Source organism: Pungitius pungitius, chromosome 14 (genome assembly GCF_949316345.1).
Source record: "Pungitius pungitius chromosome 14, fPunPun2.1, whole genome shotgun sequence".
In the NCBI taxonomy this organism is placed as follows: Eukaryota; Metazoa; Chordata; class Actinopteri; order Perciformes; family Gasterosteidae; genus Pungitius; species Pungitius pungitius.
In genome coordinates this window covers 3,024,742-3,141,455 of record NC_084913.1, presented here as the reverse complement: position 1 = coordinate 3,141,455, position 116,714 = coordinate 3,024,742, and the positions used below count along the sequence as shown (strand labels likewise).

Below are 116,714 nucleotides of genomic sequence, written 5' to 3'. Positions count from 1 at the left end.
ATCATGTCGGATTTATCAGAGTTGAGTTTGGAAATTGGTTTGCAACCAATATAACCATAATAATAATGTTAGTGAGGCAGTCGGTCATGTGAAGAGAGTAGCAGTGTTAATGGTCTTTGTTGCGATATAGAGCTGGACATCATCGGCGTAACAGTGAAAGAGGAGACCATGTCGACGTATGATGTGCCCAAGAGGGAGGAGGTAGAGGATGAACAGAAGAGGACCAAGCACCGAACCCTGGGGAGCACCTTGAGACAGAGGAGCGGTGGAGGAGGACCTGCAGTTGTTAATGCTGATGAACTGTTGTCGGTTTGTTAGTTATGATTTGAGCCAGGAGAAAGCGTTTCCAGTGATGTTGAAGGAGGATTCGAGGTGGGAGAGAAGGAAAGAATACAACTAGAAACCCTGGATAAGAGCAGCCTCCTTAGAATTAACTATATACAGTATATATACTTTCTTTTTTCACAAATGAGCTGTTTTGTTCCCTCTGATTTGTCGTTATTTCATGAGCCCCTTTGCATGGAGCGCAGCGGTGCTGGAGGTTAAAAGACTGACTCCACTTAAGGTCTGAAACCAGAGCGTCAGAACAGAAAGTAAACTCTGCAGCTGCACCCACACAGCAGCAGCGCTTCTCACTCGCAGGCCTAATTCCCCAAAGTCACGTGGGGTGGCCGCTCTAGAGAGAAGGCCTACTCTCTTTGGTTCTCTTTGTGTGGCGAGTCGTTGGCAGGCAGGCCGGGAATCTCCCCAAAGGCTCTAGGATTTGCATGGTGACTGATCCAAACAAATGATAAGTACTGATCGACAAGGGCGTAACCATTGGGGGGGTCCAAATGAATAAGCTTCCTTTTTATTATTTTTTTGTTATGCACATTGCCTACAATTCTATATTTATATATGAAAATTTGCACATTTGGAACATAGTTTCGAGGACTACATTGACCATTTGAATTTACATCTAAAGGAATAAATGGAGAGTGTATCTCATTTCAGTATTCGAGAGAAAAATAGTCCCCGTACATGCATGTAAACAGCATTGGGTCCCGCACCATCTCATTCATTCACATCGCTCATGACGCCCACCTTAATTGTCCGGTTGTAAAAGCTCGCATTGCCTCAAAACGATCATTTGTGGGATTACCGTTTTTTTTTCCCGTTGATATAACTGAATTGTCAACGGTCGCGCAAAATCTGACCCGTTACTTTGAGTGCGCAGTGATATGGAACGCTCGAGTCAACTTCAAATTTGAGCTCTTTTTAAGTTTTCTGTTCATTTTGTTTTTGTTGCTGCTGCAGAGATAAAACTAAAATAAGATTAACGGGACCTCTCTGTGTTTGAGAGGTGAAGGACAATGGACATATTCTTAATAATACACATCACAGAGGAGTTTAGTTAAAAACAACATTGGTCACAAACCAATCAGAGGAAATATTCTGACATTTCGACAGTGTTATTATTGCACAAGAGGGCAGAGGAGGTTCTCTTCCACCTTCCCCTTTTAACTGATTTATACACATACGGTATTTCCCCTCCCAGACTTTTTGGCGTGACGCCACTAGGGTTTCGCCGTTTGAAGGATCATTGGCCTATCAAACTTCACTGTTCCCAGCCCAGGAAGAGAAGTTGGCTGTTCCATCTGTGCAACATCATCTTCAAGGCTGTCGCAAGATTTGGAGGGAGACCAAGGCAGCGCTGTTGAGAACAGCTGAGAGAAACAAGAGGATTGCTAATTGGCACCGAACCCGGGCACCTAATTACTAAGGACATTCTTTTGAAGCCCGATTCCAGAAAGTTAGCACTACGTTTCATCGGACCACATGTAATTGAGGATCAATAACCCCTCCACGGTCAGACTCATTATCCCCAAGTCCCTTAGTTCATTCTACCTTTCACATCTTCCAGCCGAAACCTGTTCTCACCAGTCCTCCAGCTGTGGCTGATGCAGATATTCTGAACTACGAAGGCCTCACAAAGGTGTGTGGAGCCTCAGGATGTGAGGCACCTGAGCCTGACGTCAGGAGTCGTATCCAGATGTCTGACTTCGAGGTATTCCATTTTTAAAAGGACATTTAATGTGAATGTTGCAGCAAAACAAACGCTAGAAATCTGTTCCTTACAAAAAGAACATTCTGTTGCTGATGATTATTGTCCAACAGATGTATAAATATACTGCTCGAAAAAAAAAAACTTCAAATCACACACAAGTTTTACCAAATTTATTTTTAAACTTAAATTAAATACAACACTTTCTCTAAGAGCATTTGGCATGTCGGGAAAAAAAATACAACCTTTTGACCTTTTCCTTTGTTGCACATGCCAAAATATACACAATATGAAAGTAACACTGTAAAGAAATAAATGACACACACACACAAACACACGCACACACTCATTGTCGTTCTCAGCATTAAAAAGCTCCTTGTTTGCCTCGAGTAACGCAGCTTATTCTTCCATGCAGGCAGCGTGCAGACACCATTGGGCCTTTTTTATCACAGCTCGTCTTGTCACTCAAACACTCTCACACAACACGGCCAACCTCGTTTAATCACTCAAGCATCTCACGGCTCATTTGACCCGGACCTCAGAGAAGAAGGTCGGCACGGCCTCTTGGCCTTCAGAGCTGCTGCGCTGCTCCCTGATGACCGACAGGACGGCGGTGATGGTCTTGCGGTCGGTTTTGGAGAGGTTGGTCTTCAGCGTAAGAAGAGCCGACACATGTTTCTCACTGCGGGGATGAGGAAAGGATTAGGATTGATGACTTAATCCAGTGATTCATTGTTAAATGAGAGACACCTGGATGTGACTGTAGAGGGAAGCTTGTTGTTTTATAAAAAGTGGTTGAATCAAATTAAACAAAACAAAGACTTGATATTCATTTTTTCCGTTTCAGTTGAGAAAGCAGCTGTTACAGTAACAACAGATTGCTTGAAAAGGGATGTGGAAAGAAATGGATTGTATCACCACCACTGCAATGAATTCTGTCCCCTGGTTCTTTTGTGAGGCTGTTTGCGGTCTCATGCTAAGCTAACCGTCTCAGTACAGTACAAACACAATCTATTCCTTTTTACATTTGTCTTTCACCCTCCGAAAGAGAGTGGAGTGAGAGTATTTCCAAATACCAAAATTATTGGTAAGAACTTGGGTTCCTCATTTCAGGGTTTCCACATCAGGGAATTCCCTAACCGCCCTGTGTGTAAACGCGTCAGTGTCGAACTTACCTGAGGTCGGGGTAATCTGCTCCCAGCGAGGCTACTTGCATCGGGGAGGTCTTGGAGTCTCAGGACTTCTGCTATCTTGGTCAGGATGTCTTTCAGCCAAACGTCCTCGGACCCCTGTGAGGAGACAGCAGTTACAGTTCCGTTTCATTTTCATCTTCTGTTTTCCTGTTTTTTCTGTATGATTTTGCACAAACGTTCTGCTCGATTTCTCACCATTTTAACGAATAATTCGTGCAGACTCTCCGCGTTGTCCCTCACGGTGTTGCAGGCCTTCACCTGCTGCCCCTCGTCCTTTAGCTTGGCTCCTTTCAGGAGCCTCCTCATGTATTCTACCGTCACCTCCTGGTGCAGCTTTCTCAACAGCTCCTGGAAATAAGGCGACCATCGAGTAATAAAGTGGATCTACACATTCTGTCTGAACATTTAGGAAACCATATCAAAGAGGAAGCAAGCTGCAGCTTCTGCTCTTTAAACTGAAGTGTGCTTCATGCTTCATGCTTCCTACCTGGTGACAGGATCCGATGGAGCCCTGAAGACCCTGAAGCTCTTCCTCAAGGCCGTGCAGCAGACTTATGAACAGGTTCTTATTCAGCCAGTCACTGGTTCCCAGTTTGCGGTACTCTGGCTGTGTGGAGCACAAACACGCCGCGTTAGACAGGTGATTCTTTTGAACAGGCAGAGAACTTTCAAAATAAAAAGGAACAAGAGGAAAAAAAGTGCTTGAAGTGAATTAGCATAATCTCTGGAGCAGGACCACGCCTCCAATACGCCTCTTCCGGTATTCCCATAAATACCTCTTAACCCACTCTTCTGGTTCTAGTGGACTCATTCTAAAACATGACGAGGTCAGGCACCGGGATGCCAGAGCTTTACGCCTCCCAGTCGCACCATCCATGGCAACAGTTTGGGGCAACCAGCACCAGGATGCCGACCCACCCTGCCACCCTCTCCCAGTCACTCCAACTGTTCGACGTAACGTCCGGCACCGCGATGCCTCCCAGTTGCACCAATCGTGGCTTCATTTTGAGTATTTACATAGCGTTAAATGTAAAAGCGTCACATGCAAAGACAACCTAACAATGTCAAGGATGCAACGCTGTCAAGAATGCGATGAGGCAGCAACGTAATTGAAGCCGTAGGCTCATGGCGTACATCTCGTGCAGTTCCTCAATCGATGGTCCAAAAAAGTTTCCACCAGGAAAAGAATACTCAGGAAAGAAAGGTATCATCACTTGGAACGGGATCACCTTCTTCTATGACGACACACAATCGACATTTGCATATGGATGCTGCTCCTTCTGTTGGTTTTGGGAGGCTTCTACAATGGGAGATAAAGTTCAGAAGCTTAGACCCTCATGCAGACACCCATTGTGGACGCCAGTTCTTTCATGCGCTTACATTCAAACTGTAAACCCTGCCCTTCTGCCGCTGATCACCAGCTTGCAAAACTCCATACTCGACAGCCTATGAGCATCTACCCTCATGTCTTACTGGACAGCTTGGAAGAACAACCAATACCAAGCAACCATGCCGTTATCTGACCTAATGTCCATGAGATGCTTCGTCACCTTTGCCCATTCCGAGATGTGCAGCCTCAAATAATCCCCAATTAGCCTCACTGCTTAAAGGACTATTAAAGAGAGAGCCCTCATCGGTTCCAGATACAACAACCCCACCTTGCTGAACCTTTAGAAGCCACGGTTAACCCTTCCATCTGGCAGGAGGCTGAGGTCCTTCAGGACTAAGACGTCACGCCACACAAAGGTTTCTTCCCTTTGGCAGTCGGGCTCATCAACAGAGCCCAGGTCCCCCACTGACTGACTCTATCATCCCACCGGTCACTTTCATCAGACTCCACAGCATGCACACATGCAACACTTTCACATGTCACTTTGTTTGCTGGTGCACTTTACTTCATTTTTATTAAACTTTTTTAACTCTTAATTCTTTATTTTTGGACTAACCCATAGCTGTAGATTACTCACTCATAGCATTTTATATTTTTTTATTCCTTGCACTATGTTGTCTTGTTGTCCGTTGTCTAAATGTCTGTAAAGCACCAATCGCCAAATCAAATTCCTTATACTGTATGTCTGACAGATTATGGCCATACATGTTTCCTGATCCTGAGTCTTTTTGAGGTTTTTGAGATACTCCAACGTAGCTCCCCAAAACCCATCCGACCGACAAGACGAAATCTATCAACAACACATTCACGCACGTTAAACGCTTTCAGTGGATGGTGTGGTCCTTGCTGAATTGAAGCTAATTAGCATACTTTTGGGAGCAGGACCACACTTTCAAAACGCCTCTTCCAGGAGTCCCATATATACAGCTCAACCCCCTTTTCATGATTCATGAAACTCACCTTGAGGACCTTGTGCACAGGTTTTAATAAATACTCGTGGGCAGATAGTTTCATCTCGGTCAGAACATGCAAACTGTCGTCCCACACTTCCTCTGTGAACAGGTGTCTCTTCATATTGAGGAAGTCTCTGCAGACAGAGAAAAGTCAAATGAGTCCACAGGGGTATTTGTTTGTGGACCCAGACACCTGACAGTCAGAGACACACCTGAACTGCTGGATACAGCCGAGGTGGGCCTTCACGACCGGCCGGTCGTGAAGGCCCACGATTTTGAAAAATCTTGAACCTGCAGGAGGTTAAAAACAATTGAGTTTAACTTTCACAGAGTTGCTGTTATTAAACACAAGACAAAAATACCTTAGTAGCTCACCGCTGCATTAAATCGTTGAGTTGGCGCGTTATGGCCTGAGCCTTCTGCAGATCTCCCACAACCGTCTCAGCTGAGGTCACCATACCGTTGATGAGCTGGAGGCAGATCGACAACACCATTAAAAACCACAGTGTGAGACTTTACACGAGACACGGAACCCCGAGCAGCTTCAGCGCTTTGCTCCACTCTGTGAATACGTTTTCCTGACTCAGCATCTCCTTCACCAGATGATCTTGATACGAGTTAATACGTGAAACAACCTGGAAAATACTATTTTGTTGAATATGATGTTCTCCGTTTTGCTAACACGAAGCTTGTTTAAACTTGACAACAGGTGGCTGGGTGAGAAGCTCCATCATCGTAGTCTTTACTGAGAGGCGTACCTGGATGATGTCGTAGGAAACGGGACTGACGAAGCACCCGTCCTCCCTTGATGGCTCCTCTCCTTTATTCCACATGTCCTTCGCAGCCTCGAGGACACGGCCTCCGATAGTGGTCAGCTCCTCCTGAGCACACAACAAGCAACAACCAATGTATACAGTATATTGAATAAATAATGTCTGTGAGGAGCAGCAGCAGGAGGTCCGGTTACCTGTTGCCCGCTCAGGAATTGATCCTCCAGAGGTTTCAACAGCTCTTCGGGCAGCAGCTTTCCCAACGCTGCCACATCCATCTCACCTGCCAGCTCCGTCTTCTGAAGGACTCTGTGACAGAGAGAAGGCACCCCAATCTCCATCAGCCACAGTTTAGGCATTAAGCTTGTGACTCCATCTTATCGGAGGACCAACCGGCTGTTTGTACTGCAGGAGGTCAAGCAGCAATATGAATCCAATGAAAGAACATCTGGGTGAAACTCAACACAAAACTGTGAAAACAAGACTTAGCTTTTGTCTTTTGCTTTCAATGCAGAGCTGCAAGATTTGTGCCCCCCCCCCCCTTTCTACACAGTTGAGCAACTTCAGGGCAAACTGTTTTAGCATTTAGCTTTGCTGTAGCTATTTTCAGTATGTTTCTGTTAACGCCATGAACACAATTACTAGTCACAATTAATAGCAGATTTTTATCTTCCCCACCACGCTGCAGCGGCTCATATGTGCTCTTCAAGCGCGTTCCTGGTTTCAAAACTCCGCCAGAAGAAATTCTGACCAGCTGTACGCTCTCGTTTAATTTCCGCTCAGTTCATGTCCAATACAGTCTGTTAAGGTACAGATGTCAGCTGTCTATTGCTGAATCTTACATACACAAACCACACTGATGGAATAACGAAGAGTTAAAGCCAAGTTGTTATTGGACATGGCTACAATCCGTCACCATTCTGGCCAACAAGCCAAAGGTGTATTGGGTGCTCGCTCCATTTGCGGGACGCACGCTCCTGATCTTGAATCTAGCATTGATTGCTCTTCCTTGGGTTCCCGGGTGTTGCAGAATTTTTCTCGGTTGAATATTTTGCAATAGAATTTTTCTCGGTTGAATTTTTCGCAGTTGAATTTTTTGCAGTTGAATATTTTAACATTGAAAAACATTCAGATAGATAATTTCAATGCATGAATATTCAGTGGTAGAAATTCAATCACATTTTTCTTTCAAATTCCGATGACAGATTTACTTCCATTTACTTCCATACGTTTAACTGACAGCCCAAGTAATAAGCAACATTGTTTAATGATCCACAGAAAAAAGAGACTAAATTATGATCCACAGACGAAAATGCCATTTCGCTGCATCGTGTGAAAACAACCAAACTATTGCTAAATATGTCTTAAAGAGCGTTAGCGAATTGCAGGTAGTCTGCTCATTAGATTGCAATAGTTCTTCAGCAAATGCAGAAGGTTTTGGTCCGATATTGTGGCATAAAAGCTTGACCTATGAGGACTATAAACACCAGCATTTATAGCAGTAAAAGTACAACATTCCCTTCTAAAATGTAAGGCCAGTATGACTATAACAGCACAGTAAAGAAGCAGATAGAAGTTCTTACTGGGGATAATTCTCGTTGACCCAGAGCAGGAGGAATTTGCAGTCCTTGTCCTCCAGACCGGAGTCTGCGATCTTCCTGAGTCTGGTGCTGAAGGTGCGGTGGTACGCCTTGACGTACAGGTGACCGATGTTGTGCTCAGGCGGGTAGCAGCTCCTTACCACACTCGCCACCTGCAGCAGGTCCTCCTTCAGCTGCCGGCCCATTGCGCAGACGTCCGCCTGGACGGAGGACTGTCCCACCTGGTTGGTGGGGGGGACCACGGAGGGGCTGTCCATGCGTTCCTCCACCAGGCCACGCAGCGTGGAGTCGTGGAGCTCCTTCCAGCCACAGGGCCTCCACGCCGGGGGCGTCCGACCCCTCTGACCCCACAGCCGGTCCTGGGCCTCCTCCTGCTCCACGGCCTTCACGGCGGACACCAGGGCCGCGGCGCCCCCCACCTCCACTGGTTTCAGGGACAACCTGAGGGTCTCCAGCACCAGGACCAGCAGCTCTCTGCGGCAGGCCTCCAGCTCTGTGACCTCCTCCTGGTGACCCGTCGCCGCCTCTGGGTCCTGAATCTTCCCGAATAGACGCTCCTCTCTCTCTATCAGCAGCTGGCCGGCCTCGCAGTAGAGCTTCGCCTGGAGGATCTGCTCGTACGTCTGGATCTCTGAGGGGGGGGGAGACACTCGTGTTCAAATGGCATTTGTGGAAACATCTGGACGGCCTTCAATCAGGAATCAGGAATCGTTTAATGCCATAATATGTCAGACATACATCGAATTTGCCTTGGCGGTTGGTGCATGACGGCAGACAGTACGACAACAGACCACGTAGTGCAGGTATAAAATATAATTAAGTTAGTTAGTTAAGTTTAGAAATAAGAAAGAAACAATTAAAAATTAAAATAGAAATAAAAATAAGGATAAAGTGCACAAGAAAGTGACGAGTGAAAGTGACAAAGTGGATGTACATGGAGTGAGAATCAGTCAGGGGGGGCCCCGGGCTCTGTTGATGAGCCCGACTGCCGACGGGAAGAAACTGTTATTGTGGCGGGAGGTCTTAGTCCTGATGGACCTCAGCCTCCTGCCGGATGGAAGTGGCACAAACAGTTTATGTCCGGGGTGAAAGGGGTCACCTACAATCTTTCTGGCCCGCTTCAAAGACCTGGATGCGAACAAGTCCTGGAGAAACGGCAGATTGCAGCCGATCACCCTCTCTGCAGAGCGGATGATATGCTGCAGCCTACCCTTGTTCTTGGATGTGGCTGCAGCGTACCACACGGTGATGGAGGAGCAGAGGATGGACTCATGATGGCCGTGTAGAAGTGCATCATCGTCTCTGGCAGGTTGAATTTCTTTAGCTGCCTCAGGAAGAACATCCTCTGCTGGGCCTTCTTGGTGATGTTGTTCAGCTTCCACTTGAGGTCCTGGGTGATGATGGAGCCCAGGAAACGACAGGACTCTACAGTGTTGACGGGGGAGTCACATAGGGTGAGGGGGCAAGGGCAGTTTTTTGTGTACAGGGAGAAGAGCAGAGGGGAAAGAACGCAGCCTTGGGGGGAGCCGGTGCTGATGGGCCGAGAGGCAGAGACATGTTTCCCCAGCTTCATATGCAGCTTCCTGTCGGACAGGAAGTCAGTGATACACTTGCAGGTGGAGTCGGGAATGTGCAGCTGAGTTGTAGACTCTGAGTTTGTCCTGCAGCAAAGACGGGATGATGGTGTTGAAGGCAGAGCTGAAGTCCACAAACAGGATCCTGTCGTAGGTTCCCGGGGAGTCCAGATGCTGGAGGACGAAGTGGAGGGCCATGTTGACAGCATCGTCTACAGACCTGTTGGCTCTGTAGGCAAACTGCAGGGGGTCCAGGAGGGGGACGGTGAGGGTCTTCAAGTGGGACAGGACTAGCCGTTCAAAAGACTTCATGACTATAGAGGTCAGGGCGACGGTTCTGTAGTCATTCAGTTCTGTGATCCTGGGCTTCTTGGGAACAGGGATAATGGTGGAGGCTTTGAAGCAGGCTGGAACGTGGCATGTCTCCAAGGAGGTGTTGAAGATGGCCGGAGACAGCTGGTCATTACAATGCTTCAGGGTTGGGGGCGAGACTGAGTGCGGATCGGCTACTTTACGGGGGTTCTGTCTTTTAAAGAGCCGATTGACATCGCTCTCCAGAACAGAGAGGGTCCCCACTCCCAAATGCCTGATCCTTCTGCAGACGTAGTTTTCTGAGTTCCGCTGTGAACCAGGGTTTGTCGTTGTTATAACTCACCCTGGTGATTGATGGTACACAGATGTCCTCACAGAAGCCGATGTAAGAAGTTACAGCCTCTGTGAAGTCATCCAGATTGTTAGAAGCAGTCGAGAAAACATTTCAGTCTCTGCAGTCCAAACACGCAAAGATCCTCTAGCACCTCGCTGGTCCACTTCTTGGATTCCAACACCACAGGTTTGCAGAGCTTTAGTTGCTACCTGTATGCAGGAATCAGGTGGACCATGACGTGGTCGGAGTGTCCCAGCGTAGCACGAGGGACGGCATGATAAGCCCTGCTTGCTGTAGTGTAGCAGTGATCCAGCGTTCTCCTCTCTGGTCGTACATTTAATAAACTGTTTGAACTTAGGAAGTTCGTGGCTGAGGTTTCCATTGTTAAAGTCCCTGAGGACAATAACCAAAGAGGTTGGTCCGCTCCACACGCTGTATCTGGTCGCCGAGTGTCCGCTGTGCCTCGTGCACGTTGCCCGGAGGCGGCATTTAAACACCGACCAGGATGAATGAAGCAAACTCACGGATTTTCAGTTGATGACGAAGGATTCCAGAGCAGGAGAACAGTTTTGCAGGATCACTGTTACAACTGCTGTTGGAGTAGAAGCAGATTCCTCCACCCTCCGTCTTGCCGGAGAGCTCCGTGTCACAGTCCGTTCTGAGCAGCTGGAGACCCGCCAGCTGTAGCCCGGAGTCCGGTATCGATCCACAGAACAAGGTTTCCGTGAAGCACAGACCAGAAGATGTGGAAAAGTCTCTGTCTCTTCTCACCAGCAGCCGAGTTCGTCCAGTTTCTTGCTCAGTGACGCGTTGGAGAGAAAGATGCCCGGCAGCGGTGTGTAAGAACCACACTTGCAGAGTCGCAATGAGCCGGCCCGTTTTCCTCTCCTCCTGCGTCTCACCGCGTGAGTAAAGAATGTCCAGTTATTCCACAGAGGAAAGAAAAGTGGGAAATAACTTCGCTGGAGTTGTTCCACGGATGTTCAAGAGCTCGTCTCTGGTGAAAGAACTTTGGGAATTGCAACAGGAAAAACAATTAACAACAAACACAACAAAGAGCACCGAAATACAGTGGCAGCCATCTGAGGCGCAATCTTGATCAGCTGCAACACCAGCACCTGCGAGGTCATTTAATATCGTAATGAATATGTGGTATCATTGCATATTTAAGTAAAAATAAATTTGACCTGGAACCATTTGAATCTTCTACAATAGTAAATTAAAATTGTATGGGTTTGGACAAAAAACTAAAAAATATATTAGACAAAATGAAATTCCCCTTTCAACATCTACTTTACATACTTATCTAATAATGTATATAATATTGTCTAAATGCTTCATCAAAAACTTTAAAAGGGGATATTCTGTCAGTAGAGTCTTATTGAAGCTTGTTAGTAGCCATGCAGTAATAATGTAATATCCCATTAATCTTCTACACTATTGGTCTTATTAAGAGTATAAGTGATCGTTGGAGGCTTTAACTTGTGTTTCCAAATGAATGTTTGAGTAAAAAGTACATGTTAGGAGTAACATTAATCCAGTACATGCATGTAAGTACATGTAATTTCAAATACTGTCAGGGGCTTTGTGGGTCTTCCAGAGGAACCTCGGCAGGCGAAAGTTCAACTTGACGGCGTCCGTCTCGTTCGGCATCGTTGTCCCGGAGAGAAGATGGTCTTCACGCTCTGAGGAATGTTCTGAGGAATGCTTTGAGGAGACAAAACCATTGAAAGAAAATAACTCTGATGGTTATTTAAAGTCAATTTAGTCATCAGAAAAACCAAGATTAAAATTCAGCTGCACATTCCACTACATTTTAGTATTTTTGAGCATGATACATAGGAATGATTGCTTTTTCTTGTCAAAATATAACTACACAAGATTTACTTAACAAGAATCCAAACCATGTCATCTTTATCCATATCACAGCTTATTTGTAAAAGCTAAAATATTTCCATTACCCTGAAATTTAATAACACAAAGTGAAACAACATGCAAACATCACGTGAGCGATAGTTCAAAATGGAAGTAAGTTAATGAAAATAAACTTTTTGTAAGGCTGTAAGAAGTTGTAAGGTAAAAAGTTTTACTGTAAAACCTTCTCAGAAACGCACCATAGACGTGTGCCGCCGTACAGATAAATCTGGAGCAGTATTTAGGTCACTAACCTTTATCTCACTGTCCTTGCTCTGTTAGTAATGACCGACCGGAGAGGGGGGTGCAGAGTCTCTTGTACAGCAGCCGGAGGGTCCGCCTTCTTTCATGAGTAGAAAGTCCACACACACACACACACACACACACACACACACACACAAACCCACACACACCCACACACACTTAACACATACACACACAAACCTACATACAGTCTGACTCCATTTTGGACACACTGCCAGCTGAGGACACTGTGAAATATCTGCAGACATTCAAATGGATGAATCCTGCGGACTTTAGAGATCCACTTTCTGTCCTCTGGTGCCACCAACACACCTAAAAATAAACCCTATCCGGCGTCGGTGAGCATTAGCTTGCAGGCAAAAGATGAATAACTTCAGTTCAGTATTTGTTAGTATTTGTCCTTTGTGGGCGTAGGTGCTTTTTATAAGCAAAACACGTGTGTTCAAGTGTTCAATGTCACGTTTAAAGGAATTTAGCATTTACAGTTTTTTGCAATTGCTAAAACACATTTCCTGAAAGCAGCTCACCCGTTCTCTTAAACAGTGAACACACAACTCAATTGTCCAGCTACATTTACAAAACCTCAGACACTTCTTGCAAAACCAAACTTTCACCTCAAAACAGTTCAATCTGTGCTCAAAACTGAACTATGTTGTCAAATTGTGCCCCGAGTCAATCAAAATTAAAAAAACTACTGAACAGTCACTAAACACTACGTAGAAAAATAGAAAACACAATACTCAGGACATGAAGCTGGTGAAATAAATGTTTATTGTTCACTGTAGGCTAAATTCAAGTTGCAAAAAAAAGTGCAAGTGCATTTAGCACTTGTACGAAAAGACAAAACAGAAATCTCGTGCATTTATATGTACTGTATCACTTTTAAAAACAAATAGAAATCATACGTGCTTACCACTTGTGTACAGTAAGCCTATGTATACTGTAAATATAAAGTACAAAAAATAGAAATAAGTGAATTATTCAGCCACAGCATCATGTCTCCGTACTGGGTCAGGCCACAGGACTTCATCCACATCACAGGCCACATTTTGTCTGGCCAGGCAACGGGGGAAAAAAACCCTGGCATGCCGTATCCAGGCTTGGCATGCCTCCACACCTAGATCACCACAGGCAAGTCCCATGGCTTGCAGGAGATTTACCCTGGTGTAAGGTTGGCGTTCATATACCTTCCACCGCCATGAGGAGAAGAATTCCTCAATGAGGTTTAGGAAAGGGGAGTACGGTGGAAGGCAAGGATTGATAAAATATTGGTTCATATTGAACCACTCTCTAACATGGAGGGCTTTGTGAAAACTCACATTATCCCAAACAACCACATAGATGGGATGCTCATCCTGCTGCCCCAACAGAGCATCTCGCATGTTATTGAGGAAAATGAGGAGCTAGTGAGTGGCCCGATGGCCAATCACGTTACGGCCTCTCCTTCACCTTTTGGTGAGATTAAACCCAGTTTCATCCATATAGATGTATTCTTGGGGTCTTTCCATTGCATCCAGTTCAAAAACCCTCTGTAGAAATAGATATAGTTCTGTAAGTTATTTAGGCCACTACAGTAAATCACTACAGTAATCAACATTGAATGTGTCTGGATGTATGCCAACCTCTACATACTGGAATCTTTGCTCCTTTACTCTGTCTGAGTTGCGGTCAAAAGGCATTCTGTAAAGTTGTTTCATGCGCAGTCTGTTGCGCTTGAGGACACGATCAATAGTAGAGAGGCTGCCACTGTTTATACCCTCAAAATTTACATGGTCCTCAATGATCTTCTGCTGAATATCACGCAGTTTAATGGCATTGTTCTCACGGACCATATCAACAATTAGGGTCTCTTGGTGTGGGGAGAACATACCTGTCCTGCCATTCAATTCTACAAAAAGAGAACATGGAGTTACAAAAAATATACATGGAATACTAGGCCTACAAACAGTTAGACCAACCCTCCATTACAATACTACAGTACATTGGTACAGTGGTCTACTGGAACATATATTTACTTACAGTATACTGTGATACAGTATATAGTATGTCGTACATTAATTGCTGTCAGCATTTACATACTAGGCTATAATTTTAAAAAAAAGTTATTACCTGTTCTCTTCTCTAAATCTTCAGATTATGGTGGACACAGTGAATCTACTAAGGTTTGGTTGTACCCTTTGTCCAGCCTCCCTCATACTCATACCATGGACAAGAACATGGTCAATCACAGTAGCTCTGATTTCATCAGATATTACTGTTCTTTGTCTTTGCTGACCACCTCGACCACGGACTCTTCCTCTCAGATTTCTATCCATTGTAAGACCTCACAAACCAGTGCTCTCTGAACTGGCTTATACTGTATGTTCCCTCACATCATTAGCCACAAGTGTGATCAATTTTGAGTTGTTGTGTTCAACTGGTGACACCTGTGCTTTCATTGTGTTTGACTTTTGTCACTTGTGCTCACCATTCTGCAACACAGGTGCATCACAATGAAAATGTGTTGACAAGTTGTGTCTGAACAGGTGAAAAGTGCTTATGGTTTTGCCAAAAGAGTCATTGATTCAATCAGTGGGTTCAGGCAACTGAGCATTTGGTTCAAACAATAGGGTTTAGTGTTTTAGCAATTGAGAAAAACTGTAATGGAATCTGTTCTCAATAAATATGTTTTATTTAGTGAACAATGAGTCCTGCAGGGGGGAAGTTCACAGGATTGAATCATCTAAAAATATCATTATGTTAGAATGTGCCTTTTATATCTGTGTATATACTTTTAAGGACAGAAGCTGTTGAATGCTGCTCACATTGTGAAGCCACATAAGTTAACTGAGGAAGAGCTAAGGAAAATGTGAAATATCTGCAGACATTCAAGTGGATGAATCTTGCAGACTTTAGACTTTAGACTGTCTTTCTTCTAGCACACATGTGTCAAACTAGACATGTAGCCAGATGTGGCCCGCCACGTCATTTTAGGTGGCAGGCGAGTGCTTAATTCACATTAACACTTTCCTGTTTCCTCCACCACCCTAAAACAATTACAGAGTGTTGACATGATATGATAATAATCAAAATTTGTATTCATTATTTGTATTATACTCAAACAAATAGTATGAGGGGTCGTATAGGACTTAACTACTTAGACCCTCTCACACACACTACTGCTCACTATGGTAATCTCTCCCCTCTCACTAGAAATCGCTCTACCACTAACCTCACTGTCTCTGACCACTTCTTCATCGATATCATCAACAGACTCCTTCTCACTCCTACATCCGAACGTTGCCGCAGAGACTCTTCTGACAACTCGGTCCTCCTCTCTTGACTCGCTCTGTCCTCTTAAGACACGACGGGCCGGCAGATCCCCTCCGGCTCCTTGGTTGTCTGAACCGGTGCGTGCCGTGAGAGCCACTCTGCGAGCATCATAAAGGACGTGGCATAAATACAAAAAGCCCGACCTGTCTTCTCTCCTCTTTTTCTGCCTCTATCTCTGCTGCAAAAATCTGAAACCCTACATCCCAACCCGCACACTCCGCTCTGCATCTGCCAAGTTGCTTGTTGCTCCCTCTCTAAGAGAAAAGCAGTCGGCGAGATCGCGACTCTTCGCTGTCCTGGCTCCCAGATGGTGGAATGAGCTCTCCGATGACATCAGGACAGCAGAGAGCCTCTACATCTTCCGCTGGAAACTAAAGACAGATATCTTCAAACTCTACCTTGACTTAAACACTAGCAAACTGTAGCACTAACAAATTAAATTGTACTTATAATGGCACTTTTCTATAACATGTTTTGAAACTGCTTATTTGACAAAAATTGTACTTTCTTGTTACTTGTTCTTTAGAGTTTGTATCTCTATGTGGAAATGCACTTATTGTAAGTCGCTTTGAATAAAAGCATCAGCTAAATGACCTGTAATGTAATTAGAAACTCATGCCATCTCATTAGTGTGCGTGAGAGCATTTCACTATACAACATGAGAGCATCTCACTAGTCGGAATGTCAAGTGACGGAAGGTCATTTTAGGATTTTTTCAGACGAGAAATAAGTTGTTTAAGCATCATTTGTGCGGTCGGTTTGTCACCATTCAGCCTTCATAACAATTTCCTGCGAGGATGTCTGAGATGTGAGGTGTAGTTAACGGGACTCTGGAACTCCCGCCGCAAGGCCAGCAGGTTCAGGTAAGCCTCCTCCAGCACCTCCATCTCGATCAGCTTATTGATTTTTTTTATCAGTCTTCAGGGGCTGTAGCTACTGCACTATTCTGCCTGTGTTCTCTGTTCTCTGACAACACAAAACTTTACTCATAGTTGGTCAGTGACCTAATACATGCATGCATTCCATTGACGATAATTGATCATCAATATCGCATGTGTATGTATTATTTGTTGATAAAATAATTACAGGATGACAAAGTTATCCATTCTGTACTCCTGTTATTCTATGATCTAACATGATGCTTCCATCATTAGGATGCTGTATGCGATGTACTGTGCACTGTACATCTCATATCCACGCTTAACAATTTTCAACCTATCACTACGTTCAAGAGAAAATAAAACTTTCCCAAATCACATTTATTTTCCCACTCATTTCAACATCTTCCTCTTGTTACGTTCACTGTGTTAACTGTTTTTTGCATGTGTGTGCGTGCTAATGTTTAGGTGTGGTGCTCTGTGGTGATGTGTTATAGACACTAATCAGAGTCTCTCAAACTCAGTCATTCTAAATGTTGAACAATGAAGGGAAATTTTTGTTAGAGCAATCAAACAATTATAAAACAAAACAACATGCTTGGGGAAAATCCCAGAGCTCTTAACACGCATCTAAGCAGAAAACATCAAATGAAGCCTAGAAATTTCTAGAGGGCGCTTGTCACAGGCCGGCTCATAGCCTGTGGCAAGAATGAGGGGACACAAACAACAAATATTGGCCAATCAAAAGAAGAGAGTTTATTATAGATCCAAAACTAGTAACTTTAAACAAAAGAAATGAGGTGTGAGAATATCATAATGTAAGGTTTATGTGAAGTGCATGGTTGAGTGAATCTGTATGTGTAAACATGACTGAGTGAGAACGACATAAACCTTCAAAGAAACAAACCAAACAGGATCATACCTGGAGGAGCAGAGAGAGAGAGAGAGAGAGAGAGGTGATTAGATGCTTTCTTATATACCCAGAGCTCAAAAATTGGTAATACAAAACAATTATGTGTCACCTGTCCCCAAGGTTAATTGGTTGAGTCGTGACTGACAGTGTTGGGGGGGATGGGAAATCTGTTGCTTGTCGAGTCAGTGGCAAATAAAAACAGAGATGGACAGAAACAGGTTAAAGCCATCAGGTGTCCCCTATAGAAAGAAAAGAAAAGAAGGGGAGGAGAAAAAAGGCAAAAGATGAAGGAATGCAACTATATTCTCTCTCTGTATGATTACAGATGTGTCATGAATGCAGGGCTAAAATTAATTGGTGGGGTAACTCTTTTGTCTGTTTGCCTTTTTGCTATGTTGCTTAATACAACAATTATTTGGTTTTAACTCAACAAACACAAGGTTGGTAATTTCACCATAATATGTGCTTTGCAACAAAACTGTTACAAGTTCAGTTATTATTTTTTTCCATTGTTTGGTTTAACGTTTAACCGAATTTTAAAATTTGTAGGTAGTTTCAAAAACGGACATTTGCTATTTTTGAAAACTATATTTTGTGACAAAGTATAGTTTAACAGTCAGAACTAAAAGTTCTTGGCAGATTTATGGATATAGTGTATATTCATTTAAGTTCTGATAACTTATACTGACATATTTTGTGCAAATGTGTAAAATGTGTGTTTCCTGGATTCTGTTAAGTGTTTTTTTCTAATAATTTTCTCTCACTTATGTTCAAATAAAAAAAAAATATATAACTGCAGAACTTTTTTGGGGGGGGGGCGCTCAAAGGGGGTCTCGCCCTGGGTGCCATTCAATGCCGAACCGCCCCTGCTCGCAGCTTTAATTATGGCTTATTGTTCTAGTGTCCTTGGTACTGAGTGCCTTAAACTTTGACAGTGAGTTTGATCCGTGGTTTAATCCTCTTGTGGAATTCCCGTTGCAAGAACCTGATCACTTTAAATGACAGTCTGGGTCAATCTGTATAAATCTCCCTCCACGATCGTCACACTAGGTTTCCATTCATTCCTGACCGATCAGTGACCGATCAGTTAAAAAACACCACCATAACTTGCACAAAAACATTCTATCCAAACTACACACAATGTGCTGCTTATTATCGCAACGCTCATCCAAAGGTGAGAAGAAAAAAAATCCGCTAAAATTAAGTTCACTGGGACTCCCCCCACAGCGAGTAAATCTTGATGTCTTTGTTTCTCGTGCTGTGAATGGGTCTCTGGTGTAATCAGCAGGTATCGTGGTCTCTGACTACGACCCTACGACCAAAAACATCAACATGAGAGAAACAAACAAACAGTTCTTCGGCAGGAAAGCGAGCTTGTCCTCCTCCACTCCCTCTTGTCGCTCTGAGCTGACCTCAACCCCGTCTTCCTGAGCACATCCTTCCTCACTCTCATAAAAACCACGCGCTGTTGGCCGGAAATTATGCAGCAAACTTGTATCCTTCCCGGAGAAGCTGCGACACATACTCAGAAATAATAAAGTGTCAAGTGTCATTCTGTCACACTGGGGCCTCAACAAGTTCCTGCGATTGTTTGTTGATCTGGGATTTGTGCGTTGTCATCACTAAGGTGACGCCACAAGTTTTGGTCTCAGACAACTTGGCTGTGAAATCACATCTTCTAAAAAAAAAATTCTGTGGCTGGTGCCGATGTTCTGAACTGTGTGGAGCCTCGGGATGTTGAGTCGTATCCAGATGTCTGACTGCAAGGTTTTCCATTTTCATAAGGACATTTAATGTGAATGTTTCAGTAAAACAAACCAAAAAGACAACATTCTGTTGCTGATGATTATTATACAACAGAAGTAAAAATGTAAAAATGTAAAAATGAAAACCACCTTCAAATCACACACAAGTTTTACCAAATTTATTTTGAAACTTAAAATAAATACATGTCAGAAGCAGTAAAACATGAAATGTAAAATTAGAATTCTAAAAAATTGACCTCTACCTTTATTGCACATATATTGTTAAAAAATACCCAATCTGAAAAAAACACTGTGAAAAAATACACTATGAATCACACAAACAAACACACGCACACATTCATTGTTGCTCCTTGTTTTCCTTGAGTAACGCAGCTTATTCTTCCATGCAGGTAGCGTGCAGACACCATTGGGCCTTTGTAACAGAGCTCATGTTGTCACTCAAACACTCTCACACAACACGGCCGACCACGTTTAATCGTCACTCGTCACTTTGTTTAGCTGGTGCACTTTATCTTTATTTTTATTTCTATTTTTATCTTATCTCCTCTTACTTACTAACCCATAGCTTTAGCAGACTAACCCATAGCATATATTTTATTATACTTTTTTAAAATTATCTTATTCCCGCACTATATTGTCATTATTGTACGGTCTTCTGTCATGCACCAATCGCCAAGACAATTTCCATGAATGTCCAACATATTATGGCAATAAACGTTTCCTGATTCCTGATCACTCAAACATCTCACGGCTCACTTGACCCGGACCTCAGAGAAGAAGGTCGGCGCGGCCTCTCGGCCTCCAGAGCCGCTGATGACCGACAGGACGTCCGTGACGCTCCTCCGATCGGCTTTGGAGAGGTTGGTCTTCAGCTTGAGGAGAGCCGACACATGTTTCTCACTGTGGGGGGAAGGAAAGGTTTAACATTGATGATTTAATCCAGTTATTGAATCGATTTAACTCTCAAACCCGGAACTTAAGGCTAACTGTGCGGAAACTTGAGCGGTTATGGCGTTCCACCAAATCAGAAGGATCTAGGCTAACTTGGCAAGACAGCGTTAAAACATATAAGAGCATCCTATTACTCATCATTAATCGAGAAAAATAAAAACAACTTCAGGTTTCTCTTCAGCACTGTAGCCAGACTGACAGAGAGTCACAGCGCTGTCGAGCCGAGTATTCCTGTGGACCTCAGTAGTAACGACTTTATGAACTTCTTCAATAATAAGATTCTGACTATCAAAGAGAAAATTGATGGTCTACTACCCCCAACCGGAGCCGACCCCTCCTCGGATGTAGGATCCTTGGATGCAGCCGTGGGCCCTGATACCTACTTGGATGGTTTCTCTTCCATCAACCTTGATGAACTGACTTCTACAATTTTGAAATCCAACACTTTTACTTGTCTCCTGGATCCGATTCCAACTAAGCTGCTTAAGGAAGTTTTTCCGTTAATTAGCACATCCCTACTGGATATTATGAATCTGTCTTTGTTGACAGGACATGTACCACAGTCCTTCAAGGTAGCTGTAATTAAACTTCTTCTGAAGAAACCTACTCTAGCTCGAGAGGTGTTGGCTAACTACAGACCCATCTCTAATCTTCCCTTCCTCGCTAAGATCTTGGAGAAATCTGTCACAAATCAATTATGTGACTTTCTACAAAACAATGCTGTGGTGGCGGGCGTGGTTTCAGCCCGGCTGCAGGTGGGAGAGAGGGGGAGTGGCTCGGGGAACAGTGCCAGGTGAAAATAATAACAATCACCTGGGGATAATGACATGTGTGTGTGTGCTCTCCCCTTTATAGCAGTGAGGCAGGGGCGAGCGAGGGGGGGGAGGACCGACCGAGCGAGCGGCGTTCCTGCGAGCGGAAGTAAAATAAATATATTTAAACCGACCACCCTGTCATCGTGTGTCTGTGTCCGGAGCCCTACCGACCCACCCCTACAGTGGCACCCAACGCGGGGAATGGCGGATGAGGGACAGCAGGCGATGCCGGCCCAACCTGCGCTGGCACTGGGCCAGATGATTGGGGAGCTGGCGGCGATCCAGAGGGACCAGGCCGAGGCTAACCGGCAGTTCCTGGGTGCGCTCCAGGCCCAGGTGGGGAGGCAGGCCCAGGCGCTGGAGCTATTGGTGTCGCGGTCGGGACCCCCGCTACCACCACCGGGCCCGACGGCGATGGCGGGCCTGACCCTCCACCGGATGACGGCAGAGGACGACGCCCAGTCCTTCCTGGAGGCCTTCGAGGCGACGGCGGAGGCATGCTGCTGGCCGGAGGAAGAGTGGCGGGTCAGGCTGGTGCCCCTCCTGACCGGGGAGGCGCAGACGGCGGCCATGGGGCTCCCCCCGGCGGCTCGGAGAGACTATGCGGCCGTGCGGAAGGCCGTGGTCGACCGGCTGGGGCTGCTGCCCGAGGACCACCGGCGGCGATTCCGGGGGGCCAGGCTGGGGCCAGAGGATCGGCCGTTCGCCTACGGGCGGCGGCTCCGGGACGCCGCCGCCAGGTGGCTCCGGCCGACGGGGGTGGAGACAGCGGCAGAAGTCCTGGAGGCGGTGGTACTGGAGCAGTTCGTGGAGGGGCTCCCGGCCCGGACGGCGGCGTGGGTCCGGTACCACCGGCCACCGACGCTGGAGGCGGCCACCACCCTGGCCGAGGACCACCTGGCGGTGCACCGCAGCGGACGGGGCGGCGGGGAGGGAGCGCTGCCTGCGACGCAACCGGCAGCAGCGCCAGCCGGAGGGAGCCCGCAGCGGACCACGGAGCGGCCCACACCGGCCCCACGTCGGCCGCCGGCAGCTGTACACCGGAACCCCCCGACCGCAGCAAACCCCGGCACCCTTCCTGACCCAACGGGAGGTTCTCAAACGCCAGGGCAGGAGTGCTGGAAGTGCGGGCGGCTCGGCCACCTGCGGAGGGAGTGCCCGCTGATGGAGGTGGGGCAGGTGATCCGGGTCGCCGGCGCTCCATCACCCTCCCCCGGCCCGGGAGCGACGTACCGCGTTCCGGTAAGAATCCAGGGGGGTACACGCCAGGCGATGGTGGATTCGGGCTGCTCGCAGTCCATGATACATCAGAGCCTGGTTCGGCCAGGGGCATTGGTAGAAGCGTCGCGGGTGAAAATTAGGTGTGTGCACGGGGACATTCATGAGTATCCCATAGTGTCCGTCAAACTTAGGTTCAAGGGGAGAAAATATAGAATAAAGGTCGCGGTTAGCTCCCACCTGACGCACTCCGTAATTTTGGGGACGGATTGGGAGGGATTTAACACGCTAATGGGAGAGGCTGCGGGGGTGCGTTCACGACCGACAGGGACATGCGGTATTTGTGCTGTGCTCAGCGGTGACGCGAGGTCGTCCGACGCCGCCGGGGGAGGGGGGGAACCGGCGGAGCCTCCCGAGGAGACTCCGGCGGTTCCCGAGTTCCGCTCCATGGAAGATTTTCCACTCGAGCAGTCTCGTGACGATACTCTACGCTCAGCCTACGACCAGGTGATAAAAATTGATGGTCATTTGGTGCGCCCTGACGTAGCACTGTCGTACCCGCACTTCTCATTGATTAGGGACAGGTTGTACAGAGTGAGTTGTGACACTCGAACGGGGCAGGAAAACACCCAGTTGCTGGTGCCGAAAAGCCGCCGGGAAATGATTTTCCAGGCGGCTCACTATAATCCGATGGCGGGTCACATGGGATACGGGAAAACACTAGACCGGATAATGGCCCGATTTTATTGGCCAGGCATCCGGGCGGACGCGCGCCGCTGGTGTGCGTCCTGCCCGGAGTGTCAGCTAGTCAATTCACCAGCCATCCCGCGTGCCCCGCTGCGGCCTCTACCGCTGGTGGAGGTCCCGTTCGAGCGCATCGGCATGGATCTAATCGGGCCATTCCACCGGAGCGCACGCGGATACCGCTTTGTGTTAGTCCTCATGGATTATGCAACCCGGTATCCGGAGGCGGTGCCATTGCGCAATATCTCTGCAAAGAGCGTCGCGCAAGCACTGTTTCAGGTCATCTCCCGGGTTGGAATCCCGAAAGAGATTCTAACAGACCAGGGCACCTCGTTCATGTCGCGCACACTGGGAGAACTTTACGGGTTACTGGGCATTAAGTCCGTCCGCACCAGCGTTTATCATCCCCAGACTGACGGGTTGGTGGAGCGGATGAATAGGACGCTGAAGTCCATGATTCGTAAATTTATTAGCGACGATGAACGTAATTGGGATAAATGGCTTGACCCTCTGTTGTTTGCAGTCCGGGAGGTCCCCCAGGCCTCCACCGGGTTTTCCCCCTTTGAGCTTCTGTTTGGCAGATCACCAAGAGGGGTGCTGGATCTTATTAAAGAAAGCTGGGAGGAAGGTCCGAGCCCCGGGAAAAACGAGATCCAGTACGTCCTGGACCTACGAGCAAAGCTCCACACACTGGGTAGGATGTGACGAGAGAATTTGCTCCAGGCCCAGGAACGAGAACAGCGGCTGTACAACAGAGGAGCCAAGCTGCGAGAATTCACACCGGGAGAAAAGGTACTTGTATTACTTCCTTCTTCCAACTCAAAACTCCTGGCTAAGTGGCAAGGGCCCTTCGAGGTCACACGCCGGGTGGGGGATGTTGATTATGAGGTGGTGCGGTCTGACAGGGGCGGGGCTACACAAATATACCACCTCAACTTCCTGAAACCCTGGAGGGAGGCGGAGTCTGTTTCTCTGATTTCCACAGTATCGGAAAGAGAGGACCTGGGGCCGGAGGTGCCAAAAGCGGCCAATCCCACCCCGCTCCCGTGTGAGGGTCATCTCTCTGAGGACCAGAGAGCAGACATTGCCCAGTTGCAGGAGCGGTTTGCTGATGTGTTCTCCCCCCCGGCCAGGCCGCACCGACCTGATAGCGCACCGAATCGAGACACCCCCGGGGGTGACGGTGAGGTCACGACCCTACAGACTACCCGAACACAAAAGAAAAGTGGTTCGGGAGGAATTGGCGGCTATGTTGGAGATGGGGGTAATAGAAGAGTCCAACAGCGCCTGGTGCAGCCCCATCGTTCTGGTGGCCAAGAAGGATGGGACTGTGCGGTTCTGCGTGGACTACCGCAAGGTGAACGACGTGTCACGATTCGATGCTTACCCAATGCCCCGGGTCGACGAACTCCTGGACCGGCTGGGCACTGCACGTTTTTTTACGACCCTGGATTTAACTAAGGGCTACTGGCAGATTCCCCTGTCCCCAGAGTCCAGAGAGAAAACGGCTTTCTCCACTCCGTATGGTTTGTACCAATTTACCATGCTTCCCTTCGGATTGTTCGGTGCTCCGGCCACGTTCCAGCGCCTCATGGACAGGGTGCTGCGTCCGCACGCCGCATATGCAGCCGCCTACCTGGATGATGTCATTATCCACAGCACCACCTGGGCGGAGCATGTGCGGCGGGTGGACGCGGTGCTGGAGTCGTTGAGGCGGGCCGGGCTCACCGCCAACCCGGGGAAGTGTGCAGTTGGACGGAGGGAGGTACGGTATTTGGGGTACCACTTGGGGGGGGGGCAGGTGCGTCCCCAGGTGGACAAGACAGCGGCAATTGCAGCCTGCCCGCGCCCCAAGACGAAAAAGGAGGTGAGGCGGTTTTTGGGGCTGGCAGGTTACTACAGACGGTTCATCGCCGGGTTTGCGGACCTCACCAGCCCCTTGACCGACCTGACCCGGAAAGGTGCGTCAGATCCGGTCCAGTGGTCGGAGCAGTGTCAGCGGGCGTTTGAGAAGGTAAAACAGACTCTCTGTGGGGAGCCGCTCCTCCACAGACCTAACTTTTCTCTCCCGTTTGTGCTGCAGACCGACGCGTCGGACAGAGGGCTGGGGGCCGTTTTGTCCCAGGAGGTCGGGGGGGTCGACCGCCCGGTGGTCTACATCAGCCGGAAACTGTCGGAGAGGGAGGCCAGGTACAGCACGGTGGAGAAGGAGTGCCTGGCCATCCGGTGGGCGGTGGGCTCCCTGCGCTACTACCTCCTGGGACGCTCATTCACCCTCTGTTCGGACCACGCCCCGCTCCAATGGCTCCACCGCATGAAGGATACTAACGCCCGGATCACTCGGTGGTATCTGGCCATGCAGCCTTTTAACTTCAAGGTGGTCCATAGGCCGGGGACGCAGATGGTCGTGGCGGACTTCCTCTCCCGCCCGCTGGAGGGAGGGGGGGGGGAGTAAGCTAGGCCGGACGGCTCCCCGGACGGCTCCCCGGCCTAAGTCGGGCGGTGGGGGTATGTGGTGGCGGGCGTGGTTTCAGCCCGGCTGCAGGTGGGAGAGAGGGGGAGTGGCTCGGGGAACAGTGCCAGGTGAAAATAATAACAATCACCTGGGGATAATGACATGTGTGTGTGTGCTCTCCCCTTTATAGCAGTGAGGCAGGGGCGAGCGAGGGGGGGGAAGACCGACCGAGCGAGCGGCGTTCCTGCGAGCGGAAGTAAAATAAATATATTTAAACCGACCACCCTGTCATCGTGTGTCTGTGTCCGGAGCCCTACCGACCCACCCCTACAAATGCTTTGTTCGAGAATTTCCAGTCAGGATTTCGAGTGCATCATAGCACAGAAACGGCACTGGTGAAAATTACAAATCATCTTCTACTTGCATCAGACCAAGGACTTGTGTCTTTTCTTGTATTGCTGTACCTCAGTGCTGCATTTGACACCATCGACAACCGTATCCTGCTGCAGAGACTGGAACACTTGATTGGCATTAAATGAACTGCACTCAGCTGGTTTAAATCTTATTTATCGGATCGATCCCAGTTTGTGTTTGTGAACGGTGAATCATCGAGGACCACCGATGTTGGTCACGGAGTCCCACAAGGTTTTGTGCTTGGACCGATTCTATTTACCCTGTACATGCTTCCTTTAGGCGACGTTATCAAAAAACACCGCATAAACTTCCATTGTTATATAGACGATACTCAACTGTATCTATCGATCAAGCCAGAAGATACCAACCAACTTGTGAGACTTCAGGATTGTCTTGGAGACATCAAAACTTGGATGTCCTGCAACTTCCTGATGTTAAACTCGGAAAAAACGGAAGTTATCATGATAGGCCCAGAGCGCTTTCGAAGTCAGCTGTCACGTGATACAGTCTCTATGGATGGAATTGCTCTGGTATCCAACAGCACCGTCAGAAATCTTGGAGTTCACTTCGACCAGGATATGTCCTTCAACTCTCATTTAAAGAAGACTTCAAGGACCGCCTTTTTTCATCTACGGAATATATCGAAAATCAGGAACTTCCTGTCTCAAAGTGATGCAGAAAAACTAGTTCATGCATTTGTTACTTCTAGACTGGATTACGGTAATTCTTTGTGTACGATGTGGGTGCGTGGGGTTGAAGACACGGCACAGGACCGCAGGGTGGTGGGTTTCAAAAATGCTTTTTATTCACACAACTAACTAACTCGCTCGCTCGGTCAGTCCGTCTCCTTTTCCTCCTTGCTCGCCTCACTGTTTATAGGGGCGAGAGGAGACCCGTTAATTCCCCCCAGCTGGTTGCCAAGTGTTTCCACCTGGCACTGTTCCCCGAGCCACTCCCCCTCTCTCTCCCTCTGCAGCCGAGCCGAAACCACGCCCGCCACCACACTTTGTTATCAGGCTGCTCTTGTAAATTGCTTAAACCTCTCCAACTGATTCAGAATGCTGCAGCACGTGTATTAACAAGAACAAAGAAATGGGATCATATAACTCCTGTATTAACTTCTCTGCACTGGCTTCCTGTTAAATCAAGAATAGAATTTAAGGTACTTCTCCTCACCTACAAGGCACTTGCTGGTGAGGCACCATCCAATCTTAAAGAGCTTGTTACACCGTATAGTCCTACAAGGCATCTACGCTCCGTAGCTGCTGGGCTACTTGTGGTTCCTATAGTTTTAAAAAGTAGGATGGGGGCCAGAGCCTTCAGTTATCAAGCTCCTCTTTTGTAGAACCAGCTTCCACTTTCAGTCCGGGGGGCAGACTCGGTCAGTTCATTTAAGATAAAGCTTGAAACGTTCGTCTTTGATATTGCTTATGGTTAGGGCTGGCTCAGGTTAGCCTGGACAAGCCCTTAGTTAAGCTGCTTTAGGCTTAGACTGCCGGGGGACTTCTTAGGACACACCGAGCCCCTCTTTCACTCTCACACTCTCACTCTCTCCTCCCACAATCATCCATGTTTTATTAATGTACATCACTAATTAAGCTTCTTTCCGGGAGTTTTTTGTGCTTTCTCGCCTAGCAGGTCTCCGTGGATCATAGTTTCGTGCGGACCCCGGTTCTGACTCCTGGCTCATGGCTCTGCTGACACCTGCTGCTGCCATCATCATTACTTTAAATATGATTCATATTACTGTCATCAAAAACCTACATCTTTCTGCTCTTCCTCCCCACAGAAGCCTCTGTGGATGGTGGTTCTATCTGATGGAGGTTGTCCCTGCAGTAGTCCTGCCGTACACCTGTTCTGCTACTTGCAATTACTTGTATCATTTCTGTTAGAGAAATTGAATGTATTGTACATCTTTTACATTGTTGATTCTGTACACATGACATCCATTGCAGTCTGTCCATCCCTCTATGGGGATTTCTCCAGACAGATCATGTAAACTGGGCATTAACTTTCACTGAGTTTGACCAACAAACCACCGGTCGATCACAGGGTTTGCCTCCTGTGCTACGATTGACCAATAGCCCAGTGAGGGGCGGGACTTAACGAAGTGGAGATTTTCACTCTCTTTCAAGCTTGGTGATATATCTGTGCCGTTTCTAATTACTGTTTAACCCTGCCTAACTAAGTTCTGTGTCCATTGAGGAAGCAGCTGTTACAGTAACAAACGTGAACACAACAGACTGCTTAAAAAGGGACTTGCAAAGAAACAGGTTGAATCACCACAACTGCAATGAATTGCATTGTGAGGATGTTTGCAGTCTCATGCTAAGCTAACCTTCTCAGTACAGTACAAACACAATCTATTCCTCTTCATGTTCATCTTTGACCCTCGGAAAGAGTGGAGTGAGAAAGAGTATTTCCAAATTCCGCACCTTAGAGTCCATTAACCTCCCTGTGTGTAAAGATGTCAGTGTCAAACTTACCTGAGGTCGGGGTAATCTGTTCCCAGCGAGGCTACTTGTAACTGGATGGCGGGGAGGTTTTGGAGTCTCAAGACTTCTGCTATCTTGGTCAGGATGTCCTTCAGCCAAACGTCGTCGGACCCCTGTGAGGACACAGCAGTTACAGTTCGGTTTCATCTTCTGAATCTGTTTCTGTTTTCCTGTTTTATCTTTATTATTTTGCACAAACGTTCTGCTTGATTTCTCACCATTTTAACGAATAATTCGTGCAGACTCTCCGCGTTGTCCCTCACGGTGTTGCAGGCCTTCACCTGCTGCCCCTCGTCCTTTAGCTTGGCTCCTTTCAGGAGCCTCCTCACGTATTCTACCGTCACCTCCTGGTGCAGCTTTCTCAACAGCTCCTGGAATCAATGCGACCATCGAGTAAGAAAGTGGATCTACACATTCTGTCTGAACATTTAGGCAACCATATCAAAGAGGAAGCAAGCTGCAGCTTCTGCTCTTTAAACTGAAGTGTGCTTCATGCTTCATGCTTCCTACCTGGTGACAGGATCCGATGGAGCCCTGAAGACCCTGAAGCTCTTCCTCAAGGCCGTGCAGCAGACTTATGAACAGGTTCTTATTCAGCCAGTCACTGGTTCCCAGTTTGCGGTACTCTGGCTGTGTGGAGCACAAACACGCCGCGTCAGACAGGTGATTCTTTTGAACAGGCAGAACATTCAAAATAAAAAGGAACACATTATTTCACATGTGGTGGTTTTGGTTTGCTCATCAGATTTCATGGAGAAGAAGACATTGAAACTCACCTTAAGGACCTCGTGCACAGGTTTTAATAAATACTCTTGGGCAGATAGTTTCATGTCGGTCAGAACATGCAAACAGTCGTCCCACACTTCCTCTGTGAACAGGTGTCTCTTCATATTGAGGAAGTCTCTGCAGACAGAGCAAAGTCAAATGAGTCCACAGGGGTATTTGTTTGTGGACCCAGACACCTGACAGTCAGAGACGCACCTGAACTGCTGGATACAGCCGAGGTGGGCCTTCACGACCGGCCGGCTGCTCGTTTTGTTTTGCTTTATGACGTCATTTTGAAAGCCCTTGAACCTGCAGGAGGTTAAAAACAATTGAGTTTAACTTTCACAGAGCTGCTGTTATTAAACACAAGACAAAAATACCTTAGTAGCTCACCGCTGCATTAAATCGTTGAGTTGGCGCGGTATGGTCCGAGCCTTCTGCAGATCTCCCACAACCTTCTCAGCTGAGGTCACCTTACCGTTGATGAGCTGGAGGCAGATCAACAACAGCATTAAAAACCACAGTGTGAGACTTTACACGAGAGACGGAACCTCAAGCAGCTTCAGCGCTTTGCTCCACTCTGTGAATACGTTTTCCTGACTCAGCGTCTCCTTCACTAGATGATCTTTATACCAGTTAAAACGTGAAACAACCTGGAAAATACTATTTTCTTGAATATGATGTTCTCCGTTTTGCTAACATGAAGCTTGTTTAAACATGACAACAGGTGGCTGGGCGAGAAGCTCCATCATCGTAGTCTTTACTGAGAGGCGTACCTGGATGATGTCGTAGGAAACGGGACTGACAAAGAACCCGTCCTCCCTCGATGGCTCTTCTCCTTTATTCCACTTGTCCTTCGCATCCTCAAGGATGCGGCCTACGAACGTGGTCAGCTCCTCCTGAGGGCAGAAGAAGCAACAACCCATGTAAAAAATGAATAAATAATGTCTGTGAGGAGCAGCAGCAGGAGGTCCGGTTACCTGTTGCCCGCTCAGGAATTGATCCTCCAGAGGTTTCAACAGCTCTTCGGGCAGAAGCTTTCCCAACGCTGCCACATCCATCTCACCTGCCAGCTCCGTCTTCTGAAGGACTCTGTGACAGAGAGAAGGCACCACAACCTCCATCAGCCACGTTTTAGGCATCAAGCTTGTGATTCCATCTTATCGGAGGACCAACCGGCTGTTTGTACTGCAGGAGGTCAAGCAGGAATATGAATCCAACAAAAGAACATCTGGGTGCAACTTAACACCAAACTGTGGAAACAAGACTCAGCTTTTGTCTTTTGTCTTCAATGCAGAGCTGCAGAGCCCCCTTCTACACAGTAGAAGGGGGCAGTAAGCAACTTCAGGGAAAACGGTTTTAGCATTTAGCTTTGCTGTAGCTGTTTTCTGTTTGTGTTGACGCCATGAAACAAATCAAAGAAACACTAAGTAGTGCTGTCAAACGATTTAAATATATATCGTGCTTAATCACATGCATGTTGCAATTAATCGCAATTAATTGCAATTAATCATTTTTTTTAAACTCAAAATAAATTTATGAAGTGCTCGGCCTATAGTGCAGTTAAACCATGGCTTTTTTTGCTGTTTGCTGTGAACAAAGCAGTCAGGCCTCTTATTTCAGAAACAATGAAGTTACCACTAAAAGGTAAACCTACTACTTCTTTGCTTTCAGCCAGCTACTCAAACAGACAAGTCTGTTGACAATTTCAGACAACAGTCATCCATCCTTTTTTTTAAAGAAAACGTTAATCTCGCGATAAAAAAATTGATGTCGTTAAAATGGGTTTGCATTATCGCCGTTAATAACACGCAACATTTTTTATTGATCCACAGAAAAAAGAGACTCTAAATTTTGATCTACAGACTAAAATGCCATTTCACTGACTCATGTGAACACCTCAGAAACTATTGCTAATATGTCTTAAGGAGCGTTAGCGAATTGCAGGTAGTCTGCTCATTAGATTGTAATAGTTCTTCAGTAAATGCAGAAGGTTTTGGTCCGATATTGTGGCATAAAAGCTTGACCTCTGAGGACTATAAACACTAGTATTTATAGGAGTAAAAGTACAACATTCCCTTCTAAAATGTAAGGCCAGTATGAGTATAACAGCACAGTAAAGCAGATAGAAGTTCTTACTGGGGATAATACTCGTTGACCCAGCGCAGGAGGAATTTGCAGTCCTTGTCCTCCAGACCGAAGTCTGCGATCTTCCTGAGCCTGGCGCTGAAGGTGCTGTGGTACGCCTTGATGTACAGGTGACCGATGTTGTGCTCAGGTGGGTAGCAGCTCCTCACCACACTCGCCACCTGCAGCAGGTCCTCCTTCAGCTGCCGGCCCATGTCGCAGACGTCCGCCTGGACGGAGGACTGTCCCACCTGGTTGGTGGGGGGGACCACGGAGGGGCTGTCCATGCGTTCCTCCACCAGGCCACGCAGCGTGGAGTCGTGGAGCTCCTTCCAGCCACAGGGCCTCCACGCCGGGGGCGTCCGACCCCTCTGACCCCACAGCCGGTCCTGGGCCTCCTCCTGCTCCACGGCCTTCACGGCGGACACCAGGGCCGCGGCGCCCCCCACCTCCACCGGTTCCAGGGACAACCTGAGGGTCTCCAGCACCAGGACCAGCAGCTCCCTGCGGCAGACCTCCAGCTCCGTGACCTCCTCCTGGTGACCCGTCGCCGCCTCTGGGTCCTGAATCTCCCCGAATAGACGCTCTTCTCTCTCTATCAGCAGTCGGCCGGCCTCGCAGTAGAGCTTCGCCTGGAGGATCTGCTCGTACGTCTGCTCGTACATCTGCAACTCTGAGGGAGGGGGGAGACACTCATGTTCAAATGGTGTTTGTGGAAACATCTATATCTTATTTAAGATTATTAGTAGCAATGCAGTAATAATGTAATATCCCATTAATTCTCTACACTATTAGTCCTATTAAGAGTTTATATGATCGTTGGAGGCTTTAACTTTCAAATAAATGTTTGAGTAAAAAGTACATGTTAGGAGTAACAGTAATCCAGTATATGCAAGCAGGATTATTATTCATAAGAATTCCAAATACTGTCAGGGGCTTTGTGGGTGTTCCAGAGGAACCTCGGCAGACGAAAGTTCAGCTTGACGCCGTCCGTCTCGGTCCGCATCGTTGTCCCGGAGAGAAGATGGTCTTCACGCTCTGAGGAATGCTTTGAGGAGACAAAACCATTGAATGAAAATAACTCTGATGGTTATTTAAAGTCAGTTTAGTCGTTTCCCATCAGAAAAAACAAGATTAAGATTCAGCTCCACATTCCACTAACGACCGCTGACTAAACTAGTTCAGTTATATAAGAAGCAATAAAAATACATTTTAGGTTTTTTGAGCATGATACATAGGAATGATTGCTTTGCTTACACAAGATTTACTTAACAAGAATCCAAACCATCTCATCTTCATCAATATCACAGCTTATTTGTAAAAGCTAAAATATCTCCAAAACCCTGAAATTTAATAACACAAAGTGAAACAACATACAAACATCACGTGAGCAATAGTTCAAAATGGAAGTAAGTTAATGAAAATACACTTTTTGTAAAGCTGTAAGAAGTTTTACTGTAAAACCTTCTCAGAAACGCACCTACAGCCCTACAGACAAATCTGGAGCAGTATTTAGGTTACTCACCCTGATATCAGAGTCCTTGCTCTGTTACTAATAAACTGACAGGGGGGGTTGAAAGTCTCTTATACAGCAGCCGGAGGCTCCACCTTCTTGAGTGGAAAGTCCGCTCACACCCACACCCACACACACACACAAACACACTTAGAAGCCTGATTCCGTTTTGGACACAGCTGAGGAAACTGTGAAATATCTTTAGACATTTAAGTGGATGAATCCGGCAGACTTTAGAGATCGCCGATTATTTCCTCTACTGAGAGCAGAATGCTCTGAGACTCTTCACCAATGTTGTGGTGAATTCCCCTTATCGTTTCCGTTCGGGGGGTGGAAAGTCTCTTATACAGCAGCCGGAGGCTCTGCCTTCTTTCATTAATGGAAATTCCACATACACACTTCTAGAAACCTGACTCCTGACCTGAGGAAAATGTGAAATATCTGCAGACATTCAAGTGGATGAATCCTCCAGACTTTGGAGATCCCCTGTCTTTCCTCTAGCACACATGTGTCAAACTTAAGGCCCGCGGGCCAGATGTGGCCCGCCACGTCATTTTAGGTGGCAGGCGAGTGCTTAATTCACATATGGGAAAGTTGCGGATGAGTTTGACGCCCCTGCTCTAGCGCCACCAACGCACCAGAAAAGAAACCCTATCCGATGCTCTGAGACTTTTCACCAGTGTTGTGGTGAAATTCCCATCATCGTTAGTGCCGTTCGGGGCACGTTGGATTTCTTCTATTAGATGAACCCGGGTGCTGTGACCAGCTCCTCTTACCTTCTGCTCTGCGGCGTCTGCAGGGGAAACAGGGGCAGAGTTTGGACAACATCCCTCCTCAAGGGGTGCGCCTGTAGTTACTCTGTGTCTGCACTGAACCCACCGAGAGGTGCGAGTAATTCTCAAAGCATCTCCCAATATTGGTTTCACTTCCTCAGAAAAAAGAGAAGTCTGAAGCGAGATTTGGTTTAAATTTGTGTTCTCTGCACAGGCCACGAGAGCTTCTACCTTCTATCTTCTAATGATGTGAAAGTGAAACACACCCTCACTCATTCATAGATGACAATTGTGCACAGACGCACTTGGAATATGACACTGTTTAGCTCTGTCGGGTCGTTGCAGTCACTGGCTCTCTGCAGATCACCTCCTACCGACTTCATCTCAGATGTCAAACCAAAGCTTCTCCTTCGACCCTCAACTGTTGTTGCCGGCTCCGGTGCAGCGTTCTATTTTAAGAGTGTGTGTTTACGTCTGTAATGATATCGAAGTGAAACACCCCCTCACTACATTTGCTGTGGTGTGAGCGTGTGTAGCATGAGGCTTGATACAGGCTCCTGCTCTGGAACCCTCATCGTGATGACTCCATGAGCTCGGCAGTCACTTTGAAGGATATTGATAGTTTTCCCAACTGTCTGAAGGAGGCAAGAGAAACCCACCCTCAACCTTTTTGAAGAAAACAACTACAGACCGCTCTCTCTTCTTCCCTTTCTATCCAAAACTATTGAACGTTCTATTGTTAACCAACTCTCCTCCTATCTCCTCCTCCTAACTCCACCGTATCTCCACCATAACAACATCCTTGACCCACCGACACCACATGACTGTTAACCTTGGCGACTCCGTGTTAACACCCACTTTGACTGGTAGGAACCTCGGTGTGACACTGGACAACCAACTCTCCCTGACTCCCAACATCACAGCGACAACACGATCCTGTAGGTCCCCGCTGTACAACATCAGGAGAATGCGACCCCTTCTCACTCAGAAGGCGGCGCAGGTACTGATTCAGGCTCTTGTCATCTCCTTGACTACTGTAACTCTCTCCTGGCAGGTCTCCCTGCTGCTGCCATTCCACCTCTGCAGCTCATCCAGAATGCAGCAGCTCGACTGGTCTTTGACCTTCTTAAATTCTCCCACACCACACCACTTCACCGCTCTCTTCACTGGTGGCTGCCTGCATCCAGTTCAAAACATTGGTGCTCACATACCATGCTGTGAATGGATCGGGTCCAGTCTACATCCAGGACATGGTGAAACCCTACATCCCAACCCGCACACTTTGCATCGCGACTCTTTGCTGTAGTGGCTCTTAGCTATTGCAAGTTGTAAATCAACTTACTTAATAAAATTGCACTTTCCTGGGATGTGTCATCTGCATAACTATGATAACACAATTTTTTTTTCATAATCTGAGCCAATGGAAGCATGTAGAACAGGAGGGGCCCCAGTATTGAACCTTGGGGAACACCAAATGTCATTTTTTTCAACTCTAATTAGTTACACGCAAGCATTTCTGGTCTTTCAAGTAGGATTCAAACCAGTTAAGTGCTGTGCCAGAGAGTCCCACCCAGTTGATAGTAGTCTATAAGAGTAATATATCATGGTCAACCGTGTAAAATGCTGCGCTGATGGATCTCGATGAAAACAAGAGCAGTTTCAGTACTCTGGTGCTGTCGAAAAGCCTGACTGGAAGGCATCAAACCCGTTATTTGCGGCCAAGAAGTAGTTTAGCTTTAACTTTTTCAATAGTTTTACTTAAAAAAGGAAGGTTGGCCTATATTGGCCTATAATTTCTCATTGTTGTGGCATCTATAGTAGCCTTCTTTAGGCGTGGTTTAATAAATGGAAGTTTTAAGGGCTTGTGGGAAGACAACTGAGGGAGGGATGTGTTTACAGGCTGCAGGCTAAACTGTGGCTGAAGTGTGGATGCTCCGGTAGAATAAGTTGAATATTATGTTTCCTGTGACTCAGTTTTGTATAGTCTAACACTAACAGTGTGTGTGTTACTTTTCCTATGATCCTTTTTATTCTCGAGCTTCATGCTCCCATTAGCATGCTGGGAGGCCTTCAGTGATGACGCCAACATTATGATGTTTGCAGGGTGCAACGTTCCGAATGTCAGCTTGGAAAAGTTTGCTAATAAGCACTAAAAAAAGTAATGAATCAAAAAAAAGGGAAATCAAGGTCAGGAGGGTGAATCCTCTGAGGAGCACGGATGTTTCTTTTAAAGATTATGACAATCAATCAAAGAGTTTTTCCCCCTAAAAAAGAAAAGATTTATTTGTGTTTTAGGTCAATGAGGATATTCTTGTGTTTACATTGGATGGAACACGCTCATTAGAAAAGGATTTAGAGAAGAAGAGGAAGTGTTTGGACATTTCTGTCAAAGACAACATTTTCAACAAAAAGGTTTCTTTCTTCATTTCTTACTTCAGTGTCACAATTAACTTTAAGACTTTAACATGCAACTCTGGACGGAAACTTAAACACAACCCAATGAAAAGTGAAAGTATGCAGACTTGCATCAGCAGCACAAGTCAAACACGGAGAGAGGAAAATCTTCCTCACGCCGTCATGTTCATGGTATTCAGAGTATTCACAGTCTTCGTAGCCTTCCAGCCAGAAACATCTGAGCTCTTCATCGCGGCAGCGAGAAGACGTTGAGAAAGACGTAACTCAAAACAACATTTACCACACGTGTGTTTAGTCAAAAGAAACTGACTGCTGATGTGTAGGAAATGTCCAGAAAATGCTAGTAAAATGTTTCAGTCACAAAGAAAAAAAAGAAAAATTATAAAAATTATAAATTGTAATTACAGCAGCAAAAGTTTGTGTTTCTGTCTCGTTCATTTGGTTTTTTAATAGTTTTTAACCACCAATCTACACCAATCTAATCTGTCTTGGATTTAAAAGGCAGAATCTGTGATTAGGAGATGAAAAATTACTTTAAAAATTAGGAGGTGGAAACCCCAGTCTGAGTGGCTCCAGATGTTGAAGAAACACATTCCATTGAGTTCTTCTAATGACTTATAAGTGTGTGACTAAACGTCTGCACTTCAGGTTAAAGAAAAGAAGACATGCAGCTGTAATGTTTAATAAAAAGTATTTACATCAAACCTCTTTTTGTGTTCCAAATGTTTCTTGATGCTCTTGTGAGTTTATAGAGTCATTCAGACATTGATTCATACATTTTATAAAAAAAGGGGACAAATTAGTTTCACACCTTGTAATTTCACACTAATGTAAATCCGATGCAGAAGCATTTCATACTTCAACTCTCACCATTGTTGGGATTTGGTTCCCTAAACCTGTCACAAAAAGAAAACCTGAAACACTTCAATCATTTCCAAACAGATGACAACAGAATTATAATCAAACAAATACATAAAATGTGCAAAGAAGATCACACAGGATCATCTGGAATAAGAGAAAACATCTTTCACTAAGGAGAAACTCTCACATTTAACTTTAAAAAGCTGCTTTAAGGTCAATAAATAGTCTTGTACCGTTCACTAGGTCTAAATCCTCACTCAACAAGTACACTTTTTATTAGTGGATCTTACACTTTAAACTCAGATTACGGTCCCACACGCACTCCATAGAATCAGAATAGTGTTTCTGAAACCTGCTTTTAATTTATTCCATCTGCTCAGAGCTTCACGGCGCATTCAAGTTTCACAATATTTCACTAGTGGGACTTTGGGAAAAGTTTTCTTTCTCCCCCAAAAACAATTCTGCACAATGCTGGCATCCCTCTCATTGCGTAACGCACTGCATCCCTGCACGGTTAAGTGGAAACAGATATCAAATACAATTGCCAGCGTTTTTGAAGCGAAGACCAAAGACCAAAATAATGCATCAGTCTCGAAATATATGGCACTATGCATATTTAATTTATTTAAAGCTGTCATTGGCAGATTAATCCACGTAAGTAAGGCCCCACCTCTTCAGCCGAAGCAGAAGAAGGGCATGTTGGAGAGGCAGTCTGTGCGGACGGCCACCGGCATGTCGGAGAAGAAAGCGCGGCTCCTCTCGCCTCCTGCGCCCGTCTTCTTCTGCAGCTCGGCGTGGCGCTGGAGGATCAGCTGGTGCTCGCGGCTTCGACGCAGGCCTCGGAAGTTCAGCACGGCCACCAGGTGCTTCCTGCTGCAGGGGGGGGGGGGGAGAAGAGAAGGAAGTAGCAGTTGAGCCAGTGGGTTGGACGTGAAACGACGAGAGAGGGACTGTGGGAGGAGAGCGTGAGAAGATCAGATCGACCAGCTGGACTCCAGACGCCACGCCCTGAGAAACAGGTTCTCTAGATGTTCTCTAGAGGAACTTACAGACTGTTTCATTGGATCATAATCTCAGGATAGAACGCAGCACATATTTAATGTCAGCTGTTGGGGTCAAAAATTACAGGTCTGATCTCGCTTTGTCCAACCAGAAACCCGATGCTCCCTGTGGAAGTGGAAAAAACACTGCAGATGTTCAGTCTGCCTTGAAGTTAGAAACCTTTTTTTCGCGGGTTAATAAGTAAGTAAACATTCATCATTGATCTCATGTTTCATCATCGCTTCCTCGTTCCTCTGGTTACTCGATGTCAGCGTTTGTGCTGAGTCTCTGAACCCAAACACAGAGGATTCCTTCAGAGCGACATCTCATACTTCCACAGTCTCAAAGAAGGAAAGCTTCAGGATGCTTTTCCCTGTTGAGATGACCTTGTGGTCGTTAAGTTCCTCTTCAGCAGACCTGCCTGGTTCAACAGGAACTGAGCCGAGGCGACCACGAGGAGGCCTCATGTGACCACGAGGAGGCCTCACGTGACAAAAGTGAGCGATGGAGCTTCAAGTGAAATGTTTCAGATCAACAAGAACACAGAACCGGACTGAGCCCGGACTGACTGTGGCCTCCTCGGCTGGAGGGGGGGGGGGAACTCACCTGAAGTCGGGGTAGTGCTCCACGAGCGGCTGCAGGTGGTCCTTTATGTCGGCCGCGTTCCTCTGCATGATGACGTCGCTCAGGTCGTCTCCGGCGTCGTAGAGCCACTCGTGGGTCGACTTTTGCGCAAACAAAAACGCGCACAAATACGGGTTCAAAGCTGCTTTTTACGGTGGCCAAGAAGGTTCAGACAAATACAAAAGCCACAACACAACCGCAAATGCCACAACACAATGCGAACGCCACAACACAAAATACAAAAGCCACAACACAACCGCAAATGCCACAACACAATGCGAACGCCACAACCCAAAATACAAAAGCCACAACACAACCACAAATGCCACAACACAACACGAACGCCACAACACAAAATACAAAAGCCACAACACAACCACAAATGCCACAACACAACACAAACGCCACAACACAAAATACAAAAGCCACAACACAACCACAAATGCCAAAACACAACGCGAACGCCACAACACAAAATACAAAAGCCACAACACAACCACAAATGCCACAACACAACGTGAACGCCACAACCCAAAATACAAAAGCCACAACACAACCACAAATGCCACAACACAACGCGAACGCCACAACACAAAATACAAAAGCCACAACACAACCACAAATGCCACAACACAACACAAACGCCACAACACAAAATACAAAAGCCACAACACAACCACAAATGCCACAACACAACGCGAACGCCACAACACAAAATACAAAAGCTACAACACAACCACAAATGCCACAACACAACACGAACGCCACAACCCAAAATACAAAAGCGTTTATTACCATGCATTGGAAGTGCTCGCTGACGCTTCCCCACTGCGAGCGCATCTTGCTCGCCGCCTTCTCGTGTTTGCGGTTCTTGCACGAGTAGATGCCCTTCATCAGCTGGCCCACGTACTGCCTCGCCACGTGCAGGTGCAGCCGGCTCGCTAACTCCTGGATACGCAAACACACACACACACACGCACACGCAGAAAGAGACAGTAGAATAACAGGATGAGCACAAAACATAATCTGTGGAAATGTCCCCCCCCCCAAAACACTTATTAATCACTCGCTCTTTCCGAGGTTTCCAGGATTTACTCGGACAGCATCCGGCCCAAAACAATGGCCACAATTTAATGCACTGGAACTTCCAAGAAGCTGATAAAAAAAGTAAACAAGGATTTCCTCCCCCGACCTGTGAGGAGGCTTAATGAGAAAAGCTTTCAGATCTCCTTTTTAAATCTTAAACACAAACACTGCGGCCAAAGTTTGTCCGATGCCAGTAAATCCCATCATTAGCAGGTGGGGGGCTTTTTTCTCTCTGGAAAAGGAAGCGGTTGGCAAATGCTGGAAATCCCTCCGATGGCTTGGTCCCCCCCCCCTCCTCCCCCTCCTCCTCCTCCCCCTCCTCCTCCCTCCTCCCTCCTCCCCCTCACCTGACCATGAGGAGGCCTCATCAGAGCGCAGTGCTGCGACAGAAGCTCCGCCCGGCGCTGGAGACGCTTGAAGTCGTCGTCGTTGGTGAGCCACTTCCTGGTCATCATCCTCCTCAGGTACGGCTGCAGGACGGGTTCAGAGTGACGATTTCAATCAGTCATCACGAACTGCATCGTTTGCAGCTGCCGTTTACAACGAAACATTTTATAAGAACGCCGGAAAATACAAAACAACATGGTGGGACTTCTAGAATTTGTTGAAGTAGGAACCCTGGATGACAGCAGCCTCCTTAGAATGAACTATATTCATACTTTCTTCATTAGTTCCCTCTGATTTGTCGTTATTTCATGCCGCCTTGAGAGAATCTTTTTCTGTATTTTAATAACAGGTTCGGGAAATTCCCCTTTTTTAGAGAAACAGCAGCAGCTCCGCTGAGCGAGGGGACGTCTTCGTACCTCCACCTCCTCTCTGAACTGCTCCTCCAGCGCCTGCAGCAGCCGGGCCGTCAGCCCCGTCGCCTCCGCTCCGAACGCTTCCACCTCGTGCGGACACGTGTCCCGGTACCTCCCCATGTTCTGCCTGCGGGGGGGGGTACAAACAGCACGACTGAGGTCGTCTCGACGAGGACACTCTTAAGCGAAGGGGGTACTTGAGTCTACTTTATATCCTTTTTTTTTTTACCCCCATGACTAGAAAGAGTACTTGAATAGTTCCATCTAAATAACAATGTGGGGAGAGTAGAAAACAGAATGTACATCAATCACTTTATCAATCACCGCACGACCCAACAGGTTAATCTGGTGACCCGTAAAAAGGGTCACCAGATAAAGGAGGCCCATTTCCGTCATAATGAGTCAGTCACATGCTACATTTTGCACATCAAGCTATTTTTTTCAAGAATTTCCCAACTCTCCCTCCACACTTTCCTGTTTCCTCCTCCGCCCTAAAACAATTACAGAGTGTTGACATGATATGATAATAATCAAAATGGGTATTATACTCGAACGCCTCATTAAGTCGGGGGGGGGGGGGGGTAGGTAATGACCCGGCAAGGTTCCAACACTGATCCAGCCACACACTCCCCTTAAACCAGAGCGGCAGAACAGAAACTAAACTCTGCAGCAGCAGCAGCGCTTCTCACTCGCAGGCCCGATTCCCCAAAGTCACATGGTGTGGCCCCCTCCAGGGAGAAGGCCTCCTCTCACTGGTTCCCTCTGTGTGGCGAGTCGTTGGCACGCGGGCTGGGAATCTACCCCTGGTTTGTTTGTTTTCACTCCACCCGCATTTTAAGCTCTGTTTCAGTTGGCCTTCTCTCAACCCGCTCACGCTCCATTGAGGTCCTTTGTGTTGGTCCCTGTGGCTGGTGGGTAATTTGGAGGAAGCCGCGTGACTTACTGTAAAGCGGTGAAGCAGTTGATGTACGTGATCTGATACTCGGTCCAAAGAGGCTTCGGCCTGAGTGCGCCGCAGTGACGCCCGAACTCCGCCTCCAGCCTGAGAAGAAGAGAGAGACGATTCGTCCCGTCAGACCATCAGAGAGACAAAATGACACATCCAAACAAATACCACATGCTGTACATTCAGTATTTACCTTTAAATGTTGTACTGAATCTGTCGAGATGTTCTTCAGCTAGTGGTGCAATGTGACTAAGTGTTGTACTTGAAATTAACATTTAACAGATTTAAGTACTTTTGCGGATTCGGATTATTAATTTAAAATCTATATATCAATCAATCACGATGTATTACTATGAATTAAACTCCTTAGCAGTGTATTAGGTCATTTAAGTGAGTTCCATTTTTAGCAACTGCAATATTAAATTGATAATAATATGTGATTGTTACACGGGATAATTAGCATATTGAGTACTTTTGGAAGTGAAGTATATTTTGATGATATTACATTTATACTTTTACAATGTGTATTTACCTGTAGTATTAGCTGGTTTTACTTGAATAAAGTTCTTATTCTACTAATAACTGCAAAAAACGTTTCTTTCACTGCTTTTTTTTATAGTTTCTTTGCCTCCTTTTAAGTTTTCTGTTTATTGTTTTTTTTGCTGCTGCAGAGATAAAACAAAATAAAGAGATTAATGTGACCTCTCTGTGTTTGTGAGGTGAAGCACAATGGACACATTCTTAACAATACACCTTATCACAGAGGAGTTTGGTTAAAATCAACATTGGTCACAAACCAATCAGAGGAAACATTCCCACATTTCGACAGTGTTATTATTGCACAAGAGGGCAAACTACTGTTTTCAGTTGGTTCTCTTATTGGCGGGTTCTCCCTCACTCTTCCACCTTCCCCTTTTAACTGATTCACACACATGCCGTATTTCCCCTCCCAGACTTTTTGACGTGACGCCATTTGACCTTTCACCCCACAAGGCACGTTGCGTGTTACATATTGATGTTGAGTGTAGAATCGATGACCTTCTGAGGTAGTTGTGCACAAACCTCTTGGGGAAGTCCTTCAGCTCCTGGAGGCAGGACGAGGCCACTTTCTGCTGCAGCTGGCCGTCGATCAGTCGACAGTTTGAAACAATTCCGTCCACTTTCTGCAGAGAGGAAACATTAAAAACATGGTTTGTTGTTCACACGTAAACGCTGAGATCGAAAGGAAGCTCTCTGCTGCCCCTGCGTGGTCACATGACGACATTGCACCGCATTAAACTCATCAAGGGACAAGAAAAACAGAATCAAACTAATTACACAAATTATATTATATTACAAAACCATATATATGTATATATATATACATATATATACGAAGCCACTTTGAAGCAAATATTACATTTAAAAATATATTATTCATTATTAATTCATAAAGTTATACATTTTCTTCGAGCATGAGAGAATATCTGCTCAGTTATTATAATTAGGTCCTGACCTATCTAATCTAATAAGCTTCAGGCACCCCTCGTGGTACTTATATTATAAAATATTCCGTTTATGTTTCACCATTTTACATGTTGACACAGATTTTAATACACTGAAGCATCTGAAATCTCTCATCTTCGACATCTACGTGATGGTAATCGCACCGTCCAGATGTCCATGGGCATCGGATGGCTGAGGAGGCCGTCCTCCTTCTCCGGATGCTTCCCGTCCCTCCAGAAGTCCTCGTGTTCCATTGTGATGATTCTCCCTATTGAGTCCCTCAGGTCCTCCTGCAGCAACAAACAGAGACAGAAGAAAGGTGGAGGCTTCTGCCACAGCATCTTCTCCTCCTCTGATGACCCTAACTCATTGTCATCACTCAAACGTTCCCACACTGGAGGTCGGTGGGGCTCCTGACCTTCACTCTGCAGCAGAACTTGTCCCTCAGCCGCGGCAGGAAGTCGTCCTCCAGCTGCAGCTGGGGGCTGAGGTCCCTCATGTCCGGCTGCAGGGACGGACTTCCCATGATCCTCTCGCTGTGCGGGAGAAACCAGACACTTTTAACCACGTTTACACGCCGCCCGGAACGCTGCAGACGTGCTGCTTCGAGAAGAAATCAGCTTAAAATAAAAAAAATAGCTTAAAATATTATTATATACGTATATAGTTTTATGTTTCCAAGCACATGGAGAATACCGTGTCGTTCTTATATATTTAATAACGATCCCCTCAGAGGTCATTAACAGTGTGTGTGTGACACACTGAATGAAGAAGTCTTTTTTGAAGGTGCTACTTTACATAATCTGACACGCGACCTGATTTCATGTTTTCCATTTTGGCCTCGAGAGTGTCGTGCTTCTTTTTTTCTCGGTTTATTTTCGGCCTCTCAAATGTTGTTTCAAGCATGTTTTTCCTTTCCTTGAGGGGAAGGGGGGTAGGGAAGGGGGGGGGGGGGGGGGAGTTGGCGTGGCCTGATTCAGCCGCGTTGCCTCTGATCCCCCCCCCACACCCCCCCCGACTCAGGCTCCCTCTGCTGCTGTCTCTAAACATCTCCACTGTTTGAATGTGCTCACTATTTCTGCAGAAGTGCAAACAGAAAGGGACAGCGGCTCCTCTGGCGGATTACACGCGTGCGTTTGTATGACATGTCTGTCAAAGTCTGTATTTTGGTTTTGTTTCATCTAATTAACAGAAGAGCACTTGTTGAATTGGATGACACTTGTAAGGCACCGTCGTACACACATATCTATCAAAATAGTCTTTAGTTGGTGAAAACAGCAGATTATTCTGTGTAGTGCCAGACGACATGGCTAAAAGCATCAGCTAAATGACATGTAATGGAATGTAACAAAGACCTCGTAGATAACAGGGTCTTCTACATCGACCTTCCCTGACCTCTGGTAGCGGTTGATGATCCAGTCCAGCAGAGCGTGCAGGTCCTTCATCTCCGTCGCCTGCTGCTCCAGCTTCCCCGCGTGCTGCCCCAAGACTCGCCCGTAGCTGCTGACGTAGGTGCCGAAGACGCTGAAGCTGGGCGGGTACGAGCACCGCAGCTCCGTCTTCACCTGCTGCAGGTCCTCCGTCACGGCCTTTCCCAGCAGCCCCAGGTGAACGGCCAGCCAAGAGGCGTTCTGCTCCATGCGCTCCAGGTGGACGGCCGCTACCTTCGCCCGCACCCCCTCGTCCACCGACTCCCTCCACGCCCCCACCCAGCTGCTCGCCAGCCCGCCGGGCTCCTCCGCCCTCCTCTCCTCCTCCTGGATGATACGAGCCACGGGGACCAGCAGCCCCTTGTTTCTGGAGGGAAGGGAGTTGGAGTCGCGCACGATGGCGTTGACCTTGTGCCTCAGCTCACCGTAGAGGAGGTTGAGGTCTTTCTCCTTCTTGGCCAGCTCCATGGGGGAGTCCTCGCCGCAGCGCTCCCGCTCCTGCTGGAACTCGCGCCGCAGGGCCAGCAGGTTCAGGTGAGCCTCCTCCAGCACCTCCATCTCGATCAGCTTATTGATCTGCATCACTGGGGACACGATGGAGCTTGAATGTTCACGCGGAGGTACACGGAGGCCACACGCGGTCACTTTCTAATTGTCCTGTTAAACATGCTCTCAAAAAATCAATGAACACAAGGGAAACTCGACAAATCAAAAGGTATTCGTGTTGGATTTAAAGTGTCTTGCAGGCCGGAGTTGGTGGTGTCTGCAGACACACTAAAGCCTGTGTGTTGTACACTGATTCTTATCGCCGGCTGCTCCTGTAGCCAAAACAGAGACTGGAAGCTGTTTGGGAACTTAAGGAGAAAAGGTTGCGTCCAACCCTTGAAGCCATGAATGTCTTCAGATAGAAGGTCAACAGCACTTTTATTTATGTGGACGCGTGCCAATTTAAAATTACTAAAATTTTATTTTTTTTCCAAAACATTTTTTCAACCAAATATTTTTTGTCTTTTTTCCAAGACATTTGGTGAAATCAACATTTTTTTAAACCTAATATTTTTTTTATCAACTATTTTTTCTATAACATTTTCGACATATATTGACTTTTTCTATAAAAAAATTTTTTGACCTAATTTTTTTTTTCTTTTGTTCAAAGACATTTTGTGAAACATTTTGTGAAACATTTTGTGAAACATTTTGTGAAACATTTTTTTTACCTAATATTTTTTCTATAACATTTTCGACATAGATTGACTTTTTCAACAAAAACTTTTTTTGACCAAATATTTTGACCAAAAACATTTTGTGAAACTTTTTTTTTACCAAATATTTTTTTTTATCAAATATTTTTTCTATAAAATTTTTGACATATATTGACTTTTTCAACAAAAACCTTTTTGGCACAAATATTTTTTTGACCAAATATTTTTTTTCTAAGACATTTTGTGAAACTTTTTTTCCATAATATTTTTTTATCAAATATTTTTTCTATAACATTTTCGACATAGATTGACTTTTTCAACAAAAACTTTTTTTGACCAAATATTTTGACCAAAAACATTTTGTAAAACTCTTTTTTTTACCAAATATTTTTTTTATCAAATATTTTTTCTATAAAATTTTCGACATATATTGACTTTTTCAACAAAAACCTTTTTGGAACAAATATTTTTTTGACCAAATATTTTTTTTCTAAGACATTTTGTGAAACTTTTTTTTTCCATAATATTTTTTTATCAAATATTTTTTCTATAACATTTTCGACATATCTTGACTTTTTCAACAAAAACTTTTTGACCAGATATTTTTTTTATCAAATATTTTTTCTATAACATTTTTGACATATATTGACTTTTTCTACAAAACATTTTTTTGACCAAATATTTTTTGACCAAATATTTTTTTCTTTTGTTCAAAGACATTTTTGGAACAAACATGTTTTTCCAAGACATTTTGTGAAACATTTTGTGAAACATTTCTTTTAAAAAATGATTTTTTTTCTATAACATTTTTGACATATATTAGCTTTTTCTACAAAAAACAAATATCGCGGAACAAATATTTTTTTTTTTCATGACCTTTTTCGACTTTTTTGACCTATTGTGACTTTTTTTTGCCATTTTTCATCCAAAATTTGGAAGATTTGTATTCTACTATTAGACAGTTATATATATAAAATATACATTCAATTTGACAAAATGAAGATGGTGAGGGCCTTTAACCCCTCTGGGTTACATGATGAAGAGACTGTACCTGACAGCGGGGTGTGAGGTAATTCTGGCAACGTGTACGACTCCTCCAACTCCTTATACACCTCCTCGTCTTCCTTCTCCTCCTCCTCTTTCGGCTCCATCTTGTCAAAGGCTGGACCTTTGGAGACCAGCGCCTCCGGTCGCCCGCTCTTATCCTTCTTCGATCCGAACCCCAGGCTCCGCCGTATGGACGCCCCCCTTTTCATGAGCGAGTCCCCGAACCCGGCCACGTTTTGATCTGAGAAACAAGCGGTATACGAGCACAGATGTGACTCCACTGCTGCAATCGACCTTCGTGTTGGGAACCTCGTGCTCAAAGTCAATTAGTTATATTTAATAGATAATAACTGTATTCATCATTTACCTATAAGCTAATTCAACATTATTCAAAAGGGCCATGTTAAATCTGCTAAACGGGAGAAATTTGTGCCGGATGATATTTCTATTATTTTCTATTTATTTTATTTCATTATTGACATGAATTTAAGTCCACTATAGGATCTTTGTATCAGCACACTTAAGGGATTATAGGTAATCCTCACTAGACAAAACATGTGCTGTTTGTCCATCACACAATAATGTCCTTTTGTCCTTTTGTCCTAATGCAGCTGTTTCGTTTGTTCAGCTGTTTTATCTATTTCTACGTCAAATTCCTTTTTTGCAGAGCCGACCCTGAATGAACCTATTGTCAATATAAGCAACAATTGGCCTGTTTTTAGAGACGCTTTTCTTTGTAAAAGCATGTGGACATCTCCAAGCGGATTTGTGAAGGGATCCAGAGATTTAATATTTATTTTTGAGCATGGAGCAGCATTTAATACAAACCTTTTAAAAATATTGATTTAAAATGTATTTTCTGGAGATAAATTTGATTTTGAGTGTCTTTGCCAAAATATGAAAATGTAAAATGTATTATTATTCAATAAGTGGACTTTATAAGTTAAAATAGAGCAACCCTGTGTAACATTTGCATTAGTGACAAAATAATCTTGTATCCGCCATGTGGATCAGAGTAAAAAGAAAGTGCAGAAGCAGGTGAGTGGCGGGTGTGACCGGTGGAGTCACCTGTCCTCGAGCGGGGCAGAGCTTTGCCGTTCTGTGCGGCGTACTCGCTCTTCTCCTCCTCCTCCTCCTCCTCCTTCACCCCCTCCTCCTCTCTTCTGCCGAAAAGGCCTCCGATGCTCCTCAGAGGAGACGTGACCGGAGAGCCGGCGCTGCGACCTGCAGGCAGCGATAAGAGCTTTTCAGGAATGCAAAGATTGGGTCTCGATGAAAGAGGCCTCCAGGTGCGTGTGGCTGGGCTCCAGCAGCCGGGAGACAAAGTAACAGCGGAGCAAATCTGCTGCTTCAAAGAACAGCTTTAAGAATCAAACATATCTTTGCCTTCAAAAAGCCTCCAACGAACAGAGACACGTTTTTCCAGTTCTGCTTGTGTTGCTGTTCCTTTATTTCCACACAAGCAGAAGGCGCCCACATGGAACGAGTCCCCGCTTGCTTCCCGGGAGTCGGGTAAGTCACCTGACAGGTGGGCCGGGTAGCAGAGCCCAACGAGGGCCACATTTCCCCTCCTGACCTTCAGCGGGGCCGCACCGATCCCTCACGTCGGCTCTCGGCGGTACTCACCGGGTGACGGCGGGGGCGGCGGCGACCCCGGGTCCTCGCCGGCGGCGACCTTCGCCCCCTTGCCCCCGGAGGCCCGCCGAATGCTCTCCCTGAACACCCGGACAAAGGCCTGCGGGCCGCCGCCGTCGCTCTGGTCGGGGTTCCTGTCCGTCTTCTGAGACATATCATCGTCCGGAGCGAGCCAACGTCCCACCTGTGAGGATGAACGTGCTTCAGGTGAGAGCTTCAGGTGAGAGCTTCTCTGGCGCCACGGGTTTCCGTGAGGAGGGGCCGGCTCTTTGTTTACTGACAACAGCCCCGCATGCCTGAGCGGTCAGTCTCGCCGGAGAAGGACGTATGGTGTGAATGTGGTGTGACGCAATGCGTCGTAACACGTGCACACACACACACACACACGCACCTGAGGTTGGACGGGAAAGGGGAACTTCCCGTAAATACTATTGGTACAATAACGCCTCACGTAGCATTGGCCTCGTCTGTTTTGAAAGGCAAAGTAGTTCAACAAAATGAAAGGAAAGATGAAAGTGCTTTTTACTCATCTTCCACTACAGCTGCAATTCATCCAAAAGTTATTCATTGTTTTTAAGATCCTTTAAAATAAAAGATTAACTATTATTATAATTTATTTACAGAATAATAATCGGATTCAAATTTAAGGTCTAGTAAATCAAAGCAATGACACATTCATCTTTCAGTTCAGGATTAATGCATTAAAAAGTGTTTACAGGTAGACAGGAAGGGCCATTATTGGTTCATCTATATGTTAAATTACAGACAGAAAGACAGAGAGAGAGACAGAGAGAGAGACCAAAACGTTCCTCTTACCTGTGTAGCTCCGGTGAAAATGAACTCACCTCCACTGCTTTCACTTTCTCTTCCTCTTGACTCGCAAAGCCAGTTTAAAGATAATAGGAAAAAACAGAACCTGGACGGGGGGGAAAAAAAGAAAGCGTTCACTGTGTGTTTTTCCAGGTGAAGCCAAGTAACAAAGATCACCTGTCCTCTGAGGACGAGTTAATGATTACACCAAGGAGGGAGGGTCGGTCCAAAAGGATCTTTACGAGCTGTTCGATCTTTAATCTTTAATCTTGTTGTACTTGTTGTATTTGTCTTGGACTGTGGCTCAAGTGGCTAACGTGGCTAACAACTCATACAGGCCTGAAATATGACACAGGGCCCCATTAGACATTTGGAGGGAGCACAGGCCAGGAATGTTTCAGTGGTTTACTCTTTTACAGCGTTGTGATGTATTTCGTGACCTTAATCTCTTACTTACCTTATTCCCATACATGAAATGGAAATATTACTTCCCTCCAGTGTCATTTACATTTAGCTAACAGGGCTGCAAAGCCGGTGACAGAAAACACACAACGACAAAAACACAGATCATTGACACAATAAATGTGATTGTGGTGCATTCAGGGTCTCTGGTGAAACCGCTCTCATCTACAACAAGTTGTAAAACGGCTCTGTTGACAAAATTGCACTTTCTTGTTTCTCATACAAAGCTGTTGAAGACGAGTACCGGCTGAACGCTTGTCAGGTCAAAGGGCGCCGAAGCCACACCGGAATAAACGTCCATGGCGTCGTTTCCGTGCCGTGTGCGCCCACTGGAGGGAGACGTGTGACATTTGATTTCCGGTGAAAAAGGATTCTCGTGTGTTTTGTTGTGTTTTGTCGCAGCAGATCGAGAGATGAAAACAGGGTTTTAAGTACGTGGAGGGAAAGGTCGACATTTGCAGTCAGCTGCTGTTTAAACCGGGTCAGACATCTGCTGCAGCCTCGCGGTCCTGAAAAGATCAGCATTGAACATTTCCGGTCCGGACCGACGGCTTCGTGACCAACGGCTGCATCTTGTGTGTGTGTGTGTGTGTGTGTGTGTGTGTGTGTGTGTGTGTGTGTGTGCGTGTGAGCTGCTATCTACAATGAACCGATATGTTTTATCCTTTTACTAAATGTTTTTTTTCTCCGTCTGAAATCCAACCCTTTATGGGTGAAACCTGAGAAAAAGACTATAAATGTTATATTTGTTTTTCACATATCAAATGTATCTCAAATTAATGAGTGACTTTACACTCCTAGAAGTTTCTATGGTAATAACTAAATTACTCGCCTGTATTGTGTTATAACACATTCTTGCTGGCTATGATCTGCATTTATTTGTAAATAAATTAAACAATAAACATTTTATTGTGGAAATCGGCTAAAATCTTACATCCAAACGAAATGAACCACACGTCTCTGTAACAGTCAGTGTGCAGCGTCACGGTCATTTAGCGGCCGGCTGGTTAATGATAATTTTGCTGATCAAAAGAAACGTCCCAAATGCCATTTCTGGATGTCTATTCTTTTTAATTACATATCTTTACAGTCAAATACATATATCATACACATATGTTATAGGAGTATAGGTCCAACGAATTCCATGCAAATTCATTAAAAAGCTGTACAGACTTTTTACTCAAAAGCACCAACGTTGCAGGAAAGGGGAACATTTCAGAATCGCATCTGGAGAACAATCAGTCGCGTGTCTCTTTTGAGCGGCCGGGTCGATGGGAGCAGAGGTTTTCCACCACGCTGCGTCGCTCAGCAGCAGCTTCGCCGCACAAAGGAAGCTTCGGCCACAGGCTGCAGATTAGCGTTGCATAATGGAAGGAAATCTGTGGCGTGTGAGCGGCGCGTGAGCCCAGATGTCCATGAGCTTAGATGTTGAATGTTCAATTATTCAGCGGGGATACAAAACCCTTTTCGTCTAAACTGAGGAACTGCAATTGAGATAATTTGATGTGATATATGTTGCATTGTGGGGAGAAACAGGAGCAAATTACCAACCTGTTATGTGCTCTGGATCCTTTTCTTTAGACGGCAGGATTTAAATGTATAAAAAATGTATAATTCCATCGATTTTCTTTCTCCCTACAAGCCGCTATCTACAAATGGTAAATTATTCTAGCTAAATTTCATCTATTCTTAGGTCCATGCGAAATTCTTTGAGCAGCCATTTAGCTATTTAAGCTAACGATGCACCGGCTTTATCAGCGAGGTCATTGTTGGCAAATATAACATGTTAAAATGTGTTTTATTGTACTGTATTAACGACATATAAAGAAACACCAAAAATGAAAAATATTTGTTTGAAATTTCCTGAAATATTGTCCAGTGTTGATTTTTATCATTGAATTTTTCTTGATGCTAAATGTATCCAAGTCAGAGCTTTTAACATAAACTCATGAATCATTTACATCAATAGGAGGGAGCTTTTTGCACTGTAAAAAAAACAAACAGAGGAAAACTGTGCAGAGGAATTACTACATGAGTCAAACAAAAGGGGGGTGAGTGGCAAACGGACCACTTAAAACACTGCTATGCTAAGCTAGCTGCTAGGCTAAGCTAGCTGCTAGGCTACTTCTATCTCAGCATCTAAAGTCAGGAGGACCACTGTGTCCCTGAAATAACTTGTAAGGTTTAGTCTTTAGAAGAAAAACAAACTTTCATTAAAAACAACATTGTAACAACAACTATTTTTTTTAATCTATTGACGGCCCCAAAAAATGCAGAGTTGTGAGGAGTAGAAGAAGAATTGTGAATGATGGTATTTCTCATTCTAATAAACAGACATTAATATCTCCATGCAGCTGCAACTCCTACAAGGAACTATCACAAATGGAAATGAGATCCATGTCGGGCCCACATGACCCGCGCGGCGCGGCTTTGTTTTCCACCCGCCAATCAAACAGCGACACCCGACAGGAAGTCAGCCGACGGACGCCCATCGCCGGTGACGCCGCCTCGATCTCCGCATCGCCGAGAGACGAGGCCGCGGGACAAACGACCCCCGAACAAAGCCGCCCGCTGCGTCCGGTGGGAGGAGCCAGGAGGGCCTTCTCGGCTGCGTATGTTCGGGTTTCATTTCGTCTGCCTCCCGCTTTGTTTGTATTAATCTTTCTCGGGAAAGGCTTTGACAAAAATGCCCTCGTCCCCAGGGGAGAATTTACATTCTGCTCAAGCTGTGAATCCTTCCAGTCGGCGAAGCCCCCTAACTGCCACCGACTGTCTTTTTGTGAAACCGACTCGTTGAATCAATAATGTTTGCGTCAGTTTTCGGGCTCCGAGCAAATGTGAGTTTCAAAAATAAAGGAACTGCCTGGCGACAGCTGTCGATGCTTTTCCCTTCTTGTCAAATAGAGTCTGCTAAATAGATTTACCATATTATTTGACTGAAGGTTAATATGAAAGCATCTTGAGTGTTGGAGGGAGATTCATTTCACAGTAAGAGCATTTGTGTGACGCACTGTGTCAACTAATAAAATATTCAACACACACACAGAAAGGGAAAGGAAGATGGCAGGTGGTATCGGCTTCTTTCTTTTTACCTTTATCTTTACCAGCTGGATTTCCTTAATATCTCCTTCTGTTTTCAGTTGTCAGTTCCCTCCAGCACAGAGAGAAGTGAAGACATAAGACAGGTGAGTTATTAAACCTGCCACCGAGCGTGTCATGAGGTTATGAGGAGAAAGGGAAAAAGAGACAAAAGATAAAGACAGATACATAAAGAAGATAAGCTTCAGAGAGCATACGGAGGTTAATACCACTTCCACTCCGAGAGGGCTTAAGAGAGGAAAGCTTAGAGGAGATATAGTCATAGGAATATTTGTGTGAGAATTGGGTTATGGTGAGAAAGAGAGCTTCCATTTCCCTGATGTAGTGGAAGGAGACGATTCCTACACGCGTGTGTAGCATGGAGTCACTGACAAAACAATGTAAATAAACCAGACAAGTGTGCGTGCTGACAAGTCACAGTTTAGTGAAGAGCAGGCCCGTTAAAATAAAACAATAAGGAGGTAATCAAGATATGTAATAACCAGTCGAGGTCTTTGATTGAGCAACAAAACACATAAAACAAGGAAACAACCCAACAACAAGTTCCACGTGTTTGATGACAACAACAATCGCCAGGGTGCATTCCCTGTAGCGACCAGCAGGGGGCGACTGCTCTGGTCCCATAGAGGTCTATGAGAAGGTAAAACCAATTCTCTCTGGATTTATTCCCTCAGTAAACATTGTAAACATGAGTTCATGGTCTCAATCTCCAGTTTCAAGTCTTCTTCAATACAGCATGACGTTCATTTAGTGAATGACGGTCCATTTACAGGCCATAAAGCAGGGGGAGCTTTAGGGCGGAGCTACACGCTGATTGAACCTACAAGTCGCCTCTAGTTCACGATTCAAATGGTTACTTCTGTTCAAGGCTTGGAAGCATCCGCCCAACTGGGGGACGTCTCGATGGCTCCGTCTGTGGTTCTACGCCTCGTCCGGTCCCCTGATTTCCAATTAAAGGGCTGAGTGAACCCGCCAAGTGGAACCAGCTCGGCGTGTTGTTGTGACGAAAGCCGATGCGCGGGGAGCTAAGAGGGAGGGACAGAGCGAGGGGCCCCGGGGGGGTGGGGGGTGGGGGGGGGCGGTCCTCGTGGTGATGTGCTCCCCCCCCCGCATGCCGCTCCTCCGGGTTGTCAGAAGAGGTTTTTTGTTGAACGCCAACACGCACAATAACCCCCGACTGAATCCCGAGCTGTGGGCCCTCCTCACGCAGGAAGGTCACGCATGGCTTCCAATGCCTCGACCACTAAAACATGGAGCTCCATCTTCATCTGCGCCATTACACGCTGACTCAAAACAAACACACACACACACACACACACACATACGCTGCCTCTTCTAGAGAATAAATAAACCCTAACTGAAGCTTTTTTATTTTCCATGTGTTGCTCCCGTGTTGCAGCACAGTGTTGTCAACCGAGTTATATGGAAGCAAAGGCAGTATATATTATGCAGTACATTAGCAATGTGTCAGTCACTCCTGTGTAACAACATTGTCTGTGTGTGTGTGTGTGTGTGTGTGTGTGTGTGTGTGTGTGTCAATCAGATGTGATGCAGCATTTTGACATTATTGTGCTTTAAGTATTTCCACATGCTGCTTGTCTACTACTTCATGACATTATCAATCATAGCTTTTTCCTCCGTTTTATGTATTTGACAGTTTTAGTTGCCAGTTTCTTTTGACATTAAAAAAAAACTATTCTTGTGTGATATTTTGTGACTAATCTACCCACAAAGTCTCTGCAAATAGCTCTTGCATTGATTTGTGCATTGATTACTCAAGTACAGAATAATATAATGTTCTGAATTATATCAATTCATTGGGCAGTAATTCTGCACAATGCGTCCGTCCGTCACGTCCTCGTAAACGTATCATTTCTTAAAATTTCGCGACGACGTCCACTTGGACTCCAAGATGTACTGATGAGATATTGTTGCTGATAATCAAAAGTTTCTTTCTTTGTGCTAAGTTAGAAAATGTTGCCCTGTCCTGCTGAAGAATTCAAGTCAGAGACAGTCTGGCAGGATGGGGGTTCCTGTCTGGACTTGATTTAAGAGTCGGGACCCGCACGGACAAACAGAGGTTTCTCTGTGTGTATTGATAAGGGGATCGGTTTCTGTTCTGACTAAGGAAGCAAGGTCAGCGGGTCAACCAGCAGATGTGTAAGATAAGGAGGGAGGTTCACACCACACCCCAACCAACACTCAACCATTGTTCTTTGTTTACGTTAGGCAAGTTGGTCTGCACATTGGATGTGACCGGATCCTTAGAGGCGGGGGGAGAAGGTTCATCCCCTACGCCAGCTTAGGGCCAATAGAAATCTTTTCTTTGTCTTTTGGGTTATAAAACATGATGTTTTTGCTGATGTTAGTTAGTTGTTCCTACAGCCTGCGTGCTGCCTGAACTGCTCCTGCCTTTGCAAATGCAGCGCTTATACTTGACCTGTGATCTGATGAATAAATCTACCAGAACGAGAGAAGTAGTTTGGCTGAATTCTTCCAGACGTCCCCATCCAGGCTTCCAATTTTTGAACACGAGCCTCTCTTTTGAAATTACTAACAATTTTGGTGACCCCGACGTGATTGGCTGACCTGGATGAAGATCGAGGGGGCATCCGTTTTCCGGAACAGGCAGAAGGCCGGCGGCGTGGTTCAGCGTTGACAACAAAGGAGCGCGCTACAGAATGGGTGAGCAGACGAGCCCCTTTTTGTTCTAAAGGAATGAAAAGTCTGCAATTGGACAAATCTAAAATAATTGTTGTCAACTGCAGAATACGTCTCTGTCCTATAAGACCACTAAATTTAAACTAAATTCCGAAATTTTCTGATGATCACATGTAAAGTATAAGCACATAATCACATTGAATTCAACATTAGGGAAAGTAAATGAGTGTCCATAGGGTAGGGAATTTAGGTTTTATATATAGAGTTTGCCTGAAGTCAACTCAGTAGAAATCCAGAGTTGAAGTTTGCGTCCCTCTGGTGATCGCAGTACTACGTATGCATGAACTAGTATTGGCGATTTAGTCTAAGAGTAGGGACCTAGCGGGTAGGGATTTAGTTAATTAAATACAGGGTTTAAAAAGGAACGACGGTGCTCACTTGAGCTATCGAAGGTCGACCCTTAGTCATTAGAAATCCAGAGTTGAAGGTTGCGTCCCTCTGGTGACCGCAGTACTACGTATGCATGGACTAGTATTGGCGGTTCAGAAGAAAGAGTAGGGACTCAGCGGGTAGGGAACTTTAGGTAATTATATAGAGTTTAAAAAGGAATGACGGGGCTCACTTGAGTTCCCTGAGGTCGACTCTTAGTCGGTAGAAATCCAGAGTTGAAACGGTCCCTTTGGTGATTGCAGTTGCACGTATGTATGTCGTGGACTGGCAGTTTAGATCAGAGCAGGGTTTAAATTTATGTTAATCATTAGTCAGAAGAAAACCCAAGTTGAAAGGTACCTCTGGTCCTGCAGCCCCATTAGTGTGATATGGGGACTGGCAGGTTAGAATATTAGATGACGAAATAAGGACACAGGGAAAGATTTGTTATTTTTCATACTGGGAACTGTGTGGGTGGTTGGTGTAACTCCTGGTGTTTTACCGAACCTGGAAGCTGTGGATCAGGACTTGAAAAGGACTGAGAATCTGACAGTGAAAAGTGTTTGACCGGACTACACATCTGTGGGGATATGTATTAAAGGGTAAAAGGGAAAATCATAGTCAATAGTGGTGATACAAACATGAGAGAAATAAAACAATACAGGTGAACTGGTGTTATAAGCCTCAACAATCGAGCGCTGTATTCCTCTAATACAGTAGAAGCTTCTTGATTGGGTTCACAGTATTGGGCATTGTGTCCTTTCTCTGGTGTTCTAAAGCCATGTGTGAACAAATAAAATAACCTGTGAAACTGTGAGGAAAACAGAGGAAACCATAATGATATGGGATGGATGCAAAGTAGGCACTCTGGGTCTATTTAAGATCTATGAGAGATTTATGAAAAGAAAAAAAATTTAAATTAAAAAAGGAAACATGTAACAGAAAATAAGTGGAGTGGGACGTAGAGATGCAGGAAGGCTGCAGCTGCGGAGCCCCTTATCATGATGAGACAGAGACTCAGCCAGCAGGGTGCTGCAGCCGGCTGCGGAGCCAGCACACACACAAGCTCATGCAGTGCTAGGAGCTAAAGGGAGACAATGTGGAAAGAAGATCAATTCTTATAAAGTTGTGTGATTATTGATGCCGACAGAGTTTCACACAGACAGTTAGAAAAGTTCAGTGCAAGAAGTGAATTAGATAGACGTAGCAAAATAAAAAGATATAAAATAAAAATTGATTTTAATGGTTTAATGATTTTGTGTCATTTGGGGTTCACACAAATCAGTTAGTTTGACGACTCAGAATAAATTAATATGTTAACACCCCTTATGGGTGAGACACGCACAAGCGTCGGTGCAGTTAGGGATTGTAGATCCAACAACAGGTTTACAAACAAAACAACAATTGGAGATATCAAAAAGTTTTGGTTATCCTGTTTTTTCAGAGTGAATAAAGTTGTTATAATGAAGCATGAATGACTTCTATGTGAATGAGTTTCTAGGACTCCAAGCTATTACCCCAATGTTGATTTAACTATATGAGGTCAACAATAGGTTATTAAGAACTGTAACTAAATGTGGAAATGTGGTAGAACATTTCTGGGAGAAACAAGTTGGGTATTTGAAAGACAGACCCCAGCCGGAGCCTGTCAATTAGAGTAATCTAAACACACCACAAGGTCACGGGATGGTCAGAAAAGGCCCCAACTCGTAGCTTGAGGAAAACAGCAATCAATCACCCGGTTCGGACAGAACAAGCATGAGACAGGGTGATGTTATCAAGGAAACTCGGCCAGATCAGAACCTGCATCAAAGTAATGATTTGAAACCTAAGAAGTCATTAGAAATGAGGAGAGTAGGTGTATATAGTGTCAGTCGTTTGGTATTAATGTTTGTAGTTTTAGTCTCCTACACTCAGAGATGGGCTGTAAATTGTTGAGTGCTGATATTGAGTGTATAGTGCACGATACACTTGATACAGTATCTTGATGATGGAAGCAAATGTCTGATCAAGGAATATTGATACTAGCAGGACATGAAATATGGAAACTTTGTTACAGACTGTCGTCTTGTAATGGTTCAACAAGTAACAAGTATTACACACTGCATTTGACTGCTAAACATGAGAGATCTGTACTCTATCAGTGTTGAATGCATGAATGAGTGAATGTATTGGATCCCAACTTGGACATGAGCTAAGTTGTGTTTGCAAGTAACAGATATGCCTTCGTTTTGCTTTTGGGCTGAAAAGCAGTAAAAGTGGAGACACTCGGGCTGCTGTAGGATAGGAAGTCCTGACCAGATGGGTCGGCTGCAAACTGAATTTATCGTCTCTTGGTCCTATTGTTTATTTCACTGGTGGTTTGGGATTAACCTTCTGATACATTGTTTAAAACTGTGGGTTTTAGTGATTGATACAACTGCAGATGTCCATCCACTAGTGATAGTAGTTCACAAGTTTAGAGAAGTTAATGCGGGAAGTGAAATCATTAGAGTTGTAGACATGCAGGAAGGAAGAAAGGAGGATATGCTAGAAGACACGTAATAGATCTTGTTGAAGGGTTTTATGGGAGTAACAAGGTCACAGCAGTCAGAAGATGTGTGGGAGAAACGGTGGGGCCATTAAGGCTGGACAAAGAGATGCTTGCTCACTTGGAGCAACTCAAGCAAATTCTTGAACCGCACACACACACACACACACACACAGACACACACACACACAGACACACACACACACACACACACACACACACACATACTGTTGAATGAAATGAATCTTAAATGTAAGTATTCTTCAGTGATGTGATTAAGTCTATGTAGTTTTCTTAAATATTAGGACATAAAGAGGATATTCTTTCCTTTTTGGTTTAGATGATTTGGCTCATCACTACTGTAATGTCAAAAGTTACAAAGTTACACAAACAATTGGATTGTAGATGGGATTTTACAAACAGATTGATCAAATATATTCCAACTTTTAGATGGATAACACACAACAGGTGCTGATCGGGTTTCAACAGGAAACAACGAATGCCCTGACCTATTTTCTTTTTAAGTGCAACACTTAAATTGAGGTTTTAACGTAGAATGATTAGAACAAATAAAAATGAACATTTTTAAACAAACATAGTAGAGCAAGAAGGGAAATTCGTTTTGGGGATAAACACAAAATTTGAGATATCGCCTAAGAGGTCTTGAGGTTATTTGGACATTAGATTTAACTTCATATGGGCATATTTTTAACCATGTTTTAAATTGATACAGGCCTCAACAGGAGTGATGGAGATGTGTGTACACAGTTTTGCTGTGCTACTTACTACAAAAGAGAGAAATATTGGGCATGGATTAATTGTGCAAGACACAATCCTCAAGTTTAAATGATCAGAATTTAATAAAATTACACAGATACATTATGATACAATTTGAATATTAAAACTAAAGATCTTTGACCCTAACCCTTCTAGATTGATTGAATTGTGTTCAACAAAACAGTAGATGTTTGAACAAGTAAAGAGAGAAATTATACCAAGGCTTTAGATACCGGAGAGTAAGAACAAGTTTGTCTTTGTGATGAATGTACAACATTGTTTCTTATCAGCCACAGTTAGCAGGACTAATGAATAAAGTACAATTAAATAAAAATTAAGAAAATTAGCTAAATTGTAAGATAATTGGGTTGCAAAGCTCTGGCCAAGGATCAGACTTTAATATCCCAAGAAGGTGAATTGGGTGAGAGTGAGCACCTATTCAGCCTTTATCCAGATAACCCTCCCTTCTTCTAAAGCGCCGTCTACCAGCAACCAGACGCATACCCTCCTCCACAGGCTCTCTGTCCCTAACTTTATGCCTCGTACAAGCAGGACTACAGGACATGACGGGGGCCCCACTGTACGGTGCTACAGCCAACCGAGAAGACAGTGGGGAGGGGCAACCGAGGCCGAGGTAAGATGAATGAGGGGCAGTTTAGACAAAGAAAATAATTGTTTCTGTTGTGGACAGTCTGGAAATTGTTCCAGGGCATGCCCCTAATCACCTAAAGGCCAGAGGCCTCAGTCCAACACAGCTCGAGACCCTCATGATGTCCATCCACCACAAGCACCATACACACTATAATAGATGCCATAGTGGTGCCCAGATCCGATGGCTGATGGTAACCTGTTCCAGAACCTGAGGTTACTCTGACGATCAATGGAAGACATTACAGATCTATGCTGGATTCTGGTGCTATTCCACAGTGAACATGCCATCTGCCACCATCAAGGAAAGCTGTGCCGGATTTTCGGGCCAATCAGAGGAGTGGCTGCTTTCTATCCACGCCCCACTTTGACAGCCAGCTGCTGCAAGATGAAGTCCAGCAGACGCAGACAGAGGCAGACGTCTGGTGGGAGAGAGTGGAAGACTAAGACCAACCTGATCTACATGAGACTGTTCACTGTTGGAGCTCCTGATTCAAGGTGTTCCACCGGACTGAACATTGCACAATTAACTGTTTGTCTTCTCCTGAGAAGGACTATGATATCCTGTGGATTACGACTGGAGTTTGAATGGACACCCAACGTCTGTGACATCTTTGTGGGGAAAACAAGGCGTAGCAGATGCGCTACGAGAGACGTCGGCTCCTCACATCACCTTGATCATCCAAAGCAGAAGAGAAGCTGAGAACATGGGGTCAATCGTTAAGGCAGGGGCTGATGCCACGGACTGGGAGCCCACTACAAATGTTAAACTATTGCACACACATTTGAAGTAAACTCATATCAGAGAAACACATGTGAAACCACATACTGACAATGGAAACACAACTCATGGTAGATTTCTTGACACATTTTGGACAAAAGAGGGAGCTTGATTGATGTGGGATTGATTCCAATTGCAACGGTGGTAATTGAATTGAAATGGTTAAATGGAACGGTCCAAATTTACCGTCCTTAGTACCCCGTAAGGGATAATAAGCAGTAGGGATAGAAATAAATTGAAGGATTGCTGGATGCAGGCGTTTTGGAAAAGACGAGGTTCCCCTGGAATACCTTGATTAATTGGGTCCCTAGAACCAGAAGCTCGATTATCATGCGGTGCACAATTTGAGTTTTAAGTTGTGGTGTCAACACACTATTAACGCCCCAAATTCTATGTTTAACACTATGTTTAATGCAATAGGCTCTGACAAGAGATGTTTCACCAGCATCAACCTGGAAGATGGTTTTTCTGTGTCCTAACTGACAAATTGTAACTGTTTTATCTGGGTGTTTATGAAAAGAACAGATTTGTGGTTTCTGTTCTGTTTCAAAAGGGGGTGTGTAGAACAAATTAAAGAATTAAGATTTTGATGCAATATAGTGGCAAATTAGATAATATGGAAATATGGCACCCCACTTGTGTAAGGAACATAGCTAAAAAAACTAACTAAAACTAAAATAGACCAGTTAATAATGGAACACGAGACTGTTGTGCGTACATCACATGGGATAAAAGGCGTTTTTATAGTCAAATATGTTGACACTCTCCTTTTAAATAACTCTGCCCCAGATGGATCCTTTACTAGAGCATTAAATAGACTACGAGCCATGTCCTTTAAATAAGCTGAACACTCTGGCATAGACAATCCCATTAATAACTGGTTAAGTCAACATTTTGGACAATGAAAGGGTTTGATAATGTCACTGTTTTGTACTATAGTATAGCATAGTAGCCTTCACCCTTTGTGGATACTAGATCCCTGTATCAGACAATTATGTCTTTAATGCATCACCACTGCAGTAGATGCTAAAATGCCCCTGCCATACAAGATGGTTTTGTTACATGAAAGGATCCAATTGTTAGGGCTGTGGGAGAATGGAGGAGATTGATATTGCAAGAACCGACCTCAATGGACCTGAAGAAGAAACCCCGTTAGGGTCAACGTCCCTGAATAGATAATCTGCTAACTGTTGCACACATCATATATAGTGGATGCATGCACGTAGGTGGTGTGATAGTTTTTGGGGCTAGGATGTATTTCTGTGTCTATTATACTCGGTTTAGATGTGATATAGATTTCTTAGTATTTCTTGTGATGCATAGAAATTTCCACAACTGCTGCATACACCCTCTACACTGATATAGGTTCTAGTGTTTTTTAATGTTTAGAAATTTCCACGACTGCTGCATTCACCCAATACCCACTGATATAGATTTTTAGCGTTTAGATTAGTCGTTTCTTTTGATTTTTTGGTTTACATAATGAATTATGTAAAAAGGGGGATTGATAATCAAAAGTTTCTTTCTTTGTGCTAAGTTAGAAAATGTTGCCCTGTCCTGCTGAAGAATTCAAGTCAGAGACAGTCTGGCAGGATGGGGGTTCCTGTCTGGACTTGATTTAAGAGTCGGGACCCGCACGGACAAACAGAGGTTTCTCTGTGTGTATTGATAAGGGGATCGGTTTCTGTTCTGACTAAGGAAGCAAGGTCAGCGGGTCAACCAGCAGATGTGTAAGATAAGGAGGGAGGTTCACACCACACCCCAACCAACACTCAACCATTGTTCTTTGTTTACGTTAGGCAAGTTGGTCTGCACATTGGATGTGACCGGATCCTTAGAGGCGGGGGGAGAAGGTTCATCCCCTACGCCAGCTTAGGGCCAATAGAAATCTTTTCTTTGTCTTTTGGGTTATAAAACATGATGTTTTTGCTGATGTTAGTTAGTTGTTCCTACAGCCTGCGTGCTGCCTGAACTGCTCCTGCCTTTGCAAATGCAGCGCTTATACTTGACCTGTGATCTGATGAATAAATCTACCAGAACGAGAGAAGTAGTTTGGCTGAATTCTTCCAGACGTCCCCATCCAGGCTTCCAATTTTTGAACACGAGCCTCTCTTTTGAAATTACTAACATTGCTTAAATCACTGTGAATCACTGTGTGTTCACTGTGAACTCACAAAAAGTGAATGTTCTCTTCTTGCGTTCCCATCTGATTTCATATAAATGAACTCATTTAAAAGACTTATTTGTCCCCTTGAAATATCGTTAGCGTTCCAGCAGGCTGCTTCTGAATAATTTCATCCACAGCAGGAAGCTTTTGAAGCCATGAGAAATTAGCTCTCGTCTTTTTATTGAAGCTGTGGTGAAAAAGCGAATCTCGCCACTTTGACTTAAGGATCTTTTGGATTTAAAGCGATGACTGTTAAAATATCCACATGTTTCATTCTAGAAATAACACCAACAGACACCTTTTTCGACCCTGAAACTAAACCCCCTGATACCATTTCAATAGAAAAGAGATGAAAATCTGACACTGTGTTCATGTTCAGTCTCACTCCAATTTGCACAATCTATATGTCACAGCTGTGATACTGAAACAACAAATGTAACCAGGCTTCCCTTCCCTCAATAATTGGTGAAATCAGCAAGGGACTTTTGTATCTTCCCACCTGTCAAACCTATCTATTTAAACAGTCTGCGAGCAATGAAATGCATCCAAGTCGTACCGTTGAATAACCATCGAGTTTCCATGCGTCACTTCATCAATAAAAGGTGCTGTTGTTTGACATCACAGGCCGGCTTTCAAAGATCCAGAGTGTAGGGGTTGAACCGCCGCGTGGTGCAAACATCAAACGCACCTCCGGCCTCAGATGTATTTATATCCCACACAACCTCCTCTTGTCTGCGCTCAATAGGCCCCTTTAAAGGATTCCGTCTGACCACCTCCTTTTATTCGCCCCGCTGAAGGCTAATTGAGGTTGTGCAAATTAACAGAGGGAGCTGTCAGGTGGGGGGCTGGGGGGAGGAGGTGGTCGGGGGCTGGGGAGGGAGGGAGGGAGGGAGAAGGAGGGGGGGGGGGGGGTTGTGGTGAAAATAAGCACTTCCTTGGCTCTTAAAATAACCCTGAGCCCCCCCGTGGCTTGATCGCCCCTCTCCTGAGGGCCGGGTATCCCGGCTGTGAGACGGGCTGTCAGAGTCGCTCTCTCTCTCTGTGTGACACACACACACACACACACACACACGCACACACACACACTCTCACACACAGACACAGCCGTCTCTTCACCACTTCGGGGGCCATGACATTGACGTACATTCATTTTTAAGGAGACTTACCATCAGGCTTTAAAACTCTGAGCCGTTTTTTCCGACTTTAACATTTCAACAAATAACATATAAATAATAAAGTTTTTTGTTCAGGGGTTTGACCGTTCCCTCCAACACGAACATAATAACATGAATAAACAAGGCCTTCAGACACTCACACTGTGCAGCAAAACACTGTTCCAACCCACAGACTTTTATTTATACCTCCACCCCTAATGTTCCCCTTGCTGGGCTGAAGTTTGGGAATTGAAACAAGCGAGGTTGAGGGGAAAATGGCGGCGCGGTGGCGTGCGGCGTCCACAGCTCCCCAGAGAGAGAGAGAGAGAGAGAGAGAGAGAGAGCTTCCGTTCCTCTTTGTTCCGCCGCAGGGAACCGTGTCCACGACACACGGGAGGAGCCCGGGACGGAGGACGAGATGCAGACAGCAGCTTGAGTCAAATCCAGGTCAGGCAGAGGAGTGTGTGTGTGTGTGTGTGTGTGTGGATCTGATGCAACCGGTACGAATGTTAAACCCTGGCTTTGATGTGGCGGAGGGGCCGGCGGTGGGATAAGAGCTCCGGCTGAAGGTTTTCTGAGGAGTGATGTGAATGGAGAAGGACTCGTGTGAAGAAGCCGGATTAGAAGAGAGTGAAGGTGAACAAAAGACCATATGTTAAAAAAAAATTTTAAAAAATGAGAGGGATAAATAAAACATAACATCTCGTGAGCTAAAGCTGCGTGAGTGGCAGCAGGGGGGAAAGTCACGCTCCACCCGCTGCTCCACCCGCTGCTCCACCCGCTGCTCCACCCGCTGCTCCACCCGCTGCTTCAGGTGAAGCCAGCGAGCTCGATGTCGCTCCCGGACGGCGCCACCGGGGATCCATTTCCAGGTTGCCGGTGCTAATGAGCCTCGTTTAAACAGCTCTAAAATCTAAAATCCGACTAAACTTTTGCAAAACTAGCTTTGACCAGAGAAGATGTAACAATGATGCTGCAGACACTTCCTCCACTTCTTCTTTGGTTTTGGTAGAAGTTTGGGGGGCCAACAGAAACGGACAAATGTGGATGCACATCCACCCGTTCTGCACCTATAACACAAACTCCACCCTCCCAAAAAGAAAACACTCACAGTACTTATGGTGATTCTAAAGCCTATAAAAGGCCAGTGGAAAACAGCCAATCATCAATAAATAAGTAAGAAATGATGCTCTGTTGGTTTCCATCTCAGTTTCATGGTGTATGATCTGCTTCAGTTTAAATTATTGATTGAAGTCGGGATAAAAGAGTTTTTAAACCTATTAAAGCAACAAGTGGCGCTCTCCTCCCCGATGGGAGGATCTGGCACTCAGCGCATCCACTGTTTCACACCCGAAGTCTCCAGCTGCAGAGGACAGAGGTCACCGGAGGTCACCGACGAGGCCCTCGAAGGCGGCCCGGGGTCAAAGACCACCGCGTGCTCCTCCACCCGAGTGGCAGCAAGACCTGCAAACCAGGGCCTGGAATATCGCTTTCCTGCAGCAGTGGACCTAACACGGCGATCATCTGAGAATTTAATGGAGTAGGTAGAGCTTCTTCACTCAGTTAATTACGTGTTCGGGTTACTGAAAGAGTAAACTGCTATCACTTTACGACTAGTGGAAAAACCAGTGCTTGGATCTGTCATCCAAACCTGCTCCCACGAGTCATCTGAGGGCCGGCGGTAGCGGCAGCCTGCATTTGTGTTTTTACAGAAAGCAGCAGAATCCACCCATCCCCCACCCACCATGTTGTTAAAAGGGGATGTGGAGCAAATCACTTTGAGATATTTAACAAAGTGTGTTTTAAGGAGTTGCGTCACCGCAAAATGTTCCTTTTAGTTATCAAACAAACCGAAATGTCAAGAGAAACCAGTCCTTCACGGAGGACAGAAGCGTTTCCTCTGGAGGACAGAAGCATTTCCTCTGGAGGACAGAAGCATTTCCTCTGGAGGACAGAAGCGTTTCCTCTGGAGGACAGAAGTGTTTCCTCTGGAGGAAAGAAGCGTTTCCTCTGGAGGAAAGAAGCGTTTCCTCTGGAGGACAGAAGCGTTTCCTCTGGAGGACAGAAGTGTTTCCTCTGGAGGAAAGAAGCGTTTCCTCTGGAGGACAGAAGTGTTTCCTCTGGAGGAAAGAAGCGTTTCCTCTGGAGGAAAGAAGCGTTTCCTCTGGAGGACAGAAGTGTTTCCTCTGGAGGAAAGAAGCCTTTTGTCTGGAGCACAGAATTGTTTCCTCTGGAGGAAAGAAGCGTTTCCTTTGGAGGACAGAAGCGTCTCCTCTGGAGGACAGAAGCATTTCCTTTGAAGGACAGAAGCGTTTCCTCTGGAGGAAAGAAGCGTTTCCTTTGGAGGACAGAAGCGTCTCCTCTGGAGGACAGAAGCATTTCCTTTGAAGGACAGAAGCGTTTCCTCTGGAGGACAGAAGCGTTTCCTCTGGAGGACAGAAGCGTTTCCTCTGGAGGACAGAAGCATTTCCTCTGGAGGACAGAAGCGTTTCCTCTGGAGGACAGAAGTGTTTCCTCTGGAGGAAAGAAGCGTTTCCTCTGGAGGAAAGAAGCGTTTCCTCTGGAGGACAGAAGCGTTTCCTCTGGAGGACAGAAGTGTTTCCTCTGGAGGAAAGAAGCGTTTCCTCTGGAGGACAGAAGTGTTTCCTCTGGAAGAAAGAAGCGTTTCCTCTGGAGGACAGAAGCGTTTCCTCTGGAGGAAAGAAGCGTTTCCTCTGGAGGACAGAAGTGTTTCCTCTGGAAGAAAGAAGCGTTTCCTCTGGAGGACAGAAGCGTTTCCTCTGGAGGAAAGAAGCGTTTCCTCTGGAGGACAGAAGTGTTTCCTCTGGAGGAAAGAAGCGTTTCCTCTGGAGGAAAGAAGCGTTTCCTCTGGAGGACAGAAGTGTTTCCTCTGGAGGAAAGAAGCGTTTCCTCTGGAGGACAGAAGTGTTTCCTCTGGAGGAAAGAAGCCTTTTGTCTGGAGCACAGAATTGTTTCCTCTGGAGGAAAGAAGCGTTTCCTTTGGAGGACAGAAGCGTCTCCTCTGGAGGACAGAAGCATTTCCTTTGAAGGACAGAAGCGTTTCCTCTGGAGGAAAGAAGCGTTTCCTTTGGAGGACAGAAGCGTCTCCTCTGGAGGACAGAAGCATTTCCTTTGAAGGACAGAAGCGTTTCCTCTGGAGGAAAGAAGCATTTCCTTTGAAGGACAGAAGCGTTTCCTCTGGAGAACGGAGGCGTTTCCTCTGGAGGAAGCGAGGTAAACGGGAAGCGGGTCACAAAGATAAATCACCACGTCGCCACGTTGCTCGAGGAGGAACCAGTGGTCTCCTCTCGCTTGGTTTTTAGCCGAACACATCCGACCCATTAGAGCAAGGGGACGGATGATGGTACGTTCCGACCCATCCCTTGAACTTAACCCGTGTGTTTTCGGGCTCCGAGCTCTTTTTAGCTTCAGGCTGGCGCCACACGTGTCGGCAGCACGAGTCAGATGATCCAGGGGGATCTTCTGGAAGGAGCCTCCCAGTCCTCAGCGGGCCTGTAACTGGAGCCCTGCAGACGGGGGGGGGGGGGGGGGGCGTGAGAGAGGCTGCAGAGTAAAGTGCAGGGACTCGGGGAGTTGGATGGACTTTAAATAATGCATGTGGCGTCATCGGCTCCGTGACACAGAGAGCAGCGGAGGCCCGAGAGGCCCCCCGAAGGCTCTCCGTGACCCGCCCCCACGATCTCGGAGGGCTGGGAGTGGGTCGGGCGAGCAGGACCGAGGGACGGTTCGATTTCCATCGGGTGGCATTTCACTTCAGACCCAGAACCAACACGTGGCGGCTTCTTCCCACGACGTGATCCGGCTTCATAAACTCGCCGTCCTCTGAAACGTCTTCACTGTGAGAAGGAGTTTGTTTTTTTGTCTTTGTGGGTTCGATGCGACTCCCAAAAGAGGAAAAATAACCAGGTGTGCTTGCTGATGCTCCTCCCCGCATGTTGTTGGCGGTTATATTGCTCCTTTATTAGACCGTAAGATGCAGACGGAAAGAAAGAGATTAAATAAAAGGAGCCGATGTTTTCCGTGAGCTGCATTTTCTCTCCTCATCACAGCGTCTAAGCCAGCAGGCGACCCCCGCCCCCCCCCCCCCCACATGTAGATTTGTATTTGAATTCATGAGCTCACAGAGCGAGAATCACGGGGACGCTGAGCAAAATTACGATAATTCAAATGCTCCTCTTCCTCACCACATCATGCATGAAAATACATATTTTCTCTGTGAGCTGAACTCTAACAGCTTCTCCTGCAGAGCGGAATAAACAAAAAAAAAGCACTTTGGTAGCATGTGGCTTTAGCTAGCTCACCACGGTGTCACCTCATTCACGGGTAGAACTTGACTGAGGGATACTTTTTTTAATTGCAATGTTCTGACCCGAACTTTGTACGTGTGATGGCGGCCGAAACTGTCGCTGACGGACATGAACTTTGTGCTCTTTAAGCCTCGCCGAGCTCACATCCTCCCTTTTCTCCTCCTCCCTCCCTCCCTCCCAGGCTCCACCTGCAGAGCCGCCCCATCTAAAATTGATTACGCTGACATTTACTATTCATAGAAAAGGTTACTAGAGTAACCCTGGGCTGTGCCGCGTGTTTGAGTGGAACATTATTCCCAAACAAACGGAGAGGGCCTCTTCACTGGGCCGTGCAGCGGAGCTGAATGACGCGCCGGTTGTGTAATTATGATTAATATGCAGATCTCTTCAGCATCAGCATTTTGTTCCCCTCTCTGGAGAGGAAAGAGAGAGGAGTTTCAATTGTTACTGTAGAAGCAATTTTGTGACATTTTGATGTAATTTTCTTCCGTTTTTTTGGGGCATCAAAACTTTCTCAAAGAGTGTTCAAAACCGCTTCATCGGTTCATCACGTCGGTGAAATGGGTCGTGAAGGCTGCTTCGCGGTCTCCTGGCTCACCTGGCTCAGGTGAAACATTCCAGAGCCACGGGCCGACAGTTTAACCGACGCGCTTCACCGGTAACTTAAGAGGCGAGATTTACCTGCAGGTAACCATGGCAACAGTCCTCATGTTTCCGTCCTACATAACCCGAAAAAAACCCCCACTGTAATAAAGTACAATTCTGCTTTATTTCTCTAACACTATCGTACTTTTTACTTAACCAACTGGTGTTCTTGCGTTAGTTAGGGTGTGAGTTATTGAATTGGATTTTTTAATTAATAATTTTAAACACAAATGTGTGAAACGGAGCCGGCGCTCAAACCCTCTTTGATTAAGCTCGCTAATGTCCTGTCATCTGAGCAATATGATCAGCAGCAGATAAACGGAGCGGTGATTGAATCATTGTTCCTCCTGTCCGTGGTTCACGTTGAGGGAGGCCATCTGGTGATTCCCCCCCCCCCCCGGGGACATTTTTGGAGGAGCCTTTTGAAGCCGGCAGGAGAGCAGGAGATGAAAGTCACTTTGACGTCATCGAATCACAACTCCCTCACAGACACGGCTCCCCTCACAACACTCAGCGCGCCGTAATGGCCGTGTTTGAAAGCTACTTTATTCTGAACGGAACATCAACGGATCCTTCATCGGGAGATGCAGCCCATAATAGTTATTCACTGTGTGCAGGCAAAAAGGGTTGAGCAAAGATGAAAGAAATGAATTAAGCAGGAAGGAAGGAAGGAAGGAAAAATGAAAAACCAGGAAGGAAAAGGTAACAGGGAAGAAATGAAGAACGGAAGTAAGAGGAGGGGGGGGGGGGGAGGAAAGAATGGAATGTAGGAAGAAAAGTAAGGGAAGAAGGAGAAAAGGAAGGAGATGAGGAAGCAAAAAAGGATCAAGGAAGAAAAAAAGGAAAGAAGTAAGGAAGGAAAAAGATGACGAAGGAAAGGAGGTGGAAAGAAAGCAAAGAGAGGAAGATAGACGTAGGAGAAAAGAGAGGAGGAAGGAGGGAGAAATAATGGCATGTAGGAATGAAAGGAATGGAGGGTTGGAGGAAAGGAAGCAAGGAAGCAAGGAAAGGAAACCCATCACCACTCTGTAGTTGTTTCAGCTTCCTTCAGAAACGGTTTATTTGGGGTTCACGCAGCTGTGGAGCAGCATGGGGGACGTGGGGGAGACACAGTGAAGACATCTCGCTGAAAGTGATGCGAACACACATGAACACGTGGACCCAAGTGCCCTCACCTTTTATATATATTTATATATATATATATATATATAAAAGGTGTCTGAGGGTGTTACAATGAAGTATCAGTGAAACGTTAAAAGCTTCCACCTGAGGAGAAAAAGACGTCCTCAAGAGGACAGTTGAGTCCTCCCTTCCCGTGAAGAACAGCTTGTGACATTTGAGAGATAATTGACACCCCCCCCCCCCCCCCCCCCTCGCTCCCCGCAGCCCTTCATTTTCCCAGGAGCGACCCTGCTTGCTCCGGCGAAGTGCTCTTCACAAGGTTGTCATCGGGAAAAGGTCAGACCCAGAGAGAGGGAGCGAGACACGAAGGAAGGAAGACAAAGTGCACGTGGGAGCGCATGTGGCCTGTTGGCCCCAGCGTCTTTGTGCAGGACAGACGGGAGGAGGGGACACCAAGACACCAAGACTTTTACAAACACTCAGGGTCTACGTGATGGGGACTTCATGCTTCACGCTGTCCATTATCAGACATGCAGTGTCCTCCTCCTGTCCTCCATCACCTGTACTCCTCCTCCTGTCCTCTATCATCTGTACTTATCCTCCTGTCCTCCATCACCTGTACTCCTCCTCCTGTCCTCCATCACCTGTACTTCTCCTCCTATCCTCCATCATCTCTCTTCCTCCTCCTGTCCTCCATCATCTGTCTTCTTCCTCCTGTCCTCCATCATCTGTCTTCCTCCTCCTGTCCTCCATCATCTGTCTTCCTCCTCCTGTCCTCCATCGTCTGTCTTCCTCCTCCTGTCCTCTATCATCTGTACTTATCCTCCTGTCCTCCATCACCTGTACTCCTCCTCCTGTCCTCCATCACCTGTACTTCTCCTCCTATCCTCCATCATCTCTCTTCCTCCTCCTGTCCTCCATCATCTGTCTTCTTCCTCCTGTCCTCCATCATCTGTCTTCCTCCTCCTGTCCTCCATCATCTGTCTTCCTCCTCCTGTCCTCCATCGTCTGTCTTCCTCCTCCTGTCCTCCATCATCTGTCTTCCTCCTCCTGTCCTCCATCGTCTGTCTTCCTCCTCCTGTCTTCCATCATCTGTCTTCCTCCTCCTGTCTTCTATCGTCTGTCTTCCTCCTCCTGTCCTCCATCATCTGTCTTCCTCCTCCTGTCCTCCATCGTCTGTCTTCCTCCTCCTGTCTTCCATCATCTGTCTTCCTCCTCCTGTCCTCCATCGTCTGTCTTCCTCCTCCTGTCCTCCATCGTCTGTCTTCCTCCTCCTGTCACATTCTGGTTTCCACTCAGTGGAGATGTTTTTACGCTTTCTTCTTCTTCTACGTATTCTGCTTTCTCGTCACTAGTATTAAAGCTTATTAAAATAAATCTATTGGCAGGAATATGTTCTGTTTTAATGAATCATCAAGAAATACTCATTGTGTGATTTGATAGCTTAGGATGAGCCCCAAAACACCATGATGTCCTCGAGCATTGTGGACCCCCCCCCCTTCTTCCTCCCCTTTTGGTCACAAACCACCGGCACAATTAAATCAAAGAGCGTTTTAAGAATTTTGAAAATATTTATTACTTGTGCAACAGTTTAGGCTTCCAGTACTTTTAAAAATATCTTGTCTGACAAACGACACACGTCTAAAATAAACTGGTTATTCCTTTACTTGAGTAACAAAATGAACTGCCTTTAAACGAACAGCAAACCGGGATCACCAAACACGACACATCATTATATATATATATATATTAAAGAATGTGTGGTAATAACATCGAATAAAGTGACGTAGGCTTCGTTTCTCAAAACATCGCAGCTATTGTTCACAAAGTGAAAAGTGAGACCAAGCATCACCAAAACTACAGCACTCAACATACAGTGATGTCATTTACATCTAGAGAAACTGTGCACAAAGTACAGTAGCTACCTTTCGTAGTAGTAGTAGTAGTAGTAGTAGTAGTAGTAGTAGTAGTAGTAGTAACATGGCACACTTGAGCTAAACAGCATTTAGAAGCTTCCAGATGTTAATCAGCCTGGAGCCAGAAACACAACATTTCAGTCATCGAATTGCAAAGATCTAAACCACAAAGCTGGAAATCTAACAATAGTCATATTAGATAAGGAAAAACTCAATTTTTAAGTGTTAAAATTCTGATATCGAAAACACGTCTGCTGCCAAAAGTTAAAGTGTATTTTGTTCATTTCCAGCTTCTCATGAAAAAAAAACAAGCCAAAAGGCAACCTGGAAAAGGTTCAAGAAGATCTGTTTAAGCCGACAGGACAACCTCCTTCCTCCTCCTCCTCCTCCTCATAAGAAGAAGAAGAAGAAGAAGAAGAAGAAGGAGGCGAGGAAGCGCACACAAAAACTCTCCATCACGACTGTGGCTTGAAGCTCCCCTGGAGCCGGGCTTTGGGAATCTGTTCTCTGCTCTTCACGGATGCAACGTGCTCTTCCATCGGACTCGTTTCCATTCACCCGCGTGTGGACACACTCACAGTGGCTGTGGATCAGGGGGGGGGGGGGGGGGGGAGGGGCTTGTTTAGTTGGAGTCCTGCATCTCCTCCCCTGAAGCCGCTTCGCCCACGCCGACATTCCACGCCGCCTCATCTAGGGGGAGGCAAAAAAAAATAAAAAATCTTCTGGCGGGATATAAAGCAACAATTGTGCGGGTTTAGCCTCAGGTGCTTTAGCAGAACAGTGGTACGGTGTTGCTTAATCAACGCTGGAACAATATCAGGTGCGTCAGGTGAGAAGATAAGATGGCGAACATGCTAGCCAGGCTCTTAGATTAGTGCTAGCAAGGTGAAGCTAAAGGGTGAAGGTCATGGGAGTTTTATTAGTTTTGCAGGTGTTTGGTGATCAGTGAGGTGAGAGCAACCTCCTCTGGGGAGCATGAATGATGTGTCCAGAATGTCACGACCATCCATCGACGTTTGATATTCCGCGTGCAGCCGATCGCACGCGGCCGTCGATGAAAATAAATGTTTATATATTTCTGAGTCATGCAAACCCTCCACCATGCTCATGACAAATATGGAGTGTGTTCAGGTTAGTTTATGTAACAATAGGAGGGGAAATTATCTCCCAATCGCAGATCTACACCTGTGAATTAGATACGATCAGATCAATAGATCCCAAAAATCCGCATTTTCAGACCGTCAAGTGGCGGTCGAGTCCGATCCTCGCTGGACGGCATTCACTGAGGTGAAAAGAAGAGTTTGCTCCAATGATTCACCCGGAAAGACGAGGTGAAAGACTGAATAGATTAAACAGTTTTACTTTTCCACTCAGTGATGCACATCGTCAGATTCCTGTGGTTTTAGTTCTTGTCCTCCTGGTTCAGGTGAGTGTTAAAAGAACTACAGGAAACACCTTATCACGGGTTCAAAGGTCTTCATTTGTGGAGGCCAGTGGCTCCTGGTGTTTGGAAACACACTCAGAGGACAGGGATCAGTAACTAATATGTGCTTCATCATCATCATCATCATCACTAATTCATAGCTGGTGTTACTAATGACTTTTTAGATGAAATAAAGAAGAAACATGACATGAGCTTTAGAATTAAAATACATAGTTAAACTTGACTTCTTTCTCTCTTCTGCTCCCATAGACGTCTATGAGAAAATGACTCTACTTCTGTGTAGTGACCAGCAGGGGGCGACTCCTCTGCTCCCATAGACGTCTATGAGAAAATGACTCTACTTCTGTGTAGTGACCAGCAGGGGTGACTCCTCTGCTCCCATAGACGTCTATGAGGAAATGACTCTACTTCTCCCTTGATTTATTCCCTCAGTAACCATTGGAAACATGAGTTTATGGTCTCAGTCTCTAGTTTGAAGTCTTCCTCAATACAGCACGATGTTCATTTAGTGAATGACGGTCCATTTGAGTTTTCCATTCTGGGCCATGTATGGAGATACATGGGGCTATAAGGTGAGACAAATAGGATTATTCTTTAAGTAGAGGATATTGTTCTACTTCCGAGTAGTTCTCCACCTTGAATCTAAATGAGCCAAGCAATCCCCCGGGTGACCTTCCCCCGGCTCTGCTCCTCACCTGCAGCTCGTTCCTCCGGACTCGGCCTCTCGGCCCGGCCGTCCGGGGAGCTGGGCTCGTCCGGCGGCCAGCGGAGCTCGCCGCTCTCCACCTCGGCTCCGTCCGTCGGCTCCACCACGATGGAGGGAAGCCGCTTGGACAGCTTCGGGTTCCTCTCGTGGGAATCTGGGAAGATCTGTGAGACGCTCATGTAAGGTGATCTCTCATCTTTGGAGGCGCGTGTGTCAGGGGAACCCGCTGTGAAACACGGGCACATGCCTGTGATCTATCGGAAACCCTCGTTGGTAAAAACTAGGATGTATGAAGCCGGGGCTTTGTATAAAGAAGCTAGCAGCTAAGGCCTGTTTCAGGATGCCTTCCTGCCCTGCCTCATACCCGATTGAACGCGTATTGCAAGTCACTTTGGATGAAAGCGTCAGCTAGAAGAGGAATGGAAATGGTTTGTCACGTTGATTCGGCTTCGCTCGGCTGATTGTGATCGTACCCTTTGTTCCTCTCGGACATTTTTGTTTCCTTTTGTCCAAGGAATCAATCAGAATTTGTTTTTCATCCTACTGGTCTCCCACCACATCGGCACTACAGGAGATGTACACCTAGATCCTAAAAAAAAACATTTAATTCTAAATATTCTCACACCCAGGTCATCAGATCAGCGCCAACCAATTTCCTTCAGTCCACTTGATTTGGAGGTTTTCATCATCTGCTTCCACCAAATGAAGTCAATTCCAGTTGGTATTAGACTGAAGAGTCAGAGGGAATTAATCAGTCGACATAGCAGCAGGTCTGACTGGCGACCTGTGACCCACCGCTGGGTTTCCTACTCCAATCACACCAGGGCTGGTCTGGAACCACTTTAACACACACACACAGGTGGAAGGATACTGCGCCCTGATCTGCTGGAGCTCCACCCCCGCTGAAGTCCTCCGTACTGGGCTCCAAAGAGTTCATCACCTCGGTCATCCTGGAAGGAAACACATGCTGATGATGATGATGATGATGATGATGAAGTATGCTGACAGTGCAGGGAATTATTCCTCAAAGCTTCATGATCACGGATCAATATTAAACTACCAAAGACTACTTCTACTGCTGGCCATTTCCTAACCGTTGTTTCTCCAGCTACTTGAGCAGAGTAAAGGCAAACGACATTTCACGCAAACAAATGTTACAATTTATGTTCGTGGAGTGAAACCAAAAGACAACCACCTGTCAATCACAGCATCCCCTGCCTAATGGTCTGTTTAACCCTAACTGGACCAAATGCTGCGCTGAAGAAGACTTGATCCTAGAGCCTGAGACCATAAACTCACGTTTACCGTTATCAGAGAACGCCGCTTCGATCCGCTTCATCCCAAAGACCACATACTAATTCAGATTCTCAACATTTGTTGGGTCGGCAGGAGGAGGAGGAACAGCCCGCGGCGTCAGTCCGCTCACCAGACTTCTCCCCTTTTTCTTTTCTGACAAGTTATCAGGAAACACCACTCGCCATACAGTCACACCGGCAGTTGCTGTTGCCATGGGGACGATGCCACTGAGATCGCATGCCTCTGCCTGTCTTGAGTACAGCGCACATTTCGCCTGAGCGCACGAGCGGGTCCGCCGGGCGTGTGTGTCTGTTTGTGTGTGTGTGTGTGTGTATTCATGTGTGCGGGAACGCAGCATTTAACAAGGGGGTTGTTGTTGTTGTGTGTTAGACTTTCATTGCTGCGTGACCCCCCCACCCTTCACCATCCTGCAGGGGACAACACAGCTTTCATCCCCCCCCCATCAAAAGGCCGTCCGTTGACCCTCCAGGTGTGTAGAAGGTTGTCCAGGTGTGTTACGCTGTGCGTGGAGCTGCTTCCCTTCTGCTTCAGCAGAGAAGATAAATGTTGGTGCTTCCAATGTCTTCTGTTGTAAAGTAAACCCAATTAAACCGATTTAGAAGTCTGTGTGAAGCTTCAACACGTGTGTAAAAGTGGTTTCGTGTTGGATTTTTTGTTTGTTAAAGTCACGCCACCTGAAACAAGAGTCCGTGGTCCTTGAGTTGTTAGATTTAAGGAGTGAATCGTTTTTTTTTTCCAACATGACAAATGAAATTCATTCTAACATTGCACAAAAAAATATATATATATATTAAACCGTGTGTTTGCAAGAGATAAAACATTACGTGTTAACCATCATTGCTCCATAGCGCCCCCAGTGGTCACAACCTCCACTACTTTTGTTACTGTTGGAAGAAGCATTCAGGTACTTTAATCGTAGTAAAATAAGAAATTAAAAAACACGCAAATTGTGTCTTTAGGTACTCGTTCTGTTGCAGAATAGCCATTAGAATGCTATATTAGTACCTCTTATCTTAATATTATTATCACTGAAGAAACTGTATCAGTTGTAAAAGGAGATTATTTGTCGAAAATGGTTAAAAAAAATCGATTAATGTATAATGCTTTGAAAAAGCTGCAGGTTAGTAATTGACTTGAAGCCTTCATTGGTTATTTTCACGTTGATTAACTAATCATTTAATCTAACGATTGTTTTATTATTATTCAACATTTGTTCCTATTTTTACTAATATATGTTAACAAGCAGCACGGACTCGAGTAAAATAAAGATACTTAATAAGATAAAACAATCCTGATTTCCTCATCGCGCACAGGGAAAATCTCCAGATAGTATTTCCTCGTGCAGTCTCTCTACTCACTGCTCGCTCCTCACATGAACGATGTGCATCTGGTGTGACCTCCCGGATTAAAATTCCTCCTTTTCTTGGGTCCGGCATGAGATTCATCACGGTGGAGACGGTCCAGTTAAAGGACCAGCAATCATTCAAATTCTATTTGTAGATGTAGGATACAGATCTCTCTCTCTCTCTATGAACTTCATGAGCATGTTTATTTGACCATTTCTGCTGCTAAATCAGAGCTGGCAGCAACATCACCTCCAGGATATCCAGTAAGACATTAAATAAAAATGAAATCTAAATGTAGTGATACTATTCGTACCATATGACGGGTGAAATGTCCCACTGCTCAGATTTGGTTTTATTTGTCATACCGGTTTTTTTTCTCTCACTCAAATGGCACATAAACTTAACTGCATTCAACACATACTAAATGTTGACATTTCTGCACGGCACACACAACAGGTATAGTGTGTAAAATGTAAATAGCAGTGATTAAAAGCCAGCTTCTGCAACACCTACACATGTAATCCCACCCACTGAGTATCACCGGTGCACAGAAACCCACAAGGTGAAGCAGGTTTCTGTGATATTTGTTCTTAACCAATCATTTACACTTTAAATGATGAAACTCATCGGTTATTCCGAATGAAATGAAGCGAATAAAGGCCGATTTTAGTTGAGTGCTGGACATTAGAGGTTGTTTCCAGACTGGTCGTAATAATAAAGAATAAAAAAAGCTCCATACCTGTCTGCGGGCTGATCCAGTGTCTCAGAGCAGGAAGGTCTCCGTCCTCCGCTGCTTCATCACACTGATGCTGCTGCTGATGATGATGATGATGGTGGTGGAGGTGAGGATGATGATGATGATGAAGATGACGATGATGAGGATGATGCTGACTGTTGTGGGCGACAGGCGGCGGGGCGCATGAGGCTCCCGGTGAAGTTGCCGCTCATGTCGATGTGTTCGGCGCCTGCGCAGTGGAGCGGGACCCGTGCCGCGTTCACGTGCAACCGGAAACATATGAATTACGAGTGGACGAAGCGAGGAGCTTTATTCAGATGCTCTATTTTGAGTAGAACTGGCTATACAAAAGGGGAGAAAAAATCCTGTCCTGGTTTAGAAGATAGTTTAAATGCTAAAAAAGTAAAAATGTACGTTTCATTTTTAAATTTAGCAAATATAGTACTAGCACTATTCACTTTATACAAAAAAAAAACTGTGATGCATTGGTGTATTGAGGCAAAATTATGTTAATTAATTGATCATATGGTCTTAATCCAACTCTGTTTAGCGTATTCCCAACACCGATCTATTTCCTTGATTAAAGACCATCGATCAAAGTTTTGCAGTTTGGAAGTCCGGCTCATGAAGCCACTGTCCGTGAGGGTGGGATTTACGAGGAACACGTTAAGGCAGCACGTATTAGAGCCGAAACGAGCAGCTATTGATGATAAAAATGTAGCTTAATTTGTCTTTTAAATAGCCGAATTGTATACGCTATAACTCGAATTTAAGTGCACACCAATATATTATATATTTATGAGCCTGTTTTATGTAGTTACGATGACATAAACCTAGTGAAGGCTCTGGAATATACATATTTATACATGTAGCTTAGCGTTAGCAATGAAATATTGAAGCTTAAGTCAAGTTAGCTAAAGCTAAGAGGTTCCACTGCGTCTTAATAGTACGTATTAATTAACTTCTCATTTTATCACAAGAACATACTGATAGTGAATATATACTTGTGTGCTGTGTCTCCCTCTAGTGTACAAATACATGGATCCAGCTTCCAATCACAGTGCTTTTGAAGTCATCACGTTGAGCAACGTTAATTAAAGATCGGCTCATCATCAATCAGGAGTTTTCCAATCAACAAACCACCGGTGAAACAGGTAAGCAGATATTTTAAGATATTTTGGGTGAAAACACTATTATCAAAGTAACTTTAAAACCATAAAACTCACTCTAAATCTCCTAAGGCATTCGTTGTGGAGAACAGCCTATTTCTAAACTATAGTGATTCATAATTATTGATGCATTAATGTGTACAATACTTTAATATTGTAAACGGTATTTGAGGCAAATCATCATTATAATTATCACTGCCTGGTAGATAAATGTGAACAATTCTAGGTGATCAAATAGAAGAAACAATAAAAAAAGAAAGACTCAAAATAATTATTCTTTCATCATCAGAGCCAGCCACAAGATAACCGATATGATTTATTTTGCATTAATTTGCAAACACAATGCATCAGAGGAGCAGTAATCAATATGTAACTTCAGAGATCATTAAAAGCTATTTACACAGCCAGTTTAATTAGCCCACTTTGTACATTGATATATTATAAGAGAACAAACTGTTAATATATTCTTCCTGTAGCAAATTAGGTTTTAAGCAAAACGTGAATACAAAATATATAGTTGCAGCAGTACACTTAGTACTAAGCAGTACTAAGCAGTACGCTGTGTTTGATCCCAAGCATTTTCATTATAACATTGTTATTGTTTCTTTACATTTTAGCTTCAGCAACAAGAATATCTCAGTGATACATTTACACATTCATTTATCCATCACATACTGCACTATAGTTTTTTAGGTTGTCTTTACTGTGAACTTTATAGTGAAATCATTGTAAACATATTTCGGAATGTAAGCCTTTAACATTCAACGCTTTTGGAGACAATCATATTCAGATAAACTAAATATTTTTCAATCAAATGCACTGGTGATTATCATCTAATGAATAAGTAGTAATTTGGATCATTGTTGCACATAAAAAATTATGGAAGTATAATATAAGTATAATATAAGTTTTGATGAACAGTAGACATGACTTACTGTTGTCCTGTACCACAATAAGTGAGGGTATTGTGTGTTCTATATAAGTCCTGTTGTAAGTTGCTGTAAGGGACCCAGTCACACCGCCTATCAACGACTTGTCAGTGAGTAGCATGAAGCTGTCTCTTTGGTCGACGACAAGTTAACCCCAGACTCCTGTGATCTTCCGACCCTAAGGGTAAATTATACCCTAACAACCTTTTCCGGTTTTTAAACTGACTTTCTGTCACAGCGGCACTAATGCTGGATCGTGACGGACTGTATCTTCACACGTGATTTAGGCAACATTTATTTCACTCGGTGGCACCGTCGAAGAACCTCATTTTGTCAGAGTGCACCGAGTCTCTCAGTCGCTGAACGGACGAAGCCGTCTCGCCTGAGATGGGCTCAGGGGAGTCGAACCTACGTGTGATTTGTTTCGTAATGACAATTGTTTCTTTGCTTTTGCTTGTTTCACATGATGTTTCTGTGACGAAATGCCTCTCAAAGACCGTTTTCTTGCCGCCGTGTGAACCCTCGGTGGCCCGTGGTGGACCTTCGTCGGGCCCATGTCCTCTGGGAAGGCCTCCCGCTGATTGCATTTGGACTGCAGTCAGGAGTTTGGCACGCTGCGCCTCCGGTGTGGCTTGAATATTCGACGTAATGACGTGAATGTTTCCGGATTTCAGTCTGAGCGTGTCCTCCGACGAGGACGAAACTCCAGACGACAGAATGGTGATTTTCTCAGGCAAGTTGGGCTCAACCGATATCAGCTCAGCCCTGGCGGTGGAAGTGATGATGTTACCGTGCGTCTCTCTTAGCCGTGCGGTAGTGTCGGGGTCCGAGTACTTGACGGTGACTTTGGTCGGAGAAGATGAGGATAGGCCGACGTGCTCGCTTGTCATCGCAGAGCTGATATCAGCGAAGGCGTCTGATGACTGCACAGAACAGGTGGGGCTTATTTCCTCATCCAATGTTTCCCCTTCCGGGCTCTTTTTATCTCTTTCAGAAGTCCTGGCAGGTTCTGATGGGGAGGAAAGGCCAAACTTGGGGAATTTAAACCAGCCGGTTTTCTCTGGACTTTTAGCAGGGTCTTGCTTGGTTACTTTTCCCCTGGTCTCTTCTCGCTTCCCGCTGGGCTCATCAGTTTCATGAACTTCCTTTGAGGTCTCAAGATTTTCTGATGTTTTCGGAACATCATATTCGACGTCTACATTCTTGAGGACCTCACTCAAAGCAAAAGTCACTTTTGGTGATTTGCGCTCTTCTTTTGGCTCAACTTTCATTTCTTGTTGATCTTCTTTGCTTTCAATGTGAACAGGGACATGTTCATCTTCAGGGTTGTTTCTTGAGAAACTCAACTTTGGCATTTTGAAGGATGGTAGTTTGAATTTACTTGGCGAGCCAAGACCCACGGCGTCAGTCTCAATCTTTGGTGTTTCAGAATCTGTTATTGCTGCCGGATGTACATCTGATTTAATATCAGAGCTCAGACCTTTGATGTCGACAGTAACATCCTCCTTAAGTTTAACTACATCGGTTTCAGCTACTTTTTCTGCATTGGGTGCTTCCACAGTTACATCGTAAGTAGCCGCTCCAAATTTAGGCATCTTCAAAGCTGACAATTTAAATTTCATTGATGATCCTTCAACATCTTTTGACTTAACTTCAGAGGCTTTCATTTCCCCAGTAGCTGAAGGTACTTTGACTTCAGTTTGAGGAAATTTGACCTCTGCTTTAACTTCTGGCAGCGAGATCACTGCATCTTCCTGAAAGGTCTTCAACTCTTCTCCAGGTCCTTTTGCTTTTGGAAGTGCAATGCCAAACTTTGGAAATTTAAACTTGCTTCCTTGCTCATCAAGTTCAGATTCAATCGCGGGAGCTTTGATGTGCATTTCAGGTTGTTTTACTATCACTTGTCCCTCTGGAAGAGAAATGTCCACACATGGAAGCTCTGCACTGACTTGGGGTGCTTTGACACTTGACTTTGAAAAAGAGAATCTGGGTAGAGAAAATTTATTTTTCTGTAAGTTTGCATCAGGTTCTGCAACAGATGGCTCTTCCATTAAAATCTCCCCTGAAGGTTGTGGGACGTCTGCTTTGGCCTCTGTTGATGTAACATCAACTTTGGGTTTTTCAAGGTCAACATCTTCATCTGGGATTTTACCACCTGTCTTTGAAAAGGAAAATGTTGGGAATGTCCAATTTGATCGTTTCATCTTGGTTTCTACTTCAACTGTTGGGGAATCTGATGCGGAAATGAAGGCTTCGGGTTCTTTGACTTCAACACTGGGTAGTTTGACCTCAGCTTTTGCTTCTGGTAATGTAACATCTACATCTTTCTTTAATAGGCTTAAATCAATTTCAGGCCCTTTCACTTTTGACATTGAGATACCAAACTTTGGCATTTTAAACTTGCTTCCTGACCCTCCCACTTCACTTCCTTCAGCTTTCACATCTACAGAAAGGCCGTCAATGTTAGGTGTTGTGCCCTCCACTGTACCTCCGCCAATTTTGATCTTTTTGTCCACATCTGGTACATCCACACTGACCTTTGAAGTAGCATCTCCGAATTTGGGCAATGTGAATTTTGGCATTTTAAGTTTTGACGGGGATCCTTCCACGTTACCAGTTGGAGCTTCAATCTCAGGAGTTTTAATTTCCATTGTAGCAGATGCATGTTTTATTCTGGCATCTGGAAGTTGAGCTTCAGCTTTGGCATTGGGTAATGTGACATCTACAGCTTTATTTAATAAGCTCAAATCAATTTCCGGTCCTTTTACTTTTGGCATTGAGATGCCAAACTTGGGCATTTTAAACTTGCTTTCCTGCCTCTCTAATTCTGCATCACCTTCAGGTGGTGAAAGCTCCTCTTCAGGTTGTTTCACTTCCACATCAGTAACTGGGAGACTGACATCAAATTCAAACTCTTTTGCACTTTGCTTTGAAAATGAAAATTTGGGCAATGAAAACCTTGACTTTTTCAATTTAGAATCAAGTTCAGTAGCAGGTGCCCCCTCTATTGAAATACCAGAGGATTCTTCGATATCAATATCTGGAAGATGTACCTCCATTTTGGCCGCTGGTAGTGTAACATCATCTTTTGGGGCATCGAGGTTGACATCACCTTCAGGGCCCTTCATGCTTGTCTTTGAAAAGGAAAACTTTGGCATTGTCCAGCCTGTCTTTTTCAACTTTGCATCACCCTCGATCATTTCTGCCTCTAATACTGAAATAGAACCTAAGGGCTCGTTGTTTTCAACAACAAGGGGTATTACTTCAGCTTTTACTTCTGGTAATTTTAAATTAGCACCATCTTCTTTAATGTCTGCAAGAACCTCTTCAGGAATTTTGACATCACCTCCATCAATATTGATGTCTCCATGCAGATTAGGAGCTTCTATGGTGGCACGTGGAGTTCCAACTCCAAAATTTGGTAATTTGAATGTCGGCATCTTAAATTTTGATGGTGATCCATCTGTAGCTTTGGTTCCAATCTTGATCTGAGGAGCTTTAATTTCTACTTCAGAAGGCGTTTCTTTCAGTTCAACATCAGGTAGTTTGACATCACCTTTGGCTTCTGGTAGAGTTACATCTACATCTTTCATTGATAAACTTAAATCAATGTCAGGCCGTTTCATTTGAGGCCCAGAAAAACTGAGACTTGGGAGTTTGAACTTTCTTCCTTTTCCATCATGTTCAATTGCTGTGTCTTCAATGCCAATGCTGGGTGATGCAACCTCAACTGCAAGAACCTCTTCAGGAATTTTGACATCAGCTCCATCGACATTGATGTCTTCATCCAGATCAGGAGCTTCTATGGTGGCACGTGGAGTTCCAACTCCAAATTTTGGTAATTTGAATGTGGGCATCTTAAACTTTGATGGTGATCCACCCTTTGTCACAATCTTGATCTCAGGAGCTTTAATTTCCACTTCAGCAGAATTTTCTTTCATCTCAACATCAGGCAGTTTGACATTACCTTTGGCTTCTGGTACAGTCACATCTACACCTTTTTTTGATAAACTTAAATCAATGTCAGGCTGTTTGATTTGAGGCCCAGAAAAACCAAAACCTGGAAGTCTGAACTTGCTTCCTTTTACTTCTTGTTCAATTGATGGGTCTTCAATGTCAATGTGGGGTGCTGCAATGTCAATTTCAGGAACCTGTTTGGAAATATCTATGTCTGCTCCTTCGATTTTTACATCTTTGTCAGGCATTTCAATGGTGGCACTTGGAGTACCAAATCCAAATTTTGGTAATTTGAATGTTGGCATCTTGAATTTTGATGGTGATCCATCTGTACCCCTCGTCCTAATCTTGATCTCAGGAGCATTTATTTCTACTTCAGCAGACGTTTCTTTCATTTCAACATCTGGTAGTTTGACATCAGCTTGGGGGTCTGATACAGTCACATCTACATTTTTCTTTGATGAGCTTAAATCAATTTCGGGCCGTTTGATTTGAGGCCCAGAAAAACTGAGACTTGGGAGTTTGAACTTGCTCCCTTTTCCTTCAAGTTCAATTGATGGGTCTTCAATGTCAATGCTGGGTGCTGCAACCTCAACTGCAAGAACCTCTTTGGGAATTTTAATGTCAGCTCCATCGATATTTATGTCTCCATCCAGATCAGGACCTTCTATGGTGGGACGTGGAGTTCCAACTCCAAATTTTGGTAATTTGAATGTTGGCATCTTGAATTTTGATGGTGATCCATCTGTACCCGTCGTCCCAATCTTGATCTCAGGAGCATTTATTTCTACTTCAGCAGACGTTTCTTTCAGTTCAACATCTGGTAGTTTGACATCAGCTTGGGGGTCTGGTAGAGTCACATCTACATTTTTCTTTGATAGGCTTAAATCAATTTCAGGTCGTTTGATTTGAGGCCCAGAAAAACTGAGACTTGGGAGTTTGAACTTTCTTCCTTTTCCATCAAGTTCAATTGCTGTGTCGTCAATGCCAATGTTGGGTGATGCAACCTCAACTGCAAGAACCTCTTCAGGAATTATGACGTCAGCTCCATCGACATTGATGTCTTCATCCAGATCAGGAGCTTCTATGGTGGCATGTGGAGTTCCAACTCCAAATTTTGGTAATTTGAATGTGGGCATCTTAAACTTTGATGGTGATCCACCCTTTGTCACAATCTTGATCTCAGGAGCTTTAATTTCCACTTCAGCAGAATTTTCTTTCAGCTCAACATCAGGCAGTTTGACATTACCTTTGGCTTCTGGTATAGTCACATCTACATCTTTTTTTGATAAACTTAAATCAATGTCAGGCTGTTTGATTTGAGGCCCAGAAAAACCAAAACCTGGAAGTTTAAACTTGCTTCCTTTTGCTTCAAGATCAATTGATGGGTCTTTAATGTCAATAGTGGGTGCTTCAATGTCAATTTCAGGAACCTGTTTGGAAATATCTATGTCTGCTCTTTCGTTTTTGACGTCTTTGTCAGGCATTTCAATGGTGGCACTTGGAGTACCAAATCCAAATTTTGGTAATTTGAATGTTGGCATCTTGAATTTTGATGGTGATCCATCTGTACCCGTTGTTCCAATCTTGATCTCAGGATCTTTAATTTCCACTTCAGCAGAATTTTCTTTCAGCTCAACATCAGGCAGTTTGAAATCACCTTTGGCTTCGGTTACAGTCACATCTACATATTTTTTTGATAAACTTAAATCAATTTCAGGCTGTTTGGTTTGAGGCCCAGAAAAACCAAAACCTGGAAGTTTAAACTTGCTTCCTTTTGCTTCAAGTTCAATTGATGGGTCTTTAATGTCAATGGTGGGTGCTGCAATGTCAATTCCAGGAACCTGTTTGGAAATATCTATGTCAGCTCCTTCGATTTTGACGTCTTTGTCAGGCATATCAATGGTGGCACTTGGAGTACCAAATCCAAATTTTGGTAATTTGAATGTTGGCATCTTGAATTTTGATGGTGATCCATCTGTACCCGTCGTCCCAATCTTGATCTCAGGAGCATTTATTTCTACTTCAGCAGACGTTTCTTTCAGTTCAACATCTGGTACTTTGACATCAGCTTGGGGGTCTGGTAGAGTCACATCTACATTTTTCTTTGATAGGCTTAAAACAATGTCAGGCCGTTTGATTTGAGGCCCAGAAAAACTGAGACTTGGGAGTTTGAACTTGCTCCCTTTTCCTTCAAGTTCAATTGATGGGTCTTCAATGTCAATGCTGGGTGCTGCAACCTCAACTGCAAGAACCTCTTTGGGAATTTTGATGTCAGCTCCATCGATATTTATGTCTCCATCCAGATCAGGCACTTCAATGGTGGCACGTGGAGTTCCAACTCCAAATTTTGGTAATTTCAATGTTGGCATCTTGACTTTTGATGGTGATCCATCTGTACCCGTCGTCCCAATCTTGATCTCAGGAGCATTTATTTCTACTTCAGCAGACGTTTCTTTCAGTTCAACGTCAGGTAACTTGACATCCGTTTCGGGGTCTGGTAGAGTAACATCTACATTTTTCTTTGATAGGCTTAAATCAATGTCAGGCCGTTTGATTTGAGGCCCAGAAAAACTGAGACTTGGGAGTTGGAACTTGCTCCCTTTTCCCTCAATTTCTATTGATGGGTCGTCAATGTCAATGCCTGGTGCTGCAACGTCAAGCAATGTCGGGATCTTAAATTTAGATGGTGATCCATCTCTAGCTTTTATTCCAATCTTGATCTGAGGAGCTTTAATTTCTACTTCAGAAGACATTTCTTTTAGTTCAACATCAGGAAGTTTGACATCACCTTTGGCTTCTGGTAGAGTTACATCTGCATCTTTCATTGATAAACTTAAATCAATGTCAGGCTGTTTGATTTGAGGCCCAGAAAAACCAAAACCTGGAAGTTCAAACTTGCTACCTTTTGCAAGTTCAATTGATGGGTCTTTAATATCAGTGGTGAATGCCTCAATGTCAATTTCAGGAATTTTAACATCAGCTCCATCGATTATGACTTCTTTGTCGGGCACTTCAATGGTGGCACTTGGAATTCCAACTCCAAATTTTGGTAATTTGTATGTTGTCATCTTAAATTTGGATGGTGATTCCTCTGTACCCTTTGTCCCATCTTTGATCTCAGGAGGTTCAATTTCCCCTATAGCAGAAGTTCCTTTCAGCTGAAAATGAGGGAGTTTGACATCAGCTTTGGCTTCTGGTAGAGTCACATCTGCATCTTTTTTTGATAAGCTTAAATCAATGTCAGGGTGTTTTATTTGAGGCCCAGAAAAACTGAGACTTGGAAGTTTAAACTTGCTTTCTTTTCCATCAAGTTCAGTTCCGGTAGTTTTAAAATATATTGATGGGTCTTTAATGTCAATACTGGGTGCTGCAATTTCAACTGCAAGAACCTCATCAGGGGTTTCAATTTCAGCTCTATCAATGTTGACCTCTTTGTTGGTCACATCGATGATGGCACTTGGTGAACCAAATCCAAATTTAGGTAATTTCAATGTTGGCATCTTATATTTTGACGGTGAACCTTCAGTACCCTTTGTTTCAATCTTGAGCTTAGGAGCTTTGATTTCCACTTGAGGTTCTTTCTCTGGTAGTTCCAATTCCTCTCTGTTCACTTCCACATTTCCCTCTGGGATTGGAGCATTGAAATCCTGAAGATTGGCGTCAACTTCTGGGGCTTTGACACTTGTTTTTGAAAAAGAAAATCCGCGCAGTGAAAACCTGTTTTTTTTCTGTTTTGCATCTACCTCAACACATGGCTGTTCTATCACAACGCCAGCTGAGGGTATTTTGACGTGAAGCTTTGGCAGATGGACCTCTGCCTTAACTCCTGGTTCATCAACATCTGTGCGTGGTGCAGGAAAGTCAAGCTCAGCGCCATCAATTGTGATTTCTTTGTCTATTTCAGGTATTTCAGTGCTTAAATTAGAAGCAGCTCCAAATTTAGGAAATTTGAATGTGGGCAATTTAAATTTTGATGTTGATTCTTTCACACTGCTTGTTTGAGTTTCAGTCCCAGGAGCTTTGATTTCCACTTCAGTAGACATTTCTTGGAGTTCCACATGAGGGAGATTGACTTTACCTTTGGCTTCTGGTAATGAGATGTCTACATCTTTTTTTGATGAGCTTAAATCAATTTTAGGTCCTTTTATTCCTGGCATTGAGATTCCAAACCTTGGCATTTTGAACTTGCCTCCTTGTCCATCTATTTCTGCTTCACACTCTGCTGGTTTCATATCAACAGCAATTTTAGGAGCTTCCGGGAGTTTAACCTCAGATTCAGCCTGTGGTAGTGTCACATCTACGTATTTCTTTGAGAAACTTAAGTCAATTTCAGGTCCTTTTACTTTTGTGATTCCAAACTTTGGCATTTGGAACTTGCCTCTGTGTCCTTCAAGTTCACTGCCGGTCTGCAAAGGATTGATTTCCATTTCGGGATTTTTATCCTCCATCTTAGCCCCTTGTATCAAGACTTCTGCTTTTCCAAGACTGGCATGAATTTTAGGGGCTTCTGGATGTTTGACTCCAACTGTTATCGGTTGGTGAGGGACATTCATGTCTTTCTTTGATGAGCTCGAGTCAAATTCTGGCCCTTTTACTTTTGGCATTTTGATTCCAAACTTTGGTATTTTTAATCTTTCTTCTCGTCCATCAAGTTCATCATCAGTCTGCACAAAGTGCATTTCCATGTCAGGCCTTATAATGTCCATCTTAGCCTCTGGAATCGAAACATCTACTTTTCCAAGTTCAACCTTTGCATCAACGTTGTCTTTCTCTGGTAGGCTTGAATCAATTTTTTGTCCCCTCACTTTTGGCATGGAAAAACCAAGATGAGGCATTTTATTCTTGCTTCCTATGTCCTCTTGTTCAGCTCCCGTAGTCTTCATATCCATTGAAGGGCCCTCAATGTCAATGCTGGGTGCTGCAATGTTAATTGCAGACCCTTCTTCAGGGATATCCATAGCAGCTCCATCAATTTTGACATATTTATCCATTTCAGGTACTTCTACAGAAAGGTTTGGCGTTCCAACTGCAATTTTTGGTAGTTTGAACATCGGCATCTTAAATTGTGATGGTGATATTTCTGTACTTTTTTCAGGAGATTTAATTTCTACCTTAGCAGTGGGTTCTTTCATTTCAACTTCAGGGACTTTTACTTCAATTTTGGGTTCTGCCGGCATGACATCTAAATCTTTCCTCGATAAGCCAAAGGTAATTTCAGGCCCTTGAACTTTTGGCATTGACATTCCCAACTTTGGCATTTTAAACTTGCTTCCTTGCATGTCAATTTCAACATCACTTTGCAAAGGCTTCATTTCTAAATCTGACTTTTTAACTTGCACTTTCATCTCCGGAATCAAGACTTCTTTTCCATGACCTGCATCAATTTGAGGGGATTTTGGGAGTTTGATTTCAGCACTGGTTTCTGATAGTGTGACATCTACATCTTTCTTTGTTGAACTTAAATTAATTTGAGGCCCTATTACTTTAGGCATAGAGAACCTGAGATGTGGCATTTTAAACTTGCTTCCCTTACCCTCCTGATCTGGTCCTATTGCTTTCGAATCTATTGATTGACCCTCAATCTCAACACTAGGTGATTCAATGTTAACTGCAGGCCTGTCAATGTCAGCTCTGTCAATCTTGACATCTTTGTTCGTGTCAGATACTTCCACAAACATGTTTGGAGTACTAACTTCAACTGTTGGCTTCCTAAATTTTGATGTCGATATTTTAATATCCTGTTCATAAATCTCTGGGGTTTTGCCCTCAACTGTAATACCCAGATTCTTTGTGAAATCAACGTCTTTTTTTGATAGACTTGAGTCAATTTTAGGTTCCTTCACCTCTGGCATGGAGATGCAGAGATTTGGAAGATCGAATTCAACACTTTTCCCCCCCATTTTAAGTGTTTTTAACTCAGCCTCATCAATGTTTATGTCCTCATTTGCATGTGGCACATTTACGCTGATGTCCGGAGTTCCTTCTTCAATTTCTGGTAGTTTGAATGTCTCCTTGCTGGCTTCATCAACTTTTACTTCTCCTCCGACATCTGGACAGGGGATGTGAGCATTAAGATTAACACCGAAACCTGAAAGCTTAACCCCGCCATCCTTTATGACTGGTGAACCTTCGACTGAATCAATGTATTCTATTCCTTCCATTTCAGGTATTTTGACATCCAATGGGACTCCTTCAATCTCATTTCTTGTTTCTGTCTTTGGAGTTTCTTCCCCTTGGAGGAATATAGTTCTTTCTCCCATTATGTTGTCCACTTTTTGCTCAGAGATATTTTGTTTTGGTAAGTAAATTCCAACGTCAGGGATCTTAATGTCTGGTTTTGTAATTCCAAAGCTGGGCATTGTTACAATTTCCCTCTTTGTTTTGAATGTTGCTGCTGATGTGTATTCAGACTTGATGCCTTCTTGGCCTTGTGTTTCTTGTGTCTGAAGGATGGCTTTTTCTTGAGCGGTTTCTTTTCCAGGTATTATGATATGTTCTCTTTTATAAACCTCTTCGTCACTTTTTCTGTTTGGCTCGGCTTTGTATTCCTTTCCAGGCTTCTTTGAATCCACCTGGGTCACGGTTAAAATTTCCTCCGAGGCTAAATAATCAGGTCTGATCTTTGGTAATTTCATTGTAGTCTTGGAGAAGTCTGGAGAGCCAGTAACTTCAAACTTACTCAAGTGTGCGTCGTGTTTTGTTTTAGTGGGTGTTTTCACAGATATTCTTTGTGCATTTGCGTCGATGACAGTAATTTCTTCAGGAATAGGCATTCCACTAGTGTCAACCTTTGGTAGCTTAAATCCAGGCAATTTTGAAACTGCCTCTTTCACTCGGTCGACATCAATTAACATTTGTACACTTTCAGCTTGAATGTCCTCATGATGTCCAGTAAAAACTGTTTTAGGCTCTTTCATTTTTTTGGGTCTGGTCCTCTTGGACATGTCCTCCATGCCTGGAATCTCAATGTCTTCACGTTTGGGAAGTTTTGTTCTGGGAATCCTTTTTGTCAGTTGCTGATAAGGATCTTCTTGATCTTCTGCATTCACTTTTGTGATGGTTTCCTCACTGGCGATGTCACGGAAGCCTATTTTAGGCAGTTTGAATGTTGGATCTTTCTTTGTTTCCTGTTTCGGTTTAACATCCTTACCTTTCTTTGTTTTCTCTGAGCCTTTCTGCGGAGATTTTTGTATTAATGCAACGTTAGATATCTCAAGTTCCCCCTGTGATACGCTCATTTTAATCACTTGGTTGTTGGCATCAAGTTGATTTCCCAGTAGTTTTGTGTGTGATTCCGATTTTCCGATTTCAGGTTTGTCTGCTTTTTCAACACTTCCCCCGAGCGTCCTCAATCTTTTTGGAGAGGATTTTGCTTTTGTATCTTTCTTGTGCGATTTATCCTTCCCCAAAATCTTCATTTTCAATTGAGACAGTTCTCTCTTATTTTTCTTCCCATCGGGGGACTTGATACCAGAGGAATCTTCTTGACCTGTCAGAGCCATGGTTAGATCTTCGGTTTTCCAAGAGCTAGCTATAGTGATGAGTTCCACCTTGTGTGAAACACTTTGAACTTCAGTCAGTTCTTGATCAAGTCTCACGTCCTCCACTTCATTCGGGTCCTCTGTCACGTATACTTGAGGTGTTTCTCCTGAGGGGCTTTCAAGGCACTCAGGCGAAGCCATCTGAGCAGATGCCGGTGCGTCAGTGTCCTGGTCTTCCGATGAACTGACTCTGCCTCTCTTTTTTAGACCAGAAAGCTTTATTTTATGCTTCTTCTTGCCTTTTAGAGCATCCTGGGATTTGATAGGGGACTCTGTGTCACTTGTAGTGGGACTGAGCTCGAGCTTCTTCTGCTCGTCGGCCTCGGAGGAGCTGTGCGACCGTGTGAAACGGGACTTGCGTCCTTTTCCAAAAGAGGGAAACTTAGGCCATGAAATGCGGGCTTCGGCACGCCTTTTGGTTTTCCCTTGCTCCCTCATTTCTGGAGCGTAGACGTCTTCCTCCTGATAAGCAACAGAAAAAGGAAAAATGTCATTTTTATGCCCCCCCTCAAATGGTGTTTTTTTGTTTCCCACAAAGAGTCTCGACAACGTGAAAATAGTTACAGGGATGACGTCGGATTCGATGGCTGATTCAGTCTCTGTGACGTCTGGTTTGCGCTTCAGGCAGAGCTTCACTTTGTACGCCTGAGAGTGCTCCAGAATCTGAATGGCGTCCTCGTACGACACGTTGTCAAAGTACACAGTGGCGCTCAGGAGCTGATCACCTGCGTAAACAAGAGGAAAACTTTCCAGAAGCACAGATAGCTGCAGGGTCTGTGTGCTACAGGGGAATCATATCAACAGAAATACTTCCACAAGCTTCTTTGGGTTAATGGAATGTCATTCGTATCCATAGAAATGTCGATAAACAACAATATCCACAGTAGATACTTGTAATAGGATTTTAAATTCAAAGAATTTGGACAACATTCTAAACAGGAGAAAATAAAATGCTGCTATGATTGCTTCTCATTTCCAAATGGTAGTTTACCTTCTTTCAGTTCTAGACTTTTTGAGGCAGGTGACTCCGGTACCACCTCCTTAATGAAGATTCCCTCTTTGCCCCCTCCGCCATAGACCAGACCTTCTGCACATCCGCCTTTGGCCGTTTTCACTATCACTCCAGATTCGGGACAGTGATCTTCCTGCACGAACACAAATCGAAGTAGGCCTGGATTGAATCCTTTTCCCCGGAGTTGGGCTGTTGTCACAGAGAGGGAATATCTCACCTTCAGTTTGCTCATCTTCGAAGTTGAACGCTTTTCAAACATGGACCCGAGCCCAGACTTCTTAGTCTTCTTTCCACTCCCTCTCTTGTGGTGCGGGTCATGCTCCGCTTCACACTGAAAGAGAAATAGAAGGAAATTGGAATTCTAACTGAACACAAAAAACAGACGAGCTGTAAAAAGCGTTTCCACCGAGAGGAGAGCTAATGCGCACACGTTCTTCCATGGAAGTAGCTGAGTCTGGATCAATATTTCAATATGCAACAACAAACAAAACAGAAAGCCGATCTTAAACCTTGCTTTTGTTGACTGGACACAAATACAAAGCCATACATCTGATGGGGTCAATGATGACGCTCAATTATCATTTTGTGCACTCAATAGAGTTTCATTTCATTCACATGACGTTGTGTTTATGGGACAAATGCAAACAAAAGGATACTTCAACCTTTAAAGAACCATTTGTGTATTACTTTCTCACCGCGTTTTACCTGGAATTCTTGAAGAAAACCTTTTTTTCCCGCTCGGATCCACGGTGAAAGCAGTAAAAGAATCTCCTGCACGTGATCACAGTGCCTGTGTTGGGAAAGTAGTGAGCGTGCGACTGGAAGAACGAGATTTGGATTGTAGCGCGTTTGGGTGAGAGTTTGTTCTTTTAACACCACCATGTGTAAACATCGTGATTCAGACTTCACTGGGATCGCGACGTGGGATTTGATTGTCTCCAATGGGTGAGGCCTATTACAAAGTAACTAATAGAACATCTAATCAAACACAGAATACAATGTTATCTTTGATTAATTGCCGACACTTATGCGGCCCACTTTCACAGGTTACTGTTCTACTCATTAAATACTCTCCTCCATATTTCGATTTTGGCCTTCGAATAGCTCCATGTGATTATAAATGACCCAAATACACAGGCCTGCTTCTCTTGGTCATAAGCTTATTTTTCTAACTTCCACAGGTGTTGAAGTAGCCCGTAGAATGAGCCTGTGTGTTTGCTAACTGTTTTAAGTAACCAGGTCACAGCCTCTGGCAGCCAAATTTCTTAAACGTCACCATAAAGGTTTCACCATTCGAGGTGAGAAATGAAATGAAACCCAGTGATCTGTGCTGGATGTGGATCTGTGAACTGAATACTTGGTTATTTAAATGCATGTAAACATGGTTGTAGTTGTTGTTGTGTTGGAGCTGCGTACCTCTTTGTCACTGTCACTGTATTTTTCGGTTTCGGGGTACTCCTCGACGGGGGACGATCCTTGAGGCCGCGGTCTCTCCGTGAACTGAGATGGCTCGTCACATGTCTGCAGGGAAAAAAACATGTTAAAATGTTGCTTGGTTTCCAACAGAGGTCGATGTGGTGGAAATATTCTATCCCGATCACAGACTGTACGTAAGAATAAGGGGACGTAGTCATGGCGATGTTGTTCATCGGTTTCTGGACGGAGGTTTTTAAGTTTTGATTTAGCAGATTTCAGCGTTGCGGTCTAACTATAATACTGCCTTTGCCGCGTTGCTGTTTTTTAGCTACAAAAAAAACGGAAGTGACAGCATCTGTAATGCGGAGGAGCGATGTAGAGACGGCAACGTGTCAATCACAGTAAGCCCCGCCCTAAAGCATCCCCTGCTTTGTGGTCTGTTTGGAACATCATTTACTAAATGAACATCATGGTGTATTGAAGAAGAGACCAAGTGAGAGCATGAATTCATGTTTGCAATGTTTACTGAGGGAATCAATCAAGAGAGAAGTGGGACCAGAGGAGTCGCCCCCTGGTGGATATTCAAAAGAATGCAGGTTTTAAGACCTGATCCCGATATAATTCCTTTTTGTAAATCACAAGTGCGTCAACTCAACATGTGATTTCATCACAATACGTTTCTATTGAAAAAACATTAATGATCATATTAAGTCATCTCAAGCGAGAACAGCGTCTCCTTTTTTTCAGCTACCTGGAAAACAGTTTTATTGTTTAAAATCCCACCACTGTGCCAGCTTGTGGAGAGAACTGTATGAGAAATAGTGTGATAACGCCTCGCAATGCCAGAGGAAGCACTGCGTGGGCAATTTGCTGTGTGGCATTTAATGATTGTCACATTAGTAGTGTGTTGGCTGGTCCGTCAGTCTAACAGCAAAACAGCTCTAAAATAATTGCATTTATTCTCAGATAATTTGGTACAGATACACAGATTACTCTCAATGATCTCTTAATTTTCACCACTAGATTAGAAAAGTCCCGTCAGCCTCAGACATCACGCTGTGATTAATGCTAAAACAAGTAAGTAGCCTTTTATACCTATTATTGACCCACGTTTTTTTTCAGCAGCTAATGAGTAGCAAGTCGACTTCCATTCACATCCTATCAATGAATTAAGCTTATCGGCTCACATAGTTGGCCTTTAGGTCGAGCACATTGTAAATAGTAAGCTGTGCCACACCGAACGGTTCCCTCGACGTGTCACATATTTAATCAACAGGTCAACAGATGTCCTGTTTGAGGCTGAGAGACACGATCAACGAGTCACTCACCGAGTCGTCCTCTGGTGCCCTCAGCCTTCGACCGGCTCCTGTTGACAGGAAACACAGAAAAAAAGACATAAATACCCAAATAAGTGCTGCCATGACAACTGCTTACAATAGAAGTGCCTAGTAAGAAGTAGAGCTTCATTCAGTTGTAAGTTCGATATTACTTGATTTTATCGTCGGCCGTTGTGTTATTCAGTTTTGTTACGTGAATGAATGAAAAGCAACATTCTTTCTTCTTGCACTTTCTGTTTGTATTTCCAGCAGCGAGGCTGCAGACCTCCGCGCCGCTCTGACTCCTGCAGTCGTTTGGAGACACCGGAGCCGACCACGGGACTCTTTAGAGTTCTTCCCGGCAGCGATTCCCCCGGGAACCCGGTGCTAAGTGATCCGCTGCATCGATCCGAATGAGACTCAAAGGCCCGGGTGGTCAGTCCGATTATTAGTAGTAGTATTATTACTCGCACTGACACTTGACCTCTGTTTGATTTGAATCCAGTTGAACCAGTTTGATCTGAGCTTCATTATATCACACATTATAGATCAAATATATAAACATAACTCAAATGTTTGTTTTCTGGCTTTAGTCCTCGTTGTCTCATGAATTCATATTCAATTCGTATCATTAATCAGCGGATGTTTCGCTGTAAATTAGTATCAAATAACTGCGGTTGGACTCACAGGCCTCCAGAGCCTCAACATTTACAAACACAACAAGAAGAAGTGATTTAGTAGAAAGAAAGACTAAACTTAACATGAAGTAATCTGGAAAATAACTTGGATTCAGTATTTATTTAGAAACCCTGAAAAGTTCTATAAATGTTCAGCAACCTTCCATCACAGTGTTGAAGATAAGTGCTGCTTTAACGTGTCTCATGTGCCGAGCCGCTGGGTAAAGTGCATTAGGAGGCATTTAAGACTCCTCCGGTTTCAGGGTGTGTTTCCTCCTCCAGGTTTGATGAACCCAGAAAGTTTGAGCAGCTTATCGAACGGCATCCGCGACACTCAAAATGATCCCGAGGCGGCGCCTGTTGACGATGGTCAACAACAACAACAACAACAAAAGCCTCTGTGGGCGTCCGGCTCCCAGGGCGCAGTGTGTGGAATCAAAGGACTCGCCTACCTGCCTCCGCCGCTCGTTTAGCCCCCCGGAGAAGAGACGGAGGCTTTGAACATGTCCCACCGAGTGTCAGAGGTGACTCGCCGGGTCTCGGGTGGACGAAGGAGGCGGGGCGCTCGCGGTCAGACATCCCCTCGCCTGAACTCGTGTTCCCTCCCAAACGGAATTAACTTAACTTAATCACGTTGTGATGTTGACTTTGCACCAGCCTAAAGAAAACACTTCAATTCACATTTCTCAATACCAGCCCTACTTAAAGGGGAAGAACACCTTGATTAATCCTGTGTGTACTTTGAAATACAAGCAAAGCCACAAACCTGATATGTTATAAAGACTTGATGTTATGAATGAAATGAAACAAAACACTTTTATTTAACTAGAATTGAAGGTAATGAATCAAGAGGCACTTGATGGAATCTGGTGGAATTGTTGTATTTCACATCAGCCTTAATCAAAAAAATGTGCATAAACACCCTAAACGCATTACATCAATGTCAATATTAGCATGTTAGCAAGCTGGTGTTAGCTTTGCTCACAGCTCCCGGAGATTCGTTGCGTCCGTGTTTGCGTGAAGGATTGAAGGCTCTGCTGACTGGACGCTGCGTTTCTCGAGTGATTCACCACTTCATTCAGCCGGGCGTCCAGTGATCCTAACGCTCCCAACTCCTTTCTCAAATATTTGTCATGTGGGCGCAGCCGAGGGCCTGATAACGGCTCCCACTGCTCACAGAAAATGTCAAAAATGAAATCGAACCGTAGACGTGTCTGACTAGTCACAGATTACACTCTGATGGGCCCGTGATGGTCGGATTAAGACGCCTTTAGTGGGGCGCATCCTGCATGATTCATATTCGGGTTTTGCTGCAGCTTCGGATTCTTGGGTGTGGCACCGCGACCGGTGTGTCATCGACAACATCCCACACATGCACTACCCCCCCCCCCCCCCGAAAGCACCATAAAAACCCAGACTCATCGTGGCAGCAGCTTCTCCTCAGCTCCTCTGCTCCACTTTGTGTTTCCTGTTGAAAAACACCTGGAAGCCCCCCCCCCTGCCCCCCCCCTGTGTTTTTGTGCGAGCTGACACAAGCTCCTTTTCACTAGAAGTCTGTTTGTTTGCATCCAGATGGTAATCAGATTTGAGTGAACGAAGCAAAGATTAGATTTTCTGTACGGATTAGACGAACATGAGACCGCATGCTTTCCATCTAACGAATGTGCTGCAAACATCTCATCTTCATGTTCCTGTACACGTTATTATTTAGGGCGGGGGAGGGGGGTTGCAAACAGCCAGCAGGCCTGCAGCGCGGAGGGAATCATTTGAGTCGCTCAAAGTCGTTCACTGACATCGACCACGTTTGGTTTCTCTTTAATGACGGTAAACCAAGAAGCAGACTGACTCCTCGGGCCCTGAGTGACAGCAGCGTCACATTGAAACCATCTCAGGGGCGGGACATTGATTCAAGAGGAGGGTTTGCTCCACTGCTGAGCCCATCGGCCTCTCTGTCTGCCCCCCCCCCAGCAGTGAGCTAAGCTCTCTCTCTCTCTCTCTCTCTCTCTCTCTGTCTCTCTGACCTTGAGCGCCACCTGAAGCTTCTGACGGCAACGCAAACCTCTCTTATAAAAACAAGCAGCAGCCGAATGAGAATCGTGGGTAAAAGGAACGTAAAAACATACAGCCAACTTCAACACAAGCCCAAAGTGATGCACAACAACAATGTTTTTACTATCATTGTACTGTGATGAACACAGAGCCAAAGTAGTGTAATGACGAGGTTCATGGATTCCAGGGGGAGGGGTGGTGATGCTCTGCTTAAATCATCCACCCGTCATGTCAGTGATGCTGCGCCCTGTTGGATTCATTCTGATCTCCAGAAGCTCCTCAGAGCGACTCGTACCAACCGTCGGGAAAATATACAAGAGAATAAAACACAAATGTGTAAATTACATCTCCAGGAACTATTTCCAGGGAAATGTAATAAATCCTTTTTTTCACAGATTTCCCATTTAAACGTTACAAATTAATCAAAAACATTTCTATTTCTTTCTCAGATCACAAGCAGGAACACGTCTCACATTGGAATCACTTTCACCAGCTGCAGCGATGCTCCGATGTCGTTTATTTACACCATCAAAACATCCGTGAGACGGAACCACGAAGGTAGAACATCTTCCCCAACTTACTAACGCCCGTCTATTCTTAAATAAACTTCTCCTGCTTGTTTTACTACGTCAACGGTTGCAGCTTCTCTTCCCTCCTTCACACAAAAACTGCAGCTTTAAAGCAGGAAAACCATTTTTAGGAGTTTTTTCTCTCTCGCTTTATCTCTGCCTCCCATTTCAGCCTCTGCTTCAAACACTCAGCAGGGAGGGGGTGGGGGGGTGGGGGGGGGCACCATCGACAAACACTCCTGCAGACACACCCTGCAACACAACTCAGCATCAGCACCAGCGCACTCACACAGACGCAACCCTTCTGCTTGGGGGGGGGCACACACAAAGTCACAGAGGGAGGAGAGAGCGGAGTGAAAGATGCCCACCCGTCCCTGAGGAGGCGGCCTGCCAGTTGGGGAACGCCAGGTGGAAGCAGTCGCACATGGTGGCAGCGGAGGCGGCGTCCCGGGCCGGAGGGACGGACGGAGGCTGCTGCTGCTGCTGCTGCTGCTGGTGGTGGCGGAGGGCGAAGCAGGTGGTGCTGCTGTTGTCGCCGCTGCCTGCCCTCCCGGCTCGTCTTGAGTCAGCCCGTCTGTGTGTGTGTGTGTGTGTGTGTGTGTGTGTGTGTGTGTGAGTGCAGGTCGCTGGGCGCCGGCGAGGGATGAGTCGCAGAAACAACCGGAGGAGAGAGGAGGGAGAGCGAAGCTGCTTCTCCACCGACTGAAGGAAACTCCCTCGCTTGCCCCCGCCAACATGGACCTGAAGCGCAGCGCGCTAACTTAATTATGGGAGGAGACTCACAGATCTCCTCCCCCCCCCTCCCTCCCTCCCTCCCTCCCTCCTTACCCCTCGCCTCGGTCTCACCCATCGGCCTGACCGGACAGAGGCGGCCACGATGTGGGCTTCTCCATCGCCATGGAGACTGGGCTGGTCCCAGCTGGGGGGGCGGGGGGGGGGGGGGGGGTTAAACTAGCGCCCCCGTTCTCCCGTCTCCATCTCCTCCTAAGATCAGCAGGTGGTTCTTTGACACTCACTGGGAGGCCTCCAGTTGGCCCAGAACACCAGTTATACGCCATAAATAGTAGAGTATAATTCTAAATAATAGTTAGTGGATCATGAATTAGAGATGCTAATGTGGGAATGAGGAAAAACTGCTTCAAAGATCTGCTTCCATTGTTCTCTTGTGATCAGACACATATCACCTGTGTTTCAGGAGACAAACGGATCCTTTGCTGACCAACACAAGGTTTCTGTGGACATTGATCTGTCATCGATTGATTGGATGTTGCCTGGTGAAATGTGAGCATCTTTTTCCTCCAATAACAGCATTTATTTTCACGCATTTCACGGATCAAAAGAAACATCAAACAATGAATAAACGATGACCAGATAAACCAGATTACTTGGTCATTAGTTACTTGGTGAGTTACTTGCTTCTCGCTCGTTTGAGGCCCCCCCGGGAGCCTCTCAGTAGTTTTACTTTATACCAACTCAAGGTTGGACTATCGAAGCCTTTTTCCCTGAAACGCACACGTGACTTAAGGGGAGACGCAGGTTAAGAGCTCTGTGATCGATGCAGCCGAGGCGTCCTCCTCCCGGTTGGCGGGGGTGGGGGGGGGGGGGGGGGGGGGGGAGGGACGCCTCTCTTCTGGGATGCTCGTGATAAGTGATGTTTGGGCCGAGCAGCCGTGCATTAGACGGGCCGAGCGCTCGGGGGATCGATAGCGCAGGAAGGCGGCGCAGGTGTCAGGTGGCTTGTGTTGTGCGTTTTTTTTGTGTGTCTGCCCCTGCAGCGCTCCACGCCGTATGAGCCAGAACAGACAACCCGGTTCATTCCCAGATGCATAATGACTCATTTTAGGCCCTGATTCTGATTCGTTTATCCAATGGCTCTTCCAGCTCCCTTTTCTTTTTCATTTTATCATTTTATAAAATCTGCATTAATGTGATAACGAGCACGGACGAGATGATCCCTCTGCTTCTTCCTTCTTGGCTGCGCGCTCACGAGGTGACGCAGCATTTTGTTCTGGCTCGAGTTCAGAAAACATTCAAACAAACCCTAAATCGATGTGTGGCTCGAGGGAAAAAAATTCACAACGTGCTGAACTGCGCTATTTTCTTTAAGCGGGCGAACGGTTCATCAATTCCATGTTCAATCATTTCCGCATCACGTTACGTTTATTTAAAGGAGGGTTACGTGAGAATGCTGGAAGACAAGAGGACACGATCGAGAACAACGTGCGCATCAACTCCAGCGTCTGGAAAAAGGCCGATTGTGCTGTTCTGTGGTTTGTTGCTCAGGTTACACGACGCCGCGACCTTCAGAAAGTTCCTATTTATTACGTTTTTCTATTATCAATCCCTGTGTCCCACTGTCCCACTGTGTCCCACTGTGTCCCTCAGTGTCCACTGTGTCCCTCAGTGTCCACTGTGTCCACTGCACCTTCCAGATGTCCTCAGTAGGATTCACTCCTCATCCATCTGATGATTACATCAGGCCCTTATTGTCCCATAAAGGTCAGTTTTATCAAACACAGTTTTATTATTGTTTCTGTAAATGAACAGTGAACACGTCCAATCACGCGCACGCGTCCAATCACGTGCGCTCACATCTAACGTCCAATCACGGTGACAGTTGAGGAACCTGCAAGCGGTGAGGGTCGCGACCCCGTGGGAAGTGTGAGAGCGCTCCGGTTCCCAGAGAAGTGCATCACGTGAGCATTGGGTTCCACAAGGACACACACACACACACACACATGCACATACCATACTTTTACACGGTGATGCGGGGCGCATCGTTACTGTTGGAATGTCGGCGGGACTGTGAGGGATCGATGCGCTGCGCCGGAGTCACGCTGATAGGACGATGATTTGTGCGCACACACACACACACATGCACGCACACACACCTGCTCACTAGAGTTGACTGCAGGGCAACCCGAACCAATTAAGACACAGGGTGACGTGTGTCAACAAGCTAAACGTTGTTGGTCCGCTGAGATTCTCCCAAATTCAATAGAGGTGACTTTTACAGAAACCAATTTTCTGCACAATCACTGCAATCAAGTTTTTTCTGACTCAAAAAATCCAGCAGTACTTAAAAAGTTACGAGGGTTGTCTGGTCTTCATCACACAGCGATGTTGCACAACAAAATGCATATGAGGTCAACACAGAAAGGCCTTTCGTCATCAAACCACCACGCGTCCACACATCTCCACTACTGAGCCGTGAACACACTGAAGCAGCTTCATCTTGAGGGAAACAAGCACCAGCAGCGTGAAATGTAGATGTTCTCGTGTCTTCATGGGAGATCTGATGGTCCGCAGATGTTCAGAGCGCCGCAGTGACGTCCTTTGGCTTTAACCCGTCGCTCCGACCGTGTGTGAAATCAATCACAAATACCTTCACTTTAAAGGTAAACCAGTGGGTCACGTCTGCATCGCACTGTTGTTCTCGCCTGGTGTTCGACCTGCAGCTGTGAGGTTGCCGGTTGAAATCCCCACTCAGACGGGAAGAGCTGCAGAGTCACGGTGTGGATTTCGCAACAGGGCGTTTCCTGCTGAGGGTAAATAAAATACCTCAAGAAGTGTCCGGGGGGGGGTGGGGGGTGATGCTTGTGTTGCACAGACAGACACAACCTGTAATGTGATGGAATGTTTTATTCCAAACAGGAGGATTTACTGCTAAGCATCCCATTACGGAGGGTTTCACAACAATTTGCACCACCAAGATGAAGGAACGTGTGCAGAAGAAGAAGAAGAAGAGCAGAAAACGTTGGATTTATTCATGAATTCATGAACATTCATGAACATTCCTGACATTCCTGACCACTTAGAAGCAGCAACAAGCCTGTGAACCAGTCCTCACTACGCTCTGCTGCGCGTCCACAGCGCGTTCAGGACGAGTTGTTACAGTAACAGAGGCACGGATGATGATGATGATGTGTGAAGGTACCGTGAAGTACTTTTGCTCTGTAACATCTAAACATCTGGAACTAAAGAGCACTGCAGGGATTGAGGGCAAATGCGAGGTTTTATGGTTCACAATGACGATGTTTAATTGAAAGGTCGAATATCTGTAAATCAATGTAAAACATACATGTTGGAGGGGACACGCGTGTGTCTCATCTGCATGTGAATGAGTTACATATTATATATATATAGATATATAGATATATCTATATATATATACATTACCCACATTTAGAATTGATTTAGAGATGATTAAATTAAGAGAAGAAGAGCGCAGTCGTATGCTGATGGTTCCGTCTAGTTCAGGGAGTCCCCATAATCATCATCATCATCACCATCATCACCATCATGGGTTGATTCTTCTTTCTACTGAAAACTCTTCTCGTGGTTAGAAAGTGAAACCCTGACCTGCAGAGTGGGTTGAGTGCCACTAAACGACTGTAAATCACTGAAGATAAAGTCCAATGATACAATAATGATATGAAGCCCGTCCCGTGTCCTGTGTCCTGTGTCCTGTGTCCCGTGTCCCGTGTCCCGTGTCCCCGGGTCAAACAGGAAGCGCCGCGGCCTCAAAAACAACACGCAGCACGTGATTAGCGGGATGAAATGCGTTTCTGCTGGGGCGGCGTGTAAATCACTTACATGTGATCAGATATCAGATGTCATCAGGGCTCACGGATGCACATTCCCACATCTGGGCACATCAGGAGAGACAAAGATTTCATTCATGTTGTTATTTGTTGTTGCTTCTTACTCATCCGACAAGGACTCATGTTTGTGTGTTTATTCATTTCATTCTGTGTTCTGTGTTTTCAGTTAAGTTTAAGGTCTCTATTCTTTTAAAAGGTTCCCTGTTTTGAGGGATTAGTGGAACACAATCAATAAGCCGTTGATGCTAAATTCCAGTTTCTTGGTTTTGAATATATTTGATTTTGATTTTACGTGGTACTACATCAATAACAAAAGGAGCCGTTTGGCAGAACCACACCATGAAACCAGTGAGATACATTGTTATCTGAAGGAGAGATTGTAATTCATTTTAATTAACATGTCGTGTACAGTGGGGCTGGTTGAACATACATTACGTAAAGATGTATCAGATGCTACGTGTTAGCAGATAAATAACGTCTGACATGAATTATACAGAAGCAAATGTTATTTAGCTCCTCTGGACACGGCTTGTTTGGACTGAGCTTTTATATTGTATTTTTATATTTCATATAATTCACATTAGTTCTCTTGTCTTCCGCTGCTGTGAGCTGTGGTTTTCAGAAGTCATCTGTGCTGAGTCAGCAGAAGCCTCTGCAGCACTCTGGCGGCTGCCATGACGTCATTGGACAGGGGGGGGGGTGACGTCACCCTCAATTCATGTCCTCTCAGCAACCATCTCCAGACGAAATACTTATCTTTTTTTATCATATTAAATACTGCTTCCACAAGAAGGGGTCAATACTGTAATAAAAACACACACACACACACACACACACACACGTGTCATGCTTCCTGTCAGCTCACACCTGTTCAGTGACACCAGGGGGCAGCCTCGGCTTCCTTTTGGCTCCTTTGGAAACATGTAGCAGGGAGATTTCGGCCTGAGCTCAGCCTGCCAGGCTGTGTGCCGGTAAAGAGCCGGTAAGGAGCCGGTAAAGAGCCGGTAAGGAGCCGGTAACGCGTTTCTACACGTTTAATCACGTTTGAATGAATTAAGATAGGGTGTGAAATTAGAGTAGGTATGCATGGGGGGGGGGGAGGGCTGTATGGCATGTTTTGTGAGACATTTACTAATTGGTCTTGAGTCTACTGTAATCTGCATGTGACGTTTGCCCCCCCCCCCCCATCATCATTACATAATGAGATCAAAAGACTCACACAAGGCATTTTGGGTATTTTTACTGTATTATTAAATAAACATTTTAAAATCTTCCACAAAAAATACAATACATTATTATTGATCATCTTGCTGCCTTCAGTAATAATAATAATAATAATTACAGCAGTTTAATGCTCAGTTATAAATAATGCTGAAGCTTGTTTTTACTCTGTCCCTCTGACGCATCACACAAACTGAGCTGTGGTTTTTATCTCCATATTTCTGAGGAACAAAATCGAGATACTGGAGAAGCGCTTCGCTCCTCTCCCCTGATTGGTCAGCGGGCTGAGTCCGGGCAAAACACCTTATAAGCCCTTCCCACTGGACAGGTGACGCAAGCTGCATCGAGCTGCATCCTCCTCCTTCTCTTCTCTCCTCTTTCCCTCCCTCCTTCTGTCTATCGGGAGGCAGAACCACAAAAAGAGGAGGTGGAACATCTCTTGACGGGCTGCAGGGAGCATGAAGACAACGAAACGTCTCATAAAAATCCACCTCTGACGTGGAGTTCTGAGAGCTGGGACTGAGATGACATTGCTGGTTAAAACACATGTTGTGTGCACTTTATAAACCGTGGATACGAGCTGCCGCGAAGGATGAACTTCTGTGGAAGGAGGACTGTAAACAGAATCTGGATCATAAGTTACACACACACACACACACACACACACAAACAACTCCTTCATTTCATTCATGAATAAAATTAGACGACCACCCATTGTACATAAACGTGGACTTGGTTCTTCTTTGGCTGAGCCAGGTCCCCCCCGGTTCATCTCCACCAGCTTAAAGCACGTGGTGCTGATAGTAAAACAAGGAGACCTCCTGGCGGACCCGAGCTCGCTGCCTCTCAAGTAGTTCAAAGGGATTTCTGGTGTTTGGAGCTTCGACTCCTTCCAGTCGCGTCTCATCTGCTTTTTACTACAGGATTATTGACTCGGGGCTCAAAGCACCAGCTGCAGCTGCAAAAGTTGTTCTCTTTCGTTTGTTAAAAATATGAATTTGAACAAGAATACTCGAAAACATTTAAATCCACTGAGATTTGTAGAAAAATATCTGTATGTGCCTCTATAACCAGAAACGATATAAAATCAGTTCCCATGAGGTTCCTCATCTTCAGCCATCAATACTTTGTGTCCACATAACTCCAGGTTTTCTATGAATTAGTGTGAAAAATTCATTTCAATCATCAGCCGACGGATCGTCAAAAGGTCAAAGGTCACGCCGCCCTTCAATCAGGACTTCACCAGGATCTCCATGATGTGGTCCAGCTCGTTCAGGTCCATCAGGCGCGAGTGGAGGCTCGCGGGGGGGCCCGTCTTCGCGTCCTCGTCCGCCCACAGCGACACGCCGAGGGGCCACGGCGAGCCAGTCGCCGCCGCCGCCACCGCCGCCCAGCAGGACGGCAGCTCGGTGGTCTCGAACATCGACGTGTCGATGTCCTCGAAGATGTCCATGTCCAGGGCGAGGTCGCCGAGGTAGCCCATGGCGCTCGCCGCGTCGCTGACGGCGGCGGCCGGCGCTGACCTCTGCTGCTCCGGCTCCTGGGAGCAGCACTCCGGGGGCGGGCCGGAGCACGCGGGGCACGCCGCCGCCCCCCCGTCGCTCTGCATGTCCTCCTGGATCTGCCGCAGCGTGTTGGCGAGCAGCACGGAGCGCCGCAGGCTGGGCTCGGCGCCGGCCTGGTGGCCCTGGAGCTTCTCCATGCACAGGCCCAGCAGGCGCTGGCGCTGCAGCAGGCGGCTCATGTCGGGTTGGGGCCCGGCCTCCGGCTCCTCCTCCGAGCAGCTCCGCTTCCTCTTCACCCCGCGACCCAACATGGACCTACAGGTGCACGCGCAGGTGAACAAATGCACGAGACTCATATTAATATCTTTGAACAACATTCTGTGGACCTGCATCATCATTCAATTGTTTCCTTGATGAATCCGTATTCAAACGTACATACGTGTGATTGTGTGTTTGATGTGTTTATGATCACAGGTGTGGATGAGATGGTTGTGTTCATTTTCATTTCATTTTGTTGCAATATTCATGTCGTGAGACTAGTTTTCGGTTTGGAAAAAAAACGATTTAAACAAAAGTAAAACAAAAGATTTGCTCATTTATGCTCTAAACTTCTGTTTAAACAATTAATTGATACATTTTCTGTAGATCTATTAATGTAAAGTCAGGCTTTCTGTCGGCTTAACTAAAATTTAGTTTTATAAAATAAAGAGTTGGTTTCCGTTTTTTTTCTTCCTTTAAGAGGTTCGAGATGTTTCATCTGCTGTGACTCACTGGGAGAGACTTTACTCGTCCATCCAGAGTCTGTGACTACGAGTCCTTGACTTACTTTGACGTTCTTCTCTATTTAAAGTTTTCCCAAATAACAAACGTCTCTACAAGAAGCCTTATTTGATGAGTTTAAAGACATTTTTTATTAAACAGTTCAGTCTTATTTAACAGAGGGACGAATTACTAAACGACGTTAATTACACGATTGAATAACATATTCCCACGATTAATTTTAATAATAATTTAAAGTAACGTCAGTATAAAAAAGAATAACGTCACTGCCTCTTACTTTATCGCGACCCCTTCAGGGACTCGAGGGGGGGGGGGGGCAAACACCGGCGCCGACTAAACCAAATGTAACGAGAGAACAAGTCGACATTTCGGGTGATTAGTTCAAAACCGGGCTAAATTACTACCTTTCGTGCCCTCGCGAAGTGTCATGAAGCGCGAGAATCCGTCGCGTCTGCGGTTCCGGCTCGTCTCTTCGTCGCCGCGTTCTTCCGCTATGGAACCCGGGGACAAGATGAGGAATGCTCGGTCTACCGCTCAGCTGCGACGAGGGGGGAGGGAAGGGGGGAGCTGGTGGGGGAAAACGAGGGAGGAGGCAGCCGATTGGTCTGTTTCGCCGCCAATCAAAAACTCCGCCCCCGCCGCCCCATGGGGCAGCCAATGCGCGGCACGGTGTTCCGACAAGACGACGAGCTGCCGCTGCGTTCACGTGCGGCTCGGAAAGGATAACATTGGGGCACACGTGATTGGTGATCGAGGGACATTTGAATTTTGAATATGAAACGGTACATTTTGTATAGCAGGTGATACAGTGAGAATATAAATCCGTATTGTGGTATTAAATACTGGTTACTACAAACACTCAAACAGACAGCATCGTAGTTTGTAACCTGGAGCACTACAATAACACGGTTGATCTTAATAAACTAGAAGACCAGTGTTATCGGTGAAACATACTCAAAGTGTGCGTTTAAATGCGCATCACGCAGAAAAATGCCCCAACTGCATAATATATCCCAAACTGATCAAATGTTTTTGGTTTCTTAATCTAAAAAGTAAATCGTAGCTGTTGCCAATATTTCCCTCTTAAATGAAACCGAATAAAAGTGTGACAACATGCAATTTGAACAGTGCCTGAGTAAATGTACTTAGTTATTTTCCACCACCTTAAAAAAATACGGGTGAGCACATGAAGGCAGCATTTTAAAGAGACAGATGACTCAGAGAGAAGGAGGGGGGCGGGGGCGGGGTGCGACGTCACAGGAAAAGTGGGGGAGGGAAAACACCAAATAAGGAAACTCTCCATTCACGTTTTCAGCCTCGCGCTAAACTTCTTTCCTCTTCTTCTTTTTACATGAACAGAAACTGAACACACGCCGCATCACCAGATCACACACATTTTCATTTGTTCTTCGAATAAAAGACACAAATTGTGATTTGTCTTTACACCACTGCTTTGTCCAGGCAGGTCTTCTCCAATTAAGGGTTTGTTGCTCAATAATAAGTGCAAGTGTTCTCTTGAAGTTTATGAGTGTGTGAAACTCTGAAAACATTGCACCAGTTTTCTGCTTTTCATTTACTGTTTTTTATGTTTGCTGCTTTTTTTAAGACACTGTCACCAATGACCCCCCCCTCTCGCTCTCTTTTTCGCTGAGTCACCCAGAGGCCATTAATCTCTAGCTGTGGCCGTGCGGCGGCCAGCACTTCATGAAGCATCGTCTTTGACTGCGTGGAGGGTTCCAATAATGAAGAGCAGCATTCATGGTTCCCCCCCCAATTCGTCGTTCCGCGCGTGAAGGAACATTCCGAGGGCCTCCTGGTCGGCTCGAAGTCGTTGCACACGGCGTGTAGCGTTGTTGTCGTCGCGAGGGCGTCAAGGGGGCAAAGGTGGAGGCTCGTCTCATTGCTGGGGTTACAAACACAGCGGTTGCCGTCGCAGTGCCCTTGAGCAAGGCACAAAAAGGCCTCCGGGTCTTACCTCACCCGCCCAGCAGCAGCGGAGACATGTTCTGAGGATGGAGCTAGGTTGAGGCGTTGGAAAGACTCTCAATCCGGATGCAGGCGTGTTGGTCCGATTTCAGCCGTACACACCTCCCATTTACAGTGGTTCTGATCCAACACGTGAGCCATTGGTTGGTGGACGTTTTGACGCCTCAGGTACCTGCCAATCACAGTAGGCCCCGCCCTAAAGCATACCCGGATTTCACACTAGGAAAACCTACTAGATAATTTCATTTTTCTGCTAATATATGCTATTGCTATACCCACTGGGCCAAATATAGATGTATATGCATTACTTGGCGTTGTATGAGGGCGCCTGTATGGATGAGATATGAGTGCCATCATTGTTGGTCTGGCTTAGTCTGAACAGTGTCCAATAGAAGCAGGTTAAAAAGGGTGAGGCTGGTGAGGACCGTTCGAAGCTTTGACATTTGCTGCATAGAGCTTCATTGTTTAAAAGTCTAAACTATTAAAATCAAATGAACGAGGCTCTGTTTCACTGGCAAAGCTTCGTAAATATGACATGGGATAAAATTACGAAAGCCCCATTTCTTATGGTTAAGATTTGTCTGGTTTTGGTCTTTTTAGCGAGCATCAATAAGATTAAAATAACATCTATTGTCAAGGTCTCGAATCAAAAAAGGTGAAAACTGGTCTTTAAGGTTAAAGATTCCTCCCAAAAAACGTTGCAAATCAACACAATGAATAGTTGCACCTTTTATTATAAAAAATATTTACAAAGATGCTACAATGTTTTTTCCTTGATATAAAAAAATGCATACATTTTACAACGGTAATTAGTCTTTGAAGTTCTAGCTCCCATTTAGACCAGAGTGACATCCTTCAGGAGTGTTGTGGTAAGGTATTAAGCGTGTCGTAATACTGTATTTTTGTCAATACATTGTTTTGCCTGAGTTAAATCTCTTCATCACGATAAGGAACAATTTTGAAAAATGCATTTGATTTTCCACATCTTTAGGAGAAAGGCAACTGTTTGCATAAAGGAATTAAAGGACATTTGAGTCGTATACAATCATTTTGAAACACGTATGACAGAGCTGCATAGTGATTTGAATAGTAACCCGGATATTATTATTATTACTACGGATAATAATAATAATAATAATAATAAAAAGTGAGGAATAAATAGGTACTGCATTAAAAACGGAGGGCAAAATTTGGATAAATATAATTTCGTCAGGCCTCATGGTTGATTTGATACGTCAATATGGCATGTCTGTACCTAGATATAATAAATACAATAAATAAAACAATAAATTAGATTGTGCTAACACACAGAACTCTTCACTTGTTGTTCTAACAAAATGAGAGAAAGAAATATGGCTTCTTGATGCAGTTATCACCCCGGGGTTTCTCCAAATGCTTTCAGGAAAAAGCTGTTGTTGTTATTATTAGATCCGTATGTATAGCAGGGCAGGGGACTGACCAGGAACCAGGTGTGGTTGCAAAGGCCCCCGCCCTGCATAAAGCTTTTGAGAAAATGAAAGAACAGCGCCTCAAAAAAGATGCAACAATACCAGTCCTGACACCGGTTACAGTCGACTTGTTATACCAAACCACGGGAAGACACGGTCTCGAGTCTGGCTACATTAAAATCTTAAAAACCGCCTGGAAGGGAAAAATAATAATATCAAAATGATACTTGCAAAATCCCCCCAGCTGTATAATGCAAAAAATATATTTCTATATACACATACGTACATATACATATATTCCATTCATAATTGCTCAAATCTTTAGGAAAATATGCATTGATTCATAGATTTGGATTTACAATTTGTTCTGTTTCGGATGCTTGTAGTGTGATGAATCGTTCCTCAGTCCATGTTACAATAAATAGAAATGGACCAAATGGCGGAATACGACCAGAAGGAGCTAGTATGACAGAATGTATGACAGACGTAAACATGGAAAGTACGTAAATAAGAATGCATCATGGTATAGGTAATTTATCTCCTCACAGGTCGTGAAGTTTTGGATTTCATCAACAAAGTAGCAAACTAACCGCTTCGCCCCGAAGGCCAGCGCGTCTAGAGAATCCCCAAATTTATTCATTTTAACGTCGCTACTTTTACTGCCAATTCCATGTTTTGTTTAAATAAAAGATGACGGTCCCAAAAGCAGCTGCCGACTTGCCCAAGAGGCCGTTAGCACAAAATCTACGTGGCTCCCCTAATTTCCCACCTCGCTCCAAAACCATTCAACAATCTCCTGGTGTAACAATACCACGTACAGAACATGCACATGTGTACTGTGCATAGTCTGGAAAGAGTCTGAGGGACAGGTACAGGCCAGAGGAATGTTCTGAGTTTCAGGATCCTACTATGATCTCCATGATGTGGTCCAGTTCGTTCAGGTCTGACCTGCAGCTCGAGCTGGAGCTGAGGGCCGTGGGCCCGTGGGAGGAAAGGCTCTCCAGCAGATCATAAGGCCCCATCTTGGGGGCGCTCTGCATGCCCGTCAGCACCGTGTCGAGGTCATAGTACGACGGGTCTACGTCGGAAAACAGTTCCTCCAGCGCGGGGTCAGGGGGCGGCGCCGGGTGCTTGATCTCAAAAGTCCCAAAAACCTGCTCCCCTGTCCTGGAGTCTGGGCTCAGGTGGTCCCGGTCCCCCTCCTCCCCCTCTGACACGCAGTCCTCGCTGTCGTCGTCTTCATCCTCCTCGCACTCGCCGTCTTCCTCGTCCTCCCAGCAGGGCCCCATGACGAAAGGACCTGCCAGGTAGGAGGCGGAGGAGGACAGCTGGGGGGAGACGGGCGACAGAGTGGACATGGTGACCTCTGTCTCCACGTCTCCCTCCATCACCACCTCCTCTGCATGGTAGCCTTCCCCCAGGCCCGCCGCCGAGAAGGGCTTCGGGCTCTGGCCGGCCTGAGCCGCCGCGTCCGTCTGCCGGCACAGCACCTCGGTGGCCACCAGGCGGTCCGTGGGACACTGGGCCGCCGCCAGGGCCTGGGTCATTATCTGCCAGGTGCCGTCCTGGGTCATCTCCTCTTGGATCTGCCGCACCGTGTTGGCGATGAGCACCGAGCGGCACAGGTTGGGCTCCACCAGCATGTGGCAGAGCTGCAGCTTGATCAGCGACATGTCGAGCAGCGACTGCCGCTGCAGGCTGTAAGAGGACGTCAGCGACCGGGCCGCCGCGGACGGGGCCACCGGGGCCTGGTCGCCGCTGGAGACCGCCTCCTCCCCGGAGTCGGAGAACTTGCGCTTGGTGCCCTTCGGGAACATGGTGTCTCTCTGTGGCAACGGCGAGGAGAAAGGACACACAGTCAAATATCTGACACTTCTGAGCATCAGCTAATTTATCACACTGACAAAGACACAAAAAAATGTTCTGAGTTCACTAGCTAAGATCATAGTGAAAAGAATAAGTGACATGTAATTAATGATCTAACTGTGTCATGTGGTGAGGCTATGTGGCGTGTTATTTGTGTATGGACATGAGGCAGCTAGGGCTACAATCTGCTCAACAGCAGCTGTGACTTTATGAAACAAACTCTTTATGGACTACAGTAAACAGTAAATTGTTTGTTGTAGTTTTTTCTTAAAGTTGGCTATACCTTTCCTGTTGAGAGGCACAGGCAATAGCAATGCAGCGCGGTCCCGGCTGCAACGCTTCAAGTACTTTTGTACGAGCGACAAGCAGCTTTTGTTCAGCACCATTTCTGCCCATTTTAGGCCAGTCTGAAGCAAGACTCCTGCTGGGCGGAACAACCACACTTTTAACAGACCACTGAGCCACCGAAAATAGCATGGTTACCAGCTGAATGCAAACGCTGCATCAAAGTAAGCGCGGACCAGAGAGACCTCTGTCAGAAAAACAAACACAGCACTCAAGTTACATGATCAGTGCACTTCAATTCTTTCCCACTGCCACCTGTGATCAATGAGGTGCTTTTAAGGGATAAAGGGGACAAGAATGACAAATAAAAGCATTTACAGTATCACAGTACAATATACCACCACGGACCACTAAAATGTACAATGGATAGCAGATTTCCGGGTCTACAAACAGGCGTGCAAGCACGCACACACACACACACACACACACACACACACACACACCAAAAACTAGTAGAACGAGATTTTCACTTTCTCTTCACTGAGGGAGGGGAAGAAAAGTAGAGTCAACTTCCTAATTACACACCGTTTGGCACACACATAGACGTCTTACAGGAACAAAACGACCCTCCTGCCAACATTAACAGCCCTCTGACTCCCCAAAATAAAACGGGATGGAGGTAAATAGAAAAATAGTGTCCGGCTGCGTCTGTATTTCTATATTTTTTTTTTTTAAACTGTTGGCAGGGCATTTGGGTGAATGACTCCACGTGGTTCAAACGTTCCATTTGTGATACATTTCTTTAAAAGATTATCACAAAAAGCAAAATACAATGGAAATAGTGCGGACACACTTTGGACTGCAGAAGCACAGCATTAGAATTTACAGAGAAGAAAGCAAACAGCAAAGAGCGGTTAACAATTTGACAAAATCTGACCACTTTCATGTGGAAACCAAAATCAAACTAAATGCAAGAAAGTGGTGTTATTGTCACAATTCACCTCAAATGAAGCAGAATGTGTTTCCAGGCAAAGATAGAGCCCTATACTCTGAAAATGACATAACATCATAACATTGTCTCACTCGGGAGTCTTGTGCAGAATTTTACAGCCAAAAACTAGGATGACGGAAACATACTTTTACATTGAATCAACATATAACTCAAAAGGTAGTGAATCCTAATTGGAGATTGAATATAACCTACACTTAAGGATTCAATAGTTACTGCCTTCCTTTTCACATTGATTAAAGTCCTCGCCTGATTGATCAGATGAATTATATACCCAGACCAAAAAGAAGTGGATCGAATGTACAGGTGTTTGGGACCCTTCACTTTCTGGGAGTCCTCGCTTGCAACGTTTGGCACTAATATTTCCTGACAATAGGAAAAAGAATTTATGAAAGTGCCCCAAGATCTAAAATACAAAAGGGTGAGAAAGCAAAGCCTGACACGTGTCGTCTTCTTTTGTGAATGGCCCCTGTTAAACAAGACAGACACTGGAGACCACTAGCTCCTTTTAAGGAAAAACCATAACGTGTAAAAGAAAATATGAAACGCAACAGGGAAGACCTACAACCTGGGAGAAAGCACACTGCACAGTGAGGAACAGTTTGGGACATTACAGTTGTTTCTTTACAAGTAAATATGGATAAAATGGGGTTTTAATCAATGTATAGTTCAGCATTTTGGGGTTAAATCTCAATTATTGTACTTTGAGATTGATTTAATCGCAAATCTGGATCACTCTGATGTTGCACCTGTAGCAGACACATGTAAACCGTACATAACAAGGATGCATTAATTAGCACAACCTCGGACACGGATATAGTGGGACTACAGCTACTATTTCACTAAACTAATCAAAAGATTTACACCCTCTTGAACAAAACAATAATCACAAAACACTATGACAGATAATGTAAAACAATTTACATCAATAACTACAGCCTGGAGGTTTTCAAAGACTAAAAACTTTATTGTGCATGTTTATTGAGTGCCTACACATCAGTCACATCATTTTCGTTGACTCTATACATTGCACAATATTCTTTCTAAGTCACGTGTAACTTTGAACATTCCAAATTAACTGGACCTGATATTTCATTTCGAAAACATTTTATTTTACACATTTTTACCGTACATTTTACAGTTATTTTCTATACGTATTTCTTAAATAAGTACCGCTTGCTTTTTGTCGCGCACCAAAAACTCTAAAATTACTAAAGTTGACAAATCCACTTAAAGGCAGCCGCTAATGACCTGGTTGTGATTAGCGGCTGCCTTTAGAATGAACTGATTTTAAAAGACAAACGTTGTATGAGCCAGATGGTTTAACTGTAGTGATTGAGCTTCACATATTGTCGCAACGTAAAACAATAAATCATAGAAACCTACACAATTGTTAATTTAAAAAAAAGGACAGGAGTCGATTTTGAGAGATTGAGTCACTGTTTCAGGATTGAACAAGAAGATGCTGACACACATGAACAAAAACGTGTCTATCAGGAAATGAGTAAAAGGGGGAAATGAAAAAAAGTATATAGAGGACAATAATCTATATATATATATATATATATATATATATATATATATATATATAAATCATACGTTGTTGTTTAAAAGAGTCACCAATAAAAGTGAGCTGTGGTATTATGCTAGGAGGCAAAGCCAAACAAAATGCAGCCTCGCTTTACGTCAATGGCTGCTAGCATGACCCATCCCCCACTGCACAGAAACCCCTCCACTCTCACGGCTCAACCCGCTCACTTTTATTTAAAAAAAAAAAAACAGCCTAAAACGCGGCGGCGGTTTGTTTTAAAACGTTTCCCCGTCGATACCGCCACGTTTACACGGTCAGCCGCCGGTTGGGAGCCGTTACCGGGCCGTTGGAGAGAGCGGCTCGGGGCCGACGGCCGTGACTGCCGCATGCTTTGTCTTTTCAGCACCACCGCCACCGAGCGACAATGAGGCCATTTTGCGCTAGTAGCTAGCCGGCTAGCTATGCTACGGGTCCGACTTTACGAGCTGCCGCTAAGCTAGCTGGGCTAGTGTGTTCGGTGGAACAAGAGGGAATTTTAAAAAGCGGCGTATCATTGGGAGGTACCAGCAGCAAAAAAAAAGCCCCGTGGCATTTGACTCAGTTTGGGCTTTTGGGTTATGAGTAACCGTAAATGAACACAAAAAATGAATGCTAGCTAGCGTAAAGCTAATTAGCCAAAAGTGCCCACCCACACATCCTCCCGAGGTCCTTCCTCCTTTCTGGTAAAAAAAAACAAGAGTTTTTTCGCTGCGGTCGGTCTGTTAATTTTCTAAAAAGAAAACAACAACAAACGCTCCCCCGGGTAGCCGGTTGAACCGACCACCGCCGGGCCGCACGTACTCACCTCGTTGTTTGTGTTATTTTACTCCCGTCTCGGTCATAGGATCGACGGCAGGGAAAGCGGAGATCAGGTTCAGATGAGATCATTCATGCCACGGCTTCAAAAAACTGAACCACCTCCGTCCTGCTGCTGCTGCTGCGGAGCGGACGGCAGGAGGGAAGTGAGGGAGGGAGGGAGGGAGGGGGAGGGGAGCGAGAGCCTGCCATATGCCCGGGATTCCTCCCTAATGGCTCCTGCTCTCCTCTGGCGGCGAGCGGCTTTTCATTTTGAAAAACAACATTAGGAGACATTAACGTATCTTAGAATATTCAGATGACTTGTTCGGCTTCTCGAATTTTACATTCAGTTGTCTTTTTTTCAACAACGAATAATTTGTCGTCAGTAATTATTCAGAACATTTCTAGAAAGTACATTTCCTCATTTTGTATTATTTATATATTTCTGTTTTAATCATAGTTTTAAAATATATATTTGCCTCTAATATGGTGACATAAATACATATTTGTAAAAATAAATATATTTTCCTAACTGAGGTCTTAAGCACATATCCCTCAGTCTCCAGTGACTCACACATCGGATATAAGTGGAACATGCCAACCACTGCAACTGGCATGTTGTTCATGAGTGGAACATGCAAACCACTGCAACTGACATGCCATTCATATGAGTGGACCATGCAAACCACTGCAACTGACAAGCCGTTGATATAAGTGGAACATGCCAACCACTGCAACTGGCATGCCGTTCATATGAGTGGAACATGCAAACCACTGCAACTGACATGCCGTTGATATAAGTGGAACATGCCAACCACTGCAACTGGCATGCCGTTCATATGAGTGGAACATGCAAACCACTGCAACTGACATGCCGTTGATAAAAGTAGAAAACGTCGATCACTAAGACTGACGTGCCGTTCATATGAGTGGAACACGTTGATCACTCTGATTGACTTGCTGTTCATATGAGGGCAACATGCTAAACACTGCAACTGACATGACGTTGATATAAGTGGAACATGCCAACCACTGCAACTGGCATGCCGTTAATAAAAGTAGAAAATGTCGATCCGTGAGACTGGCATGCCGTTCATATTAGTGGAACATGCCAACCACTGCAACTTTCGTTGTGTACCTTATCATCGTTCCTTTTACCGTAAACCATACCAACAACTTTTTACTCCGTTAATTTTTTGTGTGGTTTTTCCCATAAAATGAAAATATGAAGCGTAGCCGCTAAACCGGAAGTACGTAGATTTTCACAGTAAGAATCGACGCAACCGTCTGTAATGACAGCAGTTACCAGGGTAACAAGAGGAGAAAAGATCATTAAGGGATATAAATAAATAATCCTGATCTGACGGGATGTGTTAGCAGCAGTAGGTGACTACACTCGCTGCTCTTGGCTCTGATATTTATTGTCCACGTATTGTTTTGCTTCAGTGAGCAGAGCAGAGACAGTTTAAGGAGATCGCCACTGGAGTGCATACGTCCCACCGCCAGCACCCCCCCGTCAGCCGTCAGCGACGCCACCCCCCCCCCGCGTTCGCGCCGATCGTCAGTGGCCCGTTCGGTCGAAGTCGGCAGTATCTAGCCCCAACCTGAAATGATTTTGACACCCCTAGTTTAGGCCGTTATGAAAAAGGAACCTGCCACTTGACACTTTTTAATCTCGACAAGAACAAAATGCTAGAAATGAATACATTTGACACAGTAGTAATCCACATGATGTGTATAACCTATTTCTTCACTTTGAACCAACATTTATTGTTACTATTACTATTTTACCTGGATAAGGTTGAGCTGGTTTTGGCAGGCTGCGGATTTGCTTTGTGGAACTGAGCCTTCTTGAAAAAGAAAAAC

The 116,714-nt window shown here is 45.1% G+C and overlaps 6 protein-coding genes, 1 long non-coding RNA gene and 1 pseudogene across 11 annotated transcripts; 1 reads left to right on the top strand and 7 right to left on the bottom strand.

Moving 5' to 3' along the window:
- Window positions 1-2,208: 2,208 nt before the first annotated feature.
- On the bottom strand, window positions 2,209-15,931 carry LOC119227794 (tumor necrosis factor alpha-induced protein 2-like; annotated as a pseudogene).
- Window positions 15,932-19,830: 3,899 nt separating this feature from the next.
- On the bottom strand, window positions 19,831-32,389 carry LOC119227793 (tumor necrosis factor alpha-induced protein 2-like). The gene is made up of 11 exons (XM_037486887.2): window positions 32,130-32,389; window positions 31,215-31,875; window positions 30,056-30,167; window positions 29,852-29,974; window positions 29,469-29,563; window positions 29,292-29,384; window positions 29,087-29,213; window positions 28,821-28,940; window positions 28,529-28,681; window positions 28,302-28,423; window positions 19,831-20,118 (listed from the first exon to the last, which is right to left on the bottom strand). The coding sequence occupies exons 1-11, from the start codon at window positions 32,206-32,208 to the stop codon at window positions 19,971-19,973; spliced, it is 1,833 nt and encodes a 610-aa protein (XP_037342784.2). The 5' UTR covers window positions 32,209-32,389; the 3' UTR covers window positions 19,831-19,970.
- Window positions 32,390-35,752: 3,363 nt separating this feature from the next.
- Window positions 35,753-48,706, bottom strand: exoc3l4 (exocyst complex component 3-like 4). 2 transcript variants are annotated; one of them, XM_062557469.1, is made up of 13 exons: window positions 48,052-48,706; window positions 47,494-47,649; window positions 46,430-46,666; window positions 44,142-44,760; window positions 43,165-43,282; window positions 42,911-43,036; window positions 42,324-42,424; window positions 41,259-41,357; window positions 40,319-40,442; window positions 39,863-39,985; window positions 39,225-39,377; window positions 38,412-38,530; window positions 35,753-37,634 (listed from the first exon to the last, which is right to left on the bottom strand). In XM_062557469.1, exons 1-13 carry the CDS (start codon window positions 48,212-48,214, stop codon window positions 37,439-37,441), a joined length of 2,334 nt encoding a protein of 777 aa, XP_062413453.1. In that variant the 5' UTR covers window positions 48,215-48,706; the 3' UTR covers window positions 35,753-37,438. The 2 variants fall into 2 exon arrangements, with proteins under 2 accessions (XP_062413453.1, XP_037343346.2); XM_037487449.2 differs by having other exon boundaries at window positions 35,753-37,637; window positions 48,052-48,704.
- A 22,518-nt stretch (window positions 48,707-71,224) lies between these two features.
- Window positions 71,225-77,382, bottom strand: LOC119228092 (protein LBH-like). The gene is made up of 4 exons (XM_037487405.2): window positions 77,142-77,382; window positions 74,611-74,689; window positions 73,729-73,903; window positions 71,225-72,279 (listed from the first exon to the last, which is right to left on the bottom strand). Exons 2-4 carry the CDS (start codon window positions 74,686-74,688, stop codon window positions 72,212-72,214), a joined length of 321 nt encoding a protein of 106 aa, XP_037343302.1. The 5' UTR covers window position 74,689; window positions 77,142-77,382; the 3' UTR covers window positions 71,225-72,211.
- Window positions 77,383-77,806: 424 nt separating this feature from the next.
- On the top strand, window positions 77,807-97,957 carry LOC119227677 (uncharacterized). Its single transcript, XR_005121370.2, has 5 exons — window positions 77,807-78,084; window positions 78,166-78,292; window positions 94,752-94,916; window positions 95,441-95,682; window positions 97,657-97,957. It is a non-coding gene; the product is annotated as an uncharacterized LOC119227677 (long non-coding RNA).
- On the bottom strand, window positions 78,606-98,555 carry LOC119227676 (neuroblast differentiation-associated protein AHNAK). Its single transcript, XM_037486680.2, has 7 exons — window positions 98,145-98,555; window positions 94,494-94,531; window positions 93,166-93,270; window positions 91,967-92,080; window positions 91,729-91,882; window positions 91,302-91,462; window positions 78,606-91,199 (listed from the first exon to the last, which is right to left on the bottom strand). The coding sequence occupies exons 1-7, from the start codon at window positions 98,200-98,202 to the stop codon at window positions 79,536-79,538; spliced, it is 12,294 nt and encodes a 4,097-aa protein (XP_037342577.2). The 5' UTR covers window positions 98,203-98,555; the 3' UTR covers window positions 78,606-79,535.
- A 5,039-nt stretch (window positions 98,556-103,594) lies between these two features.
- si:dkey-177p2.6 (uncharacterized protein LOC568712 homolog) lies at window positions 103,595-106,444 on the bottom strand. Its single transcript, XM_037487508.2, has 2 exons — window positions 106,291-106,444; window positions 103,595-105,421 (listed from the first exon to the last, which is right to left on the bottom strand). Exon 2 carries the CDS (start codon window positions 105,415-105,417, stop codon window positions 104,833-104,835), a length of 585 nt encoding a protein of 194 aa, XP_037343405.2. The 5' UTR covers window positions 105,418-105,421; window positions 106,291-106,444; the 3' UTR covers window positions 103,595-104,832.
- Window positions 106,445-108,588: 2,144 nt separating this feature from the next.
- cdca4 (cell division cycle associated 4) lies at window positions 108,589-115,028 on the bottom strand. 4 transcript variants are annotated; one of them, XM_062557202.1, is made up of 2 exons: window positions 114,856-115,028; window positions 108,589-111,610 (listed from the first exon to the last, which is right to left on the bottom strand). In XM_062557202.1, exon 2 carries the CDS (start codon window positions 111,201-111,203, stop codon window positions 110,217-110,219), a length of 987 nt encoding a protein of 328 aa, XP_062413186.1. In that variant the 5' UTR covers window positions 111,204-111,610; window positions 114,856-115,028; the 3' UTR covers window positions 108,589-110,216. The 4 variants fall into 4 exon arrangements, with proteins under 4 accessions (XP_062413186.1, XP_037342325.2, XP_037342326.2 ...); XM_037486428.2 differs by having other exon boundaries at window positions 108,589-111,607; XM_037486429.2 differs by having other exon boundaries at window positions 108,589-111,146.
- Between the last annotated feature and the right edge of the window lie 1,686 nt (window positions 115,029-116,714).

Excerpts from the sequence above, each read along its gene's own strand:
- LOC119227793 (XM_037486887.2), bottom strand. The coding sequence starts at position 32,208 with ATGCGGACCGAGACGGACGGCGTCAAGCTGAACTTTCGTCTGCCGAGG. Across the intron at positions 30,168-31,214 it reads GTCAACGAGTATTATCCCCA|AGTCCTTCAGAAGACGGAGC; the intron begins GTAAGAACTTCT and ends TCTCTGTCACAG. Across the intron at positions 29,975-30,055 it reads AATTCCTGAGCGGGCAACAG|GAGGAGCTGACCACGTTCGT; the intron begins GTAACCGGACCT and ends TTCTGCCCTCAG.
- exoc3l4 (XM_037487449.2), bottom strand. The coding sequence starts at position 48,214 with ATGTCTCAGAAGACGGACAGGAACCCCGACCAGAGCGACGGCGGCGGC. Across the intron at positions 43,283-44,141 it reads ATCATCAACCGCTACCAGAG|CGAGAGGATCATGGGAAGTC; the intron begins GTCAGGGAAGGT and ends TCTCCCGCACAG. Across the intron at positions 40,443-41,258 it reads AACTGCTTCACCGCTTTACA|GCAGAACATGGGGAGGTACC; the intron begins GTAAGTCACGCG and ends CCCCCCCCGCAG.
- LOC119228092 (XM_037487405.2), bottom strand. The coding sequence starts at position 74,688 with ATGACCGAGGTGATGAACTCTTTGGAGCCCAGTACGGAGGACTTCAGC. Across the intron at positions 73,904-74,610 it reads CTCCAGCAGATCAGGGCGCA|ATCTTCCCAGATTCCCACGA; the intron begins GTATCCTTCCAC and ends AGCGTCTCACAG. Across the intron at positions 72,280-73,728 it reads TCCGGAGGAACGAGCTGCAG|ATGAGGCGGCGTGGAATGTC; the intron begins GTGAGGAGCAGA and ends GCCTCCCCCTAG.
- LOC119227676 (XM_037486680.2), bottom strand. The coding sequence starts at position 98,202 with ATGTGCGACTGCTTCCACCTGGCGTTCCCCAACTGGCAGGCCGCCTCC. Across the intron at positions 94,532-98,144 it reads GGCCGCCTCCTCAGGGACGG|GAGCCGGTCGAAGGCTGAGG; the intron begins GTGGGCATCTTT and ends TCCTGTCAACAG. Across the intron at positions 93,271-94,493 it reads GGGCACCAGAGGACGACTCG|ACATGTGACGAGCCATCTCA; the intron begins GTGAGTGACTCG and ends TTTTCCCTGCAG.
- si:dkey-177p2.6 (XM_037487508.2), bottom strand. The coding sequence starts at position 105,417 with ATGTTGGGTCGCGGGGTGAAGAGGAAGCGGAGCTGCTCGGAGGAGGAG.
- cdca4 (XM_062557202.1), bottom strand. The coding sequence starts at position 111,203 with ATGCTCAGAAGTGTCAGATATTTGACTGTGTGTCCTTTCTCCTCGCCG.